The sequence below is a fragment of the Bos taurus genome, chromosome X (genome assembly GCF_002263795.3).
Source record: "Bos taurus isolate L1 Dominette 01449 registration number 42190680 breed Hereford chromosome X, ARS-UCD2.0, whole genome shotgun sequence".
NCBI lineage: Eukaryota > Metazoa > Chordata > Mammalia > Artiodactyla > Bovidae > Bos > Bos taurus.
Genome location: NC_037357.1, coordinates 104,831,609 through 104,936,069, shown reverse-complemented (window position 1 = coordinate 104,936,069; position 104,461 = coordinate 104,831,609). Strand labels below are relative to the sequence as shown.

Here is a 104,461-nt window from a genome sequence, read left to right as displayed (position 1 = left end):
CAGGGTTCGATCCCTGGGTTGTGAAGATCCACTGGAGAAGGAAGTGGCAACCCACTCCAGTATGCTTGCCTGGGAAATTCCACAGACGGACAATCCATAGGGTCGCAAAGAGTCGGACATAACTGAGTGACTTCACTGTCTTTCACTTTGGCTTCCTTGATGGGAACTGGACTGCTACTTTCTTTTAAGACTCACACACTTGGGAATTTCTAGATATTCAGAACAAGGCGTTTTCTGTCTCCTCTAAAAAAAGACAAATCTCCATTAATAAATGACCTCCTAAATATCCTTTGTAATCTGCAGCAGTAAGACTGTCAGACAAAAGTAGAGATTTGGTTTTTATTTCCAGTTCTCTGTCTTTTCTCTCTCATTTCCTTCCTTCCCCATTTCCTGATCTTAGGAAGTTCCATTTATCTATCTAGATCTTTCTACAAGAAAGCAGGACTAAGATCCTCAAATCTAATCAGGGGTTCAACTGTTGGACAGCCAAATAATATAATCAGCCCACCTAATAGAATGCCCTAATTAATGATTTCCTGATAGAACACCTAAACCCATTGTGCTGTTAATATCTAAACTTTATTGAGCATGTATTTCTCTCAATACAATGTTGAGGATTTTTTTTTTTTTTTTTGTAGCTGCTATTTATATAGAAGGACTTCCCTGGTGGCTCAGTGATAAAGAATCCACCTGCCAAGTAGGAGAGTCAGGTTCAATCCCTGGGTTGGGAAGATCTCTTGGAGAAGGAAATGACAACCCACCCCAGTATTCTTGCCCTGGGAAATCCCATGGACAGAGGAGCCTGGTGGGCTACAGTCCATGGGGTCACAAAAGAGTCAGACACGACTTAGTGACTAAGCAACATTTATATAGAAAGTGTTTATATTTATGTCCATAACATTCAGTGTAGCTTTTTTTAAACAGATACAGTAATAAATGAGACAGACATAAGAGACTTTTGCTTTTTTGTGTGTATCACAAGGAACATCGATATTTCCTCTGAGAAGCCCACTCACAATTTTCTTGAGACTTCCTTGTCTGCAGTCTTGAATCTTATTCCTTCCATGCACCTAATCATCTGGCCAAATTAACTAGTGCTTATGAATCAGAACAGACCCATGCCTCAGGGCTTCTCTCCCTCCAGGTCAAATGTCAGGGAGGTATAAGGCTTGATACCTGGGAACATTTTCCTTCTTCATCCCTTGGATTCAATATACCTGCTCAATCTACAGTAATCTTTCATTATTGTATACAGACAATCCAAAATCACATTTCTCATCCTTGATCAAGCATCCTTAGGCTCTCTTCTCACACACACTTCCCACAGATTTTCCAACATAAACTAGAAATCCAGGAGTTCTTTGGCCTTCTCTGGCTTTGACTTTGTCATTGCCAGCCCCCTCCAAAGGCCATGCTAGAATCTGACAATCTTGGGGCTTCGTGGGGACGGATGAAGTGAACTGACTTCAGCTTGTAAGGCAACTCCCTTAAGTAATAATATGTCTTCAATCAAGAAAAGGACAGTTTCACCAGACAAGCCAAGGGAGATTTCTGGGGCTGACAAGGGAGATTCAATGAGACTTAAGGGTTCAGCACTCTTAGGAATCTCTAAATCCTCTCATATATTTCCATGTCAATTTTCCAGCATTCGGTCTAACCCAAATAATGCCAAAATGTGCACCTCAGAAACCTGTCAGGGTTGTGAATACCACTGTAATTCATCAGCACCCAGGATCAGACCAAAGTTTGAGTTTATCTTTGACCATCTCAGATCAGTGCAGGCAGATGACTTTTTCCTGCCATTAAGCCATACATTATAAGAAGCAGCCATTTCCTTGACTGTCATTGAACTCTTCATGCCCTTCACACTATTCTTAAATCATGTTCTCCATCAGCATTCCAGGTGGCCATAAGCAATGGTTTAAGCATCTGTTTTGCCACTGTATTTCTAAGGGGGAGTTTTAATGTCATTTAATTATTCCAAATTTTTTATCACTTTTCCCCAAGTGTCAGTTGCCTGCAGTTCACTTTGTGGTACTGATTTCTGAATCAGTCAGAGTTCTTGAGGTTAAAAAAAAAAAAGACAGTGGGAAATCATCAGGAAACTCATAGAACTGATGAGTGGAATGCTTGATTAAGGTAGGCAAAGTAGCGAGGCAAGGTAGCAGATTAGGTTAGGATGGTACTGCTGACTCTGCTGTAGTCCATGGCCACCGATGGGTCTAGTCACTATGGCAAGAGTGTGCAAGTCACTAGACACAGCTAGAAAGGCTGGTAGATTACAGCATTGTCGACTCATCTCCCAGACTCTTTTTCTTTAGTCCTTCAAGATTCAAAGCCCCAGGTGAGAGAATCTGCTGGATCATGTGCCCATGATCTGACTTTGCAGGGGGTGGAGAGAGGGAGAGAATGTTTTAACACCAAGGCTCTACACCAACACTCACACAATGAGAACTGGATGGGGTTTTGGATGCTGGGCACAGCAAGTCCCCTACATGTGAACCTTCAAGTTGCAAACTTTCAAAGATGTGAACATGCCTTCGCATGTCTAATCATGTAAGTTAGTGTTCGTGTGTGGTATATACCTTGTCGTGTGCAGGCATCCTGTATAAGTGGCTGTGCTTTTGTGTACTTTATTGTATAATACGGTATAGAGTATAGTATTTTTATTTCAAGCCCAGAAAGTCTGGAAGCAAGTATAAAAGCAGCGGTGATGTAGCTGGTACTGCTAAGAAGTGCCAAATGATAACAATGGAAATAAAAGAGAAAATAATTGAGAGAGTGGCGTGAGGAGATAAGATGGTAGACATTACTCATTTTTTGTGTTTGTTTTTTATATATTATTTGTGTGAAAAGTATTACAAACCTATAACAGTACAGTACTGTAAAGCTGATTGTGTTAGTTGGGTACCTAGGCTAACATTGTTGGACTTACAAGCAAATTGGATTTATGAATGTGCTCTCAGAAGGGAACTCGTTCGTATGTAGGGGATTTACTTAGTGAAAATTCTTCCTATTCAATCATGGAAAGAGCTTTCACTAGGAGTCCACAAGCTGTTTTCTATTTCTCATTCCCTCACTTGCTTTCTCTCTTTTCCCCTCCATTACCAGATTTTGAGAAAATCAGTGTACCTCCCTGGTCCTCTGGAGGAGAGAGCTGGACTAAGATATCCTTGGTCCATCTATGTCTAACACTCTATGATCTCAGATCTCTCAAGAATCTAGTAAGAAAGCTGCTATGCTTACATTAAAAGTTTGATAAAGGCAGAATCTAACATCTTTCCTTTTATCTAATGAGTAGTTTTAGAGGAACATTTTTGACACCGTTTCTTACTGTATATGAAAGTTCTACATATGTCAACAAGTCGTAATATGTATAGAATTCCTCTTATAATAGTAGATATTGAAGCATTTTGACCTTACTTGCCTTTTGGCATTTGATTTTTATTTTAATAGCTTCCTCAGTACCCGTCTCCCCCTCATTCCCCACCCTGTGATCCCACCCAAGTTAAAATGTATATAAAAATCAAGGTGAACCTTAGGGAGAGCAGTGATAAAGGAAGTTAATATTCCAAGAGGTCTTAGGGTCTTATCAAGGTTGAATCATCAGTTTTACTTTAAATCTCTTATCTATCTAATTATTTCACCACTTTGATTAAATGAAGCTAAAATTGGTATTGATAAAAAGAGAAAGCACAATCAAAGAAGCAGATAAGCAAATAATTGAATGCAAGTAACTTTTAATTATACTCACTTAATAAAGTTAAGGATAGTGTCAGGTGCCAACATTACTTTGTCAAATCAAAGGGCAGTGTTGGGATAAAAATAAAATCACAGAAGGATTTGAAAATTGTAATCAATTTCAAAATCATGAAATACTTTTATATGAATCTGGTTCTAAAACAACCCGGTATCCTGGGTTGTGAATATGTTCAGAGCTTCTAATGGAAACCCAATTCTTTGCATCATGCCACATGTATTATTCATTTGTCAAATCCTACTAAAGTCCCTAGTCTTCCCCAAACAGAAAGAAATACATGGGCTTCCAGGTAAGGCAATTATACTTGGCTAGTTTAAACTACTCTATATAAAATAGATAACCAATAAGAACCTACTGTAAAGCATAGAGAACTATATTCAATATCTTTTAATAACCTATAATGGAAAAGAACCTGAAAATATATATTTTATATACATATATATGAATCATTTTTCTATACATCTGAAACTAACACAACATTATAAATCAAATATTCTTCAATTAAAAAAATTTTTTTTAAGCTGTCCTATCCCAGGTGGCTCAGTGGTGAAGAATCTGCTTGCCAATGCAGGAGACAGAGGAGATGTGGGTTCGATCCCTGGGTCGGGAAGATCCCATGGAGTAGAAGATGGTAACCTACTCCAATATTCTTGCCTGGAGAATCACATGGACAGAGGAGCCTGGCAGGCTACAGTCCATGGGGTCGCAAAGAGCTGTACACGACTGAGCGACCAAGCACACACACGCACATAGGTATCATAATAGGAAAACTAGCAAATAGCTTTTCTGTAAGTTGATTAAACAGTGTCTTCTAAACTCAATAATGCATTTACTTTGTCCCTTACCTAATCCAAGGTTACCTGGATGATTTCTTCTCTCTGTCCAGTTCCCTGCTGCTCTGAAGCAGGATGCATAGGAAACACCAGGTAGTGATACAAACTAACAAATACTTGCCGAAGAGATGTGGACAGCACATTTATTGCAGACAGAGAGCTTGCAGGTGAGGAAAGAGTCACTAATATCATTAGAAACTGAAGATGATCATGATGTGTTATTCTCATATGGACGCTGCAAAATGAATTTGCTCACATCTCCAGAGTCATTTTATGTTCAATTGATTAGGGACACTGACACCAACTTTAGAAAATGACGGGGTTGTTTTCATGGCCCTCGTGGCTTTGAACAAACAGGCTATAGTTGTAATTTTTAACTGGCAAAAAAGAGTAGGGTCCATGGTAGCAAAGAGATTTTATGATCCATTTTTATGATACCATTTTGTTATACTAGAAGGCAATAATGACTCTTGGCACTTAGAGAGTCCTTCACATCTTCAAAGCACTTAGTAATCAGTAATTCCTTTATCTCCCTTCCATCTCAAATGTGATAGGCTGGTTAGCACGGCAGGGTTTCAGAAGGAAAATACTATCAGACAATAAAAGATTAGAAACCTGAATAGTTAAGCTGTTGAAGTACTAAGGGTGAATAAGTCCCTGGTTTTTCCATCATTTAAGGGGAAAGGGGAAAGAGAGAAGACAACACATCACAGGTCTTCACTGAGAAACATTGTTTTTGTTTCTTTCTTATTTCTGATTAGTTTAGAGGATAGCAATGAAAAAAAGGAGGGCACCTCCACACTTCCATTTAGGAAAGCAAAAATCATAAGGCAACAACCAGGGCAGGCATGGGGGCTCTCACCACATGTACTGATGCTAGTAACTAATGACAGCTAACATTTATTAAAAACTGAGCGAGGTACTGTACTACAGGACTCTATATCCATTACCACACTTCATCTAAACAACAAAACCAAGGGATGGGGCTGCTGGTACCACCAGTTAAAGAAAGGGGAAACTGAGGCTTAGAGAGAAATTTGCTCACAACAAACAGCTCTCCAACAGAAATGGAATGACTCCCACATCCCTAGATTCATTCTCCTTCTATTGCTTCCCAGGTGATTTGCTTATTCCTTAGTAATAACATGGGCTTCCGAGGTGGTACAGTGGTAGAGAATCTGTCTGCCAATGCAGGAGACATGGGTTCAATTCCTGGGTCGGGAAGATTCCCTGGAGGAGGTAATGGCAACCTGCTCCAGTACTCTTGCCTGGAAAATCCCATAGACAGAGGAACCTGGTGGGTTACAGTCCATGGGGGTCACAAAGAGTGGGACAAGACAGAGAAGCCGAGCACTAGTAGAAACACACTGTAACAATTGAGGATGACCTGGGAATCCACGAACTCCAGTTAATGAATGCTGGAGGATGAGGGACTTCCCTGGTGGTCTAATGGTTAAGGCTCTTCATTTCCACCATAGCGGGCATGGGTTCAATCCCTGGTCCAGAACTAAGAACTCCCACTTGCTAGGAGGCAAAAATGTAAAAAAATAAAAAAAAATAAAAGCAGGAGGAATGAAATTGGTATTGGTAAGTGCCCAATCTCCATGACCTAGATGCCAAATACTCAGGAAAATTCCAAGAAAAGGGCTTGTTTCTCTCCTGTTTTGGAGGCAAGATTTCCATAGTTCATCTTCTGGATTCTGGGTAGGTCCCATCTTTAGAAGCCACAGAATTATTAACAGTGGAGCAGCCTTAAGAGAAGAAGGCTGTGATTTCCTGTTGGCTTAAGGTGAGGACAAAGTCCTTCCTTAGTCGAGGTGGCCAAATACAACAATCATAATCAGGTCAAGTGAATTTTCCAAGTACTATCTAGAGGGAGACACCAACCACAAAGATGATTATAGCTTTCACCAAGAACTAGAAATGGGCATGAAAGTCATTCACTAAGCTGTAATTTTTGAGAACATACAGTATATATGTCCTAAGCTCAGGAGAGAATGTCCCTGTGGAAGTTATTGTTGGGACAGTGCTTCTTTTGGTTTTGTTGTTGTTTTCTTTGCTTGTTTTTGGTCACACCTTGCAGCACATAGGATCTTAGTTCCCTGATCAGGGATCGAACCCATACCCCAGGCAGTGGAAGCACAGAGTCCTAACCACTGGATCTCCAGGGAAATCCAAGACAGTGCTTCTAAGCCAAGTCCTGGGCAGCAGTAAAGTGATCCCCATAGCCTCACAGGGGCCCCACATCACTCAAACTCTAGAAGGATCTGGCTGTCCTAGAGAGCATCATGGATGATTGCTGAGACAGTGGTAAACTTTGAACCTCTGTGATTTTCCTGTTTGCTTAATGCCTGATAGCCCCTGGTCTGCTAATAAATCTCCTTTATGCACAGCTTGACCTCTATGCTTCCAAGGGGAGGAATTGGAATCAGCCTATGGGGGAAGAGAAGGCTGTAGGATTCTGGGTGGGAGCTTGAGTAAACAAAAGTGCACTCCTGAAAGATAACCTCACCTTTTGCATCTCATCTGCCATTGACATAAAAGTTGGATCAGATTTATTTACCCTTTATCTACCTCCTGAATTTCGTGTGAATTTCCCAATCTTGTTTTCTAATGCTGAAATTTACCAGATCACAAAATAAAAAGCCCCAGGCTTGAAACCTTGAGATTTTTATCCCTATCTAAGCTCGGAAAAATCCTAGGCTCTACTTAAAATCAACAACTGCCAGAGTAAATGATTAACAGAATAACTTCAGTGGAACTATGGTTTAATAAGACAACAGAGAAGAGAGATTACACTTGAATTTGATGATCAGTATTTCACGCTCTGGTTTAGAATTTGGTCGTATTTTGGTCCTCATGTAGGACCCCGTCTACCTTCTTCATATGCCTTGGTTGAAAGGGTATGGTGGGAAAGGGAGTGGAGAGGGGATCAGAGATCTTCTTCACTGATTTCACAATCTCCCTTAGGGCCTGCATGTTTGAACAAATACTTAGCAGTGAGGTAGCAAGAAAACACCCCCGAATCAATATTTTGACAAAGTCCTATTACCATCTGTTAATTAAAAAGTAATTTTCAGATTATCAAGTGCTCTGTGGTTGACATATTTATGAGTGGAGAGGAATATAATAGTAGCCAGCTGATGGGTGGTTTACTTCATAATTCTGATTTATTTTCTTTTGCCAATTCCTATGCAGATCCAGACCTCATATGAATACATTTTTACAATAGGGTACAGGTTTATATTTTATGATATAATGGCTCAGACGGTAAAGCGTCTGCCTGCAACGCGGGAGACCCAGGTTTGATCCCTGGGTCAGGAAGATCCCCTGGAGAAGGAAATGGCAACCCATTCTAGTACACTTGCCTGAAAAATCCCATGGACGGAGGAGCCTGGTAAGCTATGGTCCATGGGGTCAGTCCATGGGGTCGCAAAGAGTCGGACATGACTGAGCGACTTCACTTCACTTACAGTTTATGAAGCACTCCAGGGACATTGATACAAAAGGATTTTTTGGATTCTTCAGCAAATTAGATATGACCAAGAACATAGAGAGCTCTTCATAAAAAGGAAGCTGTACATCCTTATGCCCCAACTGCCCCTGCAAACCTAAACCCCTTACCTTAGACAAGACATCTCAAAATGGATCATAGATCTAAATGTAATTTATAAGGCTATAAAATTTTCAGAAGACATAGAAAATCTTTGTGACATTGGGTTAGCAAAGAGTTCATAAATATAGCAGCAACAGTGTAATCCACAAAAAGAACTTGATCAAAATTTAAAATTTCTGCTCTGCAAGAGAATGAAGAGACAAGCTACAGTCTGAGAGAAAATATTTGCAAGTCACGTATCCAATAAAGGTCTTGTATCCAGAATATATAAAGAACTCTCAAATCTAAAAAAAAATAAAAAAAAATCAGAAAACAACTCAGTTAAAGAATAAAGTAGGGCAAATAGGCACATGAAAAGATGCTCGTTTCACTAATTATTACAGAAATGCAAATCCAAACTACCTCACATTGGTCTGAGTGGCCATTAATAAAAAATCTACAAATAATAAATGCTGGAGAGGGTATGGAGAAAAGAGAATCCTTCTACCCTGCTGGTGGGAGTGTAAATTGGTGTAGCCACTATGGACAACAGTATGGCAGTTCCTCAAAAAACTAAAAATAGAGTTTCCATATGATCTAGCAATCCTACTCCTAGGCATATATCTGGACAAAACTATAATTCAAGAAGATACATGCATCCCGACATTCACAGCAGCACTATTTACAATAGCCAAGACATGGAAACAACCTAAATGTCCATCGACAGATGGATGGATAAAGAAGATGTGGTCCATATATACAGTGGGATACTACTCAACCATTAAAAGAATGAAATCATGCCATTTGCAGCAACACGGATGGACCTAGGGATTATCATACTAAGCAAAGTAAGTCAGAAAGAGAGAGACAAATACCACATAATATCACTTATATGTGGAATCTAAAACAGGTTCAATGCACGATACTGGATGCTTGGGGCTGGTGCACTGGGACGACCCAGAGGGATGGTATGGGGAGGGAGGAGGGAGGAGGGTTCAGGATGGGGAACACATGTATACCTGTGGTGGATTCATTTTGATATTTGGCAAAACTAATACAATTATGTAAAGTTTAAAAATAAAATAAAATAAATTAAAAAAAATAAAAAAAATAAATAAAATATGACACAAATCAACATATCTTTGAAACAGACTCACAGATATAGAGAACAGACTTGTGGTTGCCAAGGGGGTGGGGGAGGGATGGATTGAAAGTTTGGGATTAGCAGATGTAGGTTTTTATATATAGAATGGATAAAAGCAAGATCCTATAACATAGCACAGGGAACTATATTCAACATCCTGTGATAAAGCCATGATGGAAAAGAATATGAGAATATGAAAAAGAATATGTATATATACAACCGAATCACTTACTGAATAGCAGAAATTAATACAACATAATAAATACACTATACTTCAATAAAAATTTATAAATAAATAAAGTAGCCCAGCTTGTTTATTTTTTAAATTTAAATTTATTTGTTTTAATTAGAGGCTAATTACTTTACAATATTGTATTTGTTTTGCCTTAATTGTTAACAGATACTTCACCAAAGCTTCCCAGATAGCTCAGTTGGTGAAGAATCCACCTACAATGCAGGAGACCCCGGTTCAATTCCTGGGTCAGGAAGATCCACTGGAGAAGAGATAGGCTATCCACTCCAGTATTCTTGGGCTTCCCTTGTGGCTCAGCTGGTAAAGAATCTGCCTGCAATGCGGGAGACTTGGGTTCAACCCCTGAGTTGGGAAGATCCCCTGGAGAAGGGAAAGGCTACCCACTCCAGTATTCTGGCCTGGAGAATTCCATGGACTGTATAGTCCATGGGGTCACAAACAGTCAGACACGACTGAGCGCTTTGACTTCACTTCACCAAAGAAGATACATAGATAGCATGTGGAAAGATGCTCAGCATCATTAGCCTTTAGGGAAATACAAACTAAAACCACAATTAGAAACCACTACATACCCATCTGGGTGGCAACTATGAAATATACTGACAATGCCAAGTGCTGACAAGAGCACAGAGCAACTGGAACTCTCATGCTTTACTGGGGGAACCACAAAATGGCACAGCAACTCTGGAAAATATTTTGGCAGTTTCTTCAAAAGTGAAACATGTACTTCCCATATAACACAGCCATTCTACTCCTAAGTATTTACCCTAGAAATAAAATTTCTGTTCACACAAAACCCCATACATAAATGTTTGTAGCAGCTCTGTGTGCAAGTTCCAAAACCAGGAAACAACCCAACTGTCTCTTAATGGGGAATGGATAAACTGTGATATACCCACACAATGGAATACTAGTCAACAACCAAAAGGAAGAAACTAATGACAAACACAACAATACAGATGAATACCAAAGGCATTATGCTGAATGAAAGAAACCAGTCTCAAAAGATTACCTAATGTATGATTCCATTCACGGTACACTCTGGAAATGGCAAAGTATAAGGAGAGAGAAAGCTCAATACACCAGGAATTAGGGATAAGAGGAGGATGTGACTACAAAAGGATTTAAAGGAAGGTTTTTGAGGGGAACTGTTTTGTATCTTGATTGTGGTGGTGGCTACATCAATCTATACATATGCTACAACTCATAGCACCACACACACACAAGTCATTCACTGTGCTAATTCTAAAAGTTTAAAAATTACAAAGCATATCAAATACATTCATTTAACCAGAAGAATAGAGAGATAAAAAGAATATTGTTTTCATTGGCAGATAAGGAAACTAACTTATGATGTCCAAGGTCATTCAACCAATAAATGATAAGTTCTGAAGTAGAACCTGGACTTATGAAATACATGATTCTTTTCCTGTTGTTTTCCATGAGTATTAAATTTCAAAAACCTAGCCAAATTTTGTATTAGTTAGCATGCATTTGGTTGTGTGTGTGTGTGTGTGCTAAGTTGCTTCAGTCATGTCTGACTCTGCAACCCTATGGACTGTAGCCCGCCAGGCTCCTCTGTCCATGGGGATTCTCCAGGCCAGAATAATGGAGTGGGTTGCCATGTCCTCATCCAGGGGATCTTCCTGACTCACGTCCCTTATGTCATCTGCATTGGCAGGCAGATTCTTTACCACTAGCACCACCTGGTTGTTGGTAACAAAAATCCCAATTGGAGTGACTTAAAGAAAAAGATCATTTACCATTTTATTTATAATTTTATCATTTATTTTTATTAATGTTTTTGGCTGTGCTAGGTGCAGACTTTCTCTAGTTGCTGCAAGCGGGGGCTGCACTTCCTTGAGGTGCTTGGGCTTCTCATTGCAATGGCTTCTTCTGTCACAGAGAATGGACCCTAGAGTGCACGGGTTTCAGTAGACTTGGCTCCTGGGCTCTAGAGCACTGGCTCAGCAGTGGTGGCACACTGGCTTAGTTGGCACTCAGCTTGTGGGATGCTCCCGGACCAGGGATCAAACTTGTGTCTCCTGCATTGGTGGGCGGATTCTTTACCACTAAGCCACCAAAAAAGCCCCTATTATTTTACTGAGTTGGCCAAAAAGTTCATTCAGGTTTTTCTGTAACATCTTATGGAAAAACCCAAGCAAACTTTGTGGCCAACACAATATTCAGACGGTAAAGAATCCGCCTGCAATGTGGGAGACCTGGGTTCGATTCTTGAGTCAGGAAGATCCCCTGGAGGAGGACATGGCAACTCACTCTAGTATTCTTGCCTGAGAAATCCCATGGACAGAGGAACCTGGTGGGCTACAGTCCATGGGGTCGCAAAGGGTCGGACACAACTGAGCCACTAAGCATAGACAGCACAGAAATGCATAACAAGGTGTCCAGTGGTAGGAAGAGTGTGAGATTGGTTGATTTTACAACTCAATGATGTCATAAATGATCAAGATTCCTTTCTTCTTTCACTCTGCCAAACCACAGTTTCATTCTAAGGCTGCTTCTCCTCGTGGCCACAAGATGCCTACTGGTCTCAGACAGATACATGCTTCTTTATTCATATCCGGTGGAAGACAAACTATAGGCAACAACCCAACAGAGCTTGTAACTGAAGTGTGTACTGCATGCAAATGCTGTGGTTTCTTAGAATCTTAAAGACTCTAGACAACCCGCCATAAAAAGTATTTATGTAAATAGTAACCCTTTGAAATAAACAGAGCCTCTCACTGCAATTAACAGCCATATGTCTTATTTGTACAGAGCTCAGATTTGCAATAGATCTTTGGCTAAATAGCTATGTCAATGTTTTTAGACACTGAATGCCATGTTTGGTTGAAGCTGAAGGTGAAAGTCACTCAGTCATGTCAGACTCTTTGCAACCCCATGGACTGTAGCCTGCCAGGCTCCTCTGTCCATAGAATTCTCCAGGCCAGAATACTGGAGTGGGTAGCCATTCCCTTCTCCAGGGGATCTTCCCGACCCAGGGATCGAACCTAGGTCTCCTGCATTGCAGGCGAATTCTTTACCCTTTACCACCTGAGCTACCAGGGAAGCCCATGTTTGGTTAGCATGTTAAAATTTCCCAAGCAGTGTCATAGCCCATTTTGATAAAACCTTTAGTTGAACAGATAAGGACTCTGAGGGTCTTAGAGGAGTCCAGTGACTTGGCCAAATTCACCATTAGTGACTCACCCAGAGATCACATTTGATCTTCAAATGTCCTTCCCATAATTCTTTCCTTTACGTAACATTGATTCCCTCTTCAGTGCTTAGATTTCACTAGGGAAGTGCAGTAGCGATTTCAAAGAAATATTGCAAGTTCATATACGATACTTACAAGCTCTAAATGTCAGGAAATGATTTTTATATCCCTAATTATGACATTTAGCTATTTGGAATTTTAGACCAAGTGTGATTACACTTGAAATCCTGGAGTCTATTTAACTTCTCCATCTCTCTTCCCTTACCATCCACCCAATTGTCCTGATAGGTGGATTCTAAACCCTAAATCTCTCTTCCATCCATCTCTAGTTTTCCATTTCCACAGCCCTAGTATGTTCTCCAGTGTTCTTGCCTGGAGAATCCCAGGGACGGCGGAGCCTTGTGGCCTGCCATCTATGGGGTCGCACAGAGTCGGACACAACTGAAGCAACTTAGCAGCAGCAGTATGTTCTCAGGCCTTTATTATTCTATTTATTTACCTTTACTTGGAGGATATTTGCTTTACAATATTGTGTTGGTTTCTGCTGTACAACAAGGCAAATCAGTCATAACTATATACATATATATATATGTATATATATCCTGTCTGTCTTGAGCCTCCCTCCGACCCCCTCAATCCCATCTCTCTAGGTCATCACAGAACACCAGGCTAGGCTCCCTGTGTTATAGAGCAGCTTCCCAGTAGCTATCTATTTACACATAGTAGTGTATATATGCCAATGCTACTTTCTCAATTAGTCCCACACAATAACGTCTCTTTGTCTCCATTTTCTCCCCACTGTACTTCTTACACAGTGCTGCTGGATTAAAGCCTTCAAAACACAATGCAGACAATGGCATATGTCCCCCTGTCTGCCCCAGCTCTAAAACTTTGATAATCTTCCTCTGACGATAGATTAAATTCTTAATTCCATAATCTGGATTTCAAGGCCCTCAAGAATCTGGTTCCATTATTCCTTTCCAGTCTTGAGAGAATCCTCCTTTCTGTGTGGGAGTTGTCAGCTGACAATGACTTGCAAGAGCCAATCTTACACCTCTCTTCCCAACTCTGTGTTCAGTGATGTCACTTTGTAGCCTGAAGCTGTCCACGGTGGGAACATTTATACCACACAAATTGGTCAATGCCACAAGTCAGAACTTTTTTCTTTTTTGAAGAGCTGGTTATTAAATATTTACCAGCATACCACCAGGTACAGGGTAACAAGGACCAGACCTGAGAGTGTTTGAAATGCTATAGGATACAAAGATGTTGACACTGAAAGCCCAAATCAGAGATAGGAGGGCCCTGAAGAAACGAGTAAGAAGCAGAGCACTGAAAAACTTTTAAGTAAGTAGACCTGGGCAAAGACTGGGTTCCCATAGAAGCAGATATTGAGAAAGGGATTTGGGTTCAAGTAGTTTATTTGGGAGATGATCCCAGGAAGCACTGGTAGGGGATGGAGGGAAGTAAGACAGTGAAGGGAAGGCAGTTAATAGAGGGTGAATCGACAGGCAGGTGACTACTGTGGGCGATCAGGGCTTAGTCCCACTGGGGACCTATGGAAGAGCATGTAAAACATGCCTCATGGTTGCCCACACAGGACTGAGGAATATGAGGACTTTATTCTCAGCCAGAAAGCTATAGGCCTGTGCACTAAGAAGTGACAGGGGACTTCCCTGGTGGTCCAGTGGTTAAGACTCTGTGCTTCACTTGAAGGAGGCCCAGGTTCAATCCTTGGCTTAGAAACTAAGATACCTGCATGCTGAACAATAAATACAGAATTAAAAAAAAAAAGTGGCAGGTATGCTTCCCCAACAACAAAAGTCATCACCCCCTCACCATGATCTCTGTCCTAGGAAACTCTTACAGATGATTTTTTAAAGCTTATTTCTATGCCAGTATTATCCTAACAAGTTGCTGTTTTATGCATTTTATGTAATAAATTTCATCTGAAGTAATGCTTAATCCCAAACAATGATACAATGGATGAAAATTTCAAGTAGAAGAAAACTTTTGGGGGAAGGAAGGATTTTGTACCTGAAATCACCATAATAATAATCACTCATTATTATGGTGTGATTAATAATAGGTATCAATAAATGTAATCACAATAATAATCATTTATGGGAAAAAAGACAATAGAAAAATAGTGTATTCCAATTATAGACTTATTCTCTATTTCCTTCATTTTGAATAAAATATTATGTCGGGAAATTTAAAAAAGAATTGGCAGGTATGTAGGGGAAGACCAAATACCAAGGGGATACAAACAGGACGTGGATGCTCATGGTTTTGTGTTTTTCATAGCAGGCCTGGTGGTGGCAGGGCTTCATTTACATGGTCAAGGATAGAGTGGATCCACTCCCCTAATTCTTGTTACCCCACACACCCTATTTGTTCCGTTGGGTCTATCTTTTGTAGCCCCCCTCCAGTTTTGACAATTCCCTAATTCATTCCAGTTCATCAAGGATCAGTGCTACTTCCTCCAGGAACCCCACCTAATCCCCAACCACCAGTAATGGAAGCTGGATGAGGGACCCTCCAAGCTGGAGGTCCCAAAGGGCCTGAAGCAAGGGCACAAGGGATAAGCCCTACCTTCTTGGTGCGGATGCACGAGGTCAGGGGACAGAGACAGAAGTTGTGCTCTGGAGTCATTCCAAATGGTGAACTCCCTGTGGGAAAGGACTCATCGTTCCTGGTTATCACTGCATCCCTCAGAGCCCGCCCAACACAGAGCCTCAGCCTACTGGTGGTGGTGGTAAAGGAGAGGGAATGAATGAAGGGCTGGGTGAACAAAGGAACTAGGTCAGAAGCCAAAGCCGGCAGTTGAAGTGGAATTAGAGGAGTCATGGGGGTGGTCCATAAGAGCGCCTGTACGAATTCTGAGGACTGATGGCAAACCCTGTATGCTGTCTTTCCACCTGTGACCCAAATGTTCATTGAGACAGCTTGTCTTTTGGGAGTCAGTGAAATGACCTTTACACTCATTGCACTTGTGGTACAGCACCTCTCTTCCAGTCTCTCTGGGGGTTAAGTGGAGGGTAAGCTTTTCTTAGTCCTTTCTGGGAGACTGAACTCCTACCTGCATAGAAGGATGAGGGTTTGTGAGTCACTTTGGCATCTCAGCAGTGCTGCCCACGTTCTCTGCCATGTGGCATGGCAGACTGCATGGTTTCTCCCTGAGCTTTGTTCAGATGAATTGTTTGTGTGGGTAGCATCCTTGACTGAAGAGGTGGGCTTTACATCAGCATGCAGTTGAGTGCAGTTTGCCCACTTCTCTTCGTGTCTCCCTGCAAGCATCCAGTTTCCTTCCCTGTATTAGGTAGATCAGATCTGTTCACTAAAAGCTCTCCAACAAGAGGCCAGTTTTGTCACTTCAACAACGCTTTTAAAGCGATCTTTTCAAACAGAGCTGCCATCTCGTCTCCCACGTGGTGCGTTCACTATCTGCTTTCTCACCACCACCACCACCCCCCGACTCCCCGCCCCGCCTCTGCAAACAGTCTGCCTGGAATAGTCTTTCCAGAACAGAAGATGTGGCAGAGGTTTGGAGATTTCAGTCTTTCCCTCTATATCCCACCTCATTCTCTGTGAGTAGAAGGGAATCGTGTCAATAAATTTCCCTGCTACTAATTATAACATCATATCACAACCCTCCCTACCCCTGAAGTGGTCATAGTTGGTTTTAAAATGGCACTATTTTTTTTTTTGCATTCCACAAACATCAAGCAAGTGTTTACCTTACCCTCTTACTCTGCCTCCCATCCTCCCCAGCTCAGAATTCTCCCTTATCTGTGATGAGGTTGCACTTTACCTGGATGTCTCCAATAAGGTGTCCCCTATAGGCATCTGTTATGGGTATTTATTTACAGATCTATGACTTTTACCAAATACTAAACTCTGCAAAGATGAGATCATCCTCCTTCCCTGAAATTCCAGTCTCGCCCAGTATCTGCCACAGAACAGATTTTGAAAACATCCGATCTACGACTACGGATGAACGAATGAGTGAGGGTGAACCTCTGGATTGGCCCCTTAGTTGCCCAGATAGGCTGCAAGGGGAGGAACATTTGGTACCCCACCTCCTCACTTATGCAGATGATGGGTTTCTGTAGGAGTTAATAGGCAGCTCCTTACTTATTGAAGACCTACTATGTGCAAGGCACAATGGGAGCTCCAGGCTTGAGATCTTTTTACTCCATCTCCAGCCCCTCTCCAGCTTTTGTGCCACACACACACACACACACAAAATACCTTCCAGGGCACGTCTTTCTGTTTGTTTTTGTGGATAGGCTGAGGCTTAGAGGGAGGAAAGTGCTATTACTGAAAATACTCAGGGATGTCATGTCTACATCTGGAGTTTTGCATTGCCAATTCGCATTTTCTGAATGAGTTATTTCTATGTACCTTCGCAGCAGCCAGCCCTGCAGTCTCTTGCATATATTATACGCTCAATGAGTACTTGTCAATTGATTTGGTACAAGTATGTGACAGCATAAATATATGATGAAAAATGAGGAGTCTAAGCACCAAAAGTGTTAGGATTCCGACCCCCAACACCACCAAAAAAAAAAAAAAAAATACACAATGGTGGAGCATGGCTTAAAGTTCAAATACTCCTGGACCCTGCCCTGCACTATCTCTAGCCTGGGGAACTTGATAAGGTAGTTGAAGGGCAATATTACCTTTGCTCTCTCACTGTGATCGAAACCACTCTTAGCTTTCAGGTGGACCCCACTGGCTACCTTGGTGCGGCATTTTCAACAGCACAGAATCACCCTTTACACGATCAAAAGATGCTGTTTCATCTAAGGACCCTGTTGAACAATGCAGCTCTTAGAAATGGTCACAATTTCGTGGTTCGAAATTTTCGGTAAGTGATGGCCAGAGACTAGAGTCTGACTTAGGAGCCGTGGTGATAAATGAAGTTCTATTCTGCAGAGGAGTGCCACCTCCTAAAGCTGCTTTCTGCTATAGTGTTTCTGTTATAGTGGCAAGTTCTATCCTTATTGTAGACAGCTGTCTCTAATTCCAGCTGAGCTTTCATTCCTCAATCCCCTGTAATCAGATTTCACAGGGTGCTAGGGGTGGGGTTGGGATGGGGGGACTGTGGCAGGTATAACAGACTAAATGTTCTTGACATCTTCCATTTGTGTACATTCTAAAGGAGCAAGTGGCTGAAGGAAATGAGAGAAACTAATTTCCATGGGGCCTTCTGCTTGTATTTAGGTCAGCCTGAAAACAATATATCATTCTAGAGCATGGGGATTGATTCATTCTTTAAAAAAACAGACCCCAAAAGAATGACTAGATAAATACTTGCAAACTGCTGGAAAGAAGCCTTGTATGTGATGATGATAATGATATTTTTAAAAGAAAAATCTAAATTTAAAATCAATTTCTGAATTTTTTGTTAGCATGTGAAACGAGGCTGTCTCCAATGAATTCATTAAAAAGCTACATCCTGGGACTTCCCTGGAGGTCCAGTGGCTAAGACTCCAAGCTTGCAATGCAGGGGGTCCAGGTTCAATCCCTGGTCAGGGAACTAAGATCCTGCATACCTCAACTAAGACATGGTGCAGCCAAATAAATAAGAAGAAAAAAAAAGCTACATCATGCTCAGAATTAGTCAATTGTCTATGCACACAGTCGAAGGCAGTGTGGAGCCTGTCCCCCAGGAAACGAGACAGGGGTGATGGGTTAATCAGGGAAGCAATGCTCTCAAATTTGGACATTGTTCCCAGAAGACTTCTGGAGTAGTTGCCTGTTAACAATCAGAATTTTCCCAGTGCCTCTTGACAACCTAAACCAATCTCAAAACGACCTCAATGACTTCCTAAAGTTAGAAGCTTCTAGTCTGAAGTTTTCTCCCACTGTTAAGTGGCCCTGGGCCTCCCCTCTCTGGGCCACCTGACAGCTCTGGACTCTCTGGACTCTACCTTTAGCACCACTCAGAAGCCAGAACGACGTAGTAAATGATACTGTAAATTACACCCATAGAATTAGATGCAGCTGGGACCTCAGAGCTACAGAATAACGCCTTCTCTTATTTTATAGATAAGGCAAATGAGGTCCAGAGAGATAATGAGGTTTACTAGTTAGTGGCAGAGCTAGACAACAGAAGCCAGAGGAAAGCTCAGGTTTAGAGTCTAAAGAACTGGGTTCAAGGCCTGTCACCACCACTTATTGGCTATATGACCCTGAGCAAGCTACTAAACTTTTCTTTGACATTGCTTCACTTACAAAATGAGAGAAAGTGTAATACATGTTCTGCCTACATCACAGTGTGGTTCAATTATTAATTTAATAAATAGCTATTGAGTGCCTACTTTGTGCCATGCCCTAAGCAAGGTGTTGGAGATACAGCGGTAAATAAGATAAAAAGTTATTTCATTCCAGACACATGAATTCACAGTCTAGCAGTAATCTGTAAGATAATTTGTGTGGAAATTGTAAAGTGACAGGCAAGTGTTCATTATTTTATCATTCCATCCCACTGAGTTACATCTATTAAGAGTGTGATGAAATTTTATTCCATACTTTTTTAACAAAGGCTCATCACTGAGCTAGAAATAATCAGCTGAATGAATAACCAAAGCTTGGAGCTTAAATTTATACTTTTCTTTGAAAATCACAGTGATGATTTTTTACCATTGAAAGTGAAAGTGTTAGTCACTCAGTTGTGTTTGACTCTTTGTGACCTCATGGACTGTAGCCCGCCAAGCTCCTCTGTCCATGGAATTCTCCAGGCATGGGTTGCCATGCCCTTCTCCAGGAGATCTTCCTGATCCAGGGATAGAACCCATGTCTGTTACGTCTCTTGCATTGGCAGTTGTGTTCTTTACCATCTGAGCCCTTTTAACATTATTACAAGTTAAATTTTTGCTACTAAAACCTCTTTCATGTATTTAGGTAGGAAATTCCAGTGGTCCAGTAGTTAAGACTCCACACTTCCACTGCAGGGGGCACAGGTTTGATCCCTGGTTGGGGAACTAAGATCCCACATGCCGTACAGTGCAGCCAAAACCAAAAATAAGAAACAAATATTTAGGCACTTTGGGGTATTTATTAACATTCTATTTTCTATATCCAGTAGCCAGACTATGACTCTGAAAATCCTGGCTAGCTGTCTCTCACAGTGAGTCAGGGCTGAGGCAAAAGTAAGACTAAATCACCTCAAATCCATACTGGCTATTTGAAAATACAAAAGCCTCGGATCACCCATGTTATTAGAAACTATAGAGAATGAGTCTGTTGAAAAATGACTTAACGTGGAAATGCTGTGATTTTCATGTGGCATGAGTATTTTTCTTTCCTACTCTTTTAATGAGCCACACTACCCGTTAGATGAATTCAGACTTGCTGATCTCCAGTAACACCTACTGGGGCTTCCCACGTGGCACTAAAGGAGAAGAACCCGCTTGCCAATGCAGAAGACATAAGAGACACAGGTTCGATCCCTGGGTCGGGAAGATCCCCTGGAGGCAGGCATGGCAACCCATTCCAGTGTTCTTGCCTGGAGAATTCCATGGACAGAGGAACCTGATGGTCTACAATCCATAGGGTCTCAAAGAGTTGAACACAACTGAAACGACTTAGCAAGCACTCAATAATACCTACAGTCTTTGATGACCCATTAACAACAGAGAAAATCTTCTTGTCATCTCCACCTATATGGTATTTTTACTTTGATTTTCAGCCTTCTTCAGAGATTCGGGTTCTTTTTCAACCCCACCAGCCACCCCCCACCCATCTCTCTTGGAACGGTGGAGGGTCCCTGTTATGAAATATACCACATGCGTTTAGCACTAGGGAGCAGTAAGAAATACGTGGTTAGGGTTTGGCAATGCCACAAGTGGGGGCTTCACAGTTTTGAAGTGAGCAGCCATATGGCCATGGACGTGATAAAATAACCACTTGAGTGAGGCTAAAGCCATCTACACAGGCTCCCAGATCAATCATTTTTAGTCAATTTTCTTTCTTTTTTTTTTTTTTACACAAAATCAATAGGATCAGACACCAAGACTGCCAAAAACACCCAAATCCATCGGCTTTTCATCTCACAAACAAGGCTCGAGAGCCTGGCTGTGTTTGGATAATAGACAGTATTCTATGATTTGTTGCCTATTATGGGAAACACAGCTTTTAAAGAAACCACTAAAAAAAAAATTCTTTCTTTATCAGAGAAGACCCATTTGTAAGTGCAGTTCAATTTCATCTCACAAATAGAAATTTCTTCAGAGAATATTGAGCTAAGCCACCCAATTCTGTGGAGGTTATGGATTGGAGCCGGAGGTGACTGGTTTTCAGGTATTTCATTCCAGACCTCTCTAAGGGCTTACAGAACTCATTAAGTTCCCTTCATCCCACACACATGCCCATCTACACACACGTGGACACACATACACAGACATAGCCATTACAGGCCATCCGTGCTCTCATGTCATGGACAGAAGACAGTCCTCTATGATTATTCACATTTTCCTTCATAACTGAAAATAAATGCCTTTAAAAAAACATATTTCTTGACTTCAGAAAACTCTGCAAGGCAAGAGACCAAGAAAGGAAGGGTCGCGATGTTTCCCTTGGCCAAGAGTAGAATTGGGGTTTTATTTCTAGTTTGTTATTTTTAGTAATTTAGCGATTTACCCAAGATAAAAGAAAGAGAGGTGGCCACAGATTTTCAACAGTTTCTGGTTTCCAGCCCTTTAATAGTAAGTCTACATGAAGCTAATCCTTATCCCAGTCTTCAATTTTCAGATGAGGGCTAAGTTTTGCAGTTTTAGAATACTGACAATCTAAGTTAGCTTTGACATCCTTTAGTCACCCAGTTATCAGTAGTAATTTATACTGCATACGACCATGTGGCAACGGTGAGAAAGGCTGCAAGTATATTTTTATTAATAAATTATCATTATGTCTAAAAATATAGAAATTTGGAAACAATTTGTGCTTTGATTTCCCAGATCAATAGGATCATATTCAAGGGTTTTGTGAAAAAAGAGTCACTCTCCCTGGCACGCATTGCAATATGCAATGCATATTTTTTTCTGAGATGGAAACAACAGGATGAAATGAAAGTTTGGCCACTGAGAATTCAGCTGGCTCCAGTGTGGCCTGTGGGAAATCTTGTATATATGAACTTCATGACTATTGTGGAAGACAAAGACATGAAGGATCACTGATTTGTAGTTCACTTTCTTACTTTTTCAAATGAGGATTTAAGGCCAAAAATGGAAAATGATCGGAGAAGGCAATGGCACCCCACTCCAGTACTCTTGCCTGGAAAATCCCATGGACGGAGGATCCTGGGAGGCTGCAGTCCATGGGGAAAATCCCATGGACGGAGGATCCTGGGAGGCTGCAGTCCATGGGGTCGCTAAGATTGGGACACGACTGAGCGACTTCACTTTCACTTCTCACTTTCATGCATTGGAGAAGGAAATGGCAACCCACTCCAGTGTTCTTGCCTGGAGAATCCCAGGGACGGGGGAGCCTGGTGGGCTGCCGTCTATGGGGTCACACAGAGTCGGACATGGCTGAAGCGACTTAGCAGCAGCAGCAGCAGCTCTTTTCATTCCATTGCTTGATGACTTTGATCCTTCCACACTGATCAAATTGGCCAAACTACCCTTATTCAATATTTCGCCCCCTTTTAAAGATAAGCAAAAGACCTCAGTAAAGAAGGAAAAAAACACCAAGAAAGTATGCCTTTTGTATCAGTCTGTAATGTTAAAGAAACCAAAAAATCTCTGCCATATCATCCATTGGCCCTCTCTTATGCCTCCAGAAGCTAAAGTCTTTATCTCAAATTCTCCATAGGGATCAAAATATCATTTAACACTGAGTTTTTTCCTACTCTGGCAAAGTCTGTTTCTGACTGACCACATTTTACTCAAATTAAGCACTTTCTCTTCCAACAAAATACAATTATACAAGGGAACACATCCAGGTCTTCCCCCAGACTCCAAACAGTTTACTAGAGCTGGAAAATGCACTCTAGCAATGAAAGGCTTCATTCTGCCAATAGAGAATTCTCTTCCATTTTTTAGCTAGGAAGATATTTGGGTAAAGCTAACACAAGGGTCTACTATTACCTTGGCCTAACTTCTTAGCATTCAGTGATCTAGGGTTGAAAAACATCTGTAATTATTTTTTGAAGGGATAAAATTAATGTGATGAATGAGTCTTGCCTTTTTTCAAAAGCTCTGGCTTTAACCCGATTGCCATGACAGTTTTGATGGAAAAATCTATACATGCTTCTCATTGTTTTCTCCAATACTATATCCTCCCTGTTATGTGTTGGCTGAAAATGATAATGTGGTTTAGGGCTGGTTTACCAAGGAGACACACTTAAGTACAAAGAGACCAGGCATTTTATGGGAACACTGAAATAGTCATTCTGGCCTTGGTTTGGGTGCTCATGAACCAGACTGGGCTGCTTCCAACTGAAGCACAGGGTCTCTATGAGAACTTAAAAGCCATTTAGGTCAGCAGTTTTATCTGGCTAACTAACTAGAATGTGGGTTTGTCACCAGAAAGCAAGAAATGCTTAACACAAACAAGGAAAAAAAAGGAGGGTGCCTGTAATGGAGGTATTTTGACATGGTACAACTGTGGAGGTTTTCAATTTTCCTCTAATTTTTGAGTAGCTCAGGAAAGAGGTGTGGCAACTCCATTTTGGAGCCAAGGGGAGGTCTATGAGGAGACAGTAAACAGGATAGGAATTTAAACTGGAACCATTGTGTTTGCTTTCCTTCCAGTGATAAACTGTCCTGGTTAGCTCTTGATATCTATGAAAAACAGGTCTTTTCCCCAAGCCAACATTTCCTGCCCCACCTCCTGGATAGAACTGAGAAAAGGTGGTGGCTGCTCTAATGGTCTTTCAATGGTGTAAACATTATGAACCCCTTAAACAGGTGAGATATAACTTTAAAAAAATTTTCCAGTTAATCACTCAAACCCTCTCAGGCTGGTATGACAGATGGACAGGATCTACTGCTCCAATCTTTTTGTCCCCAAGAACCTTGGGAACTTATTCTGTCCAAAAGGGGTTCATGGAAAGAGGTAACCAAAATATTGGTATGCTAAGTCGCTTCAGTCATGTCCGACTCTGTGCGACCCCATAGATGGCAGCCCACCAGGCCCCGCCATCCCTGGGATTCTCCAGGCAAGAACACTGGAGTGGGTTGCCATTTCCTTCTCCAATGCATGAAAGTGAAAAGTGAAAGTGAAGTCGCTCAGTCGTGTCTGACTCCTAGCGACCCCATGGACTGCAGCCCACCAGGCTCCTCCGTCCATGGGATTTTCCAGGCAAGAGTACTGGAGTGGGGTACCATTGCTTTCTCCGAAATATTGGTATAGTTCACTATTAATGTATTTCGGATTTGACCCTCATGGTACTATGGACAAAAACTCATCCACCAGGTACTCTTACCAGTTTTCTAGTTTTTGCACTTGTCTCAGGCTACTATCTGTAGGATTTGAGGTTATAATGCTTTTTTTTATTTCATGTGTATATGTCCAACTATTCTTCCCAACAGTGCAAATACTGTAGAACCTTAGGGAATTTCAGCTTTAGCAACATACCAGGCCGCAATCAATTCTCCTCCATGACTCTTAGGCCTTGTGTTCAGCCTGGACCACAGCCCACACTTGCTCTTGCCTCAACATTAATTCTTTTGAGGGTGGGGCAATTTGGTATCTTTTTTGGTCATCAGACTTCAGTCAGGGCCTTAAAAATCCATCATGGCGAATCTCTCTAAATTCATGCCCAGAAATCTGCTGAATTCCTTATACAAATTGATTTACTTCTACCTCATTCAATCATTCATTTACTTAAGAAATATTTATTGAATGCCTACTATATTCCAGGCATTGCAAGCAGCACTGGGATATATTAATGAACAAAACAGGCAGGACCTCTGACATCGTGGGTCATGCAATTTAATGGGAAGATTAAAAGTAAGAAGTGAACAGGGACTTCCCTGGTGGCCTAGTGGTTGAGAATCCACCTTCCAATGCAAGCAACTTGGGTTCAATCCCTGGTTGGGGAACTAAGATTCCATATGTTACAGGGCAACTAAGCCCAGGCACCACAGCTATGGAGCCCGAGTGCCACAACTAGAGAGAAGTCTGCATGCCATAACAGATCCCATGTGCTGTGACTAAAACTCGATGCAGGCAAAAATAAATAAATCAATTTTTTAAAGACCTTAAGAAAAAAAAAAGTAAGCAGTGGACAGACACAAATAGATTGGGTTGGCCAGAAAGTTCCTTCTGGTTTCCAACCTGAACAAACTTTCTGGCCAACCTGCTGTATTAAAAATTGTGATAGGTGTTTTGAGGAAAATGAAGCCAAAGCAGAGATTACTTGGTACAGGGAAGGAATCTCATAGGAGGTGGTATTTAAGCCCCCAGCCTAAGGATGAGAAAGAGAGCTTGACAGCTGTGGGGCGAGTGTTGTGGACAGAGGGAGGAGTATGTGAAAGGAAGCCTGTGATGGGAATGCATCTGGAGTACAAACAGTTGTTCCTTTGTATGGTCCCCACACGAAGGAATTTTAATTACCACAGTTTTCTCAAGTACACAGTTCAAATTTCAGTTGCCATGGGACATTAATTGGGTTTAGTTGCCTAAAGTAAAAATTTCATTGCTGGCTCAGTTCAGTTCAGTTCAGTCGCTCAGTCGTGTCCAACTCTTTGCGACCCCATGAACCGCAGCACTCCAGGCCTCCCTGTCCATCACCAGCTCCCAGAGTTTACCCAAACTCATGTCCACTGAGTCAGTGATGCCATCTAACCATCTCATCCTCTGTCGTCCCCTTCTCCTCCTGCCTTCAATCTGTTCCAACATCAGGGTCTTTTCAAATGAGTCAGCTCTTCACATTAGGTGGCCAAAATATTGGAGTTTCAGCTTCAACATCAGTCCTTCCAATGAACACCTAGGACTGATGTCCTTTAGGATGGACTGGTTGTATCTCCTTGCAGTCCAAGGGACTCTCAAGAGTCTTCTCCAACACCACAGTTCAAAAGCATCAATTCTTCTGCGCTCAGCTTTCTTTATAGTCCAACTCTCACATCCATCCATTGCTGGCTCTTCAGTTCACAAATCACTGTGTACATAACAGATGCACTTCATGATCGGTGGCCAATCACATCACTTCTTTCAAAGTCTGTTGCTGATTGCTCACTGTGCAGCTGTTACCCAGTTCACCTACACACATTAAAGAGTATAGTTGTTCTGCCTTCTCTTCTTCCAGTGATAAGCCTGTGTGACACTTTAATAAAAAATGGATAATTAAAAGACAGAGTTGTCTGAAAGAGGTGAAAATGCAGCAGAGAAAGAAAAATAATAACATTGACAAGTTAAATGTGAATGCAAATGTATTTATAGAAGAAATAGCTGACTGTGGGGTTGTTGACCCTGCTACTATTTGAGAGGTTCTAGCTATGTAGCTAGAGAAACTTAGTGAAAACAAACTTATCGACATAAACGAGTATAGTGGTGTGACCAAAAGTATGAAGATATTCCAGAGGAAGTGATACCAGTAAAACATTTCACACTAAAGGAATTCTCAGGACTTCCCTGGTGCTCAGGTGGTTAAGACTCTGTGCTCCCAGTGCAGGGGGCCCAGGTTCAATCTTGGTCAGGGAACTAGATCCCACGTGCTGCAACTAGAAGATTCCACATGCCATAACTAAGACCCAGAGCAGCCAAATACTAAATATTTAAAGAATTAAAGGAATTCTCAGAGAGATTTCACAATATTAAGAGTTCAAAGAATAAAATGTTGGAAGTGGATTCAAACTTAGAAGTATAACAATTCACCAAAGCGTAACAAACGTGATAAGACAGCATACACTGTTCAAACTACCTGATAATTTTTACAAAGAAATAAAACACTGTAATTCTTGATGTTTCTAATGTTTTAAATGACAATGTACTAAATATATATCAGTTTTACTCTTTTATTCATTTCCTTAAGCCTTTATAACTGACTATAAGAGAGTTTGTAATGTTTTGCCAAAAAAACTTAAGTCACAGAACAATTGTGATTTCTCCCTTTGATTATTAAGGTTATTTTACATGGCTTCAGATTTAATAGTTATTTACAGTCCCTCACTGCTGTGCAAAGCCAGAACTGTTTTTTTTTTTAATAGCTTATCTGCTAAGATTTATTGGTTTATTGGAGGTGTGATTCCACAGTAACAGGAAGGAGGGCAACATATCAGCTGCTGCCCTGTGGAGACTAGAGACACAACAGGTATTCTTCTGATCTCTTGTGGTCTAAGGAAAAGAATTTGAAATAAGGCTTCTGTCACTATATAAATTTGAAAATGAATGGTCTGGACAAGAAGGGAATATTCTGGCAGGATGTTGGTGTCTTCTATTTTTAAACTCAAATCTGTCAATGGAGAAATAAAAAGAGCCTCTCACAACACAATCCCAAAAGCAGAATATCAGCCCTAACTCTAACCCTACCTCCAACTTAGAAATTTCTTAAAGTTTGTAAGGACAAACTTGAGAAAGCTTCAGAGACCTTTTACCTCTTCCAATCTGTTTTCTGTTTGGGCAATAAAGAGCTGGAAGTTGACGCTCTTTTGCAGCAGCTAAAGGTGTTGCTGCCCCTCCTCTTTCACCATTATTTTGCTATTTCCTTTCATGGGAAGGGGGGAGAAAAATCAGTGCTCTTCAAAAGTTCTATTTCCTTTTCATTTCCAATTATTTTTCTCTGAGATTCAACCACACCACCACAATTCTAAAATCTATGATATGCATTCAATGAAGCATATAGTCCTGTGAGTACTTAGAGCAGAGTAGATGCAACAAGGGCTTCCCAAGTGGCTCAGACAGTATAGAATCCGCCTGCAATGTGGGAGACCTGGATTCAGTCCCTGAATTGGGAAGATCCCCTGGAGGAGGGCGTGGCAACCCACTCCAGTATTCTTGCCTGGAGAATCCCCCTGGACAGAGGAGCCTGGTGGGCTACACTCTATGGTGTTGCAAAGAGTTGGACATGACTGAGCGACTAAGCACACAAATATAACAAAACCCTATAGGGGCTGAAAGTAAGGGAGGATACTGAATCCCTTAAGTGTTGGAGTTTGGCAACTCAGCTTTCGTGGGCTCCAATATAGCCAGGAGTCAGAGCTTGAACTCTAGGGAATTAGAAAAGGCCTGAAAATTAGCCCGTGGTTTGTTTTTCCTGGTTTTGATGGATGCAAATTCAACAACTATAGTGATATTTCCCAAATTTCTTGAATCTAGGGAGTGGGGTTTTCCAGGAAGGTTTTTTCCCTTCCCCTTTTAATATAATATCAAGTGACATCTTAACCCATGGAATATTAATGTGTTATTGTAAGACACAGAGTCAAGAAAGTTTGTCTTCTGTGATTTTATATTGTTTGGACCTTATTCCAGAAGAAATAATACTCTCAGAGCTGCCTTAAATGTTGTTGACTTAAAAAAAATGCACAACATGAGAGTTGCGAGTTAAGTTTTATTGCGGTGTGGATGCAAAATGAGGTGCGGACTGCAGCCTGGGAGAGAGCACCTCAGGTAGCTCTAAGAGACTGCTCCAAAGAGACAGTGGGGAAGGTCAGTATGTATGAGATTTTGGTGAAGGGGAAGTACATGCAATCAAGCACATATTTTTCCAGAAGGTTTCTACTAGTCTCGGGAAGCTTTTGCTAGTCATGAAGAACAGTCATCACTGTGAAGGATTTTAGTGCTTTTCTAAATATGGGGAGATACAGGAATTGGGCTCATAAAATTAGCTCCTGAATTTATCTAACTATCTAAAGATCTGTCCTGCCAGCTTTTCCCCTGAGCACAGAGTGCCTCATTCCTGCTCTCCACCCTGAACTCCTTTCATGGAGTGTTGAACGTCAGCAGCTACAGTAGCTCATGATTTAATCCTTGTAGAGGTAGATGGTAAGTGCCCATGGCAAGTACCTATTTGTAGTTGACAGTGTGAATTGGGAAAGATTAAGCTGCCATGCCTCCATCCCGAGCCAGACATGTTAAACCTGTTTACAGATCCTAGAAGGATCCAACTGACAGAGAAAAATGCATGAATACCAGACAAAGGATTTACTTCTCAACAACATCACTACTTGTATATTCCAAGCACTCAACAGTACTAGATAGTATCACTAGTTAATATTATCAGAGTCAAACATAAAACCGACATACACACATAAAATTAAATTTCCTGCCTAAATGCCACATCTCTAAAGTTATCAAATTGTTTTCTGTTACTACCCAGATCTTGGACACAATTTTGTAAGCTTTTTACTAGGGTTTCAGTAAAAGGAAGAAAATGAATATCTATTCTAGAAACTTCTTTAGCTAGCAATATTTTTTGTATACTTACAAATTTATGTTTTACAATATCTAAATCTTATTCTACACTTTAAAATTTTTATTTCTTTTTTATGTTTTGTTATGTGCATAATCTATTAGGATAGTAATACATATAAGTAAGTAAACATATATTGTAGATCTATCTTCAAAATTTTTTAATGTTTTGCATCTGTAATAAAAAAATTGAGACAATTGCTTTAAAGAAATTTCCATCTGAAGAGTATTTGAATCACACATTTTAAAAAGTTGAAGACAATGGTAGGTCTTAGGAATGTTGAGCAAAATTTTAATGCACATATAGGCTGAAAACTTTAATCTTTATTAGAGTTGAATATATCATTAGATCTTGTATTAAATCTATCAATTAATCATTAGCCAGCTAACCCGCAAACCCTCCATCTTTATGGAAGCCCCTTTCCTTACTAATTAGAATCTCTGAAGGGCTTTATCTCATAAAAGGTCTACTGAAAAAAATCTGTTCACCTTCTGAACATTAAACAAGCTCTGCTAGAAAGTTGGATACTTAGTAAAATATACATTTGTCTGAGTTATTTGACATCATGCAGTGAAAACAACAAATTGAGAGAATTTGTTATTTTCTTACTTATTATCTTGTTATCAATGCAAAAAGACATAAATTCCACCAGATAATTTACTCTTCATCTCAAGTAGCACAAGCTTTTTTTTTGTTAGGCTGGAGTTCAAGCATGATTATTTTCTGACAGTCATTTTACTCCAAGTAAAATGAATGCTTAATATATGTGGTAAATCACAATTTGACTTTGGTTATACACAATTTCTAATGGTATACAATACTAATTATTATTAAATAGAGAGAACACTGAGAATAAATGCTGTCCATTTTATATACTGATTATCCCAAATAACAGTTACTGTCATCATAATGTAACAGAATGTTAAAATGGGACTTGGTCTCAGTTTCTGCCCAGGCCCAATAGGTTCTGGCTCTTTCCTCAATCCGAAGTGAGATGCTTAGACCACTAAAACAGGGGTTGCAAAGGAGGTACACAAGAATTAGTTTTGCAATCCACTGGTGATTGCCTCCAGCTTTTACAATGGATTGTAGAAACCAGGAGGTGAGTTGTAGATTTGAAGAGGATTTTACCCATGTACCATTGTATAAACACTAAGATCGTGGCATCTGGTCCCATCACTACATGGCAAATAGAAAGGGAAAAAGTGGATGCTGTGACAGATTTTATTTTCTTAGGCTCCAAAATCATTGTGGACAGCGACTGCAGCTATGAAATTAAAAGATGCTTGCTGCTAGAAAGGAAAGCTATGACAAACCTAGATAGCATATTAAAAAACACAGACATCACTTTGCCAACAAGGGTCCATACAGTCAAAGCTATGGTTTTTCCAGTAGTCATGTATGGATGTGAGAGTTGGACCATAAAAAAGGCTGAGCACCGAAGAATTGATGCCTTCAAACTGTGGTGCTGGAGAAGACTCTTGAGAGTTCCTTGTATAGCTAGGAGATCAAACCAGTTAATCCTAAAGGAAATCAGTCCTGGGTGTTCACTGGAAGGACTGATGTTGAAGCTGAAGCTACAATACTTTGGCTGCCTGATGAGAACAGCCAACTCACTGGAAAAGACCCAGATGCTGGGAAAGATAGAAGGCAGAAGGAGAAGAGGGCAGCAGAGAATGAGATGGTTAGATAACATCACCAACTCAATGCACATGAATCTGAGCAAATTCTGGGAGATGGTGAAGAACAAAGGAGCCTGGAGTGCTGCAGTCCATGGAGTTGTAAAGAGTCAGACACGACTTAGCAACTGAACAGCAACAACAACCATTGTATACGATGTGCCTCACATGGATGAGAATTATTCCCTCACTTCAAGACTAGGGCAAGTGGCTATGATGGCACTAATATCTTCAATAGGAGAGCTTGGAGACATAGTACAGTGATGTCAGGCCTATAAGTGGAAAATATAGAGAGGGACTGGCTGGCTTGCTATTTTGATGGCAGAACAAGAGTCTATGCTGGGACGGACTCAACTCTAGTCAGAGCAAAGAACATGCAGGGTTTCCCAAGAACCAATATGGATGAAGAAAGAGACCTATCATGGTGCTGTGTCACATTATGACCAAAAGACTTCCTGAAGCACCCAGGTTGGGGAGATCTCAGCAAAAAGAGTTTGGATATGTTTCCGCCATCAAGAACTGCTATGAGAAATTCCCAGTGACGAGAGACTTCTTCCATGGACCCTCAAAAGTACCCCAGAAAAGAATCAGCCTCAAACACCTATACCAATGCTAGATTCTTAGAACAGAACCAGACTTTGCCTGGCCCTTAACTCCCCACCTTCCTTTGACTTTACTTGGAGGAACTAAAGGTAAGGAAACAGAGAAAACAGTTCATGGTTCTCCTTCCCCTGTGGAGGAGGCCAGCTTAAATTAGGCATGAGCTGGAAGGAAAAGGGTATTAACCTGCAGTACATTTCTTAAAGTCAAAAAAATTATCATTATTATTATACATTCTTTAACCAAGACTCTTTGAGGGAGTAAAGTTAGCAGAGAACTTTTTCTTTCCCTGAAAGTTACTAGAAAAGCCACAGGGTCCACTGTAGCTGACCGGGGACAACAAAGAACAATTCTTCAAGGATAGATTTGAAAGGCAGTAGAGGAAAATGAATGAAATTGTTTTCTCTTGTATGTACATACATATTCTATTTGTACCATCTAATGATTTCAATTACGGGGCTTCCCTGGTGACTCAGTGGTAAAGAATCCACCTGCCATTGCAGGAGACTTGGGTTCCATCCCTGGGTCGGGATGGTCCCCTGGAGAAGGAAATTGGAACCCACTCCAGTATTCTTGCCTGGGAAATCCCATGGACAGAGGAGCCTGGCGGGCTACAGTCCACGGGGTTGCAAAGAGTCAGACTCAACTTAGCGACTAAACAACAATGATTTCAATAGTACTAGCTAAAATTTATCAAATACTTATTATATGCCAGACACTATCTGATTTCCATATATCGAATAATTTCATCCTCACAACAACTCTATAAGCTTCTTATACTCATTTTCTAGGTGAGAAATTTAAGTGCAGAGAGTTTGGGTAACTTGACTAACTATGAAGTAACAAAGCCACTTATGATTATTTTCAGCGCAGAATTCAACCTCTTTCCTCAAGTTTTTCTTTTCTCTCAACATTCAAAAAATTGGATATCTCAAATGTAAACCACAGCCATATCAATTTGAAAGCATTAGCACTTTGCAGAGACACGAGTTTACACGTGACTTGCTATATTTTGTTTCAAAAATTAAACAATGAATTACCATAGGACATGGGTTTTGTTTTCTTAAATATATATTTTTCTTTTTCTTTTTCATAGATGTGGGCAACCACTACAGGATAAAGTACAGCTGAAGGGCCGTGACCTCCTCACTCTAAAGAACTTTACAGGAGAAGAAATTAAGTATATGCTATGGCTATCAGCAGATCTGAAATTCAGGATAAAACAGAAAGGAGAGGTATGTGGTATTTCCATATTACCTTCCACTGTTACCAATCAGTCTTTTTTTTTTTTTTTTTTCTTTCTATTGGCTGCATGGCATGGCATGAGGGATCTTAGTTTCCTGACCAGGGATCAAACCCATACCCCCTGCAATGGAAGCATGGATTCTTAACTACTGGACAACCAGGGAAGTTCCAATCAGCCTTTTGAAAGACAGCCTTTACAAAGAAAGGGGAAAAAGAAAATACATTAAAATTCCTAAACAGTAGCTAAGTAATGAAATCACACAGGCAAGGTAATTGATTATCACTGAGTGCACAGGCATACAAAAAGCATAAAAATCAGTTATTCAATGGCAAGTCATTGCATTTCTTTCATGTGAAATGTTGAAAGTCATTATTAACTGAATCAGAACCTAAGGAATCATTTCTCTGGAATGATTTTATTTTTATCCTTACCTTCTTTTCTGTTTTGTAACAGATTTAAAATAAGGATGATATATTTTTTTTCCTAGCAACAAATTTCAGTGGTGGATGAAGATCAGATATTTCATCATTAGGATAATTTCAAAAAATTCAGGATGATGTGACGGTGTTAAAAATTTAGATTAGCAAAGAACCAATTAAAAGGTAACCAAGTAGGAGAAGAAATGGGATATGGTGCTTAGCTGGAAGCATTATTCTGCATTTTGAGCAATTTATGTTTGAAACACAATGTAGCAGCTTCATTTAGACTGCTTAACTGTGAAAGTGTTTTCATATTCCAAGCTTGTTCAAAAGCATTTGAAATAGCTGGTTTCAGGTTGAGAAAGTTGTACACAACCTTGATTCTCTTATCTAGCTCACAAACTCTCCAAGTTCCTATGAATGAACCAAAAACAGGTGTGACTCCAAATGCTATCGGTTCCTATCGAAGACCTTGAAATAAGGAGAAAAGCCCCTCACCTCGAGACCCCAGGCTTTTGTTTTACACACTTTGTGGTGAGGAAGGTTAGCTGGCAGGAATCTATTTGTTCTAGAACTCATCCTATCAGGAATTCCATCTATAGCAGAGGAAGGAGAAAGAGCCCCACCCCACACCCAAACTCAGATTGTTTCCACGTGACTTCTAGAAACAAAGCCTTTGCACTCTCCCAAGGATGCACGATGAAAGTGTATTTGAAACTCTGGGGTGTCATCTTTAGGAGTCTGAGTGCCCCATGTTGTGACAGAGAAGTATGTTCCTAGCTGAGAAGACACTTCCCAAACAAGCATCTTTGAAGTCATTGAACATTGGTAGAAGTTTCTTTTACTGAGTCTAAGCTTGCTCTGCTTGCCTCATGATAGGCCAATGAATGTGAGAGACAAGGGTTGAGGAAAGGAATACAACTTTATTCGGAAAGCTGGCTGACCAAGAAGACTGCAGACTAATATCTCAAAATAGCCATCTTATCAGGGTCTGGATGCCAGGCTCTTCTATAGAACAGAGATGGGGGAGGTGAGGAAGTAAAGTAAAAAGGACATTAATCTTGCAAATATGTCCTGGAATGGCCAGATTTAGGGATAGGATATGTTAATTTCTTCCTTCCTGTAGCCATCCACAGGTGGACAGGGTCCTGAACAAAGGCATTTTGGTTTAACATTCAGGAAGATGAGCAGGTTTCACCAAGGCAGCCCATTATATATGGACAGTATCTTTTTACTGAACAAAAGCAACTGGAAGCAAATGTTAAAGTAAAAGAAACAGATCCAACATGGAGTCAGTTCTTCCCTCTAACATTTCCACAGATTTAAGTAAAAAGATGGTTCAAGTATGAAATATCAATACATTTTGGAACAAGTGTTCAGGTTGAACCCAGAACAACTAATATTACTTTCTCATTACATGTCAATAAGCTGTGGGGTTCCTCTTTCCTTCCCCTATTTGTATACAACAGGAAATAAACTCTTTAAATTCACTTTGTAAATAACATATGAATGCTTATTTGGGAGCAGTGTTAATTATTCTACAGTTTCTGATAATGTAAAGACTAAATTTTAAAATATAATCCTTACTAGTAGGTATAAAATGTATATTTCATTTTAATTAGTTTAATTGTATTATTATCCTTGACTTTCAGTATTTGCCTTTACTGCAAGGGAAGTCCTTAGGCATGATTTTTGAAAAAAGAAGTACTCGAACAAGATTGTCCACAGAAACAGGTGAGTTCACAGACAAACTTGGGCTTGTGTTGAAGAGGGGGCCAACGGGTGAGGACCTGGGAGGAGGAGCCCAGTGGTGGGATTTATCTGTCTCTTTGGCAACAACAAAGGGAAAACAATGTCACCAAGAGTAGCAATGGGAGCCTCTGAATGTTCTTTCTGATTCTCACAGCAGCTGCAAGCAGGAAGATGAGCCTCATCTGTAGGAATCCCATGAGGACTTGAGTAGACATCTCAAATAATTCATGTTCAGTACAGAATATTAGTGGTCATAAATTCTCAGGCTTTCAATTCAACGTGAGCAAGAAATGTGCATTTTTCTAATGTGTAAAGAGCTTTTCCTTGTTTATATCAATTCTGCTGGATGATGGAAACAATCTCTGCAATCCAAATCCTGTCATTTCATCGTTTACTTTGTCAGTTTAGGGTCTCTTCACACTTTCCCCACAGTCATGGTTAAGTCCTAGAGAGAATCTCAATGTCAAGGCATCTAAGGCTATAGGGATCTGGTCTTTGATCATCAGGACATCATCATCAAATGTCTGTGTTGGAATCTGCTGGGACTTCTGTATCCCTACTGGACCTTGACTGGCTCCCATTCACTGTGGAGGAGTTTGTTTTACTCTGATCACAAGATCTGAGATAGCTCTTGGTTTGGCTCGCTTGTTGACACAAGTTTGTGTGCCTGACTTCCAGTGAGACCAAACAACCTGAAATGTTGGAGTTTGGAGCAGAGAAAGGTTTACTGCAAAGCCATGCAAGGAGACAAGGTGGCTCAAGCCTTGAAACGACTTGAGCTTCCTGAAGATTTTCGATAAATCATTTTTAAAAGCCAGGTGAGGGGGTGCGGGTGGGGGTTGCAGGTATTTGATCAGTTTGTGCACAATGATTGGCTGATGGGGAGTTAGAAGGGTAGTGTCACAGGGGTTAACATTATCAGTCCTTAGAGTCCAGGAGGCCTGGGGCTAGGTGATCAGAGTCATCAAGTAGTTAACATCTTCCATTTGGTGGGATTTTTCATATTAGAGAAACAACTCTGAGAATTTATTACACCAAATACTATTATCTAGATGTCTTAGAGATGAGCTGAAACAGAGGATATGGGGGAAGGTCTGTCCCTGAGAAGATCCTATAGGGTCCTGCTTGGTTATACTCTCAAGCTCTTGTCAGCTCTCCATGCCACAGTGGGCACAGAGATGTTGCAAGACTCTCTCTATTGTTCCTTCCTCTTTCTGGGTGCCAGGGAGTTCTAGAATATTTGCCCCTTCCTTGAACTCTGTCTTAAAAGAGACAGATGTTCTCATCTCTGGTGTCCCCCAAACTCATCTGAAATTTCCACTATGCTTCCCACCCTTCAGTACGTGGCCTGGGGGACAGACAGCAAAGTACAGTGTCAAAGGTCCACGGGTGTGTTTCTGTTGCTTTTTTGCTCTTGCTCTTCATCTTCTTCCCCTCCAGTTCCCAGGTGATAAAGGAGGAGGAAAAACTGGCTTTAACTACCATGCATTCTTTCAAGTCTGTTGTTTGTACTTGAAATCCTAGCTATTGACACTCAAAATATCTTTTTTCTCAAATTATGATTGTTGTAATGAGTTTCAAAAAACCTATTTTGAAATTCATCACCTCTTTTTTCTCTTTGCATTTCTACTCCATCAGACCTCCCTTGAATCAATAACATGACTGCCCCAAAGGGCAAATGGATAGGATTGAGGAAAAGGTACCACAGACGAAAACATATTGGTTGATTCTTTGTGTATCTTATCCTACTTACAAGCCTCAGAACTTTCTAGGGCTCAGAAGCAAACAACCACTTCATGCAGTTCTTGCATTGTAAGGACCGGTAATGAGGTATCTCAAATACATAACAAAATGGAGTCCAGAGGGATCAAGTGACTTGCTAAGTTCATGCAATTAATACAAATAGCACCAGGGTTCAGATCTCAAGTTTACTGTTATTGTTAATGCACTCCCCTTGCCCATTGAGAGAAGGAAGGAGGAAGAAAGGAAACATATAAGGTGTCACCTAATCTTTAAAGTCCTAGGAAGAAAACTGATGAGAACAGTTTGTTCTTTAAAGCTGGGTCCTTTAAAAGGTCACATTGACATCTGATGTCCAGCAATGGAAAAATGAATATTGCATAAACCAGTCAGTAGTTCTGAAATTCTGCTCCTTTTCAACACTGGTTATCATTCTTAAAAATCATTAGTACTTAAGAGAGGTATTCTTTTCTGAAGCCATCAAAGAATTGATTAAATACATACAATTTTCTCAATGTTAAGTTTTTCTCAAATTATTATTTTTTCTTAGTTGTTGATGTTGTCTACCATGTTTCTCTGTTCAAATGTTACATTTAATTTCACATATCCCTGAATAAGTGATCAGTTTTACCATGCACATGTCATGTGGTAGATAAGCTACTAATAAAACCAAGAGTGAAGATTTAATAAGCTTTTGGGCACAGACCCTACACTAAGTGCTCTACATTAATTACATGGATTATCTCACTTAATCCTCAGGACAACTCCGTGAGGGTGAGACCACTGAGGAAAATAGGCTAAAATAGGTTAGGCAAAAGGCCCGCAGACATATAGCTAATAAACGGCAGACCCAGGATTAGAAGCTATTATTAAACATATTTTTAAATGTCTAATTTAATTTGAGCATGTGTTAGTCATGTTTTATTCCAGCAAAATTGTTTCTACAGGTGGCATTAAGCATTTTGTTAAATGATGATTTTCTATAAAGAAGTGCTCTTTATAGAAATCTGCACAAAATTACAAACAACAAATACATGAGAAAAGGAACATATGACCATAAAAGTTATGGTTCAGAGTATTCATCATGATCTTCAATAAATACCCATGGGTTTCATTGAGATGGCATCCTGCCAAACTCAATAGTAGGAGAATCAGAGTAAGCAGCTAATTTCAATGCATATAGAAATGGTAAACCTCAACCCAAAACATGACAGTACATTTCTATTATGTATATGTGCATCTTAATAGTTGTCTGTTGGCACAATTTTTCATCAAACCTATTACCCTGGTATTTAGAATGAAAATAGGATGTAATTAAAACTATTTCTACCCCAGATTTGTGCCAGCCTCTGGGATGTGGTGATCCTCACTGGACAGTCCTTGAGGATTCCATCCCAAACCTGAGTTGCAACGATACAGCAGTATTAGCTTGTTAGTTGGTCAGTCTTATCTGACTCTTTGTGACATGATGGACTGTAGCCTGCCATGGCTCCTCTGTCCATGGATTTCCCAGACAAGAATACTGGAGTGGGTTGCCATGCCCTCCTCCAGGGGATCCTCCTGACCCAGGGATCAAACCTGGGTCTCCTGCATTGTGGGCAGATTCTTTACTGTCTGAGCCACTGAGGTTTCCCTAGTATTATCTTAGGAGACAAAATAAAATTCTCCACCCAAATCAAGCCATATTTATTACTCATGTAATATTTTTATTAAAATGTAAGACACATACAGAAAAATGCACAAATCATTAATTACACAGTTCAATGAATTGTTATACATCCTTGTAACTAATACCCAGATAGAGAAACAATGTGAATAGCACCCAGAAGTTCTCCCTTGTATCGCCTTCCATTTACTACTCTCTGCCCCACCCCTCAAGGGTAATCATTATCGTGGCTTCTAACCTCACAGATTAGTTTAGCTGTTTTTGAACTTTATAGAAATGGAGTCATTCAGTACCTGTTCTTTTTTGTCTGGCTTCTTTTGCTCAGCATTATGTTTGGGAGCTGTATCAATGTCGCTGCATGTAGCTGTAGCTCATTCATTCCTCACTCACTTTTTGTGTATGCCAGCCTGGCAAACCAGACAATTCTCCTGTGTGACTACTGATGATTATACTCCTTCATTGCAAATTAATTGAGCAGATAGATGGATACATTTATTAATCTCGGTAAGCGCAGTATTGGATGGAAAAATGCACAGGGCATCCTAAGAGATGGTTCTTTTCATTATTTAACACTGGTATTTGACTTTCAAGGTTGTGCTTTCCAAGCTCTTTCAAATTCGTCATTTTGCAAGGTGGCAATATAGAAACCATGATACTATGCCATGGGTATGAAAGTAAAGCACAGAGAGGGCAACAGTTGCCTTATCTCTACCAGCAAGAACCCTTGGAGCCCTCACATTTGCTACGTGAATTCTATTTATACCCCTTCTTCCAAAGCTTGCAGGGATCCCTGAAGAAAAGAAAGACCAAAGTAAGATGGACTTTTATTTTCTCAGACAGAAATTTAGATATTAACAGATAAAATCCTTTGTTCAAAAATATCTGATATGTATGCACAAATGAAAGAGATAAAAACAAACTTCCTCTGGATGAAGAGTGAGGAGAAAATAGAGATCTGTCCCTCTGCCCTCCTCTCCTCAGCAATGGCAGCTCCTGGTGGCTTCTCAGAATGTCTGACATCTTCCATAAGCATGCTGCATGCTAAGGCATGCTCAGTTGTGTCCCACTCTTTGTGACCCCATGGACTGTAACCTGCCAGGCTCCTCTGTCTGTGGGATTTCCCAGGCGAGAATACTGGACTGGGTTGCCATTTCCTCCTCCAGGGGATCTTCCCGACCTAGGGACTGAACCTGCGTCTCCTGTCTCCTGCATTGTCAGGCATGTTGCTTACCACTAGCACCACTGAAGCACTTAATTCCATCCAGGTCAGATAAATGAGCAAATGCTTGACTTGTGCTTTTGGACTAGGGTCTGAGGCTTCTTTCTGATGGGTGACCAAAAATTGCAGAGGTAATTCCTTTTTGGAGGCAATGGCTTCCCATCTTATCTCCTTCAAGAACTGCTGAAGGCTTTGTCAACTGAAAAAACATTCAACAAACTGAAAGTTGAGAATTATATTTTATTCAGTGGACTTGTGGAGAACTGAAGCCCGGGAAGCTGTCTCTCAGTTAGCTCTGAGGGACTGCTCAGAAGAGGTCAGGGAACAGCCAGGATACATAGGAATTCTGAACTTAAAACCAGGTCGTTGGAACATTGAACGATTACCATTAATGAAAGAAACCAGACATCCCAAGTTAATGAATTTAGTTTTTTTCTATGTATTGGAAGAGCTTTTCTATGTATTACAAGAGTCTGGGCTCATGGAAATCATTCCTTTGATATGCATCTTAGCTATCCAGCACCAGTATCCTGTTCTTAGGCTTTTTATGGTGGCTCATTGGGTAAAGAACCCACCTGCAATGCAGGAGACACAAGAGACACAGGTTTGATCCCTTGGTTGGGAAGATCCCTTGGAAGAGGGCATGGCAACCCATTCCAGTATTCTTGCCTGGAGAATTCCCATGGACAGAGAAGCCTGGCGGGCTACAGCACATGGGGTCACAAAGAGTCGATGGGACTGAAGTGACTGAGCACTCATCCTGTTCTTTCCCATCCCGAGTCCCCTCAGGGTGCACTGTTGGGGTGGCTGCAGTGGCTGAGGGCTTGGGAGTGGGCAGCCTTTTTGTCTTCATCCTGAGTTTCCTCAGGGCTCACACTTGGGGCAGTGGTAGTGGCTGATGGCTTGACAGCCACAGCATCCTTTGCTTGCTGATATGGCAGGCTACATTTTTCCATCAGAGCTTCCGCTGCTATTTCCTAACACTTTCTGTAACCTTTCTTCCTACCCCTATTGGCTAAGTCCAGATTTGATGTGAATCTTCTTTATAGCACAAAGAAAAAAATGAAAACACAACAAACTAAACCTGGATTGTTAGCAAAATGACTTCTAGTCAAAGTAAGAGTATGACTTCAAGTAGACCAGCCAGGAGGTCTTAAACTGCTTGAAACCTTCCTCCACAGCCCCCAACCCTCAGTGGCATTTCCCTATGCCAGGCACATAGTAGGGGCATAATAAATACTTTCTTGATGAATATGCAGTATTCATATTTGTTTAGGTGATTTCCCTTGTTTAGAAACAGATTAAGTGCTCAAGAGTGATTCATAATTATAATCATCACAAAATCCTATTAGCTCACTTAACAGATAATAGAAAAGTCCATTAACAAAATTAGGAGATGTTTGCAAGTAAGAAGAATGGGTTCTCTCCCCAGAGTCAAAATCCTTCCTACATTTGTTCAACAAGTTTGTGTTGAATACTTACTATGTGAAAGATAAAACTGAAAATGTTAGCTGCTCAGTAGTGTCCAGCTCTTTGCCACCCGCCAGGCTCCTCTGTCCATGGGATTCTCCAGGCAAGAACACTGGAGTGGGTTGTCATTAACCTTTTCCAGGGGATCTTCTCAAACTAGGGATCGAACCCAGGTCTCCCCCATCGCAGATTGATTCTTCATCTGAGCCACCAGGGAAGCCACTTACTATGTACCCATATTTATTCTAGGTTCTTGAGACTAATATTGTTAATGCAAGTTTGTGTGCCCAATGCAGTGAGCCAAACAAACTGAAAGGTCAGAGTTTGGAACAGGGAAAGGTTTATTGCAGAACCATGCAAGGAGAAAGGTGGATGATGCCCTAAACGCCCCGAGGTCCCAGAAGGGTTTCAGCAAAGCATTTTTAAAAGCCAGGTGTGGAAGCGGGGGTCACTAGGTCTGAGATCAGCTTGTTCAGGGTTCTCTGACTGGCTGATGGTGAGGGAGCAGGGAGATGTCACAAGCTTTATCAACCTTTAGGCTCCAGGAGGCCTGTGGCTTTGTATTCAAGGTCTTCAAGTACTTAACACCTTACTTTTGTTGGAGAGAGGATGACTTTTTACATCTCCAAAACAACTCAGGAAATGTGCATCAAATACCAATACCTAGGTACTTCAGAGAGGAGCTAAAGCAGAGCATACAGGGGAAGGCCTTTCCCTGAAGGCCCCTTAAGGGTTCTGCTTGGTTATAACATATCAGTGAATAAAAGATAGGAAAATCCCTGCCTTCATGGAGCTGAGATTCTAGTTGGTATGCAGATAATAAACAAGAGACATAATAAATTGTAAGTGAATGATGTATCATGGTGGATGGTGATCAGTGCTCTCAACAAAGACAAGACTGCCTGCAAGTGAGGGAAAAATATGTGTCCTTTTATTTGGACTTTGCCTTTTACTCTGAGTAAACAGGGGAATCTTTGGAGGGTTTTGAACAGAGGAGGAACGTGGTCTAACTTGCATTTTATTTATTAAATTAAAAAGAAGATTTATTTTCTTGGCCATGCCACATAGCATGTGAGGCCTTAGTTCAGCATATGAGCTCTTAGTTACCCAAACAGGGATCAGACCCATGCTTCTTGCATTGGAAGTGAGGAGTCTTAACCATTGGACCACAAGGGATGCTCCTAACTTCCATTTTAAATGGATCTCTCTGCTCTGTTGAGAATAAACCAGGGCACTGCTGCTGCTGCTGCTAAGTCACTTCAGTCGTGTCCGACTCTGTGTGACCCCATAGATGGCAGCTTACCGGGCTCCCCTGTCCCTGGGATTCTCCAGGCAAGAACACTGGAGTGGGTTGCCATTTCCTTCTCCAATGCATGAAAGTGAAAAGTGAAAGTGAAGTCGCTCAGTTGAGTCTGACTCTTAGCGACCCCATGGACTGCAGCCTACCAGGCTCCTCCGTCCATAGGATTTTCCAGGCAAGAGTACTGGAGTGGGGTGCCATTGCCTTCTCCGAACCGGGGCACTAGGGGTGGAGAATTCCATGGACTATACAGTCCATGGGGTCGCAAAGAGTCAGACATGACTGATAGACTTTCACTTTCACTTTTCGGGGGTGGAAATAAGATAGAAGCAGTGAAAGCTGTCAACAGGTAGGTACAGTATATAGAGGCTGGGGCCATGGTGATGGCAGATTTGGGCCAGATAAGAGGGCTAGATTCGGGAAATATTTTGAAGGGAGAGTCAACAAGATTCCTGATGTATCGGGTAAAAGAGAGGTGTGAAGGATGACTTCAAGGTTTCCATCTGAGCAACTGTCAGCAGGATGGAGCAGGATAGAGCCAATCAGGCAGGATGGAGATGAAGTGTTTTAGAAGTGTGGAGTTTGGGATGTCTATTAGACACACAGCAAAGATGATGAAGAGGCCACTGGGTATTAGTTTGGAGTATGGGAGTGAGATGTGACAGAGATACCTAGAAGTCAGTCAGTTCAGTCACTCAAGTCATGTCCGACTTTTTGTGGTCCCATGGACTGCAGCACAACAGGCTTCCCTGTCTATCACCAACTCCTGGAGATTGCTCCAACTTATGTCCATCAAGTCAATGATGCCATCCAGCCATCTCATCCTCTTATTGTCCCCTTTTCCTCCTGCCTTCAATCTTGCCCAGAATCAGGTTCTTTCCCAATGAGTCAGTTCTTCACATCAGGTGGCCAAAGTATTGGTGCTTCAGCTTCAGCATCAGCATCAGTCCTTCCAGAGAATATTCAGAACTGATTTCCTTTAGTATTGACTGGTTTGATCTCCTTGCAGTCCGAGGGACTCGCAAGAGTCTTCTCCAACACCACAGTTCAAAAGCATCAATTCTTTGGCACTCAGCTTTCTTTATGGTCCACCTCTCACATCTGTACATGACTGCTAGAAAAACCATAGCTTTGACTAGACGAACCTTTGTCAGCAAAGCAATGTCTCTGCTTTTTGCTTTTTAATATGCTGTCTAGGTTGGTCATAGCTTTTCTTCCAAGGACCATGCATCTTTTAATTTCATGGCTGCAGTCACCATCTGCAGTGAATTTGGAGCCCTCCCAAAATAAAGTCTGTCACTGTTTCCATTGTTTCCCCATCTATTTGCCATGAAGTGATGGGACTAGATGCCATGATCTTAGTTTTTTGAATGTTGAGTTTTAGGCCAGCTTTTTCACTCTCCTCTTTCACTCTCATCAAGAGGCTCTTTAGTTCCTCTTTGCTTTCTGCCATAAGGGTGGGATCATCTGTATATCTGAGGTTATTGATATTTCTCCCAGCAATCTTGATTCCAGCTTGTGTTTCATCCAGCCTGGCATTTTGCATAATGTACTCTGCATATAATTTAAATAAGCAAAGTGACAATATACAGCCTTGACGTACTCCTTTCCCAATTTGGAACCAGTCCTTTGTTCCATGTCCGGTTCTAACTGTTCCTTCTTGATCTGCATACAGATTTCTCAGGAGGCAGGTAAGGTGGTCTGGTTGTCCCATCTCTTGAAGAATTTTCTAGTTTGTTGTGATCAACACAGTCAAAGGCTTTGGTGTAGTCAATAAAGCAGAAGTAGATGTTTTTCTGGAACTCTCTTGCTTTGTCTATGATCGAATGGATGTTGGCAATTTGATCTCTGGTTCCTCTGCCTTTTCTAAATCCAGCTTGAACATCTGGAAGTTTTCAGTTCATGTATTGTTGAAGCCTAGCTTGGAGAATTTTGAGCATTACTTTGCTAGTGTGTGAGATGAGTGCAATTGTGCAGTAGTTTGAATGTTCTTTCTAAAATTAAAAAAAAATTCACTGTGGAATGCAAAAAAAAAAAAAAACCAAAACATGTGTTAAAGGCTTCACTGGGTTTTTTCATGAGACTTCAGGTTGAGTTTCTGTTCATAGGTCTAATACTTCTTACAACACAATTCACCATGCAATTAATGATTTCTCTCTTTCTCACAGGAAACAGGTAGGATTAGAATATTGTGACTGTTGCATATTTCCCAAAAGACAAGTTAGGTAGAAAAGTAATGTTTCCAAGGAGGGAAAAAGTAATGTTTGCAAACTCCCTCAGACAAGTCTCTATCTTGTAATTATACCTTTACATTGTGTATGTATATATATCTAAGAAAGCCTGCCTATTGAACCTTTCTCAGATGATAGAGTAAAGTTCTGATTGGATGTCATCATTTCCCATAATTTTGCCCCAGGGTGTGTGATAAAAGGGTTCTCCTTGTTCCGACAGAGTTTAGCTATGGCTTGAGGCAGACCCCTGTCTGTCATCCTCCCAGACCAATGGGATGTGCTATGAGGGTGGGAAAGGAGCCAGCTTCATCTGCTTAGATGTCTGCAGTAATCTCACATTCCATGGAGGGTTGAAAAGTGGCGAGGGTAATATGTAAGTGGTGCTTAACTCTGTCTTGGTTGGAGGATAAATAAAACGGTTGAATGACCTTTGATCTCACTAACTTTTGAAATTTTATTTACTTTTGGCTGGGCTAGGTCTTCATTGCTCCATAAAGGCTCTTCTCTAGTGGCAGAAAGTGGGGGCTACTCTCCAGCTGTGATGCACAGAGAGCCATCACAGTAGCCACAGTACTCACCACTACTCTCCAGTGTGGTGGCTTCTCTTGCTGCAGAGCACAGGCTCTAGGTACATGGGCTTCAGCAGTTGCGGCTCACGGGCTCTAAAGTGCAGGCTCAGTAGTTGTGGTGCATGGGCTTAGTTGCCTCACAGCGTGTGGGATCTTCCCAGACCAGGGATTGAAATCATGTCCTCTGCATTGGCAGATGGATTCTGAACAACTGGACCATCAGAGAAGTTCGATCTTGCTGATTTTTAGAGAACTGAAACTGCCATTTCAATGCTCACTTTATTTTCAATTTTTTAAAAAGGTATAATGTATATATAGGAAATGCACAGATCTTAAGTGTGTGCAATTCAGTAAGTATTGAAGAATACATATACCCATGTATTGGTATGTAACCTTACCATGTCTGTCAAGGTATAACGTACTTCTGTTACCCCAGAAAGTTCACCAATGCTCTTTCCCAGCCAATCACCCTCTCCAGAAGCAACAAGTATTTTAATTTCAGCCACTCTATGTTTGTTTCACCCATTGTAGAACTTCATATGAATGGAATTATACATTATGTACTCTTTTGCGTCTAGCTTCTTTCATTCAGCATAATGTTTGTGAGATTCATCCATGTTGTGTGTACAGTTCATTTCTTTTAATTACTGAGCAGTGTTCCATTGCCATCCATGACATCCCACACTACAGTTGATGTTCCCATTTTCCTGGTGGACATCACTTATATATTTTAAGATTAAAAATGAGATATAGCCTCCAGAAAGGAACAATGGCCCATAATCACACAGTTCTGAAAAGATGGTGGAGAGATGGTCACACATCTGAAGGAGAGTTAAGTGCTAGTACAGAAAATCTCATATACTTCTCTCAGCTCCTCATTTTGCTTTCCCTGGGAATTCCCTATTAGAGAGGCTGGTGAGATTGAAAGATTTTGACTTTTCAATTAAGATGGTGCTGAGACCTCATGATTTTGTTTGCTACTTTAATTCTTTTTTTTCAAAAAGCCTTTCTTCTCTCTCTTTTACTGCAGGCTTTGCACTTCTGGGAGGACACCCTTGTTTTCTTACTACGGACGATATTCATTTGGGTGTGAATGAAAGTCTCACAGATACAGCCCGGTTTGTAAATCTTCTCTTGGAAGCTTATTTCACAATTTATGGATACATCTTAAAAAGAAAATATGCTTCACTTTAACTAGCGGTTTTCCCTCTCAGCATCCTTTGGACTGTTCTGTTTTTGTTCTTTACCTTTTTACCTGATGTCCTGAATGAATTTCTCTCATCTTCTGGCCACTTTCCTTGGGTTAATTTTTTTTTTTTTCTTAGCAATTTGAAGAGGCTTCTGATTATAGAATTTCAAACTCCAGGAGATTTAGTCATCAAGCATGACTCTTATGTTTTTCAGCTGAAGAAATGGAAGGCCAGGAAAATTGACATGTTCAATGACCCATAACCTGCTAGCATCAGAGCAGGAAGTAATATTGAGGGCTAACATTTATTGGACATTTATTATGTGTAAGGCATTGTTCTGACTCATTTAATCCTTATAAAAACCCAAACAGATTGGCATAAAGAAGGGAAACAACTTTATTAGGGACATACTAGCTACTATAAGACAAAAATCTCAAAATGTCAGAAGCTTAACATAGTGCAAATGTTCCTGATTGATAAGACAGAAGGAGTGATTGTTTATGTGGCCATTTAGGGACTGGGGATGAAAATGGCTCTGCTATCTTCAACATGTGGCCTCCAAGGTTATCCTAGGTGTCAACATCCAGCCAGGTGCTAGGGAAGAGTGCCTGGGGACAGGATGCTCACTTCAAAGCCACCTTAGCAGGGAAGCAGCACAATCACTTCCACTCACATTCTATCAGCAACTCCTAAGTAGCTCAGCCCTACCTGGATGAAAGTAGAGGTGAGAAAAGGCTCTGAATCACTATACTATAATTAGAGACTGAAACATAGGTCCTCTGACTTCCCATGCAGTGCTCTCACCATTGTATCATGCCTGATAGAGAAATACAGAGCAAATGTCTGTGTTTAAATATCTCACACTTGATATCAAAGACTAATGATTATTTTCTGAAAACAATATGTCATAAAGCAACTCCCTGCAGACACTGCCTGCTTTTTATGGCCGATACCCTAGTATGTACTAAAGAATCCACCTCATTTGAATTGCTGAAGAGATTTGAAATAACTCATCTTTAAAACTTTTAGTTATGTTATTTAAGATGAGACAGTGTTAGTATTAAGCCGTGTTGTGTTCATCTTCTGGATGCAAGGGACAAGAAGAATAAATAAACATAAAAGAGTTTTTCTTCTAAATATGCTGTCACTGGTTAGAATTCTATTTGCCTAATAATTCTGTTTCCACCAGAGTGAAATATGCTTTGTTCCAGAATAATATTACAAGCTGGTTAGGGGATGAAGCCAGGGACACAACCAGGAAAGAAGTTTCAGTGGGGATCCTCTATATAGGACCAAGTGAATGACAGTGAGTGTCACATGTGAACTAGTGGTTGGAAGAAGGTACGGTTGGAGAAACAGATGAGCATTCAATAGAGAGTGAAGGAGTGCAGAAGTGCAGATCGGCAGCCAGAAAGAGGTCAGGGCCCAGAAATCAGGGGAGTGGGCGGGACCTCCAAAGCAAGAGACAAATAGCCAAGCATGGGTTGAAAGCGGAGGACGAGTGTAAACATGTTCTTTTCTGTGCTTGCTCACCACACAACAATTGCCACTGGAAGTCCTTCATTAGAGGAGCTCTACACAGATCCTGGGAAAAACAATCACAAGTTCTGCTAGTGGTAAAGAACCCATCTGCCAATGCAAGACACATAAGAGACTTGGGTTTGATCCCTGAGTTGGGAAGATCCCTTGAAGGAGGGCATGGTAACCCACTCCAGTATTCTTGCCTGGAGAATCCTGATGGACAGAGGAGCCTGGCAGGCTACAGTTCACGGGGTTGCAAAGGGTTGTACACGACTGAGCAACTAAGCATGCACATCTCATTGTGGGAGAATTGCAGACTGAACGCCAAAGAATTGATGCTTTGGAACTGTGGTGTTGGAGAAGACTCTTCAGAGTCCCTTGGACTGCAAGGAGATCCAACCAGTCCATTCTGAAGATCGGCCCTGGGATTTCTTTGGAGGGAATGATGCTGAAGCTGAAACTCCAGTACTTTGGCCACCTCATGCGAAGAGTTGACTCATTGGAAAAGACTCTGATGCTGGGAGGGATTGGGGGCAGGAGGAGAAGGGGACGACAGAGGATGAGATGGCTGGATGGCATCACTGACTCGATGGATGTGAGTCTGAGTGAATTCCGGGAGTTGGTGATGGACAGGGAGGCCTGGCGTGCTGCGGTTTATGGGGTCGCAAAGAGTTGGACACGACTGAGCAACTGAACTGAACTGAACTGAAACCTCAAGGACCAGAGAAGGCAATGGCACCCCACTCCAGTACTCTTGTCTGGAAAATCCCATGGACAGAGGAGCCTGGTAGGCTGCAGTCCATGGGGACGCTGGGAGTCGGACACAACTGAGGGACTTCACTTTCACTTTTCCCTTTCATGCATTGGAGAAGGAAATGGCAACCCACTCCAGTGTTCTTGCCTAGAGAATCCCAGGGATGGGGGAGCCTGGTGGGCTGCCGTCTATGGGGTCACACAGAGTCAGACACGACTGAAGTGACTTAGCAGCAGCAGCAGCAGCAAACCTCAAGGACAGGTACACTTAGGGAGGGACAGGAGTAAATTGTTAAGGTACAAGGAAAATTAGGGTAGTGCAATATCATAAGAGGCTGGAATGGGTGATGGAGATATCAGAAATGGGGGGTGGGTAGAGTAGATACTGTGGAAATCTGACTCTTTTGTGCACCCCATCACTGCTTCATCTGCCCAAATACCTGACAAACAAGATATGGCTGAGATTCAGAAATTCACTAAATCTAAATTGAAGAAGACAAGGGAAATCCACCGCCTTGCACAGAAGTAATTGAACAGGAGAAGCAAGGAAGTGAATCTTAATGGCATCGACCCTGCCAATATGCACAGTACAACCCATTGCAATTGCCTCCTTACTTTTTGTAGCAGTTAAACTCTGTGAGATGCAAAGAGATTGGATGATGTTTAAATGATAGTGCTGGCCCTTTGGAATTGAGGCAAGCGTACACCTGACATTGATTGATGGTGTTGCTTCACTAATCTGCCTGTCTGGCTGCTTTGGGGGCCTGGTGGAACAAAAAAATAGTGACTGCCCACTGGTGAAAAAAACCTGATGGGGAAAATACTGAATATGGCAACAGAAAAAAAAAATAAAGCAAATTGGGCCAGTGTCCTGAAAACTGTTAAGTGCAATTTCCAAAATGTCATTTATTTAATCAAATGATTTAATTATTCATTTATTCAAAAATATTAACCCAATGCCTGATTTTTCTTCCAGGTGTTGGTTTAGCACTGAGAATAAAATGCTGATCAAATCAAACAAAATACTTTTTCGAGTGGAAATTATATTCTAGAGGGAGGAGGCTTTCAATAAACAAAAAATAAAGCATGAATACAATAGAGGGTTGAAATAAGTGCTATGATGAAGTCAAAGCAGGGGGATCTGTGGGTAGAGTGGGGGCTCCTTTAGATTGGGTGGTCAGGGAAGGCCTCTCTGAGGAGGTGACTGTTAAGGGGAGTGCTCACTGAAAAGATAGAGCGAGGTATTAAAGGCTATAGGGAAAGCATCTCAGACAGGAAGAGCTGCTGGTACAAAAGCTTAAGGCAAGAACAAGTTTGATGCACTGGAGAACAGAAGGACAGCTAGCAACGTTTTTATATCAGCAAATAAACATAGTTTAAACTTGCAAATTTAAAAAGCAATGTACCCTTACAAGCTGGTCCTGTCTAAGACACCAAAAGAAGGAAAAACCAGATCAAGAAGTAAAAGACCTAAATACACATTCAAAATAAAATGTATTGCTCTTTTCTTGCATGCATGCTAGGTTGCTTCAGTCGCGTCAGACTCTTTGTGACCCTCTGGACTGTAGCCCGCCAGGCTCCTCTGTCCATGGGATGCTGCAGGCAAGAATTCTGGAGTGGCTTGCCATGCCCTGCTCCAGGGGATCTTCCCAACCCGGGTCAAACCTGCATCTCCTGCAGCTCCTGCATTGCAAGCCGATTCTTTATTGCTGAGCCACAAGAGAAGCCCCATTGCTCTTTTCTTACTTGATTACAATAATTAAACCTGTTCACTTGTCAAAATGTAGTGGGTGAGGGGGACAGGAGACTTCCCTTGCAGTCTAGTGGTCAAGACTCCAGAGGCACGGGTTCAATCCCTGGTTAGGGAACTAAGGCCCCTGCATGCCATGTGATACAGCCAATATATATACAGCTGACTCATTGGAAAAGTCCCTGATGCCTGGAAAGATTGAGGGCAGGAGAAGAGGGCATCAGAGGATGAGATGGCTGTATGGCATTACTGATGCAATGGACAAGAACTTGGGCAAACTTTGGGAGATGGTAAGGGACAGAGAGGCCTGGCATGCTGCAGTCCATGGGGTTGCAAAGAGTCGGACATGACTGGGCGACTGAACAACAACAGCCAATATATACAGCATATATATATACACACACACACATATATCATTGGTGAATTCTCTTTAGCTAAGTCTTAGTTGAGTATCGTATAATCTGAGGGCACCACTGGGGAGTGAAAGGGAGTGCTCAGATGGAGCTGTTGACTGATATTGTGGAGGAGCTGGTATGTCAGGGTCCCAAGACCAACCCCAGGTTCAATGATCCATTAGGAGGATTCGCATGACTCAGGATATGGTCATGGCTAAGATTCATTACAAAAAAAAAAAAAGGATAGAAAGCAAAGGGAAAAGGCACATGGGCAAAGGCCAGGGGAGACCAGGCACAAGGTTGCAAGGGTCTTCTCCTGGTGGGGTCAACAGTTCATGCTTAATTCCCCCAGCAATCAGCTGTGGCCACATGTGTGAAATGCTATTTTTCATGGAAGCCCATTAGACACAGAGTGCATAAGACTTTTATTGGGGACTGGTCACATAGGCACCGTCTGCCTAGCATGAAGCCAGCTTCTAGACTCCCAAAAAGATTCTGTTCAGCATAATCCATAGTATTTTTACAAACAGTTTAGGGAGTGAGCCATCCTTATCATTTCTGGGAATGGTGGAAACCCTCCCACCAAAGTTCAAGTTCCCAGATGCCAGCCAAGGACCAACCTAGGAAGCAGGCCTTTTAAAGACAGCCATCTCAGGACTGCTGTGTTAACTCTTGCCCCACCCCACCCCCCCCAACAAATGGGCCATGATTTCTCTTCTGAATTTTGCTAAACTAGTAAGGACGTGTATCCTACACCCATGGAAAGACAGCCTGAAGATTCAGTATGGATCCTCAGTTCAGTGTGGATCCCTGTAGGGTCAGTCTCCCATTGGTGAAAATTGACCATTGCTCACTTCCCTCTTTAGAAAAGTCTCTCTTAGTGACTCTTTTCCACCCCTAACATATCAGAAGCTACAAAAGATATACATATGTATTCCATTACATTTGCTTCAAATCGGGTGTTATTTTCAGATTTTGTTAATTCTCAGGTGCTCTACCAGGGTCAAGGGTTGGATGTTCTATTTTTCCCTTCACTCCGGGCTTGTCTTTTTAGATATGACACCTTGTGTGTGTTAGTCGCTCAGTCGTGTCCAACTCTTTGTGACCCCGTGCATTGTAGCCCACCAGGCTCCTTTGTCCATGGGATTCTCCAGGCAAGACTACTGGAGTGGGTTGCCATTTCCTTCTCCAGATCACTTACTCTTTGGAAGTTTAAAAATGGATGAAACTTAGCAACAGCAGTGGGACATTATCACTCCACTTTCAAGCCTTTCTGTTTCTTCCATAATGACAGCTGTTCATGCCTAATGCTCTGAGTCCACTATTGAAAGGTTCATAATACAATAGCTTCACAGTCATTTTCACTTTAACACAGTACTTAGTAAAACAGCTTCAGGAAACGTGTATGAAAGGCACCATATAAAACCAAATAATGTAACATTGTTCTACTCTAATTAAGTCCCCTATAGAGGTAATTTACTTATGGTAGTGATTGCTAAAGTGTTTTCTGTCAGTGTAAAACCAGTAGGAAGGAAACTCAGCATAAACCACTGTATTAGTTTCCTAGGGCTGCCATACAAATTACCACAAACTTGGTGGCTTAGAAACAACACAGATCTATTCTCTCACAGTCCTGGAGGCTCCTGTTGCTGCTGCTGCTGCTGCTAAGTCACTTCAGTTGTGTCTGACTCTTAGCGACCCCATGGACTGCAGCCTACCAGGCTCCTCCGTCCATGGGATTTTCCAGGCAAGAGTACTGGAGGGGGGTGCCATTGCCTTCTCCAGTCCTGGAACCTAGAAGCCCCAAATCCACATGCCAGCAAGGCCATGTTCTCCCTGAAGGCTCTAGGGAAGAATCTTTCCTCACCTCTTCCTAGCTTCTGGAGGCTCTCAGCAAGCTTTGGCACTCCTCAGCTTGTAGCTCGGCTTGTAGCTTGTCACTCCAGTCTATGATTCCACCTTGATCTTCTCTGTATATCTCTGTGTTTCTTCACCTCTTCTAAGGAAAACATCTGTCACTGGATTTAGGGTCCAGCCTACCCCAGCATGACTTCATCTTAACTAATAACATTCGCAAAGACCCTACTTCCAAACTCTGCCCCATTCTCAGTTTCCTGGTAGATATGAATCTGGGGGACACCATTCAATCCATTGGGCTTGGGGGTGGCTCAGTGGTAAAGAATTCACCTGCCAATGCAGGAGGCACAGGTTCGATCCCTGGGTTGGGAAGATCCTCTGGAGAAGGAAATGGCAACCCACTCCAGTATTCTTGCCTGGAAAAAATCACATGGACAGAGGAGCCTGGCAGACTACAGTCCATGGAGCTGCAAAGAGTCAGACATGACTTAGCAACTGAACAACAACATTCAACCCACTACACAACCACATATCCATATGGCCCTGCAGCAATGTGGAAGGGTTTCAAATCATTGTCATTCTGGTAGTTCAAATAATGGAAGTTACAAAGGAATTTGTGGATGAGACACGGTCCTTAAGAGTAGGAATGTGAAAAAAAAGAGTAGGAGTTAAACTATTGTCATATTGAAAGGAATGTTTTGAAAAGCTGGAATACTGTTCCTAAGATATTTATAGTAATGATTTTAGGACCAAAAAAGGTAATCTTATTTATGTTTCTTGGTAAAATGTTTTAAAATGTTGGTACATAATGGGAAATATGTACCTAACTGGATACTAATAAATTTGTATCTAAATAGGAAATATGATGTCTCCATGAATCTTTACAGAGGCCACCAAGCAGCATGGCAGTTTTATGTCCTTGGGTAAATAGTAACAAAAGCCAGTTGTTCACAACATGAAATATGATGTAGTTCAGAGGCAGTTTGCCATAGTGTAAGAGTAAGGGCTTCGAAGCAGGGTTGGACTTTAGGTCACAGCTCATAGCACATTGGCCCTGTGGTTTGGACCAGTTGCTTCTGAGACTTAGGTTTCTCAGTTGTAAAATGGATGTACAAATACGTATCCCAATGAGTTATATGAGGGTAAATCACATAGTGCTTTTAAAGGACAGGCACATGGGAGAAATTCGTGTATTTTTCACTGAATCAAGTTACAGTCTAATTCAATCTCAGGAGAAGCCCTGACTCAATTCTGGCCATCTTCGTGGTCTCCTAGTCAGTTTACACTGACCCAACACTAAAATTCCTATAGCACATTTTGAGGAGGTCGTTATGAATACCATTATGCCCTAACCATTTATCTCTGAGGTCTTCAAAACATATACATCAAAAATATGGCAATTTCATTCAACATCCCTGTGCTTCCATCTTTGAGGGGAGCCAATCTAGGTGTGCTGAAGGTATTATTTTGTTTCCTTGTCATTCTTATATTGATATAACTAAAATTATAACCTGGGTAGAGAATATCAGAGCACTGGAATATTCTCCATCCCAGAGGGAGATTCAGTCAGCAAGTTTATTCCTTGGCCAATTTACACTGGGGATAAAGTCTATGCCTTCTCTAGGGCCTTAGCCTGTTTCCATAAAAAATAAAAACAGGAAATGCCCATTTTTAAATGATTATAGGGTTCTCAACGGTATCATTATACACAGCCCCAAATTCCTCCTACTGTTGGCCAATCAGTTATTCAACTGGTTGGAGAGAGACATCATTGATAACATACTGGAAATTAGGGGTGAGAAATGGAATATTTCTTGCCATATCAGTAAACAAGGAAGTCCCAGTCATCAGTGACTGCAACCCTCCAATGTGCGTTGGTGAGCCCTAAGGGCACTCAGGAAGGAGAATACCTGTGATCTAGCAGCCATCAGAATGGCGGCCACTACCTAGGTGAGCCCTGAGGAAGGAAGCTCAGGATGTGAGAACAGGATACTGGCCCCAGATAGCTGAGATGAGTATGAAAGGAATGATTTCAGTGAGCCCAGACTCTTGCATCTTTCCATACAAAGAAAAGTTAAGTTAGGTTACCTTTTGAATTAAGTTAACTGAATTCCTTGTTAGGTTACCTAGTTTTCTTTAATTAACAACAATCTTCAGATGTTCAGACCACCTGCCCTTCGTTAACAAAACTTCTATATAACCTGGCTCCTCAGCTCCTTGGAGCAGTTCTCTTCCTGGTTACTTGAGATTCAGTCTCCCGGCCTTGAAGTCCTAAAAATTCCCACTGAATGAACCATAACTCTCAACTTTCAGGTTGTTAATATTTTTTAGGTCAACGCTAGGACACACAGAAATTCAAGGCAGGATAGGGACATAGGAAAGAATGCACGGCACGACCCTATGAGAATACAACCACTGTCTGTCTTCAGCTTTTGCAATGCATCCACCATGTTCTGATAGTTTAGGAAGTACTCAACTCTTTCTACGGAGAAGGCAATGGCACCCCACTCCAGTACTCTTGCCTGGAAAATCCCATGGATGGAGGAGCCTGGTAGGCTGCAGTCCATGGGATCTCGAAGAGTTGGAGACGACTGATCGACTTCACTTTCACTTTTCACTTTCATGCATTGGAGAAGGAAATGGCAACCCACTCCAGTGTTCTTGTCTGGAGAATCCCAGGGACGGGGGAGCCTGGTGGGCTGCCGTCTATGGGGTCGCACCGAGTCGGACACGACTGAAGCGACTTAGCAGCAGCAGCAGTAACTCTTTCTAAGCATATCAGGATCGTTGAGTGATTGCCCATCTCATCCATATACATGTTTGCTCTTAAGATCTGGCCCAGCACACTATTTGGGTTTGGCGTTTTGTTTGTTTTTAGTATCTGTTTACCCACACACAGGGACTCTGCATCAGGTCTTCCTCCGGCCGTAGGAGACTTTGTTTACAGTATTTATTGTTTTGGTTCTTTGCTTTATTTTGGCTTTCTGGGAGTTTTAGTTAATTCCTAAACAAGTTTTGATTTCATACCAAAGGGGAAAATATTAAAGAATAATAGAAACTTGAGATTTCAAAGATCTTTATGAGCTATTTTATATCAACCATCCTTTTCATGCCTCCTCCACACCATTCCTTCGAAATCATTCTTTAGCCTGCATGAAAATACCCAGCATCAGGGTATTCTTTATATGCACAGCTATCTTGTTCTATTTTTATACGGTCTGACTTTTCTGATCAGAATTCATAGAAACTGACAGAGCGTTCTCTTTTACACTGAATTAAAATAGATCTTACTATGGCTCTTCTCAATGTTCCTCTGTTTTATAGTATCTTCATAAACTCATACATTTTAATATATTAATACTTGAAGGTTTCAATTCATTGCAGTTAATACTCTTATTGGTGCTTAAATTGTACCCTATTTGGCCAATGTGATCTGTCTTCAAGTTGGCTACTGGGTCATTTTGACATAACGCTATTAGTCTTTGATAACTCCCTTGCACATCTCTTCACTAAAGCCAAGAATTAGCCATTACTCTAGGAAGTCCTATTTCATTTTCAATTACTTTCAAAATCATGTTTGGGAGAAATTTCCTTCTTTGAATGGTATGTTTTTTTCTGGTTATTACAGTCATACTCTTTTTGGTAAAAAAAAAAAAAAAATACTAAAAGAGATTTTTAAAATAGTTAGAACCACCAATACTGCCATCATCCAGAAATAATCAATGTTAACATTTTATCTCCTCAACCATCTTCCCATTTACAATCCTATGTCATGCTCCTCCTTTTTCTAAACAACAGGAAAAGAGATAATGGTGAAAAATAGTTGCCATTTTAAAACATTTAGGCAAAATCAAGTTGAATAAATATTTGAGCTTGTTGACTATTCATTTTAAATCCTCATATAGCTAATTAAACATCCAGAGCAAATTGATCAGTGTCAGAAACTTTAAATTTGGGTACTTTGGATTTTGCAAAAGCTGTTTTGCTACCACTGTTGACAGATTCCTAAGACTGTAAAGCTGCAGGAATCCACCGGAAGGCAAACAAAACTATATGTTCAATGGAAACGAAGAGGGACCAAAATGAAAAGTCATTACAGAGCCAGAGAGTATTTTTAACTTTGTCAGCCTTTCATTTGTAACACATAACACAGCTCTTACAATATGTAAAGCTGGGATAATTAATTTCTGGAGGGCTATATAGAAAGCCCAGTGAATCCATGGTAAAGAATTCTCCTGCCAAGCAGGAGACCCAGGTTTGATCCCTGGGTCAGGAATGTCCCCTGAAGGAGGAAATTGTAAACCACTCCAGTATTTTTGCCTGGAGAATCCCATGGCCCGAGGAACCTGGCAGGCTACAGTCCGTGGGGTCACAAAAGAGTCAAACGTGACTTAGCAACTAAACGACAACATAAAAAGCCCAGATCACTGTTAGTGGGCCTCTAAGTCCAGCCCAAATTAGAGGTTTGTCATTGTTTCCAGTGAAAAGTGTTTTTTTAAAGATTTTTAGTAGACTGGAAGAAAACTAAGAATGGTGATTTCTCTATGATTTATAGTGCCTTTAAACATAAAGCAGAAGGCAACATTATTGACAAAATAATATTGACTATTTAGAGATCTCTAATATCTTTGTTTTCCCAAGTGATTCCAATGTGAAAACAGCTTAGGAGTTGCTCCTTCCCCCGTATCATTGAATCCATTTCACCTGTAGCTTCTGTGGCTGAAGGACTGAAGTGACATTTTCTATTAACCTTTGTCATGCTCCCCCTTGCTCATAGATTCTTTCATGTCCAAGAGGCTTTATTGTCTATAGAAATATTCCCTATTCTTTGTACTTTGTTTTACAGTTCAATATCTTAATCTTAGGAATTTAGCATTTCTATAAACATAAAAAGAGTAAACAGAAAAAAAGAGCAAATATTTTTGTTTGTTTTGTTTAGTCACTCAGTCATGTCTAACTCTTTGCAACCCCATGGACTATATAGCCTGCCAGGCTCCTCTGTCCATGAGATTCTCTAAGCAAGCATACTGGAGTAAGTTGCCATTTCCTCCTCCAGGGGATCTTCCTGACTCAGAGGTCAAACCAGTGTCTTCATGTCTCCTGAATTGCAGGCAGATTCTTTACCGCTGAGCCACCGGGGAAGTCCAATATAATAGTCTTATGAATTAAGCATTTCAATAAACATAAAAGAGCAACATTAGAAAAAAGAGCAAATATTTATGGACTTAAAAAATATTCACAACCTAAAAGTTGAGAGTTATGTTTTATTGTGCGGGAACTTTTGTGGCTTCAAGCCCAGGAGGCAGCATCTCAAGTAACCCCAAGAGAACTGCTCAGAGGAGACAGGTTATATAGAAGTTTTGCAACAAAGGTCAGATAGTCTGAATGTAGAAAGCCAGATATCCCAAGTTAAGGAATTTAGTGGTTTTTCATGTATGGAAAGATGTAAGAGTCTGGCTCACTGAAATCATTCCTTTGATATGCACCTCAGTTGTCTGGGGCCAGTACCTTGTGTTTTCACATCCTGAGTTTTTTCAGGGCTCACCAGCTCACCATCCGTGGTAGCTTTAATCACTGATGACTGTGATATCCTTTGTTTACTGATATGTCAGGGAATATTCCATTTCTCATATTCCTCAATGGTTCTCAAAGTGCGGTCCCCAAACCAGCAGCATAAGCAGTACATGGCAGCTCATTAGAAATGCAAATTTTGGGGGCCCCTAAAACAACAACCAGACCTACTGAATCAGAAACACAATTGGCTGTGTTCTAATAAGCCCTCCTGGTGATTCTGATGTTGTGTTTAAGTTTCAGAGCAATTGCTTTAAATGGTCACATACTAACTTATACAGCCACTAAATCAAATACATATTAAATGAACAAAACAAGTCTCATCAACCATTTAAACACTGATTGCAACTTAATCAAATGCTCTAAAACATTTAACTTAATCATAAGCCTAGCATTTCAAATTTCCTTGAATGCTCTAAATATTTTAAAAAGGAAAATATACACATAAAATACCGCATTGATTAGAGAGCTGATTAATTTTTTAACAATAAAACTAAGCACAATGCTATTAATATCATAGATTTAATTTTGTTTACATTCTTGCCCCTACTTTTATTCTTATCCTTACATGATCCTGGAATTTAAATGCGTGTGTGTAATTCTAGCAGACTGGAAAGAAGAAAAATCATCTCAAGAGGCTAGAAATGCAGATTAAGCGGATTGGTGATCACTTAATTTTGGTTGGATTCGGGAACTGCTTGCTAAGTTCAAGATGAATTAAATTCAAGCTGCCATCCACTAACTTGAATATATTTTTATCACCTAGTTTTCACTTTTAACAATGGGATCTGCTACTGGTTTCCTATTACTGCTTTAACAAATTACCAAGGCAATGGCACCCCACTCCAGTACTCTTGCCTGGAAAATACCATGGATGGAGGAGCCTGGTAGGTTACAGTCCATGGGGTTGCAAAGAGTCGGACACAACTGAGCGACTTCACTTTCATGCATTGGAGCAGGAAATGGCAACCCACTCCAGTGTTCTTGCCTGGAGAATCCCAGGGATGGGGGACCCTGGTGGGCTGCCATCTATGGGGTCGCACAGAGTCGGACATGACTGAAGCGACTTAGCAGCAGCAGCAGTGACTTAACACAAGATTTATTATCTTACACTTCTGCAAGTCAGAGGTCTAAAATGAACCCCCCAGGGCTGTGATCGTTCAGGAGGCTCCAGGGGAGAATCCAATTCCTTGGTCTTTCCAGCCTCCAGTGGCTGCCTACATCCTATGGCACATGGTTCCCTTCTTCCATATCAAAGCCAGCAACATAGCTAGCATCTTCTCTTCTGACCTCCCGCTCTGCTTTCTCTCTCTCTCTCCTTTTTTTTTTTGCCTCACTGTGCAGCTTACAGTGTCTTAGTTCCTCAACCAGGGATTGAACCCATGCCCCCTGTAGTAGAAGCACAAAACCCCAACCTCTGGACCACCAGGGATGTCTCCCTCCTGCTGCTCTGTTATAAGGAACCTCTCTCTTAGATTAGACCCAGCCCAGGATAATCTCCCCATCTCAAGATCCTTAAATGAATCACACATGGAAAATTTCCATTGTCATGTAAGGTAACACTCACAGGCTCTGGGTATTAGGACAAGAGCGTCCTGTGGGGGTAGGGGGCTTATCCTGTCTTCCATAGGATCCTTGCTTCTGTTTTTCATACGAATTCTCATTTATTAAAGAAGTTAAAAGATGGGGTGTCATTCAATTTTTATTTGTTTTCAGTCTCTGGCAGGACATGACTCATTGTAATATTTTTATGCTATATTAACCTGGCCTGGTTTCAATGTTTTAAAATATATGCTTTTCTGATTGGCATTGTTTTATAATTAGTTGGGTCACCAAGAGGTTTCACTCCCAGAGTGACAGGAGAGTGAGTTTGAAAATTTAGATTTCTTCTTCAGGACAGTAAACTAAATATTTATTTTGGAATAAATGGTTGTATCATCTTTCTAATTGGAAATTGTATATGACAACAGGTGCTAGTTAGCTGCAGGATTCTTCTTCTACATCACTTCATGTAAGACCACAAATGCTGATGGGGCTTTTCCATTCATGTTATAGCTTCTGCTATTTCTAGGACAATTTGACTTCTAAGTTGTCTTAATTATTTGTGGTTTACACAAACTAAAAATGGCAGATATCTATACTTTATGAACAGAAATAACAAAAACCCACAAAATATCCATCTGTATCTACACAGTTACATATAAGCATTTTCCTACTTACTTGAGTAAATACATTTAAATGCAATGGTAATAGTCATCCTTCTTTGACATTACAATTATATTTTTGTACATTTTCTTTACATTCAGTCTTTTCTTATGAGCTTCATGGCCTTTTTATAAGCACAGCTTGCTTTGCTTAATGACTTTTGCTATAAATGCTCACAACTTGACAAACGGTTAAGCTGCTCCTTTTTTCCTTTTAGCACTGCCCCTGCTATTTTAAAAATATCTTTGGCTTCCTAGCAACAACAGGGTGTTACAGACTATACTGATTTTATCCTGCCGAGGGACATGGAATTAACTAGCCTCTGGTTTGTGGTTCCTTTTTTAGGTATAGCACAATATTAAGACCAAAATTCGGGCACTAGGGATGCTTACAAATGTTGAGGGGAGAAAAGATTATAGCTATTGCTCCTGCCATGGCAGCTCTTGGTAGTAACTGAACTGAACGGAAAATACAGTAGACCCTTGAACAACACAGGAGTTAATCCATATACAACTTACAGTCCACCCTCTGTATCTGTGGTTCCTCAGCATCCAGGGATTCAACCAACCAGGGATTATATTCTAGTACTTACTGTTGAAAAGATGCACGTACAAGTGGACCTCTGCGGTTCAAAGCCACGTTGTTCAGGGGTCAGCTGTACTTCTTTTATGTGTATGAGATCTTGTTCTTTCCAGCATAACATATTGTGTTGTTATCCCTTACTTTTCTTAAAGTCTGAGAGTTCAGCCACTACCAAGACTTTCTTCCTCTACACTGATCCATTGTTCCACCCAGAAGCAGAGTATCCCACTCTTCTGCCACCTCCTCACTATCTCTGTTTTCTAGGACAATTGCCGGGGTCCTGCCCTGGCTGATCCAGGGTATTCGAAGCGGGGACGGCATCGGCGACCTATTTATTTAAATATTTTATCAAAGATATACAGAGTAATAGGATGAGGATAGCTCAGTAGGAAAATTCAGTGGAGAAAAGAGGCTGAGTAGCTTGGTTTACGCGGGAGACCAATAAAACTTCAAGACAAGAAGTTTGCACCACTTACGTAGGCCACAGGCGTCCTTCCGTTCTCCCGAAGGAGAGGAGACACTGAGGCCTCCCCGGTCGGATCTTAGAAGCCCAGGCATAATTAGTAAGCATGGTGGGTTCCGCGCTCCAGATGGAGACTCAACCAGAGTGAGAGAGAGAGCGACATGGGGAGACCAGTATTTCGAGAAACTGATCCCAATTCTTTATTTTCCATGGTCTACTTTTATACACTGAGATGTTATGCAAAAGTCACGCGGGGTCAGCAGTCCTGACTTTTATCAAAGTCAGGTGCTTCATACAAATGTATACAGAGGTCTTAGGGGTGTTACATCATCTTCTGGCCAGGGGGGCCTGCTGACAATTTATGACCCTCTCCTTGTGACAGCGGTCAGTCAACCAGGACACTTATTTCTCCAGGGCTGATTATTCTCAAAACAGACACTACCCAAATAAAGTTACATTCCTATAGGGTGAGGGTGTAGTGGGTTTTAGTTAAGGAAAGAATTTACTTAGCCTAAGGTCTAACGTGATTAATATCAAAGGTTAATACTTATTTCTTCTATACATTCATTAATGTGTGTAAGGGCAGGGGATGTGGAGACTTAGCAACAAACATTGGCTCAACAAATGAAAAACCCTTCACCAATACAATTTCTAATCAGCCCATTATACTTATACTAATAGTTTTCTAACTTTTCTAAGGAACCTGTTTTTAGAAGGTTTAAAGCATCTCGTGCCTCTCATGGTTGGGAGGCTGTGAGCAATCACATGTGGCCGGACAAGCCTGTCAGGCAGGCTAGAGAACCTTCAGAGGAGTTTGTAGGTTAAAACACTCTTATCACGCCCAGGAATTATTATTAACTGGAGCTCTAAGTTAACTCCTTCTCCGAAAGAGGTGGTGGGGGACAGCCCCCCGTAAAGTCAGAGATGTAGGTGAAAGCACAAAGTAGTAAAGTAGGCAGGCTCTGGTTATGGGGGTAGATGCTCGAGGAGTTCCAGGGGGACTCCTGAGGCTCGTTCCCGCCTTTGCGTATGTCGAGCCTCCTTCCTCATGACCTTTGTCACGGGCGGAGTACCTCACTCTGGCCCCCAACAGACAATGGTTCTCAGCCTTGTCTGTAGATTGGACTAACTTGGAGAGCTTCACAAATATGGATATGAATCCCCCACCACAGCTTCTGGTTTAAACTTCCAAAGGGCTGAATATGGCATCAGCATTTGTACACCTTCATAGGTGATGCTAGTGTTCAGCCAAGGTCAAGAACCCTTCTAGGAGGTGTTGGGCAACCTGAAAAAGCAGACCAGTCACTATTTTATGAGACTATACCATAAAGGTCCCAGGGATACAAAGTCCATGTTATAAACAGGGCAAGTAAATACCTGCTTGCCTGTTGGCTTCTTTGCTTCCAGAACTCTTGGGATTGTTCAAGGCAGGGAACGATAACTGCCCTTTTTCAATATTCTTGAAAATTTCAAGTGTATAGGGCACTGACTTCTCCAGTTACTCTCCCAGTGTTTCCCTTTGTCAGCCTCACCTTTCTTCAATCTTTCCTAACCTTACTGTAATTCAAAGCTTTCAAAATCTTTCTCAACTATGAGATTAAGATAACATTTACAAAACAGGGCATTGTAGAGTTCATGAACCAAGAGGTTGGCAGCCCACAGTACTAGCTCCCTAAAACTATCTGAGAGGCTACAACAGAAGTCAGATCAGTTTTTCTGACTGGGAGATTCCAGAAGGTCAACTGCAATCTGCTAATCCAGATTTTTTTTTTTAAATCCCATCTCTACACACTGAGGGAAGTGATGCACATTTAAAGATGTCCTTTGGGGTCAAACACTCCTCTACTGCTCTCTGATAGGATTTTAACTATCATAAAATTAACCAATTCTTCTGAAAAAGGAAACTGATAATTGTTTATAATTATAGACCTTATTGGAATATCTGCTGCTGCTACTGCTGCTGCTAAGTCGCTTCAGTCGTGTCCGACTCTGTGCGACCTCATAGATGGCAGCCCACCAGGCTCCCCCATCCCTGGGATTCTCCAGGCAAGAACACTGGAGTGGGTTGCCATTTCCTTCTCCAATGCATGAAAGTGAAAAGTGAAAGGGAAGTCGCTCAGTCATGCCCAACTCTTAGCGACCCCATGGACTGCAGCCTACCAGGCTCCTCCATCCATGGGATTTTCCAGGCAAGAGTACTGGAGTGGGGTGCCATTGCCTTCTCCGATTGGGATATCTACTGCCATCTAAATAACTCTCCCAACATAGAGTTAAAAACCTGTATTCTGTAATATGAAATGTCAGTATTTCTGTACTGTGAAGGAAATTTGTACTGCGATCTTGAAAAAAGGGGAGAAGATTTAAAATTCTTTTAATATGATAGCCTATGTCTTAGGACTATGGTTCAAAAACTTTGAAAGGTTATCTGAGTTACTTGGGGAACTTGGTAAAAGTACAAAGACCCGGCCTACTCTGTTTCAGGAGCTTGGACCTCTGTGGTTTATTATTCACTTAGTTCTAATATACACCCAAGTTTGTGAACCATTGCCTCAGGGCATGAGATTGATCAAGCTAGGTGGTCACTCTAAAGATGGAGGCCTTAATGGAAGAGAGTAAATGATTCATTTTTCAGGATTTGAGGTGCTTTTTTCTTTCAACTAAACTAGAAAGCATTCTCTGCCAATGAGATTGTAGACAAAGTCCTCTGTCACTGTGGGCTGTCATCCCTTGATCTCTTGATTTCTGCGGAGTTGGGTGAGGCTGGTTAGGCTTCAAAGAAAAGAATGGATGGTACTTTTGAAAATACGGTGGCATCAATTTCCTCTTTATAAGGAATCTCGAACTTTAATATGCAAATGAGTCACCTGGAAACCATGTTAAAATACAGGTTTTGATTCAGGGTGGGGCCTGCAATTCTGCAGTTCTAATAAGCCCCAGGTTAGATGCTGATACTGTTGATTTGAGCAGTGAAGTTCCAGCTTTGGTTCTTAACCTTGGTTGCACACTGGAATTTCCTGGGAAGTCTTAAAAAGTGCTGATCAGTAGGTTGCATCTCTAGAGATTATATTTTTCTGATGAAATTGATAGAGATTATGGCCTGGGCCTCAAGAGTATAAGGAATTCTCTGGGTGACTTTCATATGCAGCAAAAATGGAAGATCCTGATCTTAGTCAACCATCAAACATCACCCATTTCACAGGAGAAACTCTTAAGTGGCTCTTCTAGTCACCTCTTTCAAACTGCAATGTACAATGTGCTTAGACAGCTCAGAGCACTGGTTTGCAAGTCTTGACCCCCTCCCCTGATACCCTGCCATACGAATATTTCATCAGAAGTTTTAAAATAAGAAAATAAAGACAACAGAGTCAATTTCATAAAGCTAAATTAATTCAAGCTCAAGGATGATTTTTGAGATTAAGTCATTTACACATTTTTGTTGTTAAAATGTCTTTTACTAAATGAAGACATTAACATATTTTATATGTTTATTTGTTTGTTTCTCATGTCCTTAATTTTCTAAACGAAAAGTTAGAAATTTTATGTTGATTGCCATATGGTTTTAGAAATTTTGCTGATCCATGAAATCTGAAAATCTGGAAGCTATGGGTATGAGAAATTAGGAAAATATGAGAAAAAAAAAAAAAGTCCAAGTACTTACAGTGGTAAGGACTCTGCACTTCCACTGCAGGGGTCATGGGTTCCATCTCTGATCGGGGAGCTAGGATTCCACATGCCACACATCTCAGCTGAAGAAATAAATCCAAGTCTAGAAAATATTGTTGCTGGAATATGATTTTCAATCTTTGATTGTATAATCTCTTGGATAAAGGAATTTTTTTTAGCGGTACTTGAATTTTATAAGCACCAACAGTTTTCTATGGACTGAATTCAGTCCATATCAGTTCAGTTCAGTTGTGTCCAACTCTTTGCGACCCCATGGACTGCAGCACACCAGGCCTCCCTGTCCATCACCAACTCCCGGAGCTTACACAAACTTATGTCCATTGAGTTGGTGATGCCATCCAGCTATCTTATCCTCTGTCATCCCCTTCTCCTCCCACCTTTAATCTTTCCCAGCATCAGGGTCTTTTCAAATGAGTCAGTTCTTTGCATCAGGTGGCCAAAGTATTGAAATTTCAGCTTCAGCATCAGTCCTTCCAATGAATATTCAGGACTGATTTCCTTTAGGATGGACTGGTTGGATCTCCTTGAAGTCCAAGGGACTTGCAAGAGTCTTCTCCAACACCACACATAGTTCAAAAGCATCAATTCTTCAGCACTCAGCTTTCTTTATAGTCCAACTCTCACATCCATTCATGACTACTAGAAAAATCATAGCTTTGACTAGGTAGACCTTTGTTGGCAAAGTAATATCTCTGCTTTTTAATATGCTGTCTAGATTGGTCGTAGCTTTTCTTCCAAGGATCAAGTGTCTTAATTTCATGGCTGCAATCACCATCTGCAGTGATTTTGGAGCCTAAGAAAAGAAAGTCTGTCACTGTTTCTATTGTTTCCCCATCTATTTGCCATGAAGTGATGGGACCAGATGCCATGATCTTAGTTTTTGGAATGTTGAGTTTTAAGCCCGCTTCTTTACTCTTTTCCACTTTCATCAAGAGACTCTTTACTTCTTCACTTTCTGCCATAAGGGTGGTGTCATCTGTATATCTGAGATTATTGATATTTCTCCCAGCAATCTTGATTCCAGCTTGTGCTTCATCCAGCCCTGCATTTCGTATGATGTACTCTGCATATAAGTTAAATAAGCAGGGTGACAATATACAGCCTTGACATACTCCTTTCCCGATTTGGAACCAGTCTGTTGTTCAGACATATAAAAAGGATTAATTTTCCAAATATACGATGATTTAAATACAAATCCATGAAATACTTACTAAATACATACTAGCTTTAGTTTTTATACAGTTTCTTTTGACATGGTAATATCATCAACTATTTTTTGATCTTTCACCATGAACAAGGCATCATACTATGCATCTTATGTAGGTTATCTCATATAACCCTCACAACAACACAATGAGATAGATACCATTATAATGGCTTTCAGTTCAATTCAGTTCAGTCACTCAGTCATATCCGACTCTTTGCGACCCCATGAATCACAGCATGCCAGGCCTCCCTGTCCATCACCACCTCCCGGAGTTCACTCAAACTCACATCCATCGATGATGCCATCCAGCCATCTCATCCTCTGTCATCTCCTTCTCCTCCTGCCCCCAATCCTTCCCAGCATCAGAGTCTTTTCCAATGAGTCAACTCTTCACATGAGGTGGCCAAAGTACTGGAGTTTCAGCTTTAGCATCATTCCTTCCAAAGAACACCCAGGGCTGATCTCCTTTAGAATGGACTGGTTGGATCTCCTTGCAGTCCAAGGGACTCCCAAGAGTCTTCTCCAACACCGCAGTTTAAAAGCATCAATTCTTTGGCGCTCAGCTTTCTTCACAGTCCAACTCTCACATCCATACATGACCACTGGAAAAACCATAGCTTGACTAGATGGACCTTTGTTGGCAAAGTAATGTCTCTGCTTTTCAATATGCTATCTAGGTTGGTCATAACTTTCCTTCCAAGGAGTAAGCATCTTTTAATTTCATGGCTGCAGTCACTATCTGTAGTGATTTTGGAGCCCAGAAAAATAGTCTGACACTGTTTCCACTGTTTCCCCATCTATTTCCCATGAAGTGATGGGACCAGATGCCACGATCTTAGTTTTCTGAATGTTGAGCTTTAAGCCAACTTTTTCACTCTCCTCTTTCACTCTCATCAAGAGGCTTTTGAGTTCCTCTTCACTTTCTGCCATAAGGGTGGTGTCATCTGCATATCTGAGGTTAATGATATTTCTCCCGGCAATCTTGATTCCAACTTGTGCTTCTTCTAGCCCAGCGTTTCTCATGATGTACTCTGCATATAAGTTAAATAAGCAGGGTGACAATATACAGCCTTGATGTACTCCTTTTCCTATTTGGAGCCAGTCTGTTGTTCCATGTCTTACAGATGAAGAAACCAAGTTATAGAGAAATTAAATAACATGTCCAAGGTCACACAGCTAGTAATTTAGAGACTCAAAATTACAAAGTCTAACTTATTATAAGACTAACTTATAATAACTAACTTATAAGGTATAAGGATACCTTCTAATAATGACTCTATATTTAATAAAACTACTATCATGAGAGGTTTTCCCTTTTTTGCCATTATAAAGAGTTCCTTAAAACTGAAATGACTAGAAGCCTCTGCTGTGGGGTTTCTGTTTAATAAGAAATAAGACATAATAATGAAAAAAGCAAGATTTTAAACAAAAAGCCATCCCTGTTATTTTTGTAAGGCTAAAACTTTAGCTGTGGGACCGCCATCACTCTGACACATGGAGAGAACTTAAACTCTGGATCCCAGATTCTCATTCCAGGTTTTTGTCATCTGCACATTTGAGGCAATGTATTATAATGGTAAGATCATGGACTTTTGAAATTAAACTGACTTTGGTTTGAAGATGAGTTCTTCCAATGTAATGAGTTGTGTGAGCTGGGGCAAGTTACTAAACTTCTTTGTATTTCAGGTCCTTCAGCTATAAAATTAGAATAGTTATATCCATCTTCACTGCCCAACAGAGACGTCCCATGTCAGGCAGAATGGCCCAGCTCTGGGGACCCCACTGTGCTTGGCCCTTGGTGGGAGCAGGCTGGGGAGGTTGTGGCCTTGACAGAAATGCTGTGACAGATCCCAAAGGTGCAGCACCTGGGGGCTGTCAGCTAATGGCACTCCTTCCAGAAGGTTCTCTCTTGAAAAACAATCTGTGTATTTACCTCCATGGTTGCCACACTGCTACTTTCTATTTTGTAGTGAAACTGCATACTTGAGGGGTGATGTCTCCCCTCCCAAATGCCACAATCCAGTTTACTAATTTTTCTCTATATATCTTGTCTTTGGTCTTGTCCCTTTCAACTTTACCAATTGTCATATATCAATTATAGTTCATCATTACAATTGATAGGCCCACAATTGGCTTCTTAGCACTGCAAAAAATACTACAATCAAGGCTAAGACATCAGGGGAACAACATCTGGCTTCTGTAATGACTACATATTTATCATTAGCTTTTAAACCTGTCATGTTGATAGGTAGTTGTAACAGTAAAAATCCTCGTGTATTAGCATTTCTTATGACTCTTTAAGATCCTAAATTACGAAGGAATCATTGAGCCTAATCAACTTGGATAATCTTTTCCTCATTTGCCACAGTGTGTTGTCTAGCATGACAGATGCCGTGCTGGCGCGAGTGTACAAACAATCAGATCTGGACCTCCTGGCTAAAGAAGCTTCCATCCCAATTGTCAATGGGCTGTCGGATTTGTACCACCCTATCCAGATCCTGGCTGATTACCTCACGCTCCAGGTTGGCTTACTTCTTTGCCTCACACAAGAGCAAAATCAATAAATAATTCCTAAGTAGCTCTAAATGGAAGCATTTAAATTGTGGTATTGGTGTTTTGTTTTCAAATAACATCTTGGCAGAGATGCATAGCATATGTGTACAACTTGATATCCAAGGAAGATAGGGCATTATTGAAAACAGACTAGAAGACACTTCAGTTCTCAAACCTTTGCTTTATGGGTGCCATATTTAACACAGTGGATGAACAGGGAGTGCTGGAGCACAGAAAATGGAAACATCTTTATGTCATGCATAATACGTCAGGTTCTATGATTTGGGAGTGAAGACTGATGGAGAGTGCTTTTAATATTCAAAATGGTAAATTACTAAATCACTTTCTGAGAAGAAGGCCATTTGCTATTATTTTAATAAACTGCTTAAGACTGGAGTTAAGAGCATGCAGAATTCATAGAATGGAGGTGCAGATTTAGGCATGTCCCTTCAAATTATGAACCTGAATAACTTTGAAAGATTCATCCTGTTGGGTTGGCCACAGCCAATCTACATAGTCTTGCCACTGGGAATCCTAACAACCATGGTTTCTGCATCTATGAACTATTCTGGGAGACAGGGCCAACTGGACAGGTCCACCTTGCTCCTCATTTGAATATGCCACACACATGTAAATGTGAGGTTAAACTCAATATGAAACTCTTGGGTGATGAAGATAAGATGAATGCAGAGAGGATATACTATGTTAGAAACCAAGCAGCTGTTACATACAACGTATGGCTTTACATATATGCCAGATAATTTAATGCTTCTCGCTGGGGTTTCATCATTACTAGTTTATATATTCATGAGGGACAGTGAAATGTTCTATTTATCATATTGTCCCCTGCAGGACCTGGTGCAATGCCTTTATAACAGACATGCTCAAAGTAGGAGTTGAATGAATAAATAGCAGCTTGTTAAGAGCATAGAATTTAAATCAGATGGACCTGGATTTACATCCTAGCTTAGCCCCTTAACTAATTTGTGATCTCCAAATTCGTTAGCCTTTCTCTTTTAAACATCTTAAAATCTTTACGCTTACATTTAAATCTCTTTACATTTGTAAATATATAAATGTATACAATATATGAAACCTACAGACACTTCAAGAAAAGTAAAACAAACACCCATGTGCCCATTATGCAGTTTTGGCAAATCTTACTTTAGAATTTTTTGTTTTTAAGTAAAATATTACAGGGACTTCCCTGGTGGTCTGGTGGTTAAGACTCCAGGGTTCCACTGCAGGGGGTGCAGGTTCAATCCCTGGTCAGGGAACTAAGATCCTACAACCCCATGCAGTGTGGCCAAAAAATATTACAGGTAGATTTCAAGTCCGCTGTGTAACTATCTTTGATCCCATTTCCTCCAACCCCTCAAAGACATTTTATCCTGGTGTTTGTATTTATGATTTCAAAGCATATGTTCATACTTTAACTGTCCATGTCAATATCCATAAGAAATCAAGTATATTAATGGTTTTTCAGCTATATAAACAGGAACATTCTCAATACCCATGCTATATTGTTCTAGGTGCATTGCATTTCCCCTTTCTTATTCTAATAAGTATAAGCTTCATAAAGGCAGAGGTTTTTGTCTCCTTTGTTCATTGTTATATCTCCAGGGCCAAGGACAGTGTCTGGACATGGATAGTTCTCAATTGTTGACTGAAAGAACAAATGCAACACAGATTCAGATTTGTGATATATGAAAATATTAATCTTCACATGTTCATATGATGTCTTGGCTTAAGATATTAGGATATTTTTTGGTGATTAGGACTTCCTTTTGGTGATTGTACCTTCATGTTATCAAATTGCTCTGTATAATGCAAAAAAAAAAAGTAGTTTCTTCATTCCAACAAAGCATTTAAAATCGAGATGTGGACTGTTTCTTTTATAGTAACTCTAATAATTGTTTCACAGAAGTGGATTTCCTCCTGGATGTAATTTCCTCCATCCCTTGCCTTTCAGGAACACTACGGCTCTCTGAAAGGCCTTACCCTCAGCTGGATTGGGGATGGGAATAACATCCTGCACTCCATCATGATGAGTGCGGCTAAATTCGGGATGCACCTTCAGGTGGCTACCCCAAAGGTAGGGAAACTTTCTGCCTTGAAACTAACCCCCCTTTGAAAGCATTCCCAGATACAATTACCTAGTGAAAAACAAACCTCTCTTCCATTCAAGGAGAGCACAGTTGAGGCTACAAAATTTAGGTTATGTTGCTATCCCTACTATTACAGCTATCCGGCCTCTTTTTTTTTTTTTGTATCCGGCCTCTTGAGTGTCCAATTTCTCATCTCTACAAAAAGAGATAATCTTGGCTGATGCCTTTCATCTTGTGAGTTTCTGTGTTAAAAGCATGTCTGAATTATCCCTTTGAATGCCCTGAAACCAGCCATTATGATAACTGGCTTTCTTGTGTATTGCTACCACAAAGGCTGAAGAAAATAATGAAATCCAGACAGCCTAGAAATCTCAATGCATGGGGAAGATGCTGTCATTGTTTGAATATTACAGTTTGGTGGAAAAAAATTCAATCTAATGTGAAGGACACAGTGATGGCGTCTGCATCAGCTTAGTGTTTCAAAACTCAAATCCAAGGGTCCTTCAGCCTTTTAAATCTGAATCCTGGCTGCGAAGCTGACCTACCCTACTTCCTGTCCTGCTGTTAATCTCTCACAGGATGTATGGGAACGGGAACAGGCCTCCTTTTATAGGTCCAAAGTAACCCTTTTGATATATAAGAAACTAGTAATAATTGTTGTCTGTGAGAAGTGAAGCTGGGAGGTTCAAGGTTAGAGGTAGGAGGGAGACTTTATTTCTGCAATATATCCTTTTATATGGTTTAAATTTCTTAACATGTAAATGTTTTACATACATGATTACATAAGTCCATAAATAAATACACTAAAATTAAAAAGTGCAGATCCTCCTAGGAGAAGCCCTATGTTACAAAACTCCCAGCTTCGAGTATAGGATTAATAGATGCAAATTAGTATATATAGGATGGCTACACAATAAAGTCCTACTGTACAACGCAGGGAAATATATTCGCTACCCTGTGATAAACCAGAATGGAAAAGAGTATGTATATTATATGTTTACATATATGTATGTATGTTCTTTTTATATATAATGGCATCTCCTTGCTGTGCAACAGAAATTAACACATTGTAAATCAATTAAACTTCAAACATTTTTTAAATTAATTTTATTTTTAAACTTTACAATATTGTATTAGTTTTGCCATGTATCGAAATGAATCCGCCACAGGTATACCCGTGCTCCCCATCCTGAACCCTCCTCCCTCCTCCCTCCCCATACCCTCCCTCTGGGCCGTCCCAGTGCACCAGCCCCAAGCATCCAGCATCGTGTATCGAACCTGGACTGGCGACTCGTCTCATACATGATATTACACATAGATACTCCTAGCCTCATACGGAATGAGTAGGCCTTTTAGAGGATAAAAACTAATCCTACAAGTGACTCATACACAAATCAGTTCTGAGTGATCCCCACAGAACCTTTTACATAACCCATCTCTACCAAATTCTTTTCTTCGTTACGTTTCTTATTGGTTATGATTTCTGATCAGGAGCCTTTTGGAAGAAAAATGCCCCTAAATAGAAGCCATTGCAGAAAACAAAGGACAGAATTGACCTTTCCGTTAAGGGACGATGATTTATAGTATTGTGCACCAGTGTGTTTCTGGCTGAGCATGTGTTTGCTGTTATCGCAGCGGTCAATGCTGTAGTTCACTTTGATAACCTAAGACGTTCAGAGGTGAGTGTATGAGGCCTAAAACTCACTCTCTGCTTCTGCTTCTTGAGTTTAAGATTGACTAAGGGATTTCTTTGGAAGAAATGATGCTAAAGCTGAAACTCCAGTACTTCGGCCACCTCATGCGAAGAGTTGACTCATTGGAAAAGACCCTAATGCTGGGAGGGATTGGGGGCAGGAGGAGAAGGGGACGACAGAGGATGAGATGGCTGGATGGCATCACTGACTGGATGGACGTGAGTCTGACTGAACTCTGGGAGTTGGTGATGGACAGGGAGGCCTGGCGTGCTGCGATTCATGGGGTCGCAAAGAGTCAGACACGACTGAGTGACTGAACTGAACTAAAGGGATTTCTAGGGACACGGGACTATCAGGAAGGCCACAGGCAAACTAGAGTGATCTGGTCACCCAAATATCATGTCAGGCACAGTGCTTCGAGCTGATCCAACAGGCGAGCTCTGGAGTGGAGGTTATGCCCCAGTGTTGCCCCAACCTGAGACAGGGAGGATGGGCTTTTATCCTTGGAAGCAGTCATTGGTCAAGGGCAGCATGGAGAGGTGGGTGGTGAATCCTCTGGCAATTTTTTTCTTTGTGCTTTACTAGCTTCAGATTTTATCTTTGGATTCTTTTTTTTTTTTTTTTTATAATTGGAAGATAATTGCTTTACAGTATGGGCTGGCTTCTGCCATACAACAATGTGAATCAGCCACAAGTACACATATGGTCCCCTCCCTCATGAACCTCACCCCCCACCCCATCCCACCCCTCTAGGTTGTCACAGAGCACCAGGCTGAGCTCCCTGTGCCCATACAGCAGCTTCCCACTTTGGCAGGAAGAGCAGCTGGGGAGTCAGAGGGCCATCTCCTAAAGAAGAGCTGAGTGTTAGGTATTAAAAGCACACTGATGGGGACGTCCCTGGTGGTCCAGTGGTTAAGAATCTGCCTGCCAATACAGGGGACACAGGTTCAATCCCTGGTCAGGGAAGATCCACATGCCACTGAGCAGCTAAGCCCATGAGCTGCAACTACTGAAGCCCACGCTCTAGAAGCCTGCACACCACAGCTAGAGAGTAGCCCTCACTCATGGCAGCTAGAGAAAGCCCTGGTGCAGCAATGAAGACCCAGCACAGCCAAAACTAAAACTAAATAAATAAATAAGTATATTTAAAAAGCACACTGAAAAGGGAAGAGGGGGCAAAAGATATAGATCAGGGTCCTCTGAGGGCCTCTGGGTAGAGCACCAGCATTGTCTGCTGCATCCTGCCAAAACCAAATGCAACAAACAAGGCAAAAGAAAATATTTTCCCTTCGTGTTCCTGCTGAACCAGTTCGAGTCAACGTACCCTGCTGCCTTAGTCTCCCAGGACTGCCATAACAAAGTCCCACAAACGGGGTGGCTTAACACAACAGAAATGTATTCTCTCACAGCTCTGGAGGCTAGAAGTCCAAAATCCAAGTGTTGGCAGGACAACACCCCACCACCACCACACATACACACACACACACAATGCCTCTAGGGGAGGATCCTTCCTTGTCTCTTTCCCACTTCCAGTAACTTCAGGCATTCCTTGCCTTGTGGCTGCATCACTCCAGCCTCTGCCTCCATCCTTCCTTTATTCCCATTTTCTCTGTCCATATGTTCCTCTTCTTATGAGGATATAAGTTATATTAAACCTAGACCAACCCTAATCCAGTATCGGTTTAGTTTAGTTGCTCAGTCATGTCTGACTCTTTGCAACCCCATGGACTGCAGCACACCAGGCTTCCCTGTCCATCACCAACTCCCAGAGCTTACACAAACTCATGTTCATCAAGTCAGTGATGCCATCCAATCGTCTTATCCTCAGTCGTCCCCTTCTCCTCCTGCCTTCAATCTTTCCCAGCATCAGGGTCTTTTCAAATGAGTCAGTTCTTCGCATCAGGTGGCCAAAGTATTGGAGTTTCAGCTTCAGCATCAGTCCTTCCAATGAATATTCAGGACTGATTTCCTTTAGGATGGACTGATTGGATCTCCTTGCAGTTGAAGGGACTTTCAAGAGATCTTCTCTAACACCACAGTTAAAAAGCATCAATTCTTCGGTGCTCAGCTTTCTTTTTGGTCCAACTCTCACATTCATGCATGACTACTGGAAAAACCATAGCTTTGACTAGATGGACCTTTGTTGGCAAAGTAATGTCTCTGCTTTTTAATATGCTGTCTAGGTTGGTCATAGCTTTTCTTCCAAGGAATAAGCATCTTTTAATTTCATGGCTGCAGTCACCATCTGCAGTGATTTCGGAGCCCAGTATTACCTCCTTTTAACTAAGTACATCTGGAAAGACCCTACTTCTAAAAAAAGGTCACATTCTAGGACTGGTGGTCCAGTGGTTAAGAATCCACCTAGCAGTGCAGGGTACATGGGTTCGATCCCTGGTCAGGGAACTAAGATTCCACATGCCCCGGAGCAAATTAGCCTCTATTATTGAGACCATGGAGAAGGCACTGGCGACCCACTCCAGTACTCTTGCCTGGAAAATCCCATGGATGGAGGAGCCTGGTAGGCTGCAGTCCATGGGGTCGCGAAGGGTCGGACACGACTGAGCGAATTCACTTTCACTTTTCACTTTCATGTATTGGAGAAGGAAATGGCAACCCACTCCAGTGTTCCTGCCTGGAGAATCCCAGGGACGAGGGAGCCTGTTGGGCTGCCGTCTATGGGGTCACACAGAGTCGGACACGACTGAAGAGACTTAGCAGCAGCAGCAGTGAGACCACATGCTCTGGAGCCCACACACTACAACTATAAAGACTGTGGCCTGCAATAAAAGATCTCACATACTGAAATTAAGATCCTGAGCATGCAATTAAGACCCGACACAGCCAAATAAATATATTTTTAAAAGGTCACATTCTGAGGTTCTGGTGGGGAATAAATGTTTGGAAGACATTCTTCTACCTAATACACTTGCCATGGAAGAAATGCCAGGTAGGCAGCATAGGGTGTCACCTTATTATATATAGTAAACTTTGGGTACTCAGAGAGCTAACTCTTATAAGAGAGAATTCTCTCTCATTCAGCAAAAACTGAGATAAAAGGTCAGATTTGACATGTGAATAAGGTAGTTCTTCATTTTATGGGAAAACAGCACGCTTTTGCTGCAAATCTAGTCTGAGGAAGGGCTCTATATTAATGCAAACAATTTTACAGATAAAATATATATTCACAATTATTGTTCCCTGCTATAAGGTGTTTTTGGAAAGGTTTTATTCTGTTGGAGAAATACATGATTTAAACATTTTATTGTATGTCCAAGATATTAACATCAAAGGGAAAAAATTCCAATGTTACAGAGTAATTTCAGTATTGTTCTTATGCAGAAACTCATTTAAATGATAACAAGTACTAAAACCTGGTTAAATCTGGGTGGGAGTAAGAGTTTTTAAAAGTCTTCTGGAAAGTCTGAAGTGTAGAAGGTGCTCCATCAATTTATAAGTAGACCCATTTCCTTTAAAGATAAAGCTAGCAGGTTTATTATAAATTTAAGAAGCACTGAAAAATTTCCAAGGCCATAATTAATCTATTTCTCCATCCTTTAACCAAGAGTAACTTACATGTTTGAGAAAACATAATTTTGTCCTGGATTGTAAAGTTATTCCATAAACTATTGATGGTAATGATTTTAACATTGTTCTAAGTGAGTATTTAGACTGAACTGGGTTTGTTAATCACCTTCATCTGGTTTTGAGATTTATGTCAAAGCCAATGAGTGATTTAGTACTGAAAGCTTAGCTGTGAGTAAAGAATTCCTCTTTGTATTCTCAGTCATGGCCCAATGCATTCAAGGTTGGGTGATTTTGTAATTTCCAAACCACTGTATTGGTTCTCTAAGTACTTATTGATTCCTTCTATAAGAATGATTATACTTGGAAGTATAAAACCTGCTTTCCAGAGGGAAGGCTGAATTTTCAGGGCAGGAGGTACCTGGGGTAAGAGCCAAGCCTCTTCATTTATGTTTACCGGTATGAATGGTCACAACATGAGTTACTAAATTAGCAAGCCTTTATTAATTAGCTATTTATGGCTATTGAGGATGATAAAGCTGCAAAAAGATCTGCAGGAATCATCACCATCTGATAGCTTCTATCCTCAAGAATTTTTTTATTGAGAGAAGGAACTATGATAGATAAACATGTGTAAATAACACAATTTCCAATGAATAAACCTGAACATCCCTGTTGTGGGCTGAGTTTCCTGAGAAGCCGACTCGGAGACAGGTTTCAGCCTACAGGTTGTTGATGCTGGCGTGCCCTTAAGAAGGGCGGGGAAGGAAACAGGAGAAATCAAACTGCGATGCAGGCCCGAGAGCAGCCTCAGCTGACCTGATAGAGAATTCTAGATCTGAGATGGTCATTTAAGTGTTGTCGCAGGTTGGGAGGAGGGAGTCAGGTTTTCATGTCCCCCCATCAATCAGTCCCTGAATGCAGGTGGCCTTGGAAGGGTATGCGACCTTGGGTGCATCAGCTCTCTGCAGCTGTGCCAGTGCCCAACTAGGGCTGACAGCTGAAAGCCACCTTCCAGCACATGCGCAGCAGCTGGAGCACAAGTCCATTATTCATGAAGGGGATCTGGGTGGCATACCACACCCATCGCTGTGCCCTACTGAGAGTTTATAAAAATGAGGCATAAATCAATTCTAAGAATTCAGGAAAATGAGAAGGATGGGGAAGCTGAGAATAATGATGGTGTTTTGACTGACGAGCCTTCCACTTGGAGGGTCTGGAGGTGGGGCTGGCCCAGGGTTTTGACAAAGGAAGAGCTGACATGTTCCAATAAAGACGCCCAGGAGGAGACAGAGGGGGAAGCGTTCAAGGGTGAAAGGCTGTGACGGCAGCAAAGGGCAAGACGTGTACAAGTATGACAATGAGATTGGTTTTCCTGCAGCAGATGTTGAGAAAAATTAAGAGAGACAGAAGCAAGAGATGTCGGTGGGAAGCCTTGATACCCTTAATCAGCTTCGACTTATGGAACAAGTGGTAAACATTGAAGGCTTCGGAGATTATTCGTGCTGCTGTGTATAGCGCAGATTGAAGGAAGATGGAAGAAGACGGGCTACCTGTGGGGTCTAGAAGAGCTGGGGGGCCTTCAGCTGTTTCCACAGTGTCCCCTCACCTAAGATCAGATCAGATCAGATCAGTCGCTCAGTCGTGTCTGACTCTTTGCGACCCCATGAATCACAGCACGCCAGGCCTCCCTGTCCATCACCAACTCCCGGAGTTCACCCAGACTCACATCCATCGAGTCAGTGATGCCATCCAGCCATCACATCCTCTGTTGTCCCCTTCTCCTCCTGCCCCCAATCCCTCCCAGCATCAGAGTCTTTTCCAATGAGTCAACTCTTCGCATGAGGTGGCCAAAGTACTGGAGTTTCAGCTTTAGCATCAGTCCTTCCAAAGAAATCCCAGGGCTGATCTCCTTCAGAATGGACTGGTTGGATCTCCTTGCAGTCCAAGGGACTCTCAAGAGTCTTCTCCAACACCACAGTTCAAAAGCATCAATTCTTCAGCGCTCAGCCTTCTTCACAGTCCAACTCTCACATCCATACATGACCACAGGAAAAACCATAGCCTTGACTAGACGGACCTTTGTTGGCAAAGTAATGTCTCTGCTTTTGAATATGCTATCTAGCTTGGTCATAACTTTCCTTCCAAGGAGTAAGCGTCTTTTAATTTCAGGGCTGCAGTCACCATCTGCAGTGATTTTGGAGCCCAGAAAAATAAAGTCTGACACTGTTTCCACTGTTTCCCCATCTATTTCCCATGAAGTGATGGGACCGGATGCCATGATCTTCATTTTCTGAATGTTGAGCTTTAAGCCAACTTTTTCACTCTCCTCTTTCACTTTCATCAAGAGGCTTCTTAGTTCCTCTTCACTTTCTGCCATAAGGGTGGTGTCATCTGCATATCTGAGGTTATTGATAATTCTCCCGGCAATCTTGATTCCAGCTTGTATTTCTTCCAGTCCAGCGTTTCTCATGATGTACTTTGCATATAAGTTAAATAAACAGGGTGACAATATACAGCCTTGACGTACTCCTTTTCCTATTTGGAACCAGTTTGTTGTTCCATGTCCAATTCTAACCGTTGCTTCCTGACCTGCATACAAATTTCTCAAAAGGCAGGTCAGGTGGTCTGGTATTCCCATCTCTTTCAGAATTTCCCACAGTTGATTGTGATCCACACAGTTAAAGGTTTTGGCATAGTCAAAAAAGCAGAAATAGATGTTTTTCTGGAACTCTCTTGCTTTTTCCATGATCCAGTGGATGTTGGCAATTTGATCTCTGGTTCCTCTGCCTTTTCTAAAACCAGCTTGAACATCAGGAAGTTCACGGTTCACATATTGCTGAAGCCTGGCTTGGAGAATTTTGAGCATTACTTTACTAGCGTGTGAGATGAGTGCAATTGTGTGGTAGTTTGAGCATTCTTTGGCATTGCCTTTCTTTGGGATTGGGAGACCAGAGTGAGCAAGCAAGGAACCTCGGGTGCAAAATTCATGCTTGCATGACTGTCAGTGAGTGCCTCACTGAAGTCCTGACCCTGCCCTCACCAAACAAACCCAAACACATATATTTCAGCGAAAACAGTACATTTGCTATGCAAAGGCAATTTCAAAGCCAGCTCCCTGCCTGCAGAACACTGGCTGGAGAGACTAAGATGTGTGTGCAGGCTCTTAGTATTTAGCTGAGACGCTGAGGGGAGGTTTCTCTGAGGAGGAAACATTTGAGCTGAGAGCACTGAGACCTGAAAGCATTATCCACATGGAGTGGATAGGAAAAAGCATTTCAGACCAAAGGAAAACAAAAGCATTAAAAAGAAAAAAACAAACCGCTTGTAGAAAGACTCTGAGACAGAAATGCAGTAAGTTGTAGACTTATGTATACAATCTTCTTAAACTATTAGAGGAACAAGAAAGGCGCTACCAAGAGCTGGAAAGCACCACATGCCGTTTATCTTTAGGACTAAAGAGGTCAAAAGTAATCAAAGCAAAATGGGGCAACTGATTACCTTTTTAAATTCCCAAAAGCACTCTTAAGCTTTCAAATTCTAGATGTCAACATCATATTCTACTGAACATGAGGAGTAGGCATGTTCAGTAGGTTGGGCTACGACTTAAAGCAGAAACAGGAAAGAGCAGGAATATTGTTGAAAGTGATGCATATATAATTAAAAAAAAAAAAACCCACACCAAATAACAGTTAATTCTTTCCCCTGCAGGGTTATGAGCCGGATCCCAGTATAACCAAGATGGCAGAGCAGTATGCCAAGGAGGTACGCTCCTTATATGTAAAGGTGTCATTGTCTTTGCCTGTTTCGTGAAGTTCTTTAACCAGCTTGCTTGTGTATGCCAGAACGGTACCAAGCTGTCGCTGACAAATGATCCATTGGAAGCAGCTTGTGGAGGCAATGTATTAATTACAGACACTTGGATAAGCATGGGACAAGAAGAGGAGAAGAAAAAGCGGCTCCAGGCTTTCCAAGGTTACCAGGTTACAATGAAGGTACAAATTGATGCCTCCCTGAAGGTTCATTAATCCCATTCATAAAGGCCACAATCAGCTAATCACTCAACCACTTTTGGGAGAGCAGACCGTCCTTTCCTTCCTTATCAAGGACACGCTGATTGTATCCCCCAGTGATTTCTCTCCTCCTGAAGATGAGCTCTGCCCTTTGGAAAGACACTTTTGTCCAGAATGAAGGAATTGAAACCCAGGCAGAAGAGAGAAGCCAGCCTTTCCCTCTCGCAACAGCAGAGGCATCAGAATGCTTGATGATCTGTTCAGATATACTAGGCGACTTCTGTTGCAAGTAGTTTCTTTTGATTTTAGCTCTAAGAAAAGCCCCATAGTTCAGTATTTCAGGCTAGCCCTTGCCTCTATTTTCCAAGGACTTTTTTTTTTTTAATTTTATTTTATTTTTAAACTTTACATAATTGTATTAGTTCTGCCAAATATCAAAATGAATCCGCCACAGGTATACATGTGTTCCCCATCCTGAACCCTCCTCCCTCCTCCCTCCCCATACCATCCCTCTGGGTCGTCCCAGTGCACCAGCCCCAAGCATCCAGTATCGTGCATCGAACCTGGACTGGCATCTTGTTTCTTACATGATATTTTACATGTTTCAATGTCATTCTCCCAAATCTTCCCACCCTCTCCCTCTCCCACAGAGTCCATAAGACTGTTCTATACATCAGTGTCTCTTTTGCTGTCTCGTACACCGGGTTATTGTTACCATCTTTCTAAATTCCATATATATGCGTTAGTATACTGTATTTATGTTTTTCCTTCTGGCTTACTTCACTCTGTATAATAGGCTCCAGTTTCATCCACCTCATTAGAACTGATTCAAATGTATTCTTTTTAATGGCTGAGTAATACTCCATTGTGTATATGTACCATAGCTTTCTTATCCATTCATCTGCTGATGGACATCTAGGTTGCTTCCATGTCCTGGCTATTATAAACAGTGCTGCGATGAACATTGGGGTACACGTGTCTCTTTCCCTTCTGGTTTCCTCAGTGTGTATGCCCAGCAGTGGGATTGCTGGATCATAAGGCAGTTCTATTTCCAGTTTTTTAAGGAATCTCCACACTGTTCTCCATAGTGGCTATACTAGTTTGCATTCCCACCAACAGTGTAAGAGGGTTCCCTTTTCTCCACACCCTCTCCAGCATTTATTATTTGTAGACTTTTGGATCGCAGCCATTCTGACTGGTGTGAAATGGTACCTCATAGAGGTTTTGATTTGCATTTCTCTGATAATGAGTGATGTTGAGCATTTTTTCATGTGTTTGTTAGCCATCTGTATGTCTTCTTTGAAGAAATGTCTATTTAGTTCTTTGGCCCATTTTTTGATTGGGTCGTTTATTTTTCTGGAGTTGAGCTGTAGGAGTTGCTTGTATATTTTTGAGATTAGTTGTTTGTCAGTTGCTTCATTTGCTGTTATTTTCTCCCATTCTGAAGGCTGTCTTTTCACCTTGCTAATAGTTTCCTTTGATGTGCGGAAGCTTTTAAGGTTAATTAGGTCCCATTTGTTTATTTTTTATTTTATTTCCAATATTCTGGGAGGTGGGTCATAGAGGATCCTGCTGTGATGTATGTCAGAGAGTGTTTTGCCTATGTTCTCCTCTAGGAGTTTTATAGTTTCTGGTCTTACGTTTAGATCTTTAATCCATTTTGAGTTTATTTTTGTGTATGGTGTTAGAAAGTGGTCTAGTTTCATTCTTTTACAAATGGTTGACCAGATTTCCCAGCACCACTTGTTAAAGAGATTGTCTTTAATCCAAGGACTCTTAAGTCCAGATTAGTTTTGCTAACTGCCTCCAGGGCACTCCCAGGGGAATTCCATCTATTCTGATGCCTTTCATTAAGCTCTGAAGCATGGCTTGTCAACCTTGAGCGTGACTGAGAATTGACTGGAGTTGTTAATACACAGCTGGCAGGACCCCCACTTCTCCAGGGATTCTAAATCAGTAGGTCAGGGGTGGGACCCAAGAATTTGCATTTCTGCCAAGTTCCCAGGTGGTGCAATGCTGCTGCCCCAGGGTCAAGCTTTGAGAACCACTGTTCTGCAGGAATATCCTAAAAGTCAGGTGTATATTGGGATTCTGTCTGCAGAGCAATTCCTTTGTTTGGTGGAGAATGGGATTAAGCAATTGCAATAGATGTTTTATTGATAAAATATTTAAAATATAAATACAAGCCCCTTATTTATACATGACAATAGAATGAAATTAGAAAAATAAAGTGAAAATGTATTTGCCCTAGCCCCTTAACAGTGACTATTCCCAGAGGTAGCCACTGTTTAACAATTTGATGTGTCTCTTTGCAGACCTTTTCTGTGTATTTACATATTCCTATACACACCCACACCCCTACACCTCTAATGATTTATCATAAATGATAGATTAGACATATTATTCTGACTTACTTTTTCCACTTAACAAATCTTAGATTTTCTTGTCCATTCATTTAGATATTTTTCCTTCTTTTTAATGACTGCATAGAATTCCAAAGTATGAGTGGGCCTTATTTTATCCATTTCCTGTAAAAAAAAAAATTAGGCTATTTCCAATTATCCCAATTACAAACAATGCTGCAGTGAAGATCCTCATATATATATTTCTTTGTGCAGGTATTATAGAGAATAGAATTCTCTATAATTTAGAGAGAATTTAGGGAGAAGAATTTCTGGGTGAAGTAGTATATACTTTTTAAAATATGAGAAATACTGCTAAACTGCCCATCCAAAAAGATTTGACAATTTATAACTTCCTTCCACACTCTCTCCATTTATTTGCTATTTACACTTGTAATTTTAAAAAATCTGTATCTCATGCTTTTTAAAATTTGTGTTTCTTTGATTACTAGTGAAGTTAAACATCTATGAATGTTTATTGGCCATTTCCATATGTTTTTCTATAAACTGCTATCATATTCTTTCATATTATATCATATCATATTCTTTGCCCATTTTCTATTTTTTTTTAACAAAACAAAAAAGGTTTAGCACAAAGGCAGTAATTTTGAGGGAAGAATTTATGAGGGAATATAGTTTTGAATCTGTAAGTGAACAATGAAAATGGATGGGAAAATGTAATTTTTAGGAATTAACTGTTAGAGAAAATTAAAATTGTTAGAACATTTACATGAAGAATGAATCACCTAGTGTATAGTGCCCATAATCCTGTTTAATGCAGTCCTATCTCAGAGCTCTTTTTCAACATTGTTTTAACCAGTAATTAAATTTGCTTCAAGTGCTAAAAACCATAATTTGGAGACAGGCTAAAAAATATAATACAATCATGTAAAGGCAACCTTTAATATATTGGGTTGGCCAAAAATTTCATTTTGGTTTTTCTGTACCATCTTACGGGAAAACCCAAATGAACTTTTTGGCAAACCCAATATGTTGGGATATAATTGGTGATTTTTGCTCTCATCTGCATCTTACCCTAGTAGAATTCTTTACTGAAAGGTCCACTATCTCACTAGACAGAGTACTAGAAAACTGAATTAGTGGTTTTATTTGGAGTGGTGATCTTCCAAATTAAAAAAATGACTAGAAAGTTTCATAAGCTGAAAGTATATACATTTCTGCTGGGTGCCTTGAGCTGAAATCCTCAGTCTGCCCCTTTATCTCTCCCTTTGCATGGACCTTTGAGCTTCCCTGATGGCCCAGACTGTAAAAAGTCTGCCTGCAGTGCAGGAGATCTGGGTTCAATCCCTGGATCAGAAAGATCCCCTGGAGAAGGAAATGGCAACCCACTCCAGTATCCTTGCCTGGGAAATCCCGTGGACGGAGGAGCCTGGCAGGCTACAGTCCATGGAGTTGCAAAGAGTCGGACACAACTGAGTGACTTCACTTGACTCCAGGTCAGAGACGCTGACTCTGAAGAAGACAAATGTGATAGCTACATATCAAAACACAGTCTTATCTCCATCTCTTCTGTAGACTGCTAAAGTTGCTGCCCCTGACTGGACATTTTTACACTGCTTGCCCAGAAAGCCAGAAGAAGTGGACGATGAAGTGTTTTATTCTCCACGATCTCTTGTATTCCCAGAGGCCGAAAACAGAAAGTGGACAATCATGGTAAGCAAGAAATGGGGATTGGAGGATGGGGAATTCTCTGTGTGGCTCCAACTTGGTCATTCACGCCTTTTGGTAAACAATAAGCAGCTGGTATTACCCACATACATTACTTGCTCATATGGTATCTATTTTTTTCCAGAAAGTTCACAGTAGGTCATTAGTGCTTAAAGCATGTATAGTTTTTAATGGAGTAAGACTGACCCCCATGTAAATATATCTATTTTAGTAAAAATTCTTACCATTGTTGATCAGCCTGAACACTAGCCACCATTGCCTGTCAACCATAATAGGTTGTATAATTCTTATACAATAATTTTAGAATCCCCTTGTTAATGTTTACAGAAGCCCCTAATTCAGTGCCTGGCACAAAATGGGCATTGAAAGAAATATTATTTCCTTCCTCCTCTCTTTCTTCCCTTCTGTCATTGCCTAGGTAATTGTTTGGTTCTCTACTGGCTTTAGACAGTAGAGAAACATTGTTCTTAGGTATAGAACATTGCCAAAATTGCAGCAAGACTAATCTTAAAAATTATTAGTCCCTTTAACAAAATGCCACTAGTTTCATCTTCACCACCACTATTCTTGGAAACATTAACCTCACATCTCTGCTTTACAATATCTCAAATACCATGTTTTTCTCTGGAAAATGGAACACTCCAGTGCCATAATTTAGTACCACCATTTTTTAGTTTTTGGTGATTTAACTGATCTCCATTACTATATCAGCTAGGGTCTTCCTGGAAAACAAAAAAAGTCTACTTCAGGTAGAGAAATACAAAGAAATTTGTTAAAAGACATTAGGCACTTCCCAGAATGATTCATTATTGTATATCACATATTCAGAAACACAGGCAGGAAAACTGCCCAACAACACTGTGCTTCTTTTGTAACCAAAACACCACTGACACAGCCTCCCATAGCCTGGTACCTAATGCCCTGGAAACAAAATGCCAGATAACCCATTATAGCTTCCATGGAGGAGAAAATGGCAACTGGCTCCAGTATTCTTGCCTGGGAAATCCCATAGACAGAGGAGCCTAGCGGGGAGCCTGGCAGGCCATGGTACAGGGGATCACAAAGATTCAGACACGACTGAGCACACACATACACAAAACATTTAGTATGTTATCTAATACACTGTAAATATTGTTATTATAATTATCATCACCACTATCGTCTTCATTGTTGATCTAATGCAGAGATTTGAGCTCCAGTATGGCTTCCCTGCTGGCTCAGATGGTAAAGAATCTGCCTACAATATGGGAGACCTGGGTTCGATCCCTGGGTTGGGAAGATCCCCTGGAGAAGGGAACGGTTACCCACTCTAGTATTCTTGCCTGGATAATTCCATGGACAGAGGAGCCTGGCAGGCTCTAGTCCATGGTTGCAAAGAGTCAGACGTGACTGAGTGACTTTCATACACACACATGAATCCCTTTGCAATGAAAAGTGGTATATCAGGCCCAAGTTGTCATATCTAATGAGAGGAATGACTTTTTTTTTTTTTTTTAACTGTACCTTTCAGCTTACAGCCTCAGGACACTAACTTTGGCCAAAATGGCAATTATCATGTCATTTAGACCAGTGCCTCTAAAGCTTTTGATCCATTTGATCCATTTGAATCACCTAGGGACTTATTAAGTGCAAATTTGGATTTGGTCTGAGATGTGGCCCAAGATTCAGCATTTTTAATAAGCAACCAGGTAATGAAGATGCTGCTGTCCTGCAGACCACATTTTGAAGAGCAAAGATCCAGATGCAAAAAAAAAAAAAAAGTGAGCTCTCCAGCCATATACCTCAGGAAGAAACATAGCAACGAATTTTCCTCAAGCTCTAGTCTTTATCAGAAGATGACGGCAATGACAAAGATAGATCAACCCAAATCTGTTAAAATAGATTCTTTTGTAGAAATTCAGGGGCCGGAGGGGGATCTAAAAGTACATTTTCCAAAATATAATTATGAAGATGCTCTGTACTTCTGAATTTTTAAAGAGCTTATTATGCACTTGCGTGTATATATATTATACACACATACACACATATATATACACACATATTCACAGTGAAGTCTTATGCCCACCCATTTTCCACCATCTAAGTCCTACCACCCTCTCTCCATCTCCCACCTTCCTGAGGTATCCACTTCCCCTAATGGGTAAATTTATTAAAAAAAAAAAAAAGATGCACAGCCATATCAAAATGAAAGTAAAGAATCTAAAATAGAAAGAATGCTTGACTGGGAATGAGAAGACTTGAATTCTGTAACTGTCTTTGATACTAGTCAGCCATATCATTTTGGCTAACTGTGACCTCTCTGGGTCTCAGTTTCCTTCCACATAAAATAAATAGGTTGAGCTATCTAGATGGCAAATGACTTTTAATCTTAGGTCTTCAATCTCATCAGCGGGCTACATGGAGTCCTACGTTCAGAAGCTTCTAAGCCTGCCTGTGGTCTCAGAAGGAAAGAGTGACATAACTGACTAGCGATACCCGACATGGATTCTGGAAGGGGGTTGGTGACACACACGCTGTCCTCTTTATGTCTCCAAACCAGATGATGTGGACATCCCACTGAGTTAAGTTCATTTCAGCAACCATATACTGAGCATCTACTATGTGCCAGGTTCTCTGCCAGGCACTGCAGATTAAGAAAAAAAGAATATTGTTCAGTCTCTGTACAGTCTGTACAATTCATAGAAGCATGGCATTTTCAAGTGGGATGAGATCTTACAGATTATCTAAATTCCTATTTTATAGGCAGAGAAATTATTCTTAGATGGCTTATTTAGAATGGCATTTAGGTTCAGCACTGCTCTGCTAGATTCTTCTGGAACGTTCTAAAGATACAATACCTGTTTTCCTCTAGAATCTCCCTATCCAACACAGTAGCCACTAGGGGCATGTGGCTATTTAAATTTAGACTTCAGCTAACTAAGTGGAGAAGGAAATGGCACCCCACTCCAGTATTCTTGTCTGGAGAATTCCATGGGCAGAGGAGCCTGGCGGGCTACAATCCATGGGGTTGCAAAGAGTCAAACACAACTGAGCAACCAAACAACGAAAATGAACTAAAAGATAATAAAATATAAGATTGAATTTCTCAGACATACTAACCACATTTTAAGTGTTCAATAGTCACATAGGGCTGGTGGCTCCACTATTTGTATTTGACAGCATAGACAGGGAAAGTTTCCATCATGACAGAAAGTCCTACTGGGCAGCACTACTGTCTAGAGGGTGATTTCCACACACAGTTTCATTTACAGTCAGGATAGAAGAAGGAAGGAGAGACACAATCCAGCCTCAAGTTCTGAGGTGCCCATAATGACTAATGTAATAACTAAATAGGTGATGGGCTTGTTCTAAAAGCATATAACATTTTTAAAGCAAACGTGTACTCATTCAGCACTCACACTAGCTTTTTAAGGCCCTCATACTGGGAGATTTCCAGCAGTGCTTTTCAGAACACTCTGGTAATCACATCATTCTCTCCATAGTGCACAGGCCTTTGGATCTCTTTGTTTAAAAAAAAAAAAAAAGAAAACAACACACACACACACACACACACACACACACCCTCTCCTCACCACAAAGCTTGCTTTTATATTTTTCAATAATTACGAAGGCTACAGGACTCACAAAACGTGAGGTGGGTTTCTTCCTCTGCCTACAAATTTTACTGTGGAGCTAAAGAAACCTAAAGGGACCCTGCAAAAAATCTGCCACTTCAAAGTACTACTATCAGGATGACCTTTAGATATACAACACCATTGCGAATGTAGTTCACAATATTTTACCATCTCTTCTCTCCAAGTGAGGGGTGCCAGATAAAATACAGGATAACCAGCTACAGTGGAGTTTCAAATGTGGTGTGGTGTTTAGACAATTTATTAAGACAATAAAGAACTGTTTAGTATACACATGTCCTAAGGGCTTTCTTCATAGCTCAGTCGGTAGAGAATCTGCCTGCAATGTAGGAGACCGAGGTTCGATACCTGGGTCGGGAAGATCCCCTGGAGAAGGAAATGGCACCCCACTCCAGTATTCTTGCCTGGAGAATGTTGCAAGAGTCGGACACAACTTAGCGACTAAACACCACCACCAATAGACATGTTCTATGTAATATTTGGAATATACTTATAGTTTAAGAAAAATTGTTGTTGACCTGAAATCCCTGCTTATGTATGTATGTATATATGTATGTCTGTATCTAACTACATCTGGCAGCAGCTCTACTCATAATTAACTTTCTAAGATTAAATACTTGAAAATAAATTTGACATATGCTATGACCATTAAAAACAAAACCAGACCTAAGAGGTGACCCCAGGAACCCATAAAAAAGCTTAAAATATTTTACTGGAAGATGTTCTTATCCTAGTGTTTGACCTTTCTGTCTTCTTCCTGTCATTGAGATCTCAACTTAAATGTCACTCTTTAACAAGATTTTCCCTGTCCACCATCTCTAAGTGGTTCCCCAACCTCCTTTATCCTGTTTTGTTTTTTTTTTTTTTTTTGTAATTTTCTAATGACATTTATCACTCCTTGGTATTTTATTTTTTATTTGTTACCTGTCTTCTCCCCATAATGATATGTGCTCAATACATTTTTGTAGCCTGAAGGCAATACAGAATACTGTTTGGTTCTCAAACATGGGCTTTGGAAATCAAGTTAAAATTCTGGCTCTCTGTGTGGTCTTGGGAAAGTATCATAACTCCTCTAAGTCCAGTTTATTCATATGAAAATAGTGGTCAAGGAGTAGGACAGGTAGGTACAGATTCACACCTCACTGCCACCACTCAGGAAATACCTGTGCTGCAGTCTCCTCGTCTGTATTTCATATCTCTTTCTACCTCACACAGTAGAAAAGGATATTACATAGTCTGGTCAAAAAGCAACAGCACTCAGAAATAAAAAGGAATGAATGAGTCATCTGTACTGATGTGGATAAACCCAGAGCCTGTTGTACAAAGTGAAGGAAGTTAGAGAAAAACAAGTATCATATATTAATGCATCTGCATGGAGTCTAGAAACATGGTACTGATGAACCTATTTGCATGACAGGAATGGAGATGCAGATGCAGAGAACAGACTTGTGGACACAGGGAAGAGGGGGTGGATGAGCTGAGGGAGTAGCGCTGACATACACACACTACCGTATGTAAGACACATGGCTACTGGGAAGCTGCTGTACAGCACAGGGAGCTCAGCTTGGTGCTCTGCGATGGCCTAGAATGGTGGGACTGGCAAGGGGTGTGGGAGGGAGGCTCAAGAGGCAGGAGATATATGTATACTTAGAGCTGATTCACTTTTTTGTACAGAAGAAACCAATACAACATTGTAAAGCAATTATATTTAAATAAAAATAAAATAAAAGGAAGAATGCAAAGAAAAAAAAAAGAAGAAGAAGCAAGAGCAAGTACCTGAAAGGCAGTAAAACTACCTCTTAAGAGTAGAGTCAGAGAAACTTGGGTCCAAACCCAGTTCTGTGTTGTTTCCAGGCTTGAGTTTCTCATCTATAAGTGATAATAGCAGAGATTGCCTTAGAAGGTTGTTGTGTTACACAAGCTAATTTACAAACACTTCTCTCTACCTTACTGCAGTACCTAGCACAGTGATAATATCAGCAACAGTGATGACGACAAATGTTGATGGTAAGACACTTAGTCTGGTACATAGTAAGCACTCAGTCAGCATTTGTTATCATCACTGTTTCTGATATTATTACTAATGTTGTGATTCTGGAAGTTGAGAAGAGTAAAAGTGAAAATTCCTGTTTGCTGCTGATGGGAAGCTGTACTCTAGCTTATAAATATTCTTTCAGGAGAACCCAGATTCAGAAAGACATTATTCATTAAGCTTAATAATCTACATCTAATTTATTCTAAACTTTTCTAGGTTACAAGTATCCAAACCACAGTGAAAACACAAGGATGGGAGGAATTCTATTTCTCTACAACCAGCCAATAGTCAGTCAGTTCAGTTCAGTTGCTCAGTCATGTCCGACTCTTTGCGACCCCATGAACTGCAGCACGCCAGGCCTCCCTGTCCATCACCAACTTCCAGAGTCCACCCAAACCCATGTCCATTGAGTCAGTGATGCCATCCAACCATCTCATCCTCTGTCGTCCCCTTCTCCTCCTGCCCCCAATCTTTCCCAGCATCGGGGTCTTTTCCAGTGAGTCAGCTCTTCGCATGAGGTGGCCAAAGTATTGGAGTTTCAGCTTCAACATCAGTCCTTCCGATAAACACCCAGGACTGATCTCCTTTAGGATGGACTAGTTGGATCTCCTTGCAGTCCAAGGGACTCTCAAGAGTCTTCTCCCACACCACAGTTCAAAAGCATCAATTCTTCGGTGCTCAGCTTTCTTCAGAGTCCAACTCTCACATCCATACATGACCACTGGAAAAACCATAGCCTTGACTAGATGGACCTTTGTTGGCAAAGTAATGTCTCTGCTTTTTATTTTTTCTTTATATATATATATTTTTAATTAACATGATTAAAAGTGACAGCGTATTATCTTAGATACTTACCTATTTGTGTGTGTGTGTGTGTGTGTGTGTGTGTGTATATATACATATATATATACACACACCATCTGAGCCACTTTTTAATATGCTGTTTAGGTTGGTTATAACTTTCCTTCCAAGGAGTAACTGTCTTTTAATTTCATGCCTGCAATCACCATCTGCAGTGATTTTGGAGCCCAGAAAAATAAAGTCTGACACTGTTTCCACTGTTTCCCCATCTATTTCCCATGAAGTGATGGGAGCGGATGCCATGATCTTCGTTTTCTGAATGATGAGCTTTAAGCCAACTTTTTCACTCTCCTCTTTCACTTTCATCAAGAGGCTCTTTAGTTCTTCTTTGCTTTCTGCCATAAGGGTGGTGTCATCTGCATATCTGAGGTTATTGATATTTCTCCCAGCAATCTTGATTCCAGCTTGTGCTTCTTCCAGCCCACTGTTTCTCATGATGTACTCTGCATATAAATTCAATAAGCAGGGTGACAATATACAGCCTTGATGTACTCCTTTTCCTATTTCGAACCAGGCTGTTGTTCCATGTCCAGTTCTAACTGTTGCTTCCTAACCTGCATATAGGTTTCTCAAGAGGCAGGTCAGGTGGTCTGGGATTCCCATCTCTTTTAGAATTTTCCAGTTTGTTGTTATCCACACAGTTAAAGGCTTTGGCATAGTCAATAAAGCAGAAATAGATGGTTTTCTGGAACTCTCTTGCTTTTTTGATGATCCAGCAGATGTTGGCAATTTGATCTCTGCTTCCTCTGCCTTTTCTAAAACCAGCGTATACATTTGGAAGTTCACGGTCCATGTATTGCTGAAACCTGGCTTGGAGAATTTTAAGCATCACTTTACTACTGTGTGAAATGAGTGCAATTGTGCAGTAGTTTGAGCATTCTTTGGCATTGCCTTTCTTTGGGATTGAAATGAAAACTGACCTTTTCCAGTCCTGTGGCCACTGCTGAGGTTCCCAAATTTGCTGGCATATTGAGTGCCAGCACTTTCACAGCATCATCTTTCAGGATTTGAAATAGCTCAACTGGAATTCCATCACCTCCACTAGCTTTGTTCGTAGTGATGCTTTCTAAGGCCCACTTGATTTCACATTCCAGGATGTCTGGCTCTAGGTGAGTGATCACACCATTGTGATTATCTGGGTCGTGAAGATCTTTTTTGTACAGTTCTTCTTGTATTCTTGCCACCTCTTCTTAATATCTTCTGCTTCTGTTAGGTAACTACCGTTTCTGTCCTTTATTGAGCCCATCTTTGCATGAAATGTTCCCTTGGTATCTCTAATTTTCTTGGAGAGATCTCTAGTCTTTCCCATTCTATTATTTTCCTCTATTTCTTTGCATTGATCACTGAGGAAGGCTTTCTTATCTCTCCTTGCTGTTCTTTGGAACTCTGCATTCAAATGGGTATATCTTTCCTTTTCTTCTTTGCTTTTTGCTTCCCTTATTTTCACAGCCATTTGTAAGGCCTCCTCAGACAGCCATTTTGCTTTTTTGCATTTCTTTTTCTTGGGGATGGTCTTGATTCCTGTCTCCTGTACAGTGTCACGAACCTCCATCCATAGTTCATCAGGTACTCTATCAGATCTAGTCCCTTAAATCTATGTCTCACTTCCACTGTATAGTCATAAGGGATTTGATTTAGGGCATACCAGAATGATCTAGTGGTTTTCTCCACTTTCTTCAATTTCAGTGAGGAGGCTTCACTTATGACTAGCAAAGCCAATCATGGCTACCGCCTTGGTACCTCCATTTGGCTCTCACCCCCACTGGTCCTGGAATGAGGCCTAAAAAAGTATGGTGTTTGCATATATATTTGGGCCATCATGATCCCTCATGCTGCTGCTGCTGCTAAGTCGCTTCAGTCGTGTCCGACTCTGTGCGACCCAATAGACAGCAGCACACCAGGCTCTGCCGTCCCTGGGATTCTCCAGGCAAGAACACTGGAGTGGGTTGCCATTGCCTTCTCCATTGTGTAAAAGTGAAAGTGAAAGTGAAGTCGCTCAGTCGCGTCCGACTCATAGCAACCCCATGGACTGCAGCCTACCAGGCTCCTCCATCCATGGGATTTTCTAGGCAAGAGTACTGGAGTGGCTTGCCATTGCCTTCTCTGTGATCCCTCATGAGCTCCCTTAATAAAAATAAGTATTAGTTTGGAAGCGACCCCTTATCATTTCCTTAGGAAAACACATGTCTGCCATAGGCCTTCAAAGCTGTAACCCAGATCGTCTTCTATAGGTCCCTAAGTAGGATCTTGCTAATATTTACCCATTTCTTTCTTTCTCTTTCTCTGCGTGTCATTCCAGGCTGTCATGGTATCCCTGCTGACAGATTATTCGCCTCAGCTCCAGAAGCCAAAGTTTTGATGCCCTGATGCTTCTCAAGAGAGAAACCATGTTCTTCAGGAACAGAATGAGTCAGTTTATGAGGGAAGGAGAAGAGAACAAATCACGGAAATAAACAAATTCTAACACATGGTATAGGTGAATGGTATGATATTGCTTTGTCAATGTGAAACCTTCCTGAAGCTCCTAATTTCAGTCCTGATGCACTGTAACATGTGGCTTAACTAGGTTTAAACTTTCTAATTCACAATATCTGAGTTACATTTGGGTACGATATTAATAATCATATACATTTGCTTCAACTAAACATAAAATACTGTGTTCATAACACATAATGCCTATGCCGTTAAAAGTAATCTATGCTTATTGCTCTAATAAATTATCACCCACGCTAATTTATAAGTAAACATTTACGAGGCAGTCAGCTGCTGGCAGACCTATGGGCTGTGCTCATATCCCCTAGGACAAACAAGGAAGCCAAATGATCCATCTCGCTGATGTAACACAATTTGCAGGCAAATGGGGTAGACAGACATTCACTTATGGAGGCAAAATGGTGAAATTCTTAGAAAAACAGCTATAATTGTGTCCAAACTCCGGAGTTTTTTCTAGTCATTTGTGGAAGGAGGGTCCTCTGAGAGCACACATCTCTCTTCTGTAATGAATACTTAATGCTACAAGCCTAAAGAAGGCTTTGTGAACAAGTAGTAAAACCACGGATACCTAAATAGGAATATAATGTCCATTAGTGACATTTTCATAGGTTCAAATTCTCCAGCAGGAGCAATTTAATTTTTTTTCATGTTTGTGTTTGTCATGCAGCTCATCATACCATGCACTGGATATTCCCATAAATCCACTACTTGCCACATTTTACACTATATTTTCCTCTAATTTTTCTTCAAGCTAAGAACAATTTGCACCACTGGATTATTATGTAATTAAAGCTAGATGTCTCTTGTGGGTGAACGAAATGTGTAGTATTAAATTATTATGATATAATTTAAAATCTTTAGTTCAAATGTTAAATAAGTGAAACTTTTCAAAAGTAATGTATTTTATAGAGGACAAGAAGAGTAATTAACTTGACATTCCATTTCTACTACTGGAAGAATGTTTCCAGCCTAGTTGACTGATATTCTTCAACAGATAGCTATGACTTAAATGAGTGAGTATGAGATGAATTACAAATTAGATCTGCAATGAAGATGCAATAAAACATATTTAGTAGGGAGAGGGGGGGAAGTGCATAATATTACAGGGGGAAAAAATCAATTTTTCTAGTAAATAACAAAGGTGACTTTCACGTTGATGGCGATTTATTGGGAACACTTAAGAAAGAAAGAGTGGAGTTTTGTAAGCTGTCTTCTTTCAGCAGAGAGTATAAGGACAATTTAACCAAGAGGTGTTGTGTGGGTTGTAGGGGCTTTCCCTCAAACTGCCTCCATACAAAGGACATGATCCTGAGTAATCTTCCACTTTCTAAATGGTCCCCTATAGCAGGGGTCCCTCAACCTTGGAGATCTAATGCCTGGTGATCTGAGGTAGAGCTGATGTGATAATAATAGAAATAAAGTGCATAATAAACGTAATGCACTTGAAGCATCCTACAACCACCCCCCACCCCCAGTCTGTGGAAAAACTGTCTTCCACGAAACCCATCCCTGGTGCCCAAAAGGTTGGGGACTGCTGCCCTACGATAATGAACTCTCATCTCTTTATTGGCTATTCTTGAACCAAAGAGAAGGTACAATCTTCTTCCCTCAAAGGGAAAGAACTTGTATCATTCCCTTGTCAAAATGTAGTCACTACCTCAAAATGTCCCAAAGCTTTCTTATTTTATGAACACACCATTTAACACTGTTCTCAACCCAAACCTGTAAGCCTATAGGAATTTATTTGCTTTCTTAACTTTCCCTCTTAAGAAGACATTATTTATATTGTCAGGAATAAAGAAAACCAGGGAAGGAAGACTTAGTATTTTTTTTTTCCAAAACTATTTTATCTCCTGTTTCATTTTACCCTTTCCTCCTTCATTCCCTTTCCTGTGTAACTACTGCAATGACAGAGATTAACAAAAACCTCCAGCAATGACCTTTGGGTCACTGGTGCAGTAGATCCTATCGACTTATTAATATAACTAGTCAAAGAGTGCCTTTCTTCCAGGCTTTCTCCACTGTAACACTGGGAGTAAAAATATCATATGATTATACTGCAATGGGGGCTTCTCAGGTGGTACTAGTGGTAAAGAACCCCCAGGCCAATGCAGGAGATTTAAGAGATGCTGGTTCAGTCCCTGAGTCAGGAAGATCCCCTGGAGGAGCCACGGCAACCCACTCCTGTATTCTTCCAGTGATAAGTTTCTAGGAACTTTGGAAAAATATTTCTACATAAGATATTTTGAATGAATACTGTGCTAACGATTTGACTATTATAATGTCCCCAAGCAGAAAGATCTGCCTAGATTAACATGGTAATGCCACATTTGACCTCCTACATAAATAAGTGACTCTAGAACTTCAGTTACAATGGTTAGAGCCTCTTGATCAATGCTAAAGACCTAAGGCAAACCTTGCCACATAATAAAAAGGTATAAAGAATACATACAGACAGGGTGTCCAGAACACAGTCTTTCTTTGGGCCTTTTTGTCTTGGACATTCTCATCAATGAAGATGAGCTGCAGCATGTCTTGAGACATGGCATCACTCAGCAATTTTGTAGGCTTGATGACAAGCATGAAAGGTCACACCAAAGAATGGAAAACCAGTCTGGTCACAATGATCGGACACCTACAACCGGGAGCACCACATACTGACATCCAAGATGTCCTCTGTGCCAAGGTCTCAGGTAAAGGTGTGTCTAAAGAATCTGCCTGAAATGCAAGAGACCTGGGTTTGATCCCTGGGTTGGGAAGATCCCCTGGAAGAGGGAATGGCAACCCACTCCAGTATTCTTGCCTGGAAAATCCCACAAAGAGAGGAGCCTGCGGGGCTACGGTTGATGGGGTCGCAGAGTCAGACATGACTGAGCGACTAACACTTTTACTTTTTCAAAGGAAAGGGCTAAAACCTGGTCTACACGTCAGATGCCAAGGCTTGTGCCTCCTTAGAGCCTTACAGCCAGGAGGAAGGAATGACTTTTTTAAAGTTGCCCACCCAGAGTGTACACTTTTCAGTGTTTTATAAGCCTGAATAGGTGCTTTAAGTCACAAAAAAGGCACGCAAAAGTCACACAAAAGTATCTGGTAGGGTTAACCCTACTTTGAATTATTTATATCAGGAATTTTTTTCAATATCACCTTGTACTTGTTAAAGTGAGACACGTAGGGACACTTCAGTGATGCTTTTGGTGTTTTGCCTCAGTTTCTGCCACAGTTTCAAAATTTCAGAATGGAAATGATAGCATCTGTCCATTTTTGTGTGGCTAATACATGACACATCATGGAGGCAGGAATCTGCAATCAACTCTGAAGTTCTTTAATTAAAATAAATTAATCCCTAATAATTGTCCAGAAAATTTAATACCAATTATTGAGAAAAGGCAATGGCACCCCACTCCAGTACTTTTGCCTGGAAACTCCCATGGATGGAGGAGCCTGGTAGGCTGCAGTCCATGGGGTCGCTAAGAGTCAGACAGGACTAAGCGACTTGACTTTCACTTTTCACTTTCATGCATTGGAGAAGGAAATGGCAACCCACTCCAGTGTTCTTGCCTGGAGAATCCCAGGGACGGGGAAGCCTGGTGGACTGCCGTCTATGGGGTCACACAGAGTCAGACACGACTGAAGCGACTTAGCAGCAGCATTGAGAAAAGAACCTTGGTCAGAGCAAATGGAAGTGCATTCCTTTATATGAACTAAATCTTTTCACAGACTGAAGAATGCCTGACTTGTATCAATGACACTAGACTTAGTTTCTAACTGATGTTCTTCCGGAGCTCATTCCCAGACCAAGGCGAGCACAACAGCTGCCTTCTGGAACAAAATCATTAGGTAAATAAATTTTTGAATGAGGCTTAGAAATAATCCAGATCATCCCTTCATTTTACAAAAGAAGGAAACAGGAAATAGCAACAAAATGTTCCTAGGAGAGAAAGATATTCTACAGGGAGGGATTATGCATGTGTTCAACACCCCTCCACAAACTATCTGGGATCCTTCAAAGGCTGCATGGGGAATAGGGAACTGGCTGGTCTGGGACTGTGACTCTGTGAGGCCAGCAGATGAGAGGAGAGCTCACACCTAAGCCGAGATAGATACAGACATTCAGAGATGTGAACCAAGATCCAAAAAGCATTCCTGGAGTCGATGCTGTTGGTGTCCCATCCAGATGTCTATTATCTGGCCTCACCCATCCCCCAGCTGCCATCAGGGCTAGATACTGATGGCTCACAGCTGCTCGTTTTTCTGAAACACTATCCTCAACCAACCAGGAACCACTTAGCCCAGGAGGTTAGACTCTCGCCATCATCTCACTACTGGCAGTTCACAGCCAATGAGTAACTGACAAAGAGGATGTCTTCCCTCCAGGCAAGATGAACCTGGTGGTGAAATTCATGCCCCAGGCTGAAGCCAGTATCTGTTGGAGACCACATCCTTGGTCGTTATTTTTGCTGTTTCATTGTTCAGTCCTGTCCAACCCTTTTTTCCAACCCCATGGACTGTAACCTGCCAGGCTCTTCTGTCCATGGGATTTCCCAGGCAAGAATAGTGGAGTGGGTTGCCATTTGCTTCTCCAGAGGATCTTCCCAAACTAGGGATGGAACTCGTGTCTCCTGCTTTGGCAGGAGGCTTCTTTACCACTGAGCCACCTGGGAAGCCCAAGTTGATGCTTAACCTTCTTCCCTCATTTCTCTTCTAAGAGTGCTCCTTCAATAAATCATTTGCACAAGAGTCCCCATCTCAGGCTCTGCTTCTCAGGAATCTGATCTAAGAAGATACATGAATAAGATTTTTCAGAGATCTGAACTGTTCTGCTGATCCTTCAGGCATCAAGGGAGGAGTAGGAAGATAAGTGGCCATTAGACAAATGGTGAAGAGCTCAAACTTCAGCAAGCAAAAAATGTTTCCGGTTACCAGGATCAGTCTTCCTTAAGAAGGAAGCAGACCATTATAAATAACAAATATTTTCCTGTCACATGTTCAAATTCATAATGAGGGATTTATTAGCTGTGTGGAATAGACCAATTTTCTTTCCCCAGAGAGGAGCAGCTCTGAGTTAACTGACACAATATTGCAGGCTTATTTATGTGATAGTTTAACACCTTTAGAGGTTGGTGCCTCTGGCACCTCGTCTGTTCTTGGTCCTTCCTTCCCCACTTCCCCTCAAAGCTACTTATTCAGCAGGTCTGGACCAGGGTCTGAGAATCTGCATTTTTAACATGTCCCCAGGGATTTCAATGCTGCCAGTCCAGGGACCACACTTTGAGAACCATTGGTATGAGGTACTGCTAAAGAATTATTTGAGGTGTCTTTATCTCCACATCCATAAAGCACCATCATAAAGCATTTGACATAACCCAGATCCTCTGACTAGTAATCTGTCTTTGGAGCCACTGAGGCCTGGATTTTATCCCTTCTCTGCTACACAACAGCCATCTAATCCCACTTTCCTTATCTGTAAAATGAGGATTATAATGCCCATCTCATAGTGTTGCTAAAATATTTAAATGAAGTAACACATATAAGAGTATTTGGCTTAAAGCCAGTGCTAAATAAACACCAGCCTTTTATTTGATCGATTGTTTCTAATACTTTTATATTTTTTCTTTTACCTTTATAACAAAATTATATCCCACCATCAGAAACATTGAGTTGAACAGCTGGTGTCCAAAAAAGGGCAAAGAATGAGTTTGTCCTCTGAAGTTGGCAGAACCCAGCAGTTGATGCTTCAGTAGAGCTATATCTTTCTAGAAGCTGGTTTGTGAATACATATGCTACCCAGGTGAGTGGCCTGGCTCTTTGCCCAACTGAATTATGGAAGCCAATAAGTCCCAAAATCTAATCAAACTGACAACTCTTTTGCTTAGGGAAGCATGACAGGAATGTACATTTATGTGAAATAAATTCGAGGCATTTGGCTTGACGTCAGTCTAGCTGATAAAAGGGGAAAGGGATTAGGGAGCACTCATCAGGGTTTATTTATCTTTGTTTGAGGCTAGAAGTGCTCAGAGGAAGAAATTTTCAAACTGTTCTTAAGGCAGCAGTTCTTAAATGTTTTGTTCTCAGGACCTCTTTATGCTCTCATAAATTAGAAAGACCTCAAAGATATTCCTTTATGTGGTATATATCACATTAGAAATTAAAGCTGAGAAATTTCAGAAATATTTATATATTGATTAATTTACAGTTAACAATACTAGACCTATAATAGTTTATGAAAATAACCGTATTTTTCAAAACAAAGTTCATGAATAGAGTGGATGACATTGATTTGTTTTTTGCATCTTTGCTGCCTGCCTTAATAGAAGACATCTGTATTCTCATATCTGTTTCTGCTTTCCATCCATGGTACTATGTTGGTTTGAAGTAAAGGGAGATAGATGATCCAACCTCACAGATATAAGCAGTTAAAACAGGAAGTAGCTTTTCAAATAATCATCAATATTCTTGGATGTTACACTGAAACTCTGCAAGTGATAGCTCCTTAGAGACGAGTTGCAATGTGGGATCTGACCACATCAGTGAACTTTTCTACACTGTTAGGTGAAACTTCACTTTGAATACATCTTTTGCACATGTGTGATTCCACATCAGTCATTTGGAAAATATTAGGTCACTGATTCATGCAGATCTTCCAAATAATGCTGTATTACATTATGGAAAATAAAAAAATTGCATTTGTTCACACCACCACTGCTTTGGTCTGAATGTTTGTGTGCCCCCAAAATTCATATGTTAAAATCCTAGCCCCTAAAGATTATGGTATTAGTATGTGGGGCCTTTGGGAAATACTTAGGTCATGAGGATGGGGCCCTCATGAATGAGATAAATGCCCTTGTAAAAGCGACTACCCAGAGTTTCCTAGCTCCTTCTGCCAGGCTAGGACACAGAAGGCACTGACTATGAACCAGGTATAGGGTCCTCACCAGAGCATAATCATACTGGGTACATTTATCTTGGACTTCCCAACCTCCAGAACCATGGGAAGTAAATGTCTACAGCAGCCTGAACAGGCTAAAACAATGACCTGTCTCGTTAGAAAAGTATTTAAGTATTGCAAAGGGGATAAAAATTTTACACAATTCTGATTTTCTATTGAAGGCTCAAATTTTATCTTTGGCAACGAATACCTTCAGTTACTTTGCTTGACAGGTTCACCTCATTCATTTTCAAGATGTCTGCCAAATGACCATAGTTTGTGAGTTGTTTTTTTTTTTTAAATTAGAACTTGTATGCCATACAAAAGGCAGCTAGTTTGACATACAACTCAAAGAACTGCACATGTTATTTTCTTCAAGATAATCATCACATTTTGTTATGCAACAGAAAGGCTTAGTGCTTACTTCTCATGTCATCACACAGAATATTAAAGAAACATGTATTAAAAATTTAATATTAATAATTTTTACTGCTTCATCAAGGGCATTAATAAGTGAACCTTTTAAAAAAATTCTTGGATGTGATAACAAAGAATAAAATGACTTTTGGTTCTATTGCCTTCATTTGTGCTAAGGTGTCAGCAGTCTTGCCTACCCTTCCTTCTGTGCCATCTGCTGATGCTGCTGGTGCAGGGACCACCCACTGTGAAGCAAGGTCGTGTACTGCCTTCAGAGAACCATGGAAGGCCAAGTGGAAAGAGCTCTAGAACATCCATTTCTGATTAAACCAGAACAGCTGACTCAACTCTAATTTTATCTAATTTAATATTTAGCAGCATTCCCCAAAGGGCTTCCCTGATAGCTCAGTTGGTAAAGAATCTGCCTGCAATGCAGGAGGACCTGATTCGATTCCTGGGTCAGGAAGATCCACTGGAGAAGGGATAGGCTACCCACTCCAGTATTCTTGGGCTTCCCTTGTGGGTCAGCTGGGAAAAAATTTGCCTGCAGTGCGGGAGACCTGGGTTCAATCCCTGGGGTGGGAAGATCCCCTGGAGAAGGGAAAGGCTACCCTACCCACTCCAGTATTCTGGCCTGGAGAATTCTATGGACTGTATAGTCCATGGGGTCACAAAGAGTCGGACACGACTGAGTGACTTTCACTTTCACTTCAGCATTCCCCAAAAGGATTCTTGTGAAAAATAAAGTTTGTGACTCACTTTATATTATAAAGTGAGTCTTGGGTTCATTATGAATAAAAATCCATTTTATTCATCCTATTGAGAGTGTTAATAGCCTTGGTAGGGAGGTCCCCAAGCAGCAGGAGGAAATAAAACTCCAAGTTTCAAACATTTTTTTCTTTTCTCTTCTAATCCTGTGTTGTCATGGCAACACCTGGTTCCACCAGAACTTAACTTTATTTCAAACCTTGAGCTAACCAATGCATTTTTTCTCATGGAAATGTCTTCCTTAAGCTATGTTAATGAACTATGTATTTGCTTGGAAATCTGCCTCTCTTCAAGATTCATGTCAACTGTTTTATGGCCAGGATGACTCACCTTGTGCCAATGATATCTCAAGATGCATGTTGTGGGTGAGCGACCTGGTGCCACTCCCTCAGTTTTGAGGCCTTTCCTTTCTCTAATTAGCAGCTTGCTAATAGGTTTTAACTCTTTGCTAAAAACTAGCAAGTGGGCACTCATTCTGTCCCCTTCTGATGTCTATGTCAGAAGCTTTCTCTATCTCTTTTATACTTTAATAAAACTTTATTACACAAAAAGCTCTGAGCGATCAAGCCTCATCACTGGCCCTGGATCAAACTCCTCTCCTACGGAGGCCACATCCCGGCATTGTTCAAGGCTCATAGCAAGCTTGTTGTTCAAGCTTGTAACTCGTCACTATGCATACTGAGCCTATTGTTTAGAGTCCCAGCTTTGCGCCCAGCACTGGTTTTAAGTTGGGAATATAGCAACTGACAAGAAAGACATGATCCTTGCCCTCATGGTGTTTATAGTCTAGCAGGGCAGACAGACAACCACATGGAAATAGATACTGTGATAGGAGCTGGGAGAGAAACAAACAGAATGCTCTAATACAGAATAAAGGGACAGAAGGAAAAAGCACACATCTGGATCAGTAGTTCTCAAACTTCAGTATCAGAATCACTTGGAGTACTAATAAAGATTACAGAGACCTTGGCTTTTGGACATTTGGAGGGCCTTGGTTTATTGAAATACGGAGGGCCTGGGCTTCTGTAGTTTTACCAAATTTTGAGTAGTGCTGCTTTAAATACAGTACTCAGAGAAAGCCTCTCAGAGAAGGTGACCTTAAAATAGAATCTTTAGTGCTGAGAATAACGGCAGGGCCCAGGCTTTTAACTGGATTTGGATCCAATCTGTCTGAGGTGATGCCAGATCTACAGCTATAGGTTGAGCCATAGGGCTGGTGAATTCATTTACTGCTTAAATGAGCCCCTTCCATTTATTATTACAAAATTATTTTATCACCAAAGTAAATTACTATAAGTTCCTTTAACAAACATGTTTTAAAAGCAGAAGTGATTACACTAGACATTTTGTATTTACTAGTCATATCATAGAACATCTCATCTCATTAACAAGGAACATAGCATGTATCTTTATATTTAAAAACTTATGTTCTTACTGGCTATTTTTCCAACAGTGCCTTTTTACATGGTCACCAGAATTTAAATGTCTTCCGAGTTCTCTCAATTATCTTCCTGAGAGTTGTACCAACCATTTGACATTTTGAATTAATTCTCAAAGTACTTATGCTAATAAGATTAGCTCCCCTCAAGACTTTTCATTAAATATAATTGTGAAAATTACATTTCTTTAACTAAGGTCAGTAAAAGAAATTAAGGTATTTAATTTCTGATCTTCACATAATTAAGTGAAGAATGGAAAAGAGTATTACAGCTAGAGGGAATAGTGTACAGGTTGGTCCTGAGGTGAAAAGGGGCTTGACTTCTTGAAGGAACTGGAAGAAGGTGAGTAGAGCTAGAGTTTAGTGAGCAAGGGAGAGAGGAGCAAGTCCAGAAAGTTCACCAGGGATTAGTTCACATAGGCCTTTGAGGTCAAAGCAAGAATTTTGGTTTTTATTCTGAGTGCAAAGGGAAGCCATTGATAGGATGTATCCATTAGAAGTGTTTTATGAAGACAGCTATGAGTTGATTGTATTGTAAAATAGTGTCATTGTACATGAATATGGGCTTCCCAGGTGGCTCAGTGGTAAAGAATCTGCCTGCCAATGCAAGAGACACAGGAGATGTGGGTTTCATCCATGGGTTGGGAAGATCCCCTGGAGAAGGAAATGGCAATCCACACCAGCATTCTTGCCTGGGGAATCTCATGGACAGAGGAGCCTGGTGGGTTACAGTTCATGGGGTCACTAAAAAGAGTCAGACACGACTGAGCAACTAAGTAACAATAACAACATTAATATATGCTATCTGGTTTATCCATCAATCTCTTAGACATTTGTTTGGTATGAGAGCCCTCAGAGTCTGCTGCTGCTGCTGCTGCTAAACCTGGAAAATGGCATTTGAACCGCTTTAAAGCTGAGAACCAAATAGGTGACTAAATTTGAGCCATTTAAGAATCTACAAATTTACAATTTTTTTTTTTTTATAAAAGGAGGACCCTGGAAGACAAATGTTGACAAAGCTAGCAAAATCCTACACTCCATTGTATTGGCTTATGCTTCAGTTCATCTTTTCATTGCTCTTTTGTTAATTCTTGCCCTCCTCTGTTTCTCTGTATTCACCTTCATTGTAGTCTTCCATTGTATTATATCCCTTTAATCTCCCTCTCTCCTTCCTGGAGCAACTGCAACTTGGGATCACATCTTAAGTGCACTATACCCTAAGGGATAAGAATACGTGCTATTCAGATGCCCCTCTCCTGTTATTAGTTGGATGATCTTGGCTATATCCTATAATACATCTAAGCCTCAGATTCCTAATCTGGAAACAGAGGATAATAATAGTGCCTATTTATAGAAATAAATGTGCAAGTCCAGGAAAAACAATGCATGGACTGCTATATAGAAAATGCTCAAAATGTTACTAACATGTATTTCATTTCCTAATTAAATTTTCCACTTCTATTGTCATCTCACATTTTGAGTTATTTCAGTTTAAGGAGCATTAAATTTATTTTCAAATCTACCATGCCACTTTCATCCTGTTGTTACTCTGTAAGTAATTTGCTGTCTCCTTAATACAACTGAGACACGTCGCAGGAGTTCAGAGAAGGGAGAAAATACCTGATAAGGTCAGTGGATGGATATGACTTCACCACAGAAGACCTGGCAACATTT

General features: G+C 40.9%; 1 protein-coding gene across 1 annotated transcript; it reads left to right on the top strand.

Moving 5' to 3' along the window:
* Positions 1-17,544: 17,544 nt before the first annotated feature.
* Positions 17,545-94,093, top strand: OTC (ornithine transcarbamylase). The gene is given in 10 exon segments (NM_177487.2): positions 17,545-17,678; positions 32,544-32,682; positions 34,765-34,846; positions 46,090-46,177; positions 68,606-68,759; positions 70,763-70,885; positions 79,826-79,879; positions 79,960-80,109; positions 84,066-84,203; positions 93,046-94,093. Coding segments are annotated over 10 exon segments (1,065 nt in total). The 5' UTR covers positions 17,545-17,601; the 3' UTR covers positions 93,106-94,093.
* The last annotated feature ends 10,368 nt before the right edge of the window (positions 94,094-104,461 follow it).